The following is a 124,512-nucleotide window of genomic DNA, read 5'->3' as shown; positions in this document are numbered from 1 at the left end:
AAAATAATTAATTAAACCTGAATATACCGCTTACCTAGATACTACCATAAAGTTGAAGTGGAAACTGATTCCTTGCATTATTTTTATGATTAATTATGACATTATCTTGTCTTATTGTTGCTATTTGACATCTTGTCAAATAAGCATATTAAGACTGCAATTTTACATAATAATCTTAATGCTAGAATAACGTCAAAAATATTTTTTTAAAAGCATCCCATTCATTTTGGCTCTATATAAAATAATATCAGAACAAGATGAAAGAGAATAATTGCATAGAATTCAACATTAAGATGGCTTGAAATTATACTCTACATCAATAAAACATTCAATTTCATTATTTACGTTATTTGTTCATTGTCTCATAAACTGCCTACAATTATTTGAAAATCTTATTAATATATTTCCGTTAAGTTCTAAAAACGAACAGATATTTAGTACGGAATAGATAGTTTGCAAACTAAGTTAGCAAGCTCTATTAAATAAAGTAGTGCTTAATTATTTGGCAATTAAAATAGATTCAATATTCAGTATACACTGAAGTGCACAACGGAAATATCTTATTCTGAATTTAAAAAATCCTCAATGTGAAATGGATTGCTTATAAAAATTATTATTATTTGCTTGCTTTTTTGCTCTCTTTATAAACATGTTTGAAAAGAAAAAATATCTAAAATATTATCTACGAATTTAATAAAAGATATATACTTGTCAAATACTCTTAATTAATCAACTTCTCTGAGACTCTTGTTGATGTTATTTAAAAAGGATCCAAACAAAAAGTACCTACAAAAAGTTTAGTCCCGTGATTAGTTACTGTGATTTCAACATTTGAGCATACATCCAATTTCCAAAAAGTTATAAAAAAATCTGGAAATATATTTACAATTCCAATACATTCCTACCTCTTGTGACAATACCTTAAAACAGTGATATTGTCCCGAATTAATAGAGCATGTACAATTCAATTTCTGGTAGTACCTACTATATATGTATTATTAAACTAATTTTAAGATAACTCAAGTGCAAGAATCGATAAAGATCATCATAGTTTTATAACAGAACATTTTGTATACCGCGACTATAAAATAATAACGATTTTTTGAATAGGACTGAATATCATTTTACATTTTCTTGACATAATCATCAATATGCGTGATAATTCTATTTCCATTAGAATAATTCATTAAAACATTTCTCTCAAAAAATTTTTAGTTGAGCGCATCTCCATCTTAAAACAAATTGATAATCAATGATTATATATAATATATTATGCATGTATGGGATATGAGTTAATATAGTAATTAATTGGAGCACTCAAAATTATATAAAAAGCAATTTCTAAACTGCTTTCTGGTTTTTCTGGTTTAAAATAGGCTACTGGGGTAATGTGTTAAGTAAAATATTCTGCATTCTTCAATATAAATAAATATTACAATTTTTTAACGATCTCAACTAAAAAATAACACTATAAAGTACATAAGGCCCATAATTTATAAAATTAAACAAATAACCATATAACCAAATAACGTTCGTTATGGCATGACAAACAAGTTCAATTAAAGGTCATAAAAGAGCAAAAAAACGAGTATAGGTCAGGTTAAAATTGATGGCAACAGTGTCCCCATAAAATTTCGCGGTAGACACTTTACTTCCTGATGTATTAGTTAGCTTATCAGCGTGTCTCGTGACGATTTAAAATCGGTTAGTAATTCATTTATTTTCCACGGGATTCTTATTTTAATTTAATTGTGTTTTAATATTCTAATATGAAAACAACTGTAAATTGTCGGAGTATTTGATTTTTTATTTTGGAAAAGTAAATAGAATAAATATTCGGAAAATCGTAGTAATCCATCCGCGTACGTTTACGTGTAACTGTAATAAAAATAACATAAATATTGTAACTAGGTAAAACGGACATTTCATTTTGTTTGTGGTTTGGTTACAACCTCGGTTACAACTTTGTCAAACAGTTAATAGAAATTAAACTCTTTTGTTCATACATCGACAAAACGAATAGTCACAATGTTACAATTCAATAATCCTTAACTATTATTTTATTATTTCACACACATAAATTATCTCATACCTAAGTGCGTGAATACCTTGGTGAATACTGTATAAACAGTGTCGGACTGGCTATGTTAAGGGGACTTCGCGAAATTCCGTGTATATACAGAGTCTTTCAGTTCGGGTGAATCAAACTTTAACCGAACTCAATAAATAATTCAGAATTGCCTCATAAAGCAAGGGTCTAAGTTTCACCGTTTTTACTGTACAGTGCCGTATTGATCGGTTTTTAAAATTATATTATTTATTATATCTTTGGTATGCTTATAACAAAGTGGCCGATTTTCAACAAGTAGGAATCCAAAAATGAATCCCAAATGATTATTAGGTCATTGGCGTAGTCCAATTTTTTTTGGAAATTTTAGACTTTTGGTACAGATAGGGTTGCCAACCGTTTCGAATTTGGGTGATGTTCACCATTTAAGCTAATATTTCTTCAAATGCAGGACGCCAAATGTCCTTAATTTTACAGCTGTGTATATTTTTCTAAAATCTACAAATGCGTTTAACACAAAAAGTAAATAAATGCATAATCAAGAATTTCGCATCATAATATAATTATAACTAAAATCTTTTTGACTTCTCATATAGTTTATTATATCATGTGTATTTTAATGTTTATAAATCTTTCAAAAGTTTGTTAAAAATTTCTTTTTGTCTCACTGTCTTTTATCTATTGACGATTTTAATTCATATATGTGTAATAGTACTTTTATAATTACCTGACTTTATGAATGAAAATGTACTTACGTATGTGAATGGTCAATAACTTCTATTGTATTCTATGTTTTTAGGCGATCTCAACCCAAAGAACGTATATTTATTGTTTTATTTGTATGGTTCAAAATTTATTGCCTATTTGGCGGTAGCTTTAAAATATGTAGTAACAAAAAAATGTATTATTTTTGGATTCATGTTTATATATATATATTTATAGTTTTCATACGACAAATAAAAAATGTCCTGAATTTTTTGCCCTGGTCTGAAATTTTTAGTTGCTTTGTTCTGAAAATAAGAAAATAAAAGTTGGCAACCCATCGTGGTCGCGAGTTAGCAAGTTTGACCATTTCGACTATGTTTATAAATAGTAGATTTTCATATGAGAAAAAATTAAATTTTTATATAATTATGTACATATACCTTCATTATGGTCAGTTGCTGGAGCATTAATATATTTTTTAATTGTATCAGATATCCAGATTAGAAACAAGGAATGTAGGCAAAGAAGTTATTTTTAATCTGTCCTGTTTATTGTTATATCTTTAATAGAACATTAAATCCGAGTTCAAAGTAATAAAATGTAAACGTCTTTACATGTCGCTATAAACAGACAATATAATTGTTTTGAAACCTTTAAATAAAAATTAATTCTAAATGCACGTACCTATTCTATTCATATAAAAAAATATTACCTACTTAGATACAATTCTTCCTTCGTGTTACCCACACATTAATATTGTTTGATATTTCAATATATCTTGTAAAATACAGTGTCCCATACATAATTATATTTTATCAATAGACATTATATAAAAAATTGTTCCAGAATGCATCTCTTTTTGCTATTATTTCTACCAATAATTAGTACAAATTCTATGGAAAGTGCTCAATATCTGCAAAATGCTGTAAGAGACCTTAGGAAGTTAAATTACAGACAAACGTTAAGACGAGCAGACACAGCTATGGTATCTGCAGCTGCAACAGCAGTACCACAAGCAGATTTTACTGTACAACCACCAATAGTGGAGAGAAGAGTACAACATGGGGATGAGGTATAATAATATATGAAATTATAACATATTTTTTCTTGTGCAACATATATTTAGTTTTTGTGTTCATATTATGGTCTAGTAGTGTTAAACTATTTTCAAAGAAAATATATAACATCATTGTAGGTACCACCTGTTAGTCTAACGAAAGGAGAATTGACAGCTTTGTACGAAGCAGCAGTTGCTAAAGGCGAAACTTTAAAATTAGATACTGGAGATAACAGTTACATACATGCAGCTGTTCATGAATTAGATAGTTCAGAAAGTCACAAATCCTCAAGTTATCAATCTCCAGAAAATCATGAAGAACCTTCTGCTGATGACGATCCTGCAGGATATTACTATTATTATTACCCCATTAAGAGTTTTTTGGATGAAATGTCATCGCAACCAAGTAGTAGTGTAAGTATAAACTAATAAACTAAAAAGACATTCTTTATGCTTATTGTATATTGAATAAAAACGTTTATAATTTTGTATCAAAAGTGCATGTAAAAATATTGACACTGCAACATTTCAGTCGAATGAGTATGCATACAAACCTCACAAGCCTAAAGAACCCCCTACAACATATAGACCGCAATATCAGTATCATTCTCATCATCACCAGGTAAGTTTAAGTAGAAATACCTAATATGTAATGTCTTTTCTACCTAATAACATTTAAATACGTCTTCAGCATAATATAACCATTAACAAAGCAATGATGGAAGATAAGAAACCAAAAACTTTAGAGCCTCTGTTCATGGCAATATCCGGATTTATTGGTATGGCAGTTATGTTTGTATTATCTGTGCTTGTGCTTCCAAAATTTGGTATAAAACCCAAAACTAAGGTGTTTGGTAAGAAGAATGAGAAAATTGAGGATTTCGCTAGATTAGCCATAGATGCTATCGAAGGAGGCGATTGTGCGGAAAGATTTGCTTGTGAATTGAGTAAAACTGCTAGAGCTTTTCATTTACAAGACAATCGATTCGTCAAGTAAGTATAATGCTAGGAATTCACTGAATTGTGGCAAATCAATTTATACAGGATATTAAATATGTTTTTATACTTTTTTCAATAAGGCGCAATCTTGTAAACAGTTAGTTTGTGATGTAGACTATTAAAACAACCACACTAAATTTTAAAACCATGTAACGTCTTACATTAATTTGACAAACTACATTTTTATAACCTCAGAATAGAAATGGCGGGGAGTTACACTATTATGATGAAAATCGATTCTCACACTAATCAATAGAAAATTCAATAAAAATTGTTAAAAAATATGTTTTTTACTTACAATTTATTTTGGTTTTCAACAGTACGTAAAACTTAAGGGTAAAACCTACCCTTTCACTCCCAACAAACGCAAACTACCAAATCTGTTTCTCATTGGTTTAAAAAAGAAACTCATTGACAATAGTCAAGTCCTAAACTAATTGATTTTTTGTTTTTCAAATTTTCAAAAGGGATACTTGATACAAATATATACTATTTGATTATCACAAGTTAAAATTTAGTTATTATTACCAAATTTATTACATTTGATGAATACTTATTTGAGGCGATTTCCGTATCTTTCTATATTCTAGAAAATGTCGTTTCTGCTGTATGAAACTTTACAGGTTTTTTCATTCAACTTGCATAGTGGGTTGCAGCATAAAGCTAACAAACAATTGGATCATCCAGCTCTTTAGCACTGAAGATAAATTGTTTTATCTTCTGTGTCTTTAGGTAGGAGGACGTTGTGCCTAATTTCACAGTGTCCACAGGAACACTATTGAAACAATTACAATGATTGTTTTTAATAATAAATGCTGTTAAATTCAAACAAAATAAATTAAATTAAATATTTGCGAATTAAAAAATTGAGATGGCTATATGTCCACCTTAAGTTAGATTAGACTTTTCATTCCTCGTTTTTGGAAATTTGGAATTATTCCAGAGATTGTTGGCATTTTTATATATTTTTTATGGTTTTTATAATTGTATATTCATTTATAATTTTCGTAAATTTACAAGCAATAAATCAATAAAATCTTAGATGAACTATTTACTATTAAAGTTTTCAAAAAAATACAATTACAAATAGTTTTTCCAAATCCTTTTGTAATTACAGCTTTATCGAATTCATTCTGATCGCGAGTTTCATACGTGCAGAGGTAATTTGCTCACGTATTTAAATATATAGCCTTTAAATATGTAACTCACAGAAGTAATTTTTGTGCTGTGTACTCTCTTCTTGATCTGCATATCCCATGAATAAGATGAGTTTGGTCAAGCTGTATGGTCCTATAAAGTAGACCTTCATTAAAATATTATTTGATTTTGTATTAATTTATGAAAGTTTCCGAATATAGACGTGAATTTTGAAGAAAAATGGCACCGATAACAACTTTTCTGACCTAAAAGTACATTAAAAGATAATATATACCATTTCCACAAAAAGTTAGTAAAAAATAATAAAATCTAGTATTTAAAAAAACATTTTTTTTAATTATACCTACTTTATAGCTATCAGTTATATCTAAGTGTAAATCATATTTATATGATCTTGTATAGCATTTATCAGCATAAGAAACTTCAAATCATGGCTTTGTTTAAGTTAATCTAAACTATTTTATTTAAATATTAATTTGTTTTAGATTGCTCAAACGGATAGCTCCAGGTACATTTGGTAAACACATTGATAGAGTGGGGAAATACACGAACAAACAACTGAAATGTACTGCTATTCCATGTAAGAAAAAAAATAACATCGTTCAGAAGAAAAAGAATAATAATGCTCAGAATAAACATTAGTTGCCACCAAAGACATTTAGTTTTATTTATTTATTTATTTATTAAAATTGTAAATTATAAATATCAATAAATAAAGAATTATATATGCATAATCGTAATTTATTACATATAAAAAATGTTAGCATTATAAAATAAAGAAATAAAAATTTATATAATAATTAATATATTCAGCTGCAATCACTTGCATATACAGTCTTAATTTTGTATCCTAAATATAAACAGCAAATTATTTAAATTATATACACATATCTATAACATACAAATGACGTTCACGATCATAAAATAATAATTTTTTACACAGTACAATAAGCAAATTAAAGCACTACATCCTTAAGCATGTTAGACTTGAGTATTTTTCTAATATCTACCACATTTAACTTCACTATTTTTATTTAAAAAAATATTACAGTTAAAACTTTTACACAAATACTTCACTGAGCGACATAAAATTTTCGTTATAAACATGTATATAACACCTTTATTGATATGAAGTCAGAAAAATTTGCCAAATTTGTGATTCTACAATAGATAATAAAAAATGTAAAGTTAAATGAGACAGTTCTCTAATAAAATATATAAAACTTGATTACTGTTATATATAAATATAAATATAAAAAAGAGATTCAGTTATTTGTACCTGGAAAAAGTTCCTCAAAAATTATATTACAATATTGTGCAGATTCCAGTTTGCACATTATGACACTAACACCACGAGAAGTAGCACAAATACATTCTCCCTGATAAAACTGGCACAAATACTTCACAATCATTTAAAATGTGCATATATAATCGAAAATAAAAACTCAGTTTTTATTTAAGTTATGATTTGTTTTAAAACTATTTAAAACGAGTGTTAATTTATTCGCCATCAAAAAATTATTTATGTGGCAGCACAAATTTGAGCAAAGCATGAATTTTCTTAACCTACTCAAGAAAATAAGGTTTTCACTTGTGACAAAAACAAAACCTACACTCGAGTCCTTTGGCTTTAAAGAAAATATTTTGGTGTTCAACTAGAAAACAAAATATTTTCAACTAATTTACATCACCCTTAAGATATATATTACTTATATAAAAATACCTAAATATCAGTGAGACCAATCAATGGCTTTTTGGAATGAAATATAGAAGTTATATGGCACAAACTTTTAACATTCAAGTTTCACAAAGACCATGTAGTTCTGCATAATTTACAATAGCTCGATGAAGAAATTCATATTGAGCCTAAAAAATAAAAGTTTAAGCATTACAACACATTCTATAGAGAAAATCAAGTACAACTTGTATAATACTTGTTACAAGCAACTTAATAAAAGCATATTACGTAATTAATCACTAATACGACTGCGACATACAGGTATATAACCAGATCTCTGAAATTGGGTGGGACCAAGGTGTGGTCATGATTTTTACTACTTTATACCTAAGGCGGGCCTACCATAAGACAAATGGCACGGTCGCGCCAGGCGCCAAAGCGGTGGTAAAAATAAATTTTTTTGCAATATTTTGCAGATGCCAACGTCCGTAAACAGAAATTTACTTAAATTTTTTTCATATTGTTACACTATTCTTTTTGTCATTAAAATAACTAGCTTTATACATAAAAGTAAAGTGTGTAATAAATAAATGTGTACTTTAAGTTAAATGTTTTTCAATATCTACTTCTTTATTTGTTTGGTATCCGAATTCCAATTTTTTTTAATATTTGACCCCAAGGAAAAAAAATCGAGTAAGGGGGCGCCTAAATTGGATATCGCGCTACCACAAAATACACCGCGGGCCGGACTGTTTATACCACTTCTTCAAGCTACCTCCCAAAAAATAAATAAATAAATAATGAATAAAGATTTTTCACAATATACTGTTACTGATACCAATATTTTTAGGTGGGCCATGTTTCATGCAGTCTCACCCCTGGTTATATGCCTGGAGTTATAAATTTATAAAATAAAATACACTTACATATGAATTGATTAAAGATTGCCTCTGAGAGCGTAATTTACGAGTTACAGTGAAAATGTCTACTCGTTTTTCTGTTCTCAACTGCTGTACAAGAATACTAAGTCCAATAAACATGGAACTTCGGTCAGAGCCTAAATTACAATGGACAACCATGGAAGGCGAACATCCGTTTTTAATTAGTGCAGACTGTGAGTGATCAACAAGTTCTATTAATCCTCTAGTTACTTCGGGTACCTTTATAGAAAAATTTATAACATCAAATATAAATTATATTAAATCTTAATTATTAGATGAAAATATGTCTATTACCTCCCCATCAACCGTTGGCCAGCCGTGGTATTGCAAATGTGTCACACGTTGATCTTCGCCATCCCGACTTTTAATAAACATTTCACGTCTAGTATAATAAGGGCAACTTTCGGCCTGAATATACCTAACGTGGATATGATCATAGTTAAATTCATCTTCTGGCCAATATCTCGGGCATTTCCCTTCGCCTATTTCAGATAGCATAACAATAACACTAATTCCCTGCTCTGAAATCATTCTCCAAAAGTCGTTTACAGTGCACTCAACAGGATCTTGGGTAATGATGAATGATTCAGTATTATCGTAGCCTTCAATAAATGAAGCATTTATGTATGTGGAATGTTCTTTCCCCGATAACGGTGTTAATATAACTCTATTTCTATCATACGGAATGACACTGTCAGAACGATTCTTCTCCTTATTTTCTTCTCCACTTGCCACCGAGCAAGATTTTCTATCCTCAAATGCATTAATTATATTCTCAAACTCTTCTTCTAACTTACATTTGGTTTTGCCATTATCACACTGTCTTAATTTTTCTAGAGTACTTTTTAACTCATTAGAGTTTATTTCCGTATCGCCATATTGAGCAACTTCCATTAAAGCACGGTAAATAAATATATACTGTTTCTGAAAATGAAAACAAAAGATATAAAAATCTGTCTATTATAATACAAACATACCAACCAATGATTGCACTAGGAAATTTCTTTGATGCCGCAAATCACAAATTGTGTTAAATATAGACACCTGTCCTTCTTCCTTTAACTGCTGTAAGAGGCAATCTAAAGCAACCAATGTTCCAGTTCTGCCAACTCCTGCACTACAATGCACTAAAATGCTGCCCTTCTCTGCAGAGTAAGCCTCATTAACCCTTTTAATAAACTTAATAATGCCATTAGGATGTTCCGGTGCCATAAAATCTTTCCACACTAAGTAGTGGTACTGCGTAATATGTCTTTCTTCTGGTTCCTTACCAGCAGTATGTTTACAAATTTTCAGATCTCTAACAATGTAATCTGAATATCTCATTTCCTGAAGATGAGTAACTGTAATATCACCAAAACATTTATCTCCATCACTTTTATCAGGCCAATATTTAGCACATTTGGTTTTACTATATTCCTCAAGATTCGTTAACATTAATATCAGTTCTAAATGCTGTTCCCAAATCATCCTCCAAAACTCATTCACTGTAGTATCCATCGGTCCCTGAGCACAAATGAATTTCTTCCGTTCTTTATATCCCATTACAAAATTAGCATTTACGTAATCTGACCCAGCAATACTATCAACCTGAGACAATTTTACTCTTGTCTGATCATAGGCTTTAATATCGGGATATCTATTCTTGTAAACATTTTCTCTAGTATCAGAGGCTCGTGTTGTTCTATCTGAAAACCGATCTGGTAAAAGTTCAAATTCTTGTTGGAAACCATAATCTGAATCTCGATGATGTTCAATGTAGGCCGAAATTAGATCAGCTTTGCTAATCGGACTCATATCAGGAGGATTTAAAGACACAAGTCTCTGACGACCCCTTAAACTCCTAAAAAATATTACAGTTTAAATTGACTATTAAAAATATTACTACCTTATTTTCCACATTAAAAAAATGCATGTTTCAATTCAGATATAAACCCATCCCATACTTAAAAAAATTGTATCTGAAAATTTATACCAATAAACATTTTTTAATTTTTTTTATAACACATCTAAATCATGCAAAAAAAATTATAATGACTCAATACAATCATTCAGTTAAACTTCATAATACTAATCAAAATTATGTAAATGAAAAAGAAACGTGAATATGATATTAACCTCAAATACTTTCTTGAATACCAATACCCAAATATATATGCAGAACATATAAGAAGCATTTATAATTGAATAAGTAAAGAAAATGGACCTGATATCTTACAGATATATATCATTCATTAACAAAATTGTAACCCAGAGAGTAAAGAAATTATAAATACCGTAACGATGACCTGAACGTTATTTCCACAGCCTGAGCATGAGCCTGTTTGGTATAGCGGTGCAAAATACACAATGCTCCCAAAAGGACAAGAATTATTACCACCAGCCCACACAACACTTGTACAATTAAACTTAAAGCTCCAGCAGCCGGTGCAGCAATTACTTCAGGACCAGGATTCATCATGTCTAAGTAATTACTGTAGACTGTCAAAAAAACTGGTTTTGCTTCACCACGAACTAAAAATCATATGATGTGATGACATTTGTTATATTTCAAAAAATATTATCCTTCACACTACAAGTAATGTCACACTTACCAATAATTTCCACAAAACCAGTGTAGTTGCTGTTAATATCCAAATTTCCATCGTACGGTTGTAAAGGGTCAAGCATCTCATTTCTTCTAACTCTATTGGCTAAATTAGTAACATTTTTATTAACCTTTTCTTCTCTTGGTGTGTTATACGGTCTTAGTCCAATGCACTCATCACATTGCGTATTCGTAGAGTTAAAAACCTGTTCATCTCCCAAAAATACTTCTGGATGGAAAGTAGAACTAAAAAGTAAAGCACTAAAATAAAGCTATTTTTTTTATCATTATGGGACACCTACTTTTTTCTTTTAAGAGTAACAGAATGTTCTTTTAATACAAGTACTATACTATTAACACTTCTTATGATATTGTAATGATGACCATTTCAAATGTAAATGTTAATTTTACCTTGTAAACATTTCTGCTACATATGCTCCACCTCTAGGAGTTCGATGTGCCTCTTGATAAGACACTATAGTCAAATCTTCAGGTGTTGGTAAATCAGAGAGTTTTTGCTGGGATTCCATTCTTACAAGATAAATCCGGTAACAACAAATTGGCCCATTTCTTTCCGAAACTCTAGGCATAATCAATTTAAACATCCATTTACCCTGATCTTCCATCTTTTTCCAGTGAAATCGTGCCAATTTTTGTTTATCAGGAGTTGTTGGAGGCATAGTACAATTTAAAGTTACAGACTGTCCATTTTTTCTAAGACGGTTGACACACGATATCCTCACAGTGTAGTTTGTATTGGCAGATACATTATAAAATCGCGTACTTAGCGTAATTTCACTGGTACTGGTTACTTTTGGACCCCATGTAACATATTCCAAAAGGCCCTGTTCGTTAATAAATGAGGCAGTACCTTCTAAATTAACCTGAATATAAAAAAAATTATAGATATCACCATTGGTATTATTTTAAAAGAACACAAAAGATAAAAAGAATTTGCAAGAATTGTTTTAATACCTAAAGTCCCATGAATAGAAAACGATGTAAAAATAGATTTAAATATTGACGTTTATAATCTACCCTTACATTAATATTTAAACACTGTATATAAGCAACAAACCTGTCATAAACATTTTTGAACAAAATGTTAATTTTTCAATAATAAAGCAGTTACTGAATACTACAGTTAAGCGTAATTGCGTGAAAAAGTCCAAAACAAAATGTTATTTACATTAAAAGCCAATAATATTAAAATTGCACAACACAACTAGAACTTACGCAAATCAAGGCATTTAAATAACAATTTTGCCTGTCTGCTGGTTAAACTGTGTAAAATAAATGTTATTAATACAAAAATTTAGAACAAAAATTATTTATATTCAATATATTCTATAATTGATTTATACAAGCAGGTAAAAAAATAAAACTTGTTTTATAATTTTTTTTCCTTTAAATAGCCTAATGGTTTATTATTCTTTATCTGTCTGGTTTAAATTAAAATTAATTTGAATATAAAAATCATCTCATATGGTCAATATATAAAAGATAATCATACAGGGTGTCAGAAATTTATTAAAACAAACCATTTAATATATCATTATACGTCATATTTTGTAACACCCTGTACATATAGCTACATTAAATTTTAATACATACATTGTATGACACTATTGTACCATGTGGATGTGAAGGAGGCTGCCAAGACACATAAACAAAGTTCGTATGACTGATATTATCAAATCTACACTCCACAGAAGCATTTGAGGGTGGATCGGCTACTCCATCCATTGTAGTCCCATTTATTATTTTAGACCATGGCCCACATTCTCTACTGTAATCACTACATGCAGCCACTTGAATATAGTATGTTGTTGCAGGATTCAAATCAGAAAACATATACAAGTAGTCTTTATTTGCTGGTTGAATAGCCTCAAATTTTTGGGAGTTATTGTAAGCCCTTAAAATTAAGTTGTAATAATGGATGTGATCTTTAAATTTATCGGGTGGAGAAGTCCATTTGATATTTATCGAATTTGTTGTTGCCCCGGGAGCTGTTACTTCTGGTACAAAAATCGGTTCTTCATCTAACATTTTCACTAAGTTACTTGTAGCATGCTGACTGGGACCTTGTGAATTTTCAGCAATAATTCGAACTTTATAAGTGGTGCTATTTTTACCAGAAGCTAATGTGTTGTTCTTAACATTTAACACTAATGAACGACTGCTGCTGTTTATTTTGGCTTGATAATAAACCCAATCTTTCTCGTCACCTGATTTATATAGAATTATATACTTTATGTCATTTGGGCTATTTCCATCATTTACAGTCCAGTTCAGAAATATTTTATTTATTCCTATTGGCTTAACGACATCTAGTGCTATCTGAGGTTTATCAAGTACTAAAATTTCAGTAGACCCATTTGCTCTAGATATTGATGTGTTTACTATACAAGTATAAGTTCCATTATCTTTTTTAGTTACTTCTAGTTTCAAGCTTGTATTTTTGTGAGTAGGATTTATAGTATGTACCTCCCACCCTTCAAGGAGAGGTTCATTATCTTTAAGCCATTTTATATTCTCAATGGGATAACCTTTGACAACACAATATAGTTCCGCTTTCTCATGAATTTTCTTATATATTCGTGGAGATATTTGTACTATTTGAGCAGGTGAAGTAACATTTAGTAAAATTGAACGAACATCCAAATCGATATATGTTTCATTAGTTTTCATTAGAGCATGACATTTATAGTAACCAACTTGATCAAAATTTATATTCAATATATGTAAAATTGACACTTCTAATTTGTTTCCCGACTCTTTATTTATATTTTCACTGTCCATCTCCAGTTTAAAACTAAAACAAATATTAAATCATCTATGTTGCTCTATATTTTTAATCATCCTACATTTTAAACGAACACACTCAAGTGTTACTGAGACAAAGCCACTATAGAATTTCGTAATAGTTTTAATGGAATTAAAATATTTAGTTATGGACAAAGCTATTATAAAATATTAAGAGGGTTGCCAGCGCAAATCTCTATTTGTTTAAAATTGCTCAATGTTTGGGACTATTTGCAGGAATCGGTGGAATGTTTGAATAATTGTTTAGGATATTACAATCTAGGTTTACCTATAGCAATGGACTATTTTTACAAGTCAATTTTTTTATGAGGAACGATTATTATGTATTTCCTCTCTGGACAATAATCCGCGAAGACATTATACAGGGTGTTAATTAAGTATGTACAATAAATTCAACAGGCAATTATTTGAGTGATTTTAAGACAAAAAGTTCATATAAACATTGGTCCGCAGATGCCTCGTTTTCAAGATACAGGGTGTTAAAAGTTGTTATTTCGTAAATATTTTAAATATCCTGTACCCAATTTTGTTGTAATTTGGCAGTGTTACTTGTAGTATTAAGGGGCTAATTTTACCCTAATTTGATTAGATTTGTTAAGTCCAGTGGCGTCCCAATCAGTACCTTAACGAGTATTTTTGCCAAAAAAAAATTACGCCACTGACTTTTTCGTAATTTTTATATATATATTTTTTTTTGGATTAAGCAACTAAAAATACAACTTTTTTGTCTCTTGAATGTTTTTCGTATTTTGATTAATTTTTGGAGAAAAAAAAATAAAATCCACTTAATTGCATATCCTTAGACCACACAAGAAATATTATTAAAAATATTCGTTAAGGCATCGCTCGGAACATCACTGGACTTAACAAATATAATCAAGTTAGGGTTAAATTAGCCCTTTAACACTATAAGAAACACTGCCAAATTTCAACAAAATTGAGTAAATGGTGTTTAAGATGTAATGATGACAATTATTACGGCTATAGAGAACAGGGCAACAGAATTTTACTAGTAGCACTAAAATTACAATAACTAGGGGAAAATAATAGGTGAGAAAAGATTATTCTTTTGAATTATGTAATGGGATATAATTGTGACTAAAAAATGTATTGCCTTTTATCACTGACTATTATTGTACAATGAAAGTTAATGTGAACTGTATAAGCGATTTTGCTAAAACTGCTTAAGTATATGAATTTGATTTTAAAAATTTTAATCCAACCATACACCATTGTTATCAACTCATGATGTACTAACCTATGGATGTTATTATTACAGAAAACTTCTCATTTAAATAACCACTCTCTCTTTCCCCATTAATAAATAAAACAAAAAGGACAGTGGTATGAGATTTTAATTAGTTGAGTTAAATGGTTAGTTACTTTACAATTTAGTATTTCATAGTTGTCGACCAAATGATGACTTCACACAAAAATAAAACAATACAGGGCAAGTTTTTTGTCAGATTATTTTATTTTCTGTTAATATCTGAAAAGGAGGTAAACACCCCATTGTGGGATTATTTGAATGTTGCAGAATTTAAAGGAGTGGGAATAAAAGGACTTATGATTAAAACTGTTTCGATAATTCTGTTTTTCCAACTATAAACAATTTTAAATAATTTGTTACATGAAGTTATATTGACATAATAATATGCCTATTTGTTTTAATAAAGCACTCTGATTTTAAAAAGCAAGTAGTTAATATAAATATAACTGTTGCAATTTGAATTTGTTAATACATACTGTAATTATATTTTAAAGGTAATAATTTAATTAATATGGTGAATTAATATTTGTCACAAAATTCATGTTCAAATAAAAGTTCTTTTATACCCATACAAAATGACAAATAATTTGTTATTCTAATTTAAAAAATGATGCAAACATTTTAACCACATTTCATGATAGGTATATTAAATTCACTGAATTTGTAACAAAAGATAAACATAAAATGATAGATTAGGGAGCAAATATTTAAAATATAAAAACCATTAAATTCGGAAATATTAACACATAAATTTCAAGACCTACTTTGAATTCTCCTGTATAAGTACTTTTGCTTTATTAAGTACATATATTATTTGTTTTATTCATCTATAAGATACAATTAAAATATATTAAACCATAAAATAAAAAATATATATTGTGAAGATAGTTTAGGCTTTGCAAAATTGTTTATAAACTTTTGGCGGCCATGATACGGGTGGGGCGCCGGGCCGGGGACGAGCACAGACAGATAGAGAGAACGACTAGAGACGAGGTGGTGTTGAGATATCTAATTTTGGTCATTGTTTTTATTCTAAAATCTACTAGTTATATTTGTGAAAAACTGTGTTTTAACAATATCTTAAGACTACAATATTAAATTTATGTTAACATAAATAGTTTACGGTTCATTATTTTATGGGATTATATAGATAATATTACTCATATGCCCATTTCTGAAAACTTTGTATAAATAGTAGTTTTGACTACTGATTTAAATTGCACTGGTTTGTACAGGTAATTGCAAAACTGTGTAAAGGTAATATAATTGATAGCACTAATAAATACTGGTAGAAAAGTTTATGAATTAAAAACATGCTTAAATCTACTGTACTAGATAATAATTGCAATAACTTTCAAAAATTATTTATTTTATATTGTTTTATGTGCCGTAAACTCAGCTGTAAACATACCCTTTATGATCCGATATATTGTTTTCATTAAACGTCCACATCATTTTACTTAATGTCCATTTGGTTTTACAAATAATGGTAATATTTTCTCCTAATGGCAAATGATTTGGGTGCTCATGTTTAAGTACTTCGATGGTTATGTTGTCTTCCTCTAAAAATGGATTTATAAATTATAATTAGAACCTAACAAATCTACATGATACCCAAGATAAAAAACAAAACTAACTGCAATTACCTGTGGGGTTGCTCCTAACTATTTGATATGTCAAAAATAAATAAAAAAATACTATTACACAGGGATAATGGGCTTGGCATATCATGGCGCCTTAATTTTGGGCACTCTCTAAGCTTCACAATAAGACAATTTTACAAAACACTACAGTTTATGGCAAATAAATAATAAACAAATTCATTTCTTATGTACTATCATAAAAATCACAATACATATTTGCAAAACAAATCGCCGACTAGTTTACAGTGTTGTTCTACACAATATTTTTATTGTACCATTGATTTTATTAAACTACCAGATAGGTTAACTAATGTTGACATTTAACAACGTGTTTTTAGTTGGTAAAATGTACTAGAGATGGCATATAGCATATGAGTTAACTTTGACAGGGAAAATAAACAAGAGTCACTCGGAGACAGTATGCAGTCTTGTTTAAAATTATCCACCTATGGACGATTTTATGAAAAAAATAATCATGTTTCTACTACTAGAAAAAATATTTATATAAAATTGAATTTATTTTAATAAATACCGAATAGGGTCAGCCAAGCTGTTTTGCATATTATAATCTCTGATCTACATCAAACGGTGTCCGGTAAAATCTTCTTACTCGAATAACTTTGTACACATTAAGTGAACAAATTTGTATTAGCAAATCATAAGGCAGTTATTTTTACGTAGTGAACATTTTATTGAAGATTACTAAGGTTAACTCGAGCATATCAAGTGAACACAGTCCAGTAGAACAAACCTACTTGAGTCGAACGTCAAACGTCAAATCTTTAACTTCATGTCATGTCGTTTTTTAAAGGTTATTCATAATTCTAAACAAACTAACAAACGAAATGTTCTTTAAGAAAGGAAATTCATCATACAGAAAATAAAATATTGAGGTGTTTTTGGGAGAAGAAAATAATGCTTCCAGTACTGTAAATTTTATAATTCAAATGTTTTTTAAATGTATAATTTGCCAATAAATATCTTCAGAATGAAATATTACTTATGACAATAGTTTTAAGTAAAATTTTAAAATGGTTACGATACACTGGTCACTTCGAAGAATACCACAGTCCATATAGTAAGTATTTTGTATTACACAAAAATTATAAAGAAGTAAAACCTATTTTTTCAGTTACCTCATAAAATCTGTTCTTAAAAAATGTCGAATAACTTTTCGTTCTCTCACGTACCATCATTTTATGGATCAAAGTTATGCTGCAGATGTGTGTATGGAACCAATGTTTTGGTTTGTAGACAATTTTACATATGCAATCGGACCTGTGAGTAATTTTATTTTTTAAGTATTACCTTTGTACTGAAAGTTTGAATTGTTTGTAATATTTATTTATAACTTTTAAAGAGCCTTATGTTTTTTATTAAATTTAAGTAAAATCGAAAAGCAGATTCAGTATAACTGAACTGAAAAAATTATAAATATTAATATGTGTATTTATAGTAGAAATGCTAGAGAAATAAAAATAATAGAAAATAAAGAAGTATCTTTAAACATTTAAATGTTTTGCTTTTATGGTTTGTACAGTAAATTACATTTACATGTATATTTTTTTAACTCGACAATTAATTGTTGAATTATTTTTGTTTTATCTATTAACTGTTTTTGGTTATTGTTTATTTCAGTTATTTGTTATTGCTGTAGTTGCACTAACAGCATCTGTAGTACTAATTGCTTATTGGATTGGTCTACCTTATTGGTGGAATAAAAATTGTTATATATGTGTGGTTCTAGTCATAATCGGACATTGGTTGCTATTGAATATTTGCTTTCATTACTATATGGCTGTTGTCACTCCTCCTGGATTTCCTCCCCAGGTAATAATCTTGTGATATTTTTCTATACCAATGGAATAAATTAAACCAATGTTCATCAACTAACTAATTCATTGATTAAATCTTCCCTAAACTGACCTGTCAATATTTCAGGGTGAGTTAATAACAGAAGCAGTTAGTATATGCAAAAAATGTATTTCACCAAAACCACCCAGAACACATCATTGCTCTGTATGCAACCGTTGCATACTCAAAATGGATCATCACTGCCGTATCCTTATAAAATTTCCAAAGCCTTTAGAATTTCAGACAATTTCAGAAAAGTACTTATAATATATACTTAATCTAATTGATAAAATGTTTCGTATCAATTTTTTTTATCTATTTCTCTTAACACTTGTGTAGCTTGGTTAAACAATTGCGTAGGTTACAGAAATCATCGATATTTTTTTCTCTATATGGTCTATATGGTACTTGGAGTATTTTTTGTTATAATATGTGGTTTTGATATAGCATATACTGCTATAATGTTGGCTCCATCTGAACTAGATGAACCTGAGTTAGAAGGTCATTCTGTAAAGATAAATAAGACTGGCGCATTAATACCAGTAGTAAGTTACTGTTTATAAAGAAATATTGATGAATTAACAAGTCTTATTTTAGACAGATGTGCAATACTTAGATAGTTCGTTATTAGATGATGATCAGGGTTTTGAATATATAAGTCCATGGAGGCGGAGAGCTGTTGTATATATGACTCTTATCAATACTGGTAAGTTCAACAGGAAATGATTGATTTGTCATTATATTATTTTATTAAAAAAATTTTTAGGAGTTTTTGTAGCATTAGGCGTATTGTCTCTTTGGCATAGTCAGTTGATAGGAAAAGGAGAAACAAGCATCGAAGCTAACATAAATAAAGCAGAAACTTGTCGTTTAGCAGAAGTTGGTAGAGTATATATGAATCCATATAATTTTGGCACAAAAAAGAATTGGAGAATATTTTTAGGTTTAGTACAGGGAAGGTAAGAAGGGAGTATGAAGCGTTATGGTTTATTTTATTATTATATATTTTTAGAACATTTTTGAAAAATATACTTTTTCCTTCCGCTCACGAACCTATTGGTGATGGACTTACATGGCATACGATTCATGATGAAAATATTGATGAATGGCCATAATTTCTAGTCATTTTTTAACTTAAATTACTTAAGCTTGTAAGTGGTAAGGGAGATCTATATTTTTTTTATTTAATTTCTTACTTTGAGTGATGATAAAGTAACATACAATTTGGCTGAAAAATTTCTGGGCTGGTTGTCATATTGCTGGTTTAGGCTTCTTGATGTTTTGAGAGATGTATGGCTTGTAGTCATTGGCCTGTGTTGATCTCAATTGAGGTGAAGCGGTGGAGCTACCTGGAATTTAGAAACAGCTCATCTGCAAAATTCTAGGACCAAATTCAACACAGACCAATGACTACAAGCCATGGAAATTGCTCAGCCATTGACAATTGCCATAGAAGCCTGCAAACTAAGTTAACGTACAATTTACATTTAATTTATTAAAATAATTTTACTTTTTGTTATTGATTCTCTTATTTACATGTATGTATTAATTATTCAGAAGTTACACTGGCACAATATATTCTCAAAGATTGAACGAGATCATGAAGGTTACCTATCATTTCATAAACAAAAAAGTGCTATTGGCTGTTCACGTTTAACATCTACAACTATCTTATAAAAGTGCTCTTTTTTCACACCATCCAGTAAAGAAATAATACATTTCTTATTTTTTTATAAAGACTGAATATTAAAAACTATATGTTTTTGACATATCTCCCATATTAGTCGGTTGTTTTTCTGCATACCATTTTCCTACCTACTTCTTTTAAGCAATAACTGCAAAATTGATTGTATGTCTTTATCTTATAGCTATTAAATCATTCAAGTAGGTCTCCCTACTTCATTCCAAATGTTTGAATGATATTAATACACCAAAAAATTTATAAAAGGCTAATAAAATATTCAGGCAAACATTCTAAAGAGTTGTCGTTTACACTGTAAATGTCTTACGGATTTTCAGAATTTTTATATTGAATATACGAGTACTTTAAGTGTAACATTGTAAATCAGTAATACAAAAGGCATAATTATTATAAAAATATTGTGATTATGCATATATGATTATAAATTATTTCAGTATAAAATTTTTGTTTATAGTTTATTTTCTCATTCCGTAAAAATATCAATAATAATTTTTCACAATTTATATTAAGCTGTGAGAAATATGGAAATAAAGTATTGTCATAAGAAATTATGTTTTTATTTGTATTGCACAAGTTACTTATTAAAGAAGATGATTAAAAATGAAAATCACACCATAGGAAATATATAATCTATTTTTTAAAAGAATACAAAAGTTGGGTATAAAAATTAACAATCATTAAGTAATACTATATATCCCTCTACCATATAGTCTTCTCAATCCAATCGACATAACTTGAAACTTTGGTATATACAGCTGTTGTATTAACTTGCCCACAAGATTTTCCAAATGATGTAACTCCTATTACATAAAATTTACATTGATTGCCTGCTTTTGTGATCAGTAATGGGCCACCGGAGTCACCCTAGAAAAAGGAAAAACAATTATAATAAATCCATATAATTACATTCTTCTTGTAGCCTAACTGCATTATATTTCACTGTAATTTATATATTCAGTACCTGACAAGTATCTTTTCCCCCTCTTAGATCTCCAGCACACAGCATGTTAGACACGACACCTCTTGGTAAATCTTTGCTTTTATGATAAATCTTAGTACATTCACTGTTGTGATAAATATTAAGTGTCACTTTCATTAACCTGTCACTAATTTCTGCGGCAAAGTCTGTTTTACCCCATCCTGTGGCTACTCCTGAGGGTTGTTCAATAAATTTTTCGGTATATAAACATGCTGGTCGGATAAATTTTGTAAATTCAACAGTCTGCTTGGTTTTGATCAGGGCAAGGTCATGATATTTTAAAGGAAATCTATAACCTGGGTGAAGTATTATATTTTCAATATCATAGTCATGATGCTGAGATCCATCATGGCTTGTGGACAAGTCAAGGTCACCAAGACGAACTACAGTTGGCGCACCTCTACAAAATTATTGAAAGGCATATTTATTTGAATTTGAGTAAAACTTACAATATATTTTTTTATACTGACTCAAATGATTTTAAATTATGACTCTAAATTTTAATCGTAATTAGTATTAAATAAAACTTTAATCCTTACGCATCTCTAGTAGACGTACAATGGGCAGCGGTCAGAACAAATCTGTCACTTATGAGAGTACCTCCACATCTCCATTTTTGATCGTCAGTTTGAAAACCAATAGCGGCCTAAATTTTTCAAAAAGTAATTGTAATGAGTTTTGTTTAAATACAACAAAATTTGAACATGAAATTCTTACCATAAATGGAAATTCCGCAGCTGAGGCTGGTTCTCCACCAACAATTAGAGGAACACTATTATAATCACATTTTTCTATACTAAGGCTTATAGGTTCTATATGAGTAACCAAGGGAAGCGCTTGAACCACTTCACTAAAGAGTTTACCATATTCTTCACATTCTGCAATAAAATAATTTCAAAAATCATTCCGTAATCTGTTATTTTATTTTTTAATTTAAAATTAACCGAGATTTGAAGGTCTCTTAAAAATGAATGTTATAAGGCACATTATATACCCTGCTAATGTAAAATAATCATGTTCTCAATACATGTGTTCTGTAATATTTATACAGGGTGTTTGTAAATAAGTGCGAAATATTTTAGGGGGTGTTTGCGGAAGTTTTTTTGCGAAAAAAATTCATATAAACGTAGGTCGAAGTATGCTTCGTTTCCAAGATACAGAGTGTTTAAATTTTAATTTTTTATTTATTTTTATTCAGTGAGATAGATATTGACTCGAAATTTGAAAAACGCTTTGGAGGAATAAATGTGCATATTTTGGGGTGATCCGAATATTTCTACTTGCACCTTTAAATAAAAGATTAACAAAACCTACAATAAAATATGTTTTATTTTTTTCCTCAAAAACAGTGCATCCTACAAAAAAAATTGAAGAGAACAATGTCATTCAGAATTGATGGCGTATTTCTAAAAATTATATAAAAAAAAAGTCAGTGGCGTACCATTTTTTTTATTAAAAAAGGTTGTGGCATTCTCGCACGAACGCCACTGGTGTACCCTGTATACAAGGTGTCACATTTTTTTCTAGATTGTACCCAACATTTTTTCAACTAGAACGCCTTGTGTATTATTGCATTTCTTATTTCTCATTGAATTTAATGCATTACTTACTCAATGTGTTTCAAAATATGAAACAAATAGAAAAAGTAATTATGGGAGTTAATGGTTTTGAATCATGGATTTTTATTAATTTTTTTTTATTTTAAATTAAAAATTAATTAAAATTATTAAATTTTGAAAAAATGAATCAATTTTAGGGGTCATAAAAAGTGTTGGTTGGGTATATATTTTATAAATAGTAACATTTTTTAAGAAAATGGGTATAGTCTTTTAATTTCTCGCTGTTTTTTGTGTTTTGTTAAAAATGTCTGTGAAATACCTGTACCTAATTATTTATATTTTTTTTATATATACTTACTTTGTTCGCTTATTCTTAAATTATCATTTGACTCTTCGATATCCCCTGGAAATATAAGAGGGTCTGGGTCAGCCGTATTAAATCGATCAACTTCTGGTTCATAGTGAACAATATCTGGTTTATTGAAACGATTTGTTTCTTGATCAGTAAGGTGACCAACTGAAATAAAAATAGACTTAATCATAATGCACCAACTCTATTTTTTACATTTAGCCTTACTAGGACAACAAACTACTGGTACCACTCTGTGGTAATATTCACATATGGTTGGATCGATTCCTACTTTAGCTTCTTGTTCAACAATAGGACAAGATATCACACATTTACCAGCTTGTCCATTGTAGCGGACTTCACAACTGTCTCCAACTAGAAGAAATTTATGTTTATATAGATTAAAATAGTAGTAGATATGTCTTATTACATGGACCCTTTCCATTCATCATCCATAATAGATTCGAAAATTTTTCCAATTTATAAAATCAAAATTAAAATTTCTTAAAAAAAATGTGCTCCGCTCATTGGATAAGTACCTATTATATTTGTTTGTATGTGGTGTAATAATCTATAGCCTGAGGGTATCTTCTATGCTAAGTGTCTGACCTTTGTTTTTTAATCCGATTTTTCCGCTCGATGTACACATATAAAAACTCGCTTTTTAATTCCTCGAGCATTATTAGCGTTGACAAACAGGTATTTTGCATGATATCAACACATTAAAAATGTATATTAATAATGAAATTGTATATTATAATTATTTCAAGCAAAATCTCTCAAAATTCGCATATTCGTTTTACCTAAAGTTGAACATTCTTACTGTCTTGAATTTTAAAATCTTGGAATAAAACAAACGCTGAACTAGTATTATAATCATCAGGGCCCCAGGCCCCAAAATTAGATGCTAACAAATAAATGCAGCATCTCTTATCATCGTTCTAATAATTAATAATTCTTACCTACATTTTCTAAAAGGTCAAAACATCTATACCACAAAAACGCATAAAAATTAATACCTACATAATTTTGCATTTTGCTCAATTAATTAATAATAATTCAGAATTATTTATTTATAATTTCATTACAAAAATTAAAAAAAGGATTTTTTTTACAGTTACAGCAGCAATTACCCTGCTTTAGGTAAAGCCAGCCCTGCGACTAATAAATGCATATCCTGTAAAATATAAATACGTTTTAGAACAAACACTTATAAAGTACCTACTACATACATAATTTTTATTCAATTTGGCCTTTAAAAATGGAGATTAAAGCAAAGTAAAAAGAGACACTATAAAAATTAATTTCAAGGAATAAATGTTTACCGCAGATTTATGAATATTAATATAGATATTATTTTATATTCAACGAGTTAAATTGTGGCGTGTATAATTTGTATCTAAATAATCATATTTTAGCTATCTAAATTATTTTTAAAAATCGTGTTTATTTACCTATAGTAAATAAAGGATTAGATTTAAGTCATATCATATATATTTTACATATTCCAAATTTATAGTTTATAGCATAACACAAATAGCATTTATAAATAAAGAAATTAAAGTATACTTACTATCTGCATATGAAATTGAGCACACTGTTAAAACCGCAAAAATATAAATTATTTGTTTTTTTATCATGGTGAACTGTCTTAACGCACAGACATCGTTTGATTTATTCACTACTTTACTGTATATCTTGAAACAAGAACTAATAACCAATATCAGTGGGTTTACCAAGTTCTTGGCGTCACTTTAACTTGTTTTTAAGCACTTATATTTTAGTGGAACTATTAACAAGGCAACGTATCAATCCTTGGAGCAGAATAACTTATTTTCATGATTGTCACCTATTGAAGTATATAGTTAGTTTCGAACTAACAAAACAATCGGTATTTAATTGCTATTTCCATTCCACTTCTGCACGAAGCTGGTTTACCGTGATGATGCGAGATTCTCATAAATTATACATTTGTTTTGATGATTTTGTAAATACAGGGTGTCCCTAAATACCTATACAATTTTATTAATCCTGACGTTGCTATTGTTTTGATTTACGTAATTATTAGTGTAATTGGAATTCAAAAATATTTCGGACAACAATTATAATAAATAAACGTGAAACGAAAACATTTTTAATTAATGATATAGGTATTTTGTAGGTTATATATCTCATCCAAATAAGAAAAAATTAGTCGCAATTACATTTTTATAACTCAAATTCAGATTTGGAAAATATTTTTCGTATATTCACAGACAATTTCAATAAAAAAAATGAGATTCCGCTATTATCTATTCAGTTACGTTTAATTACGAGGTAATTCCCAAATCCAACTCTTTGATTATTTCTGGTAATTCTTAGAAACAATTTATTATTGTGGAAATTTGAAATATATAGTAATTATGAAGGAATTAATATAATCAACTTTCTTGATCTCCAATCCAGAGACATTTTCTAATAATTTTACTAATACATTATAATGATTATATTCTTGTGCATTTCAGACTAACAAAGTTAACATATGTGTCATTTTATTAAATAAATAACATTTAGCACTTAAAGAAAACAAAAACTGTTTCACCCATTGTTTTATTGTCCGTGTTCACGCAAGCAAAAAACCTGTCACACTATTTCACATCCGCGATTTTTCTTATTAATTACCCGGTAGACAAAACAAAATTCGTAAATGTCGTAAATATTTAGAAGGTATATTATCTCTTAATGGCATAAAATATAAAAATGAGAATTTCTGCTTTCGGGAATTACAATTGCTGTAAAATACCTTTTCCATGTTTTGATTTGGAGAAACGTCGACATATATAGGTACATGGACCTTGCCCACTCTGTCTAATAGTTTATTGTAATTGTTTATCAACGTATAAACGTATTAATTTTATCAGAAAAACAAAAAGGTTTTCTAAAAAAATTCCAAGTCGAAAGAAAACATTAAATAACCTACTTTAGAGTTAATAAAATAAGTAGATTTTAAAAGAAATAAATCAATAAAGTGAAATTTGTCAGTAAGGGAACTTCCTTGGTTGATTATAAGACTACAGTTTAGTATTCTGATTATGACAATTACAAGTTCATTTTTACAAATATGTGCAATGTATACATTTTATTTTCATTAAAAAAGCTTATTATTGATCCAATATTGTTAACTTATCCGTAATTAATTTTTTAAATTCCTTAACAATAATTGTGCTTACAAAGTTAATATACTAAATAAATAGATATTTTCTTGGAGTTGGGATAGGAGCAATAAAACATCAATGGTAATGTCATTAATCAATACATTTATTTTTATTGTGACTGTATGTGATCTTTATAATGTTTTTATTTTAAATAAAATAGAATATGACAGTACAAATAGTACTTATATAAGTAGTTATATACATCAAAATGTAAATATGTGCTTAGAGAACAGTGAAGTGCACAATTTTTACACTATATGTGAACAATTTACTAACGAGATCATTGACTATAAAATGCTAAATCTTGTAACAAATACAACACCATGTTGAAGGCATTTAAAGTTTCAAATACTTCCTTGTCACTAAATTCAACATTAACCCAATACATTTCCAGAGCAATTTATCCTAAAAATTTAATTATGTAATATTGGAATTATGTTGAGCTACAAATTCTGCTGATTGTTGCATATAGTTACGATCTCAATACCTTAAATTTTTCAAAAACACAAATTCAGCAATGGTAATGAAATAATTTTTGATTTTGCTTTTAATTCATATTTGTTGTAGCTTTGTTTGGCTATATATGTTTTATCTCACTGTAAATATTGCTGAATTTGGTCCATTTTTAGGCATTTTATTCTATAAGTTAATTAAGAACCAGAGGTTCTACTATATATGCCTTTTATACCACTATTTAGGACAATGCTACACAACTGTTTTATATCAGGCCAAAAACAAAGTATTTACCTTAATAACAGAAAGTGGAGTAAATGAATTTCAAACCAATAAATAATAAATACATCGCCAGTTGGACAGCATTGAATAATAATATTCTATTAAATATTTTCATGTGTTAAGGCTGGGATGTACAAAAATGTACAACTTAGTAAATAACCTCTATGTGTATTTTTTTACACATCTGAAATATTGTAATTAATGTTTCGCTGAAGAGTACTGGGTTAAAACAGATTATGTTAATACTTCCTTATACAATCAAAGATCTGTACATACTAGAAAAAATTCATCTGTCATAAATGGAATCTAACTCAAAATACTAGGGAATGGGATAAAACGTTCTGTATCACTAAATCTCAATGTCTTTGCTTCTGTTGGTTTTTGATTGAAGTATGACACAATATTCATTATTAAATTAATCGTTGCTAAAAAACCCATAAGTTCTAATGTACTTAAAAAAAATTAATAGTTATTTGTAAGAATACAAACATTTTGCAAACCATATTAAATTTAATGTAATTACTTATTAAAAAAAAAAACAAAATAAAAAAATAGTGTATTTATTTTAGAAAATAATAGAATATATGAGCTGAGGCCATAAAAGTCTAATGGGAATTGAGAATAGACATATTTTTTTAAGGTATTATTATTATTACACTTACATTTAGTGTTCTTTTTCCAAATTGAAAAGCACTTGCTACAGTATTGCTACTGCTGACAATGACAAACAAGCAGATGATTGAAATTGTACATATCTTTGATTTAGTGGAAAGATCGACGTTATTAAGTAGATTTTTTTTTAAATATATATAACTTAAATTTGACTCATAATGGCAAATAATGTATTATTGAAGATAAATTTCTTATTCAGATAAAGTATAATATACATCTTAAACCTACATGGAAATAATTAGCTTTATTAATGTAATTATCATGGACAACTAAATGTAGAACAGTCAATAGCATTATAACGAGAGATGTTGAAAGCTTCGTTTTTAACAGTAAACTGTATGGCTTACATAATTAAGAAAGATTAAAATCAATCCACAAAAATATAACTGAATATTTTAGATCTGTTTAAACGATAACTCTTATGTCATATACTTATTATTTAAGTAAAATTGTATGCTTGTAATAAAATTGTTTATAGAGAAAATTAATCAAAATGAATTGTTTCCGTAAGCCATCATTCTTCTATCAGAACCAAATTCGCCTAATTATGAAAAAGTAGAATTAAAATTTCAAAAGTATTGCACCAATTTAGGCTATAAAATAGAATTTGGTCACTTTTAGAAAAAAAATTTCATCCCACAAAACAGGTTGACTGTGTTATGAATAAAATTATTTCATCCAGGATTTGAGTCGAATAAGCACCAAATTAAAGTATATAATGTATTAATAAGTAACCTAGGGCTTGCCCTTTGCAAAGTCTATAAAATAAAAAGCACCCATATGAATATTTACATAACAAATTTTTGGGTCTATCAACATATCCAACATTTATTATTTAATATTTCGTTTACTTGGCAATAACATACATTAAAATAAAACAAGAGAGTAATAAAATCTCGAATAAATTATTAAACAACAATAAAACTTATTTAAAACCTCGAAAGACCACCTTGGGGCCACATATGTGATTGTACTCGTCTTTTTGCCTCCTAAACTGCTTACCTATTTCTTTTTATTGACATGTGATCTGTATAAAAATATGGAAATTATAAATATACACCCAAATTTAGAATTTTTCCAGTATAACATCAATTTACAAGTCAGTTATAAAAATACCAAATATACAACCATTTATAAAATCGTCAAAACGAATACATCCAATATTTTATACAGATTTTCACTGTCCAACCCTACGTAATATCTACACTTAATAGAAAGACAATATTCACCAAAATACAATCACTTTGATAATATTACTGAAAAAAAAGTTGCGTTACATACATAACATAATTCTGTTTGTTAATTGTATAAATCGGCTTTATAAAATTTATTAAACAAAACACCTTTGTTCAAAAGTTTTATGAGTTTTTACAAGTAAAATTGAATTCATTCTTGGCATAAAAAAATGAAGATGAATAATTTTCTTGACCTGTAATATTGTTAAAACCATTTATTATAAGTTGTTAAAGCTTTGTTATATAAAAGAGAAAACTTACCTTTTACATTTTTAAATTCAATATTTTATAAAGAAAAAATTATTTAAAGAAAATCATGAATTTGAATAGTAACTCGTACCAGCGAATATTTAAATCTATTCTAAAATTATCCACAAAAAAAAAATTGTAAAATGGTAAATATTGGTTCTTCGTAGTAAATAATGTAATACAGTCATGCCAGACTGAGCTTATTATGATAATTGCACTACTCAACGATTTACCTATAACGAATTGAATACATATGTCTACGTACCGACTGGTGTGTATACGATAACTACACCACACTTTGTGTTATAGTGATAAATAAATTCATATAAACCCTACGTTATGATCTAACTGCTGTTCTCAGTCAACAATTTGACAATAACATACGAGAAGGAAGACAAAACACTATTGCACATTTCTAGCTAACTATTTGAGGAGACCTTGACAGGCTCAGCAGGTGTCAAGGGACTATTCGTACTAGATGGAGTAAGGGAATTTTGTGCCATCATCTTTTGACGCACTTCGCGGATTTTTAATTGTAAACTCGCTTTGGTGGGGAAAATGTCAGAGTGTTGGGCCTGGAACGTTGACGTGGCTTGGGCTGACGGGAATAGTGATTGTTCTTGGAACAGTTGTATGACTAATTGACGGCGTTGCTCCAGGATCCTTCTATGACCTTTCTCAGCATCTCTGGAAGTACCTGGAGTCCTAGGGGTTCTCGGAGACGTGCCCTCTTCGATTTCATTTAGTTCCGCTGTAAGATAATGTAATATTACAATTATTTAGTGTAATCCTTCTAGGATTATAGAATATTACCTCTAACACTGTCTATACTGAAGTCAGGGCCAAAGAACTGATTGCCGATAACAATAGGCTTAGCAGATGAAGCTGATTTGGGCACGCTTTGTGGAGTTTCAGCTTCCGACTCTTCATCTACTGAAGTACGGTGTGATGCAGTAAGAGGAGGACGCTTTTTGTTGTAATTAAAGAGGCCAGGGCTGGGAACCGAAATTGCACTTGGAGATTGTCCCTCTTCGGGTTTGAATTGTGGCAGTGAAGAGAATTTCTTCTCGAAATTCACCTGCTCCAGTACCCTGAATTCAAATATGAACAAAATAAAAATATTTGTTATGATTTTAAATTCTTTTCATTTACCGGTCCATCCCATCCTCAATGGTTCTCTTAAAAAAACTCTTTTTAGTCAATGGAGAAATTAGTGAATCATTTGGATTATCATCAGGAAGCGTAGTAGGTGTTGGAAGGGGTGAATTTTCTTGGTTTCCTTGAGGATTATTAGACCCAAAAACAGCTAAAAATAAGAACTTGACTAAGGTTCCACATGTATGAAAAAATCTTACCCATAGACTGTCTTCTCTGAAGAGGTGCCTTTCCTAGTTGCGCGGGAGTTGGTGCCAATTTAAATTCATGATTTTGTTGCTCTGTTTGTGACTCGATATGGCTTGAAGAAGGAGGCAACATATCAGTTCCAATAGGTGACTTTATTTCTTTTTCACTTTTCACATCTTTCATTTCCGAGTACAACGAGATCCCTAAAAAAAAACAGCTGTACAAAGAAGAATCAATATATCAGTATTTACCTGAATTTGTGTAGCTTTTAGAAGTAGTGACGACCGTATTTTGTTGGGGCTGATACTCTGCCTGAGAAGACAATATCTTACTCTGTGCTTGGGTGACTATGACCGACTGTGTATGATTTTGTTTGGGTAATAAATGGAGGTTTTGTAAAGACATGCTTCTGCCATTATTGTCTGATACAGGTATATTGAAAGAAGGCTGCATATATAGACATTGCACTGGTAGTTCAGAAGCTGTGGATGCAACAACAACAAAAGGTTGTGAATGTTCTGTATCATTAGACAAACATATAGTTGATTGTCCACCAATAAGAACGGTTAGTGGTGGTGACTGATAGTTTTGACTGATGCCTTCATTCATTTGAATAACATTCGGTTTAATCTGTGGCTTTAGAATAGCTAATGTAGGGTTAGTTTTCGTGGCGATAGTGCTTGTTTGTATGGTAGAAGAATTGACCCACTGAGAAACATCATTTGTTTTATTTATTATTGAAGTACTTGACCAGTTATCGTGGTTATCATTAATTTCATTCTTAACAACTTTTGGCGAAGCAGGCATCGTCTTGAACGCACCTCCTGTAGGCTGAAAACCTGTTATTCCTGACGGATTCACTGGAGAATAATGAAAGCTTAACGTACTCGATGTAGCTACTGGGCTATATTTTGGAGTCTCTGTTGATGGTAGCCTTGCTTTTATTGGTTTCGGTCTACAAGTCACTTCCACACAACTGTTTGTAGTCACAGGGCTGAACCGTTGGTGCTGGAATACTCGATTTTCTATCGAAGAATCTAGATCACTTTGTGACTCTGAATCAGAGTCTGTAACTTTTTCTTTGCACTTAAGATCTATTTCTGTGCCTGGATCTTCACATATAACCATTTGATCATCATCAGAGACATCACCTGTCACATCCTGTTCTTGTACAATTTGTCGAGGAGGTTCTGAAGTGTGAGGAGGTGAGTTTATTCTAGGACTTGCTGGTAGTTCGTTTGTCTCACCACTATCACTTGTTGAACTAAGCTTGCTGCGTCCTGAACCTGTTGATGACTTCCTTCTATCCTTATTGCACCTAAATAATTCATATATTTGCTAACATTACTAAAACATATTCAAAACGTACCATTTCCACTCTGGATGTGCCTTAAAATGTGCTTCTTTTACCTCAGATGCAAGTTCGTGATACTTTTTCTTCTCAGCAGCACCTAAAGCATACCACCATTCACCTAAAATCTTGGACACTGTCCTATTATCTTGATTTGGATGACGCTGATGCACTAAAGTACGGTGCCTCTTTGAAAAAATCATAAATGCATTCATCGGTCGCCTTATACGTTCTTTATTCTGTAAAATTCATATCATGAGAAATGAATACGATAAAAGTTTCATAATTTACCTTATTAGATTCCTTATTATTGCTTTGTAGGGAACTCAATGACTGGCTCCTGCGTTTGCTATTGCTATTGCTATCTAAATTAAGATCACTTGTTTCTGTCTCAAAAACATCGTCATCCTCCTCTGTTGGTACAGACATAGTTTCACCATCAACTTCCTCATCCTGAAGATCAACAGATGCACCACCCACTGTACCGACTGGTGGTGCGGACAACGGTGGAGATAGCTGGGAACGTGGCGGAGAATTTGGCCCCGAACTTGCAGTCAAAAGAGGCACAATCGAATGCCATGGAATGACAAAAGCGGACTGAGTTGACGTGGGGTTAGTTTGCACTTTTAGTTGTGAAATTAATTGTCTGCTTTGATTGTGGTTTGACTGAGATGATGCGATTTGTGGAACTACCGATACTCTGTGGTGTGATTGAAGTTGAATGGGATTGTGCTGAATTATCGGTTCATTATTGTGAGTTGACACATTTGGTGAGACTGCAAGAATATATATTAATTCATTCATTTCATTACTCTTTGATTACCTTCAAATTTTATTTAAAGATAAAAACAAAATAGAGGTTATTTAATAGTCAAATATTCATGGAATATAAATTTTAAGATTTGAATTTGAAATTTTGTATAAATTAACGACTTATACTACCTTGTTCAGATTTTACTATTACTGGTGGTGGGTTCTGTGACAAACTGGCAACTGGAACAATTCTCTTAACAACAGATTGTGAAGCAGCAGGCAATACCGGTACCAACTGGGTAGGATTAACTATGACGGGTAATCCAGTACTAATAGAATTTGACTGAATGTATCCTGGACCCGTGGAATGTGAATTACTTAAACCATTTATATTGTTAATGCTATTATTTGGCGTAACACGAATGGTTTGAGTCGTATGCAAATGATCGCTCTGTATAACCTAAAAATTGAGAGAATCATGTAAATGGTAATTGTAAGCGAGTTCCAAAACTACAAAGTAGAGAAACTAGAACATTAAAAATATTTGATGCTTAAGAATTAATTTTTGTTTGTGAAGCGAATTGTTTACTTAACGTTTGCTTTTCTTTCTGTTATTCCAATGACATACCTGTCTTTGAAAAGATTTTGGTTCCTTCTGATCATTTTCTACTTCATTTTTTACAATCATAACATTTTTCTCATGCGTTGGGGGTACAACACAATAAAGGGTTCCTAAAATGATTTAACATTTGAAAAATAATTGTATCCAATAAAGTCACCGTTATTTACACGTACCTTGTGACAAGGAACTGTTCTCCGGCTCTAGTGTTTGGCTGGATGGACTTGTTAAAGCGTGTTGTAAAATAACGCTTTGCTGTTCAGGGGTATTAGGGGCCCATTGCCTAGGGTTAGGAGAAACTCTTATTACGCTTGTTACACCTTGAACTGGACGTGCTTCTGGTCTGTAATGTGTAATAGTTATCATACTATAATACCACATTCTTAGTTTTCATTCTGTTTAACGAATGTGCATCTTTTTTTAAAAGTATTGAAACAACTACTATTAGTTTCATGTTAGAGTACCACAAAGTTAAGAGTGAAAATAAAAGTAACTATAAAATTATTAATTAACCTGAAGGAAACGTTTTTAATGCACTGAAAAATTTTTGTAGATGTAGACGTTTATCCAAAATTATTAAAACAAGTAAATCTTAAATAATTTAATTCTTACCTTATAACTTGTTGATGATAAGGAGGATTATATCCAGGAGGAACAGGTGAATTTCTTTTTTGCATACCATGGGAATGACTGCTAGGAATGGGCATGAAAACGTTTTGTCTTGGACCTACTGTAATCGGAGACTGCATCGCATGGGGAGAAGAACCTTGACCATTTGGAGAAAAAGCAGGAGTAGCTGATCGTGAACTGCCTAACGACACTAAAATCAAATAATCGGATGTTTTCATAAAGACAAAATTTTTATTATATTTATCAGGCTATAATTTGACTTATAAAGTTTTAATTTTTTGATAATTTCTTATAAACTTGAATAAAATATAAAAGACAGTTATACCTACCTAACATATTAGCAGCATCAGTTTCTTCTTGATCAAATCTCCCTGCAATCCTCCTGTCACTGCAGTTAGGAGAAGTCTCGGAATCCCTAGAAGTATCTTCCCCACCATCCCCTTTACTATTAGATCTAGGAAAATGTCCACTACGGAGACTATTACCTTTTAAACTGAGATGCCGTGAACAATATCCCCTACGTTGACTCTCCTTAGTACATCCATCTTTCGAGCAAAGTCTCCGCCACTGTTTCCCATTGAACTTTTTACGAATACCGTTAGGGTTTGAAACAACATCTCCCTTTTTATATTTGTGTGGAGTAGCCGCCTGGCTCCGAGGTGTTGCTGGTTGAGAACGAGGCGTAATACTGCTTGATGAACTACCCCTAGAGTGCATGCTGCTCCTCTTACTACTTCCAGATAATTTTGCATCTACTTCAGTCCCAAATGTTATATTATCTTGCCTTAATTCATCTTCACTCTCACAGAACTCATCATAGTGACGGCCGTTTGAAAGAGGTGTGCAAACCGAGACTGGAGTATGAAGTTGAGTTGGAGATGCCTGGTTGGCACGAAAATAATCCATAGTCGGTTGTATCACATTCTCGATAGCTGTATCAAGATTCTCAAGTTCATCCCACCAAGGAGGACGTAACAGTCTTAAGTCTGCTCGTTTCACTGTTACCTCCAAAGATTTTTCACCTATTACTGCAACGACAAACCGTATCGGTTGACCTTCTAGCCTACTACAAACTACACCTTCAACGAACATACTTTGGTTGTGACGTACACAAACCCTAGTTGCTAAAGTTATTTGGTTTATCGATGGACTTGCGTCTCCTATCACATTGTAACATTCATTATCAAACACATTTGTGTATGTTATCAATTTTTCTTCCTTTCCATCCAAAGCAACTGTAATCTAAAGGAGAAAATCCCTTTGATATGTAGTAAAAATATTTAATATTTCGAATATGTAATTTATAAAAAGTATCACTTTACAACTGTTTAACATAAGTTCATTGGGTATATTCCTGTAGTATAATTTCTTATTAAATTTTAAAGTTATCTTAAAACTATATCAATATACCTCATATTTTTAAGATTTTTAAAATTAAATAATTTCTAGCTATTTATAAATAAACTAAAGCAAATATTTGTTAAATAGACATCAGCTTTTTTACAAATTTATCATTTTTAGATCGAATTGTAACAAACATTTATTGCAAACGGTACGAACAAGACAGTAATCCTTTTCCGCTTTATACAGGGTGATTCACAACTTATCTAAAAAAATTTGGGAATAGATGCAGCATGAGAAATGGAGTCAATATCGTAAAAAAATTTTTTGTAAAATCCTTATAGTTTCCGAGAAAAAAATTATTGAAGTTATAGTACATTTAACCACTACATAGCTGGACAACTGTAGTGTCTAGCATCATTCGCAATACGCGTGGAGAGCCACGTGGCCTTAGCTACTCCGAATACTGAAATCCGTCATTGGGATAGTGTTTACCTGTTACCTGTGGTGTTTACAACAGTTTTTTAGTAGTTAGTGTCAAAAATGGATTGATTTGGAGTTGATGGATATCGTTTTAATTTATGGTGAAGCAAGACACCATTTGTGTTAGTTCGTAGAAAGTGAGTAAGACGGACCCAAATGTGTTTACACGTTAGTGGTTAAAATTTTGAACAATTGTTGTTGTAACATCGGGTATGTCAAATGATTTTATTATTTAAAAACACAAATTAATTTTATTAATTAATAAAGGCAAAAGCATTTGAATTTGCCGATATAAAATAGGTGCTATAAAATTCTATTTATTTCTTTCCTTGCGAAAGTTTTTGTCCGTTTTTATCACACCGCCATGTTTTTTTGCCATGTTTTACAGTGGACCAGTTTCCAGTGCCGTGCAGAAGTGTATTTTTAAATCATTTTCGAACTGCCCTTTTTTGATTTTTTCTTTACAAAATTGTATTTGTAAGGGTCCCCTGTACATCCAGAATATTTTGTTTGGATAAGTTCTGAATCACCCTGTATATAAAGGGTGCCCCATAATTATTACGATAAAATGATAGGCGTTGTAGAGGGCATGAAAATAAACAATTTTGCCTTATAAACCCCTGTCCGGAAATGTGCTGTTTGGCCGCTACAGCAAAAAAAAAAATATCAAAAAAATCCCAGTTTATTGAAACAGCTTAGAGTAATTGCTCAAAGTATCATCCACGTTGCTCAGTACACAGCTGGGCACGATTGTTCATTGATTGAACTCTGTGGAATATCCCTGGTGTCCTGAACCTGTGCAGACACGGCCATCACTATTCCCAGTAGCTCTTGTTGGTTAGGAACACGAATTTCATACACTAAAGCTTTTAGATGACTCCAGAGAAAATAATCCAATGGGGTCAAGTCGGGCGACCGCATGCACAGGGCCACTTGGGCCTATCCAACTCTTGGGAAAGATTTTGTCCAAATACTGCTATTTACGTTTCGCGCACCAGTCACTGCAACTGAATCGATATGGCAACTTTAAGCCGACAAACATGTAAACATGGCAAGCTAGTGAGTCAGGGGGCACCTCCACTGTAGCGGCGAAACCGCATATTTCCGGACATTCCGGGGTATATTAGGCAAAATTGCTTATTTTCATGCCCTCTACAACCCCTATCATTTTGTCGCAATAATTATGGGACATCATGTATATAATATTATGCAGAAACCGTTTATAGAAATTGAGGTTATGGCATACAAAATTTACTTTTTTTTAAGATAAGGTAATTTAGTGATTTTAATTTATTTTTTAACCAGTCCATGGCCATAACTAGAAAGGGTTTTACTGCATAGACGAATGAAATTTTTATTTTTTCAATTTAAAGAAATGTATATTTTATTTGGAGAAACGCTTAATAATAACAACAATCAATTATTATATATTTCTAGTAAGTATTAAGTTCTTAAACCAAGAGTCATTCTAACCTACCTATTAGCATAGTAAATACAAATAGTTATAACATATCATTAAGTTCTTGCAGCAAATATTTAAGTGATCTTAAAACTAAAATTTTTTAAATACGAACAACACCATGTTATTTATTACATCTTTGGTAACAATAACTTCTTATTTCATGCACAAAATGTTTATCAATTTTGTTTCACATATCAACCCAACTGAATGTTATGAAAGTAGATGCTATTCTCTAGCAACGATGTGTTACTAGATGTGAAGTTTGATGGTAATGAAAATAAATAGATTACAATTCTAGTATCGGCATTGGTAAGGTGATTATTCGGAGTATTACCAATAAATATATAAAAATGTGCACTTGCAATGTGGTAACAAAGAAGGATATGTACTCACGTTTGATCCACTGGCTTCCCGAATTACTCCAGGATAGTACCAGTCACCTTGCTTGGCTAGAACTCTATGGTCACACCATTCACTGAGATCGATTATATTTTGTTTACTATTAGTTTGTTTGAAAATTCCATCCTCTTGAGAAATAATGCGTTGAGAACAGGAATAATCAACAGCAGTGGCTTGGGGTGCTGACATTACACTCGTGCACTGAACCACAGACACTGGTATACAAACAGCTTGCAAATTATTTTCCTCTAGTTCAGAGGGATCAAATTTACGTTTTTTAGGTAACTTTCGTACTCCCATTTCCATGTTTAACAATGTTAGGGAAGGGTGAAATGTGGTTATTTTGTTGTTTTAGGAGTAAGTTCTAAACGGTTTCCTTGATGCATTGTTATGTTGGGTTTTTACTGACATTTTATTAGTATTTCTTAAACAACACATCTGTAAGGGTGCAGTACTTTATAGTATTGAATGTTCTGCATGTTTACCTACAATAGGAACCAAATTTAATTACAATTTTTACGAGAATACAACTTCCTACAGTTACATCAGTTTGCTAGGATGAGTAATAATAAATACTACTTTATGAATGGAATGTTATAGTAGATGATAGTAAATAAACATTTTCCTTGTCATATGGATGATGTTGTATAAACATGTTGTATTGTCAGTGTTATATGGTTCTAATATTGGTGTATATGGGTTAGAATATATATATATCTTATATTCGTATTACCTAACTTTTAATTCAATGGAACCACAACATTATTTTACGAACACCTACAAAACGCAACGAATACAGACATTATGTCCCTCTTCTCACTTCACCCCCCGAAGCTCTGTACATGCGTAGTAAGGTTGAAATACGGCGAAAAGCCTGACTCACAAGTTTATAATACGAAATAGGCGCATGTTGTGGTCCAAATTATCTTAAATCTCGATGTTCAGTTTCGGACTGGAGAGATGCAAAAATTGAAGAAAAGACAAAGCCTGTCTCTGTTCTTGAACAGTACAGAGAAAAAATTTAAATAACTCTATTCTACAATATCCTATGTCATATTCGATATGCCTAGTTTATTTTACACCTGTGTTCCTAAAGATATCCATTGTCTATTACACCTGTAGAATATATATAATTACAAGGTGGATAGTAACTAGCAGATATCTAGGTACCTGGAGACTTACCAGAGACGGACTGAACAAAAATCTGTGCCAATGTTTATTGATCATGAAGCAAACAATTTTTTTTTGTTTTTTACGAGGGTGAAAACTTCGGAAAATTATAAAATCAAAAAACGAATTTAAAATCACAATTTTTTGTAGATACTTACGTCTTAATTATAGAATAATTATTTCCTTGTAAAATAAATTGATTGTATTTATGAAACCAAATTACAACATTTTTCACTATCAATCGTATATTTATCAAATTTTGTTTACCTTCAATAACTGAGCATTGACCTTGTAAAATACACTCCTGTATGTAAAAATTTTTATTATTTTCTATATTTGTGTTTAATATTACACTTCCTAATTACAAATATATACATACCTATTAATAAATGCAAAAAAGTATTAACACTAACTTAATAATACTTAATAAATAATTACTTTCTTTGTTAATCTTTTACTTACAGCTCATACAGTATACGACCAGTAAAACACCTGCAGCTCTAAAGTTGTTGCCTATAGCTGAGTTTTAATATTATACATAGTAATGAATTAAATTTTTTAGTTAGTTATTTCAATCTATTTGCAACAAAATTAAAATATATCTATACACATATACCTATTCTACAAAATTATGTTTACATTAAATTTAATATAATGGGGTGCCATACGAGGCAGGTATGTATGTAACTGTCAACATCAACAAATTAAAAAAAAACTAGTAATTCACACCATTTCACCATTATAGTATCAAGGTTATTCAGCTTATTCTCAATATTTCGCCCTCTGACCAATACGAAGTTAGTTCCTGGTCTACAAACAGAGTATCCCAGAAATAAGTGTTATTTTAATCATGCACTTAACTCATTAAAAGTAGCTTTTCTTCAATTATTTTCGAAAACCTCTGTTTTTAAAATAATATAACTTTTTTAAACTTGAAATTTTTGTTATTCACTATTGTGACTTGTGAACGTTTAGTTGAGATAATAAAAAAATGAATAAATGGCGTAGTTACAAAAATGGTATATAACTGCTAGTAGGTATTTACTATTTAGGCTAGCAAAAAATTTGAAATCATTACATAGGAATCCCGTTAATTTAATGGATACAAAATACCAGATAAAAATGTGAGCATATGAAAAAAAAATTAATTAGAAAAAAGTTGTTGCTTTTAACAAATTAAATACGAGATTAAAATTTGACATTTATTTCTGGGACACCCTATGTATGTAATGAAAAATAGACCTAAAAAAAATAAAAACAACATTCCAACTCCAACACTCGAACACTCCCCATTTGCTGTTTTTTTTCTGTATTATTCCTAATTACTTTGCCATTGTCAAAAAGTTTAAAATCCAGTCAGATTATATTTTGTTCTCTTATTAGCAATTATTTATAAGAATTGCTAAGAACGTAATACAGGCAGTAGAGTCACCGCTGTAACATGCATCAGTTTACTGACAGATACTGATAGTATATAAACTATAAACAAGGATAATACGAATTTTATGGTGAGAAAATCTAAACAAACGGAAATAAATATTGAGTACCTATTTAAATAAGTGTTAACAAATACACGGCATAAAAAGATAGGGGCTTTCCTATTTAGAATATTTTATTGATCGTAACAAGTTTTGGACACTGTAGGTATTTAAATGTTTTTAGAGAACAGTGAAGTCTCTTCCTCTCTTCAGCCCTTTCTACCTTCTACATTCTACTTACATATCACCATTGTATAAGTAAATTTACTTATACAATGATATCACTGAACGTTACAAAATATTTACAAATTACGAATTTAACAGGTTCGGACTACGACTACATACCTCTTATAAAGGTAAAAATTTATAACAAGAATTTCGAATTATTGAATAAATATAAAATAATTTTTCCTAATAACAAAATGTTGCATCTATAAAAAATAAATAGAAATGCTTGATTGTTAACAAAACAGTACCACTTAATTGTATATTGTATATACCAGTAACACTTGTAAGTTAAAATTGAAATTAGAACATGCCAATAAGACAAAGATGAGCATATTACAGCATTTTAAGAAATCCAAAAAAAAATAAAAATAAAAAAAAAGTAGAACCAGAGTACCAATTAAAAAGCAACTATTGCAATAGCAAGCACGTTCAGTAATTTTAATTTTTGTAACATTGAAATATATTAAAAATAGGGGAAAATAAACAATTTCCGTTTCGTATAATCAAATCCTAAAGTGTACCAGATTTTATAAAGAGGAAATTAAAGAACTGTACTGAATCTAGTACGACTACTAGAAATCACTGAAATCAGTGAAATCACATCCTTGTCTCTGCCCGTCCCGTAGTAAAGATTCCAGAAATCCAGTCCTGCGTGGTCAACAGGGCTCGTGAGCAGATGAGGGAACAGATACATTCTGTAAAGTCTCTTCCGTTTCCGTTATCTGCCATCGCGACCCGGCGTCATCCGTCCGTCACATTTCGTTGAGCACGTCGTGTTTGTGTTGTTGGGGACTCGCTCATCCACCCGTTAGTAATAAATTATTTTTCAACAACACGAAGTGTTTCACGATGGATTAATCTGTTCTTTTTATCATACGGACAGATAGAAGAATCAGAGACCAACGTTGATAACCATGTATCTCAAACTAACGTTAACCATAAATTTTCTGATAGGGTTATCAATTACAGGTAAATATTGAACCACCTTATATCGACGAGTATTTTTATCACCTGTTGTTTGTTTACAGCGATTAAAGTTGACGCGCTTAAATGCTACGTATGCGGAGATGAGGAACCTGATTGTAAAGATTTTGAATTAACAAAAGACACTTATGCCAAAGAATGTTTACCTCCCAATGATCAAGGCTGCTTTAAAGAAACTAGAGGTATTTACATATATCTAAATATACTTGTTCAATATGTTCTAAATAATATATTTTTTTAGGAAACATAGTGATACGAAAATGTGCTAGTAGAAAAATTGACGATTGCCAGAAAGCAAACGGGGTGGAGTACTGCTACTGCTTCACAGATTTGTGTAATAGTAACATTAGGCTGATAGGTCCTACTGATGATGAGGATTTAATAGAAGGTAGTGGTATAACAACAATCTCGACTGGAACGGAGAATCCTTTAGTTTTAATTAAAGATAAGTCTAATGGTAGTAAAGCATCTCTATATGGTTCACTGGTTTTCATTCCTTTTGTTGCATTGTTTTATAACAAGTGATTGACTCCGAAGTATTAACAACAGTATTATTAATTTATTCCGCTTAAAAGACAAAACAATTATTACTATGTCATTTAAATTTTGATCATATGCTAACTTTTACAGCATTTACGAAAAAATTTTTACTACAATTATGATCATTTCTGTATAGTTTCACTATTATCCTTTAGATCCTTGGGTTGGTATGGCTGGTTTTTAGTGAATAGTGAATTATTAGTTTTGATATCTTGAATAACTTTTGGTTTTTGGTGTAGAGTTTATAAGTATATAATACAAAATAGTAGGTAATTATTTTATATATTTAATATTTAACTCTAATAATGATTTTCATTAAATATTACAATGAAATTTTTGCGGCTTGTGTAACATATTCCTTGAAAATTTAATATATTTTTTCCAGTTTTAAGTGACCAATATATTTTTTAACATTAGGTATTTTATTAATTAAAATACTTTTTAATAATTTTTGTAGAGGAATTATTATGGTTAGATATTCTGCTTAATTCATTTTTAGTGAAAGACAAAAATATTAGGCCTAAATTATGAAGATGTGTATTTGTTGTAAAACTTAGTTGATTAACCAGTTACCTTTTTTTTGTGGTAAATATTGTAAGATTTTACATAAATGCTATTATTTATTGTAGCGAATAAATAAGATATATTTAGTGAAACCATAATTTAATGTGATTTCAGATCTAAATAAAATGTGCCAAACCTATCAATGTCCTATTAAAGGAAATTATTTTTTAAGACTCATAACTCAAAAATATCAAATACTCTTAACATTTATAAAATCTTGCCATAGTATATTATTTTAAATAAAATTTGTATATATAAAATCAAGTACACAATGCATTAATTTTTTTAAGACATTATTAAGTATTTTTGTACTTGCAAATATGTAGATTATAACGTAACTGCACAAATTAGTGTATGATAATCCATATTTGTATTGTCTTTATTTTCACAAGACATCTTTTGAGATATGACTAGTTTGTCTAGTTATAGTGCTAGTTATTATCTCAAAATTGAAGGAATGATTTTTCAGGTGGTTGTTTTAGATATTTATACAGCAGTTATTTATATATTTATTTGGCTGTTAGATGTGCAATATGCAACTTATCAGTATTTGTTATGTAGCTATGACCTGTTATATTTTATAAAAATTTATATACCCATACACATATTTTTATAATTTGTTTTAGCTTCAATGCTTCCAAAGATTAGATATAAGTGAGTGTCAATTGAAATACCTGGTAGTTTTAGATATTCTAAATTATAAGGGATTTATCCCCTCTATAATATTTTTTATTCAACAAACTATGACTGATTTTTAAGTATCATGTATCCCTCAGTTGTTTTAAAAATTTTTTAATTATGTACAATATAAATTCATTTTTTAATTAAAAAAAATATAAATTTTTTATGTAATCTGTTGTAGCAGTGTTAAGGTTAATCGTAAATTAAATTAGTTATTATTTATGTAGAATAAACAACTGAATATTTGTATACGTTAATTTAAAATAACAGAGATATGTAAGCGGTAAACATCTCTAGTCTTAAAAATAAGTTTCTATTAATTTTTGTGTAGTTTGGAATACAAGGTTTTACTCAAATTTACAGTCTTGTATACTTATTTTATAGAATAAAGCAGTTTTAAATATATCTGAACATTATTTTGTGTTTTAAAAAATATTAGATTCCAGTAACAATTGAAAAAATACATGCCACTTTATGTACACATATGTACACATTGAAGTACAATTTCATACATTTGTTTAGCATCTATTCTAATATTTATAAACATGACATATGATATTTCCTGGAAACCAGTCTAATTGAGAATAATTGTCAGATAATGAGATTCGTATCTCGACGCAGTGAATGCGACGGCTAATAATAGTTCTAAATGCAAAGACTATACAAACAGGAGGCATATCTTGTTTCAAATTTAAAGGCGCGTATGTAAACATTGTAAACAGTTCTGAAACTGCTAGGGCGGTTTTATTTTCAAATTGCGAAAGTTCTGTTTTGGTTACATTTCATTTCATTATAGTACTTTACTTTTATATTGGCAACAGTGGCAGTTAAACATGAACGCCACCTGTTTTGACATTTGTAATCAATTTGTCAATAATTTGTTAGTGAAAGGTTTTGTAAATAATTTTGTAAAAAATGTCAACGAATGAGCAGAAAGCCCAACAGCTTATAGCTGAGGCAGAAAAGAAGGTTTCTTCGAGAGGATTTTTCGGATCTTTATTTGGGTAAATTTAAATATATATTTGTTTTTAATTATAACCCACCTACATTTCACGTTGCACTTAATCTGTTTTAATTATTTCATAGAGGTTCTAGTCGTATTGAAGATGCAGTGGAATGTTATCAAAGGGCAGCCAATCTATTTAAAATGGCTAAGAACTGGCCATCTGCAGGAAGTGCTTTCTGCGAAGCTGCAAATCTACATTTGAGGAGTGGAGCTAGGCATGATGCTGCTACAAATTATGTAGATGCAGCGAATTGTTACAAGAAATCTGATATTAATGGTAAGTTACATACTTAAACTGAGTCACTGAAGTTAATACTTAATCAATTTTATGGAAATCTTAATATTCAGTTTCGTATTTCAAGCATTAGAGTTAGAAGTATGATGTGTTTATTACATTTTTATAAGAAGTTCATTATGAAAGTAAATTAAATTAAAATCTGATAAAGTAAAAAATGGGTGAGTTGAATCATCTCTAAATACGCAAAAACATGCAAATTATATACTGAAAATGAGTAGTTCTAGAGATGCCCTAAATAATTAATCAAATGAATTTTTAAAATGTCTTCATTTTGTTGCTATTATATTTTGAATTAACTCAACATTATTGATTAAATAGTATCCAAAGTTTGCTAGTGTCTTAAACAAATGTAGTGATGTCTAACACAAAACATTGTTTTTTATTCCAGAAGCGGTAAATTGTTTACTAAAAGCCATAGAAATTTATACAGACATGGGTAGATTTACTATGGCTGCTAAGCACCATCAAACCATTGCTGAGATGTATGAAACGGATGCTGTTGATCTGGAACGAGCTGTTCAGCATTATGAACAGGCTGCCGATTACTTTCGTGGTGAAGAAAGCAATTCTTCTGCTAATAAATGTTTGTTAAAAGTTGCTCAATATGCAGCGCAGCTAGAGAATTACGACAAAGCAATACAAATATACCAAGAAGTGGCTTCCTCAGCTTTAGAAAGTTCACTGTTAAAATATAGCGCTAAGGAGTATTTATTTCGCGCCGCGCTGTGTCACTTATGCGTTGATGTTCTTAATGCACAACATGCCTTAGAGCGCTACATCCAAATGTATCCCGCTTTCCAAGATTCACGCGAGTATAAACTTGTTAAAACACTTATAGAACACATTGAAGAGCAGAATGTTGATGGATACACAGATGCTGTGAAAGATTACGATTCAATTTCTCGTTTAGATCAATGGTACACTACTATATTGTTACGTATTAAGAAACAACTTAACGAAAGCCCAGATCTGCGCTGAAAAATGTGTTCCATCTTATATCCGTTGTTTAAATTTGTTAATTGTTAATCTAAATGAACTTATAGTTTATTTATTTTCATTTTATCTATAGTTAATATTATGTTATTAATTAGTGTTTTTATTTGATCTATAGATAGCACAATTTTGTGTGGCGTAAAATTTCATACTGGATTTTCTAAATTTCAAACACGTTATTCATTGCAGTTAAAACATTATTTCTTTCAATTTTTGTGGATATTGGTTATATTTTATGATAGCACATTTAGTAAAAACTAAAACATTATATTATTTATTAAATTTAATATATTTTCTATTTCCTTATTTTCAAAATAAATTATTAGTTTATATTTAATATCACAGTACTCTTACAAAATATTTTAAACTTCATATTTTATGTAATGCTATAAAACTATTTTCCTTTTTATGAATTTAGAATTAGGGGAAATCAATATTATAATCGTGATATACATTTATTTGACTAGCGAAATGATAGTTGTCAAGATGCTCTTGATAATTTTTTTATTTGTTAATAAAGTCACATTTATATTACTAATACTATTTATATTTTATATTAATAAAAATATTTTTATTTATTAATTTTTCTATAAGTTGAAGATCTTCCTTAAATATAAAGTAAGAAGTGCTAGTTCTGATCTGATCAGACATTGGTCATTAAAACTAATGTATACAACCATTTATTTACACATTCTCTGTTAGTGCAATAATGGCTCTTAATGTATAATATCTGTTAAAATGTATATACATATTTGAATGAATAAATGGTAAAAACCACCACCTATAAATATTCATAGTATTTTTTAGCTTATTTTTAGCAAAAATTTTTATCTCTGCAGATAAATATAAATATTAATATACAGTAAAAAGTTTTCAGTTGATGGTGGTGGTTTTTTGTATTGTAAATCAATATCGAACTGTTAAATTGTGATTAGTGCACATTTATTTCTAATAAGTAATATATCATTTTTATATCAGTGTGATGTATAGGCACAAAATATTTGTAATTTTATGCCTCATTTTGACCACGCCACGAAGGATTTGTCCGTGAAGAAAGCTGCAAAATCATTTCGTATAGGATTCCTAAACAGCAATTTCTTTGGATTGTGTAACTTGGTCCCATTTTATTGAAAGTTATAATTAATATTCATATTTTTTAAAGGTTGGGCAGATGTAGGTGACACTGTAGAGTAAAATGTCTATGTTGGTGAATTTAATTTTGAGATTATATATAGTAAAGTAACATAATGATGAAGTATTGATATTTATTGTAGCAGAATGTCCTGTAGGGTGACAATTATATTGCTACTCGATCCAGATATATTTAGAAATAAATTATAATATTTTATATTCACTGGATACTGCCGCAGTACTATAAGTCCTTGTTGTGTTAATAGTAAATTAGTAATAAGTTAATAACTTAAATGTTGAAAGATCATTGACGCATAAATTATAATTTTATTTCATTGCTTATACTGAAAAATAATAATTTTAAAAGCAAATTTACTTTAACACAATTAGGAATAGTATGTATAGTATCATCTTTAATATTCCATCAGTCAACGATATACTCATTTCCATTGCTGTATATATTATAAGTGGCATGTAATAAATTACAATTTTGAATTTCATACGTTTTTTATTGATAGGTAAATAATAAATCGAGGTGTATTTCTTAAACAAATGTTACATTTAAAATTTGAAATTGTTCCTATAAAAATTTGAGTGTGTATACAACCCAGAATACAATAAAATATATATACAATTGCATATCTGTATTTAGAAAATACTAAAAATAAATATATTTTAGAAAATTTATAGAATATATAGATATACTAAGATAATTTGAAAACCAAGTGTTATAAACATATTTTAATTAAATATTTGTAAATATTACGCATGTATTTATTTTCGGTGCATGTGTAATGGCGCCAGTATTTAAGTTTTCTTCTGAGATATGCCAATACCGGAAATGCTGCCCATAACTGAATAATTAATATGTAAAATTATTAGGTTGAGGAAAATATTTAAAATGTAACGATAATTTGTAAGGATTCTAATATTCATAAGTTATTTATAATTCAAGGGACACAAAATTGACTTCACAATTGTTTACCAAAAGAGAAATCATTTAATTAAATATCTTTTAGTGTTCTTTCTAAAATTCACCAGATCCGTAATTTCTTTTATTGTAACCAGATACATATCACATGTAATTAACAACTTGTATGTGTGTAACGAAAAAGGCTCTTTGTAGCTCTTTGTAAATAAAAACAATTATATTATTTTTCAAATTATCTGTTTTCAAAATATCATTAATTTCATTATAGAAAATACATGATAATATGAGGAGCTGATTTTATTTACAAAATTGTAAACACGGTCCTGCGTTGTACATGGTTGCCAAAGAAGCACAAAATTCTTCGATTTTTATTCAATATGTTGTGAGACTGCAGTAAATAAACACACGCAGAAGACAAATCTATCAAAACAAAGTACCTAATACGTGGTAATAACATGGTGTTTAGGCAAGTTTATAATAGCAAATTTATGGTTTCATGACAACCCAAGGGACTTTGGAATCCAATATCCAACGTTGTTAAGTTGTCGATTCTCAGCGAGACAGTTGAATATCTGTGGGATCATTCGGCAGGCTGTGTGGCAGAAGTGGCAGACGGCAGAGTTACAGAACAGAATCGGTGGCAAAGTAGGCTGTATTATCATTATCGTCAGTGATAACTGATAAGTGATATAGAATTATTTTACAAGTTATATGGGCAAAACAAACGTTTTCCATCAGGTGAAGTCGAATAACGGTCAGAATTAATTAGTAATGTTTTTCCCTGTATCAGGTGTTTAACATAAGTGCATTATATATGTTACGAGGCACTGGGATAAAGAAAAAATAAAGAAAATGCCTTTATTTGGTAAAGAAAAGAAAACTAAAAAAGATGGAAAAGACATCGATAAACAGCCGTCTTTGGAAGACAAGTATTATCTAAAAGAATTGCTAGGAACGTAAGTCTTCCACTTTAATACTTTATCTGTTTACAAATAATATAACCTCTCTTTTTGTTATTTTTCTAGTGGTGCTTTTTCTGTGGTGCGATTAGCGGAAAGCAAGGAACGGTCAGGTATGATGTATGCTGTAAAAATTATTGATAAAAAAGCTTTAAAAGGAAAGGAAGACTCTTTGGAAAATGAAATTAAAGTTCTCCGAAGGTAAGTAGTGATTTTATTTGTACATGAATTCACAACAATCCTAGTTAAGCAGTAGGGTAGATATGTATAAGAGTACGCACTTAATGTATGAATGAACAAGTTCTTTAATTGTATGTTACGGTTTCTTACATTTTTGAATATTAAAACTAGATTTTCCAAAACAGTTTGTGATACTGATAGCATTGAAAGCACATAATCCAGTTTTCATTGTCATCCCCATATTTATAAAAACTATGTTGATAAAGTAGGTTCTTTCTTGTGACTATGTTATAATAAGTAGCGCAAATACAACTACTATTTAAATTGTATAATAGTGATCGCATATCAGTGTTTATTCTTTTACACACATCTACACTATAAATGTAATAATTTTAATTTTATATTTACAGATTCAGAGTTTTAAACTACTTATATGTCAATTAAATGATTTGCATTTTGTTATTTTTTAAGTTCATTGTGTTTCTTTATACAGTAATTGATTATAGTTAGAATTACATATATATTTTGCTAAATAAACCATTATGTTTTATAAGAAAGATAAAAATGTTGGAAGAAAAAATTAAATATTGTTTATACAAACTCTGTGATGACAGAGATTTATTTTTTACAATTAAAAATTTTGACCTGAAATCGCTCCATATAATTAGTAACTGGTTTTTTAATCTTATTAGTGAAATCACTGAAATCGTGTCATTTTACAGATGTATATGACAGTCGTGTAACCACACTCCTGAAAAAAGACGGGCACGAGAGGGGTGGGGGGGTCATAATTTTTGCAGGTGACCACTGCCTTATTTTACTTCGAGTTCTAAAAAATTGGTTTTCATAAAAAAACTTATTATTGAGTAAATTAAAACATTGAAAGTGTTATACATTTTTGAATTATATAAAATAAGGGTGATGCCGGACTTAAAAATAAATAATACTTAATACAAATTTTCAAAGAAAATATTACAAACCAGAAAAATCACCTTGTATATTATGTTCAAAATGTTTATTTTTAATGTCGATTCGACGTTAATTTGTATTTGAAACGGCACCATCTTTCACGTTAATTCGCTTGCGAAAAATAATTTATTTTTAGCTTTTAACTCCGTTATATAATGAACTACGAATTGTTTAAGAACATGCACTAACTTTAAATGTACTCCAAGCATGATATAACTTGAATCGATCTTGTAATCTAAGAAAATAGCAAAAAATAAGGAAGTGCACCGGAGAAAAGTCCTTGGCAGAATAACCGTTAGAACGAAAAATTGTATTCGGCGACATGACATTAAAAATAGTTGCTGGGAAACATGCTGTTCTAATGTGTTACGTCATAAAGAAGGCTACTAAAAAATATTAGTTTTAATAGAACAAATGTAAATGTATTTCATATGTATATATGTCCCATTGATAATGCCTTTCCACTATTTCGGTTTTACAATCATTAAAAGAGTTTTAGATTTTTTTATGCTGTAGAACATTTAATCGGCATCCAAAATAATGAAACCTTGAGTCTCCATTTTTTCCTATATATATTATAATCGGACTATATAAAATTCTGATATCTATAGTAGTTAGTTTAGCATAAGATTTAGGATTATAAATCAATTCAATTACGGAAAATCGTATAATCTTTATTGAATTATACATATAATCAATCATATTTAATCAACATTTCTGTTTGCATGACTGCTGCGTGAAACAAATATAATACGTATTTTTATATAGATCATATTCGGCGACGAGAATTTCTTTATGTTTCTTAATTGAAATTGTAGCAATAGACTGACATCAATTAACAGTCAATTTATTCACACTAAACATTACTTAAGAACTAAGTAAGAAATTGTATAGTATAATAAAATGAATCTAAATTCACTAGTATTATTGAGTAAATGGTTAATTATTATCATTAACATTTTTCTTGTTTCACTTTTTTTTTTCTTAATAGATCATAATAATAATTTATTTATTGACTAATTTTTCTCTCCAGAGGTGATACCTGTAGAGGGTGACCGAAAGCGAATAGGCGAATTTAGACGATTTAGATTACATTATCTTCGGTAAAATTCAAATTCCGTAAAAACTGACGTACCCTCAAAACATTGTTTTATCTCATTTTTATAAGTACTTCAATGATATCTGATGGGTTTTTGGGATAGCCGAAGTTGGCGTATTTTTTCCTAAAACATAGATGTCGTTAAGAATACTTGAAAACGCGATTTTTGTCACTTTTGTTGTTGATAGAGATTATGACTGCAAAAATAGGTACATTTGTCGCATGCCGCCAAAATGCATCGTTTCAGACAAAATTGGATTTCAATATTTCACTCCAGTAGTCAGCTACAGAGAGGCAAGTATTTGGAGATATTCTAATCTAGGCTGTGTTCAGTGAATGGTCGGACCGGCCAAAGTCGTTCAGCGGACAAATATTTAGTTGGTCAGCCAAATCAGCTGATTGGGAATATTGGTCAGGTTTTAATACAATTAATACAAGCTCGTTCAGCGAATTGTTTGACTAAAGAAGTTTGACCGAACTAGTCCGACCATTCGCTGAACACAGCCCTAATTAAACTTTACTTTCTTGCTGTACCTTTGTCAAACTTGTTTGAACTGTTTAGATCAACTTATCTTTATTCGAATTTATGTCAGTCAATTTTTTTGTTCTATTGAAAATATGTTACTGTATTAGTATACATATAATAAATAATACATGTATGTATGCTGTGTCACTAGTGCACGTGTACTTTAAATAGTTTGCTACATTCAAATAGCTAATGTCTCATCTGACATTTTAGTTAGGTGTAAAATGTATAAATTTAGCAAAGAATTAACTTATCGTTAGATTAGAATACCTCCAGCTTCCAACTATTCGGTTTTTCGGAACTAATAACTAACTGCTGTAGAAATTTGAAATCTATGTTTTGGCTAAAACGATGCATTTTACCCACGTACAAATATAGTTTCATAAAACAGGTTAAGGAAGCAAAAATTGTAGCAAGGAGACTTGATGTTATAATAATGATTCCCTTATTTATTATGGTTAAACATATTCAAATATCATGTTTTACTGTGAGAAGATATTTGTTCTCCCTCACATTTATTTATTTTCAAACGCGTGGGGATGGAATTCGAAAAAACCTTATAGAAGAATATTTTTAGCGAAATCTGTTTCTGAAATTCTGAATATTTAAAAAGTTTCATAGAAATTATAAACTGAACAATCCATACGGTCTTGGTAATTTTGCTCAGATAATATTAAACGTGAGCAGTTGCAAGCAAATGGTATCATCAGTTATCTCACATGCGTTGTCGACGTCTACTCGTCTACATTGCTCTTGCAAACAATAACATGGCCTATGTACACAACAGTTCCTCAGTCAAAGCCCTATGAAAGTCATTGGAACAATAACACGCCGAATGAGATACTTGGGGTACAAATTTTCAGCTTCAGTAGAATGAAATATACACATTGAATTAGCTGTTGCTCCGGGACATCTCCTTATGGGAGATTCAGAGCAATTTAATTAGAAAATTGTTTCTTTAGAACATAATTAGAAATTATCGCCACTGCACACAGGAGGACTTCTAAAAATATACTGAGTAAATATTTACTTTTGGAAAACCTCAAGTGGATTCCCTTTAAGATAACCTCCTGTATAAATGCGAATTTTGTTTCTCATTTCCTCTTTAATATTCAAGGGTACGAGACGTCCGGTAGAACTATTGTGTTAAATATATTTCGCTCTCATCACCAGAAAAATCTTTAAATAATTGCTGGGATAAATATATTAGAATAAGAATATTGTTAGTCAATGAATTTCAGTTAATTAACAACATGGCATTATCTCACTTGTGCCATTTAATTTGTTGTGAATGTTTATTTTTAGAATGTGTCATTGTACCAATTATTCCATTGACCCGACGAATAATTTTCATGTGTGCTAGCTATTAATATCAATATTTCACAGATATTGTAGATACTAGATATCATTTGCTCCTGGTAGATTTAATATTTAAAAGTGTGGGAGCGCAACTTTCCTGCAATTGTAGTGCGCTAAAAAATTCATTTATTTGGATGAGAATCGAAGTAAGACAGTACAATACAAATGTCGAAATCAATAGTCATATATAGTGTTGCAATCAATAAGTGCTTTCACTTATTGTCCGGTTATAAAGCTTTCCTGTTCTATACTTCATCCTGAAATTAATGAAATTCATTTTTATTTATATGAACTCAAAATTATCTTGATTTTCAGTGTTGTAATGTCAATGTTGTAATTCATAGGCTCATTTTTATCATTTTTGTTATGCATATTTTAGTATCTAAGAAGTAAATATAAATTGATATAAGTTTCATTGACCTAACATAAAATATTAAGTAGTTGCTTGAAAATGGAAGTAAAGATTTATAATATAAAAAAATATGTAGGTATATAAAAAAACGGTACTTCCTGTACAAAATCTGTCATGTAACTAACTGCCATATCCAATTTCATTTTATTTCTTTTAACAATATGTAAATATTTTGTTACATAGAAATGAAAAATATAAGTATATTAATGAAATACTTAAATCAATAAAAAATTGATAGATTAGAATAATGCGACATATTGATATCTACGAATATTTGTGGCGAATCATAAGAGACATTACAAGAACATTCTGATAAATAAATGTTGTGGTTGTCGTTATCCACAATTTGTAATCACGTAATAACTAATGCTATATGTATATGTATTGCTACGTCAACGTAATAATGAAGGCATGGCATAGTTGTCAAATCTCATCTTTCTTGGTACATGTACAATGACATGTTTTTTCATATAGAAATTCAATAGTGAATAAGCAAATACACCGTACAGCCACTATTCACTGAAATAAATAGCTTTATAGACTTATACTACACTTAAGCATAAGTGTGACTTTAAATTTAACAAGAAAATAAAACATAATGAAACAGAAAACATTCGGTCATTCTCGTTTCGCCGAATTAACCTTGACTGTTTATTTTATGCCCGTCTGCCACTCTGTTGATATATTACTAATATAAATAATATAAAGTCAACTTGCGTATTCCAGTTTTGTAGGCAATGATCAAGTACATGCGTTGCAAAACTATTGGTCGAAACGGATTGAACGGCAAAGTCACGTACTATTATTAAAAAAAAAACTGACTCCCACTTAAAGCAGACGGGGTATATACGGAATAACAATATTACGTTTGTTTTATTGAATAGAAAATCTCCAAGAAACCATTTGTAATTAATTGCAGTTTTTATATCGTAATATTTGATGAACATAAAAACATTGATTTACTATGGTTGAATATGCATTAATTACTGATACAAATTACCGGTATAATTAATTAATTATTGTCCGATGGGTCATATAAATATTTATAAATTTCAATAACATTTTAAATTCAAATAGATACGAAAGCAATGCTTGAAATATACCTAAATTCTCTAAACTCCGTTATTTATAGAGTAAAGAATTAATAATATATCTTATTTTTTGTTTGTGAATTAACGATCGCAAATATGGAATATGTTATTTTTACATTGTTATCCAAAACTACTATTAGTAGTTATTTGATGTTAATAGTAAGATTACTTATTAGTAAATTCGTTAACATTGGAATTCATATGTAAATTTCATTCATATGTATTGCAACCGCTGTTGTAAATAAATAACAGTAGAACTAAATGTTCAATCATCGACACTTCCAAATGAGCGTGACTATACTAATCTAGTCATACGTATCATATACTTTACTTTAATTGATTGTGAAGTCATTTTTTAAATGTTTGTTTCATGTACGTTGTGTATTGCTTTTAATTATGTGTCAGTTTCGAGAGTTAATGATGTCGACGTTTCCGTGTAAACAGTTTTATGCAAAATGATATTAAAAGAAGTTTTATAGAACGTATTTGTCCTCGATAGACATTAAAACTAATTCCTCAGGTTGAATGGATGTATAATTAATGATGCAGTTTTACTTATTTTAGCTGCAATTTTTAAACAAATCTTTGTTAAAAAAATTCAAACAAGTTTACTGTCATTAAATTTTTTTTTCCACGTTTGTCATTATCATAACTTTCTCAACCATATAAATAAATTCAAGACGATGTTACATAAAAAATTAATATCGAATTCTATTAGTCCCGTACTTTATTGGATTTATGTTTTACATTTATGGAGATAAGTGAATATTAATTTATATACATATTTCAGACTTACAGGGTACTAATTACCCAACTGTTAACTTTAAAGCAAATCACACTGGACTGGACACCCTTTATTTATCCTATTTTTTTTATTTCTTTACATTATTGAACATTGTGATTACATCTGTGTTAATTATTTCATTTAAGAGTTAACTTTTCTTAATTGCTGCAGATCTTAAAAAATATCTGCGTTGGAGTCGCGGATTAAAATAGGTAACAGATGGCTTGAGAAATTCCACGAAATTACTCATTGGAATCAATATAAAATAGGTCTATATTTAATTTGTATAACAAATTTAAACTCAAGTGAATTAATTGTGTTTAACAGCTTAGCATATTATGAAGTCATCTGTGTTTATTTTAGCAATCAGAGTTAATAAACACAACTCGCTTTTTACATCGTCGAATGTGTCCTATAATTTATAATATGAGAGAAAATTGCCGTGACTAATTTATATTTAATCTCAAATTTGGCGTGCTGTAATGCCTGACTGCGTTTCACTTATTGACATTTTTCCTGTTATTTTATTTATCATGTAATATACAGGCTGTCTTACGTGACGGCCCATTAAAATATTTCAGAGACTACTTCGATTTAAATTTTGAAAATTTAGGCCTTGGGGTTTTAGGGGATACTCTCTTTAAAATAATGCCATTGTTGTAGCACTTTCGGTTATACCGAAAGTGGCTGTCATCTTCGTTAGTTTAACGGAACACCCTGTAAATTAATTGCATTATCGACAAGATAAATTAAAAATAAGTAAAAAATGTTAAAGCTTCCTTGTACCTAAATCTAACCGTTTTCGTAATAATCGACATTTTATAAAAATTTTGACAGATGTAAGCGATTCGAAAATTCCTTATATCTTTCTTCGTTGTGGAAGGTTTCACTTGCTTTTCAGCACTCACAAAGAAAATAAGATGCACTACCTTCCACTATCAAAATCACCCGAAGAAAATTATACTAAGTATCCTATTTTTTACGTTACATTTTGAAAACTTAAAATCGACAAAACACCTTGTATTATTTTGCGCCATTTATAGAAAATAAAATTCTCTATTCACCGATATAGGGGTTACAGTTTCGATTTTCTCAAATATTTGCGGTTTTCTTATATTCCCAAGAATATTACGTTAAAAATACCATCAAATGTACTTTGAAAGGTAAATATTGGTATTGTCATTCAGTATTCGATTACGTATCAAATATTTGCTAGACAAGAAAAATGCAAAATAATTTTTACAATAAAGATATTTCGAATTTATTTTATATCCGCGAGTCTTTCACCATGAATCAGATATATTAGCCGAAGTAGTCTCTGAAATATTCTAATGGGCAGTCACCGTAAGACAACCTGTATATTTAATCGTCATTGATTAAGTGGATGCCAAATATGATGTAAAAGATCTAATTTTTTGGTTGTTATGGAAACCTTGTTTTTTTTATCATTTTACTTCTAAATTTCTCCCCCAACTTTTTGTCTGTGTGTGTCCACGATTCATTTGAAAAGAAGGCATATTTTTAACGTTCATGGCTTAATATTAATGCTAAGAATGTATACCCTTGAATAGTTAAATACATATTTAACTTTTGGTCATAAATTTAACAGCGAGCGTCATATTTCAACGAATTAACAAAGTGAAAACACTATACAAAATGTTATCAGTTGAAAACTATTAACATTTTGTTGTGTGCTATATTAAGACAGCTGGTTTTCATTAATATTAAAACAACAAACTTTAAATGAATTGGTTTTAATTTACCGGTTTAAATAACATATCTAGATAACGTGTCTTTTAAATTATGTAAAAAATGGGAAAAATCAATTTTTTATCCAATTATGTCAAAACAAAAAAAAAATCGTTAAGTTAACTCCCCTCGTTTATATTGTAATTAGATAAACAATTTTTTAAATTTAGGTTATTTTACAATTTTTTGCCATCAAATAGGTTTTTGGATGTAGATTAATAATTCTTTAGAAGATAATAATAGTGTTTATTAAACTATAAAATGAAAGAAATACCAAGTTTTAAATAACATATGTGTTTATAAAGACCGCAATAGACTTAATAATAATTGTTGTTTTTGAGCTGGGTCAATGTTATTCGTATGTGATTATTATTTATTTATAGTTTAATTATTATTTAGATAATAATTTTGTTATCTATATGTCTGATTATGTCTTTATAGTTACTAGTTAATTTGGTACAAATATGCAAATGCAAAATTTATAAAAAAAATGTGCTTATTGTGAATAAGGCCTAAATTTAATTCTTAAGTAATCGGAGAAATTTTACTAATATAAATTTTGTTTCAGGTTAAAACATCCAAATATTGTTCAACTTTTAGAAACGTTCGAAGACAAATCCAAAGTTTATCTTATTATGGAGTTGTAAGTATGATCGTAAATATTTATTCACTATCCCTAAACATATTTACAGGTATAACCTATTTCATATTTCATCTGTTTGCTTTATCCTAAGCAAATGTAAAGGGGAAAATTTTAACACTGGGGTATCCCGAACCTTCGAAAATATTAAGATCGTTTCAAAATTAAATTATAAGCCGGTATAATTGCTCGATTTTGATAATAACAGTTTTAACATAAATTTTATATTTGTTATAGTTTTATTTGTTACTAGCCGACTCAACTGATAATGAGTATTTTTAGTGAACATCCGTGTACTAAATTTTAAAAATATGTAATTTCAATTGGTTTGTTTAATTCAGGGTAACCGGTGGTGAATTGTTTGATAGAATTGTGGAAAAAGGATCTTACACGGAAAAAGACGCTGCCGATCTGATACGACAAGTTTTAGAAGCTGTAGACTATATGCATGAGCAAGGAGTTGTTCATCGAGACTTAAAAGTAAGTGTAAAATTAAACGCTTAAATAATTTTAAATTTATTGACAATGAATGATCAGTTCAAATTTTACAAATTACACTGTCTTTGTCTATGCTACATCTATCTCCTATAAATTTACAAGATGGACGTGTACATTGTCTAGATATCTACTCTATATGTTCAAGGGACGATGAGAAACGGGTATATTAACTATACAGGGTGTTTTATGAAGCCATAAAGTTTCATATTTTGGAATTGCAACCATTTATGATTTTTTCATTGTATCTTTTTATGGAGTTGAAAATTTGCAATTCAGTAAAAACTTGGCTTGCTTAGAAACTTTTCTATCTCTTGCAATTTCTCACTAAAGTGTAGTAGTATTTTTATAAATTTCTTTTTTTGTCTGTCAAATTGTCCCGCAAAACTCCGTAATTACACCAAATTTTCAAGTGGATCATATAAACCAATTGTTTAAGGTGTCCAAAGAGAACGAAATCGAGCGTGTTTAAGTCTGGGGACCGTGGAGGCCAAATAAAATAAAAACTGAAATTTAACCTACCCCCTAAAGGGTGTAAGTTACTCCGATAGCAGACGATTTTGGAAATACGTTTATAAGTACTCCCCCTTATTTTTTGGCAAGGAATTGCTCCTTAAAGTTTTTCGAGAAGTGGGAAGGGATCTTAACTCGGCAATAATTTTATTTTACAACCTTGATCTATAAATATCTTTGTATTTTAATATTATTAAGGGAGAATATATATTTTTGAAATAGAAATACTTTTCGTTAACTGTTGTGATGAATGGGGTTGAATAAATTTCTAATAATATGATGAGCTAGATCTCGACTATATCTTAGTCAATTAGGAATTGTCGACTTTTATTGTAGATGTTAATTTTATTAACTTCAAGTAAAACAGTACAAGGTGGTCTAAAACACGTTAATTTTAGGGCCATTATTCCCCTAAATTGTGCTGACGTGTATTGAGCACGTTGTTTTCTTTCGATTCTTCGTAAGATTAATTTGAAATTCTTTTACGTTGATAAGCGATTAAATGGAAAAACCGTTGCCTGGTTCATCTTCTACACATTCCGCACCACGCATATTTTAGACGCTGAGGCACGAGGAACTTTGCTAATTGAATTTATGTTAAATTTTACATGATGGTGTAAATGCAAGGTGTAATCGTTTTTGAAGTTCATCGCATTTGCTGTCCATGTCAGTTTTTCATTTCAAAGATATTGAAAATCAGAATGTTCGACAGTAACGGCACAGAAAGGAATGTGCTTTAATTCATTTCATTGATTGATTCAATATTCTGTAATATATGAGAGAGAACAATGCGGTTACATTTTTACAACTACTCCGTTTACTCCTTTTATATAGACTACTTAAAAATTGAAATTTTAAAAATACTGCAAATGTGCCGGCATTTGGTCAAATTAAAAAATATATTTTCAACTTTAATTTAATTGGTATTTAATTCTTAAACAAGTGAATAACCTTGCAGAGGTTTTTCGGAAAATCATAGCATTTCATTTAATTTTCAGTTGATGGTCAATAAGAAAAGTGCAATCCAAGGCTGTGTGTAAAGTTTAAAATGTCAAGTACCTTGTACAGGTAAAATAAAGAAGAGTGTACTAATGTATATATATTTGAGTTTTTAATATTTAACTTTGCTGCATGGTTTGTTTTATTTGTTGCACTAATTTATATTTGAAGATTGTTTACGGTTATTTTGAATCTGCGGATCGATATAACATGGCTTTATTCAATTTTTTTTCCTACGCGCAATTTTAATGTTTACTGTAAATTTATTAGGTATACGTTGAGGGAGGTAGTTGGTGGTATACCTTAATCTAAAGCTAACAGTTACCCTAAATTTATTAAAATAATTGCAACAAAATGTAAAACTTTCACTGTTTTTGAGATGCGAAATAAAATTACGATTGCAACGATATTGTCACACTTTTATGAAATGTCGTGTTCAACAGTCACGGGATTACATTCATTTTAATTCATTGTGTCGCAGATAATCAACTCTTTTGTTTTATGGACGCCGTACACATGTTAAAACGACATATCGGATCTGTACATTTTTTCCTAATTTAACATATCACTGGAATCTTAATGTTTTTCCTTATTCCGAATTCTATTAATATTAAATTGCCATTATAAACAAACGAGATAAAGTGTTCGAGATACAGGATCTTCAAAATTAAAAAAAATTATTGGTTTACTTTAAATACAAAAAACAGATGAGGCATGCCGTATTAAATAATGTTTTGTTTTATTCGTGAATTAACGTGATTACTTGAATTATTATTTCAAAAACTTAAGTAACACGTAGAAATAATTAATTTGTGTAAAGCCTTTAGTGTTCTAAAATAATAGTGAGTCCAATTTGGATTGTCGCGGAAGATAGAAAAGTGCAACCGAAAATTACTAAATTCAGCCCTGTATATAAAACACTGGTGGTATAGTTGCGGATAATTAAAATTTAAATGACATTCTGTGTACGCCACTGTATATTAAAAAGTTCCTTTAGTGCATACTATGAAGCTTTGTCACCACAGTAATAAGAATTTGGAGATAAAATATGGTTTCTGGAAAATCCAGTCACTGTATCCGCGTTGTCTCTTGGTGTGATAGTTTATAACTATTATGATAGACGAAAATTGTTTAAATCGAATATTTTTTCATTTTTATTTCACATCTAACAGTATTTTAGTGGCATATATGTTATAGGTTATAGTAGAAAACATACAAAGATACAAAATTCACGGTTTCACATCTCAATACGTTTAGATTTACGTACAAAGAACAGTTATTTAAATATATTCTTTGCGCCAACGCAATAAAATGTGATGTACATACATCATCGATGTTATGTTATGTTATAATAAGTGAGACACTTTAGATAAAATCTAAATTTATTATAACAAGACTTTTAAAAGAAAGCATTGAATTAAATTCCTATTATCTGTTAGATTTGCAGCTAACTGTTTATATGTGGAGTTTATATACATTTTATTTATTTGGGTTTTTTGTTACCTACGTAGAAGTGTTTTTTTTTTTTAGTTTCTTTCATGCCAATACCCCATTATCACGTTGAATTTACTTATAAAGGTATGCAAAACATACGATGATCGTTTGAGGTACAACAACGTTTTTATATCCCGGTCACATTATACCGTAAATTATATTATTTCTTTTATCTTGACGGGGAAGAGAGTATAATGTTCCCTGGATTGTTGATCCTTTATTAACAAAGTTAATAAGCTGTTACAGCATTACAAAGCAATAAAACGGTCCAAAATGCTCGAGGTGGTTTAATATAAGTAGCTTACTGTTGTTTTTTAACAGGTTGTTCTTTTTTGATGTTTTCAAGGCATGCTTTAACCAGAAGCTCTTTGTGTACAGTACACACGTATTTACACAAATATTTCAAAATAAAAAAATAAATAATTTTCAACGACCCCTTGTTTAATTGCAGTATTTGACCTTTACTGAAAAACACAATTAATATTAAACAGTTCAATGCACCTACATAAACTGATTGATATTAAGAGGTTAATTTTCCTTTTGTAGTATTTCGGAATCATTTAAAAAATAGATTTGAAATTTCCTAGAACTGTTTCTAGACAAGGACAAGATGATAGTTGATTTTAAGATAATATAAACTTTAAACTCCGTGACTAATTTCTGAAACAATTTTATTTATTTCAGTTTTTTCCTAACGACTTAAATAATATTTACTTAAATGTATGTATTTTCGCTAGTGAAATTAACCAAGGGTGAGTTTGTGAATTAGGCAGATAGGGTGATACTTTAATGCATACCTTGTTTACTTTTCTTGTATTGCATAAAAGTGTATATTTTTTAAATTTATTTTAAAAACTAGTTACACGGAATACAGTGCCTACTTAACAAATGAAGTGAATGTGTTCATTTCTTTTTTTATAAATATATTTAAATAATAAATCACTATTCACAATTAAGACAATATAGACGTAAAAAGATGTTACTATAAAGGGAACACGATTTTAGAGTGGAAAATATAAATGCATATAGACATCATTGTCGAACTATTAGACTAGGTACTTATTGTCTATGGTGATATTTTACTATTGGAATCGATATGACTATACTCCTCGGTCGAAATTATAGAGAGTGATTCAGACATAATATAAAAACACTATTACCATAATAATCGTATAAAATATAAAATGATTTTTATACGGTTTAATATTATTTATCTTTGTGCCGCTCGCTACGCACATCGATAGAATCTATAATCGTCTATAGACTGAGTTACACTGAACGTCGATCTATATTCTATCTCTGTCTTTTGCACTTGGTAGGGAATAGGGAAATGCTTTTTTAGTAGGTGTAAACGGACTCTATTTACCAGTCCTGAGAAACGTCATAGCATAAGCGTAGACGAGGGGTCTAATTCCATGGCTATAATAAATTTATAAATTAAAAAAACACAACTGGGACGTTTTAAAATGCTGTAATAATTAAAATGGATCAAAATACCGATTATAGCAAACCGTAGAAAATATTAGATGTTATGTTTTATTATCTTTTTTCAATATTTTCTATATCTTGTTGCCCTTTACGCAAACACGCCAATGGATTTTCGTTCCCAGCACGCTTCATCCCCCTTACTAGTCCAAAAGCTAGCGATGAATCACTCTCTATAATTTCGACCGCGGAGTTTTTATAAACCTATTATTTAGAATAAATACATGTAACATTATATTGTTCAGAGTGATTTACACTATAATTTCTGTCATTGTGTAAACTTATTTTATTGGTGTTTTTAAAGAATGTGCCATAATGGGGCTCAAGAATAATATAAAGCATCTTCTGATTCATCTAATTATTATCGCGATTTCCTAATATATAATTCTTTACGGCGTCAAATTAATTTTCATTAAAAAAAGTGATTCCCGTAAAGGTGAAGGGTCAAGGTTTCTTATTCGGAATTATTGAAATTGTATACAATTTGATTACCTGAGTTAACGTCATCAAAAATAGGAGAATATCAAGTTCATGGCATAATACAACTTTTCATAAAAAATATTCACGATTTAAATAAGATGACAATAATTAAGTTTAAATATAAAAGTGCGCTGTAGCGATAAATTGCCGGATACGGATTCTGTTGAGATTAGTGTTCGAGTAATGATTTTAAAACTGTAATCTTTAGAGATTAGCCGTTAATGACCTATAAAAGGATCAGGCTGTGAAATATATCAATTTCCAATAAAAATTTCAAGCAAAAGCTTTTAGGAAAGCTTTTGATAATTCATTTTCCATACATCTTTCCGTCAGAATTAAAGTAGTCTTTAAGTTTATTTGACATTTGATAATATGAAAATCGAATGTGCTCATATATAGAGTTCATGCAGAATAGTTTGAGTGTTTAATGTATCTCTACAACTTCCATTTCCTCATATACTATTACTTATATTTTCAAGAGACAGTTTCATATATCTATAAATGTCCCGAGGTGGATAAACTTGTTATTAAACGTTAAAAGAAGGCTTTAAATACTTAATTACCTTTCAATTATTTGTTTTTTTTTATTCTGTTTATTTAAAACAGAATGAAATTTTCAAGGTGAAAATTTACTTGTTTAAGAATTTTAATTTCAAAAGGGATATCAAATAAAGCAATCTTTCATGTAATAAAAATATACTTGGATGGTTTTTGCTTAACTGTTCAAAATCCCTTACATATTTACAATTATTTTATAAAACTATTAAAAATTTGGTAGGTACATAATTTTTTGCAAATTGTTCATTTTTAGCCTGAAAACTTACTTTATTATAGTCCAGATGAAGATAGTAAAATTATGATTAGTGATTTTGGTTTGTCGAAAATGGAAGACTCTGGAATAATGGCAACTGCATGTGGAACTCCAGGATATGTAGGTAAGCAATATGTCTAAAACACATTGAAGCTTAATAAGAAATCTCTCGGTGGGATATTTTTAATTTGGGTTTGTTTTTTTGTAATTGTAGAATATAATTAATTTAATTTGTCTTGTTTTAGCACCAGAAGTTCTTGCACAGAAACCTTATGGGAAAGCAGTAGATGTATGGAGCATAGGAGTTATATCGTACATTTTGCTTTGCGGTTATCCTCCTTTTTATGATGAAAATGATGCAAATTTATTTGCGCAAATTCTGAAAGGTATATTTTATTTTGTTCTATTCTGCAGTTTTTTTTTAGGAATATTTTACAGGTGAATTTGAATTTGATTCTCCATATTGGGACGAAATAAGTGACTCGGCAAAAGATTTTATAAGAAATTTGATGTGCGTCAATGTGGAAAAACGTTACACTTGTCGACAAGCTTTAGGACATCCATGGTATGAATTTTAATATTTTGTTTAAAGATGTTGGTGCATTTTTGTTTTCTTTTTTGTTTTTCAGGATATCGGGCAATGCGGCTAGTAATAAAAATATTCATGGAACTGTATCAGAACAGCTTAAGAAGAATTTTGCTAAATCACGTTGGAAGGTAAAAAAAAATCTGAAATAATTTATTTAATTGCTGACGTTTTTTAATTTTTAATATGTACATCTGTTTTAACATTTCAGCAAGCTTATCATGCTACAACTGTAATAAGGCAAATGCAACGAATGGCTTTGAGTAGTGGCAGTGGAGGTAAAAGTCCTACTCCACAGCGTAATATGTCGACCCAATCAAGTGGAGACCCTTGTGGAAGTCTGAATGGTGCCCAGGATAAGTAAGAGCAACAAAATATTGTTAATATATATGCATTTTTTGCTACGCATTTTTAATTAAAATTAAATTCATGTTCTTAAAACTAATAATGGGATGCAATTTTTATATTTACAGTCTAGACTTTATTTACACAAACAAGTGTCATTTGCATATATAAAGTAATTATAATTTTCAAAATACTGTATAACAGGATAGAATTTGAAATATAAATTTTACATACCGTTAGAAATAATATTGTTGCTTTGACAGTATGCAATTTAAGGGCATGACTTTAAAGCTGTGTCGGTCAAAAAGACCTAAGCTCACTTGAAAGAAGACTTCCAAACAAAATAATCATGTGATGTTCATTTCATGCAAAACGTACAGTATGTATAATAAAAACTGATATAGCAAGTGTAATACCATATCTGTTTTAAGTTACTTTACTTGATTAAAAAAACTTTTCACGGTTGATATTTTTAAATATTACTTTGTTAATTTGGAATTTGTTTGTTTGAAGAGCTCTCTTCTAGTTATTTTATTATATTTAATTTTAGGTTAAAACAAAGCACAAAATTTTAAATTTCTAACTGCTGTTCTAATAACATAAGATCTTCAATCACAAAGTGAATGTTAAGCGAATCTCAATACTAATGCTAATAGAAAGCTGAGAAATCTATAAAAGTATAATATCTAACGCTCTCTGACTCAGCTATGACATTTTTTTTTGTTAATGTTGATTGAAAGGAACTAGATTATATTTTATTTATCCATTATCTCTAAGCAATATTAAATGTTAAAATGTAGTAGTATTAACAAATACTAAGTGACACATCTATACATAATGCTTGCTTTTAAAAAATATAAGATATATTCCTGTAAAAATTTAGTTGGACCCTTGTATATCATGTTCAAAATTATCACAAAGGAAATTTTTCTATATGTAACTGCCCATCATAAATAACATGGTTCCAATACTCTAAGAACACGATTTAACACATTAACAGCCAGAGGTGCTTAGTAATGTATTGGTATAAAGTTGTAGTGAATTAAAGGTTATAAATGCTGCCTTGTCTTACAATACGTATTTATAAAAGTTTTACTTTTTCTTCACGTATTTTAATTTTTGGTATATTAATATATGGTTTATTTGCCAAATACATTTTTTTACAACTAGAAAATAATACAAGGGTTGTTAATGTGTTAAACAATATTTTATTTTATTACTGCAAGGAATTATTTAAGATATTTTTCCTGCTATTAACGGAGGAATGTTGCATAAAACTGAGAATATCCACATAGATTTCTTCAAACGTATTTTTCTGTGATACTATAGATCTGAAAAGAATATGATATTTTATGAATCTTTGTTTAATGCAATCATTTGAATCATGCTTTTAATATGTCTTTGAAAGTGGTAGGTAACTGGAAATTTTTTAAATGATCTTTGTAAATACTCATCAGTTTTTAGAAAATTTTAAAAAATACTGCTGCCTTTTTAAAATATTTGTAAATATTCATATGTATATTTTGGGGAGCTATTAAAAGTGTGGTTTGTTCAACTTGTTCCTAAAAGCATATGTGGGAATTCTTAGAAAGCTTATGTTATTTAACCAAGTATTCTTTGAGATTATTAAAATAGTAGGGCCTATCGTTGATTAAGCCTAAAAATGGCAATTTTTGAGCTAATATCCGTCCTTGTGGAATAAGTTTTACTGAATGATTTTTTAGTGAGATTTGGCCTTATAGAAATTGAACATGATATATATAGATAGGTGGTTATTTCCAAACTCACACAATGTGATATATAACATAATTCATATCTATTTTTTATTTATAACCTTGCTTGTAAAAATCTGTTCAGTGTATTTTAAGGAAATTGTTGTTTTTGCACTGCATATGTATGCCTGTGTAGCATTAATATATTAATTTAAATGTTTGAAATGGCATTAAGCAACAGTAATGACTTATTTGTTGACTTGAAGTAAACTTATAAGATTTCTGTTAGCCTACTTTAACAAGCAAGCTACTTAGGCAGGTGTAAGCACATCCTACGTAATTTTTTTCTTGAATAATAAATACTGTGATTTTAACAGTAAGACATTATTTTATATTGTAAACTGCTTTACTACCTACTTAATTTTATATGCTTACAGAATCTAATATTGATCTGAAAATTTATTATAGAGCACTTTAATTTTCCTTAAGAATCTCGTATCTTATTTTTAGTCATAACTTTTTTTATCAAGATAAGAATGGCAATGGTATTTCAGTAATTTTGATTTTTCCACAAATTTCAGTTACCTACATATGAACCATTCAAATTTAAATGTATTGATTAAATAATTGATTTTGTTTTTATACATCAAAGAAATAAATATGTAAATAAATAAACGGGAACTAAATTCCAATTCTTAACATTTGGTCCATCAATTAAAAATGAAATGGAGTGAATATAACAAACAGCAATAATATATGTTGAACAAATTTTGTTTTGATGACATCAATCATGAAAAAAACTTTATTTTTCTGTAAACTGAAATCTTAATAAATTTAATTGCACTTAAAAAGTGTATTTATCACAGAAATTTTAAAGTAATGATACCTATATAATTAACATATATTTAATGTCATACATGACCATACTTTTGATTTTCACAAACTTTTTAACCCTTCAGTCATTAACAACTATTATATTATAATTTCTACATATATATTTTTAAATAAACATATAATAAAGAGTGCAACTTTCTATATATTTTTTAATCATGAATATTCATCATTCATTTTCAATTATTGGATATTTTGTTGGGCATTAAGCTTCGTTAAAAATGTACAGGGTCTTCACGCAAAAATTGCCTCTGCCTCTCTTTTTCTCCGTTATTTTTAGAGATTCAAATAAAGTTAGTTGTAGATATTTTAAAAATTTTTTAATTTAATGCAATTTTCGAGTGACCACCCTGTACAATTTTGGCATTTTTTTGTTAATCATGGATTAAAACAAAATGTAACTGATTTTGAAACTGAAGGGGCCGAAAATTATTGCATTTTAAACATTCCAACAGCTTAGTTTTATGTTTTAATAGCACATTTATTTTATAATAAACTGTAAGTATATAAAAAAACTATACATCGATTTACAAGTTATGATTTAAAGAGAAGTTTTATTAGAAATTATCTTTCCACAATATTTGTAACTATATTTTAAATAAATGTATATATAGCTAATTTAAGCAAATTGTGTAAGATCACTGGAAAAAAGCAGTGTAGTTTTTTTCAATACATAGTTTTTTGTAATTTTGTAATTGGTTTAAATAAATTTAGACATCTTCATTACTACTTAGCAAAGCTTATTTTTGTAGAAGTAAGATGTTTGTGTTAATGTGCATTGTTCAAAAATTTAAAATTTTAATTATTGTTAATAGTTTTATTTGTTCATCGTAATATATTTTGTAATATTTTATTGTTAAATACATGATGGGTTTAAACATAAAATATTGGGTTTTATTTAATTTTCAGAAACTAAACGGGGTTTAAGACTTTTGTGGTTCTCTTTCTAGGAAAAATAACTTCAAAAACATAACATCAATGTATAAAGAGTATATTTAAAGAAAATATTGACAAAAAAGATTATATATACATTTCTAATTAAGGAGTTATATAAATTATAAATATGTGTAATATGTAGTTATAAAAGGTTACAAAATGCTGAAGACTTCATTATATATTAACTAGCTTGTATAAAAACTCTAATACATTAATCAACATAAATAAGAAATATATCTAATTTTGACTTCCAAATTAATTGATTAATCCAACATCTCGGGAATAAAACTTTTAACATTGTCGTACATGTTCTGGCGCATGATAATGTTGCTGTGGATTCAATGATGGATGAATCGGAGGTGGAAAACATCTCACATGTTCAACAGACAACTCGTCATTTTCTCCTGATTTAAGAAACTTATTTAGAATAGCAAAAATTTGTGAATTCAATACCTGGAAACGCCTTATGCGATCTACCATTCTTTTCAAATTCTAAAAAATAAGGAAAACATTTTTAATAAAAAAAATTATATAATATATATTGATATTCAGAATTATTAGTAAGTGGCATAAATAAACTTACAATTCTTTTCACAACATCGTCTTTCATATCTACTCGCTGCACCCTTAAGATATGATAGCAGAAGTCAAGAGCCTCAAAACGTCTTTGTTGGCCCAGCAAAACTATCATCGTACATCCAGCCCAATGGAGCCCTTCACCAAACATTTCCCTTGAAATAAAAATGATAATGATGATAGTGAACAGTTTCTTAGTACAGTTTTAACTTACTCTACTGTATACTCATTTTCGCTGACAGGAATGCAATAAACAAATTGTAAAGCTGACCACAATCGATGAAACTCGGTGCATTCATCAACATTCATAACTCCATTAGTAGGCGGTGGTCCAACCCAAACAGGGTCATCCAAAAAGCTTCTTAGCCTGTTTAAGACTACTTCAAATATAGATAGTCCACAACATAACCTTTCTCTAGTCAAGAGGTCCCCTTCACGCGATATCATGGCTTGTTTAGCAGTTCCCAGTTTTTCGATGTTAGGAACTATTTGTAAAGCTTGATATTTGGCTTCTAGTCTTTTCTGCTTATTCTCCAATTTTTCACCCTCTGAAAAATTTGACTTACGAATTTTAAAACACAAAGAAAATTAAATTACCTTTGCAGTATGGCCTCGGAAGAATATTTTGAAATGGTGCTGCTTGTAAAAGGTCACAAACCTCTTCCTGGGAGAGGGCTTGCTCCATAAGCAAGCAAAATAAAATAATATTTCCAAACTCCCTGAAGTTGTGGAACAACTCTGTACGAGCGTCGGGATATTGTACAATGTCATTGAGTTGTGCATGGTAGTATCCCAAAACACCAGGAGACCCATAGTCGTATCTTGGCAATTTACATATTTTTGGCATGGCCTCCATTAGAGTTTTTGTAAATTGCAATAAACTTCCCTGAATCAAACTTTTGACAATTTTTAATAACTCCTCCATAACTACAGCGATCCCCTGATAACCCAGTAACTTGCACATGGTATGAAAATGTTGAGGGCCAACAAAGCCTGTGGGATGTTTAAGCAAAATTTAAAACTACATAGTGATATTAAAATGAAGATATAAACATTTTCTTTTTACCTTACCTGAATATTGTCCATATTGTGTTGTGTAAGCTAAATTTAATTGCTTTGTACCCCATAAATAATGGTGCGACATTTGCGGGGGCCGATCTCTAGAAACAGCTGCACTAAAGGCTATTCCCCTATATTTTGTAAACCTACAAACAATTACAGGTTAACATACTGAAGAAACTATCCCAGTTAACATTTCATACCGATTTGTGGCTGCATTGTAAACGTAATTAGGTAAGAAGTCATAATTCAGCTCCCAGAAAACATGTAAAGTGATTCTTCCATATGGAGCAAGAACATTATGATTTGCTTCCCTAAACATGGAGTCAAAATCATCCAAAGCAAGCCATTTACTTAGTAATTTATGACAAAGACGATTTACCTAAAAACAGTTTTTTATATACACATATCTGTGAAGAATTTGTATTTTTACTTGTAACAATCCATCTAATTCAACAACACCAGTGATATCACCAGCTTCGAACTTGCTTATCGCTAAATCTAATGACTTTTGCATATCAGCATTAATTCTTTGGGTTATAAGCTTATTTAGATCAATTGATCTTCCTAATAATTGCACATGCCTCTGTTTTAGCAAAGTTTCATAACGGTTTGCTCTAGGGTATGGTAATAAGTAAGCACCAATAGCTGAGCACTCGACACGGAAACGTTTGTCCAGAAATATACTAAAAGGGTAATTGAATATATTAAATTTTTTACCATGACAAGACCACCACAGAAAATTTCTTATAAGAGTATTACCTTGCCGCTAACTGTTTGTAATAAGCAAATATTTGTTCACTAAGTTTATAAACAAACTGATCAAAACAGAGATTGACCTCAGCTTCCACCTCATCATAGAGAAATTGCTTTCTAAAAATTGTCAGTGCATATAATGCACTATCATTGTATAAATCCAGTGGATACAAAACATACCTAGAACAAATAATATATATTAAATAACAAATGTTTTAAAACTTAATTTACTTACTCCATCATAGACGGTTCTTTGGTTTTTAAAATATGATCTGTTAGAATCCAGGGCATTGACATGTCGATAGGAAATTGTATGCGTTTTTCCATTGTTATTAGATCATTGCATTCTTCATTGTGATTGTGGCGTACTGTGCATTTCTAAAATATTTGACAAAACTATTATTAATAATTTAAAATAAGCAAGATATTTACGTTTATCCGTCGACCCATCGTCATTTCAAGATAAAACTCTCTGTACCATAGTTGAGACAAATCGCAACATTTTTGAAGGAACTCTAAAATATGTGAATTATAATGCAATATTATTTATTTACTAAGCAAACATACCACTGAAACTTAATAGATAATTCCAATAAAATGATGTTTTGTGGAACTGATCGATTTGCATTAAATATTGACCATCGATGTCTTTACGTAAAGTTCTTTTACCTCCAGATTTATCAGCTATTAAAGACTCTAGCATAGTTCGAACCATATATAACTGTGTAGATGAAGGACCTAATAACACATAAATCTTTTGTCTGGAATATATAATTAAAAATCTTAACTTACCAACATTGCGTCTTGGAACTTTTATGACAAATCCAGTATCGGGGTCTTTTTTACCCTTCAGAACAGGATCTTGATCAGGTTGAAACTGTCGAGGCCAGTCAGCACATGTTTCCCTCACGGACATAATAATACTGAAAAAGAAATCAACCTGTAATATGTTTTTTTTTTTCGGAAAAATAAAGTACCTGCGAATAAGGTCTTTTTTATTTTTTATTGCTTTTCGAAGAGGTTCTCGTAAAATAACTTGTACAAATTCTTGTAACTCTGCATATATATTCCGTCTTATTGCATCTGTGAAAACAGTTTCCATTCTTGCCATTAAAACCTGCAAGCCTTTTATCATTGCTATTACTTCTATTAAAGCAAATTTCTCTTCGTCACTGTAGTTGTAACGTGTAGCCTAAAAAAAAATATGTGAAAATGAAAATTATTGCAAGAATTAAATTACCATACCCTTTCATATTCTTCAGCCTCTTTAGGACATTCTTTATTCTGATGGTGATCGGTTGGGTGCAGTAATTTCCATGAATACAATTCAGTCACCACACTTGTCCATTCCGAAAGTAACTGTAAACCTCTTAATGCTAATTCAGCAGTTTCTTTGTTTTCTGTATCGCTACCACATTCTTTATAGGTGGTAGTGACTTCGTTACTGTATCGAGACAATTCACTAATATATTTCACGTGATCTTCTCGAATTTGAGGTAAGTGAACCATTAAATCAGCTTGAGGTGAAGGAGTGTTACTGCTAGATAAAGGCCATTTGTTTGCGTCAAAATGTTTGCTTCGTTTTATATAGTTAAAAGGTGCTATCTGCATATCGCCGAATAGGGGAACTACTTCCAAATTCTAAAATAAATTTATACATAGAATAATATTACAATGTCTATTAATAGAGTTACTTTGAAGATCCTATCAATTTTATCCAACCTGAGCTTCTTTTTAGTGTCCAATTTATTAATATTACATAGTTCACTATCCATTAAAAATAACCCAAAACCCATCACCTTGACCAGCATATGTTTCTCACTAGGAGTCAGGTACATTTTTGTTTCAAACATGTGAACACATATATTAACTACATCGGCTAAAAGTTCTTCATAGCCTGTAATTTTTTCTAAATTCTCTTTTACGGTGTCCCTAATTTTATTTTGTGTTGCCAAGAACATGGATAGATTTTGCGATTCTTGCAAAGTTTGTGAATCTGACATCACTTTCAAAAATTGGGCAGCTCTGGAAGGTAAATTTAAAAAATATTTACACAGCATTCGACATTTATAATTTACCTGCGGTAAGTTGAATAATCATTTTTGACGCTGGACTTCATATTCTTTAATTCATCTAGCACTGCAAACATGTTGATAAATTTTCCTAATGTCAACAGATATGCCTCAGAAACGAAATCCTTTCTTTTCTCAGTATGACATAATCTCTTGACTTCTTGTGAGAATCTTTCAATTGCCTTTCTCTAAAAATACTTTGACTGTTGTGAAGTCCTAAACTAAATATTTTTATACTTACTTGGAAATACATAAAATTGAGTAACTTATTAACTTCAGGAGCCAAAACTTCTACAGTTTTTTCATAGATTTCCACTCTATTAGGTTGTTCGTTTGATTTTGGTTGTGGAATAGCTCTAGAACAGCATCTCCAAGTATAAAGCATTACAGCATGTTCCTGTCCTTCATCCAATAACTCGTTCTAAAAGAAAAAATATGTTAGACTTCTGTTAACGATTTACACTATTTTGTTTACCAAACTGGCATGAACAGTTGCTTCTTCAATGTACTTTGCAATCCCAGTGACAAAACCATTGCGGTCTTCAAAATTTGTATCAAAATTTGCTTGGTAAACAACAGAACATGGTTGTGCCTCTATACAAGGTTGCTCATCTGGTAGAGGCAATTCATCCAACACTTCGACGTTAGATAATGCATCGTTTAAAGATACTCTATCGTTTCCAGACATCTTCTGTTTTGGTAAATAATTAACCAAAGCAAAACAATTTAAAGGTCTACAAATTTTAAATAATCAACTATTTCTCAATATTTTGTGAATACTTACATTTTGAAGTCATTATTTGAATATTTTAAGGCTCAATAAGTTAACCGTGTTAACACCACCAATAAATAATTGTCAAATTATAATATTTAAAACAGGAAAGGTGCGGTACAACCCTAATCATCAAGTAAACACATCAAAGTAGCGAAAGGGAAGGGGAAGGTATAATGACAGTTAAATGTCAAGATTGTACCAACACTAGAAAATGAAATTTTAAAAATATGGCATACGTGGCCATAGACGACGACTCGGAAATGTCTAGGAAAGTCAATAATGCTAATATTCTTTACATATTTAATTTGGATGTTGATTATCACGCGGTTAAAATGGATTCATTAGCCTGGATCAACATCCAATTATTGTTCAGTTAAAGCGACTTAACTTTCCGTCAAGATTAAAACGGATTGGGATTGGATGTTGATGGTCACGTGGTTACAACAGATCCGTGACGCAATTATGTGCATGTGGATCCAGGGCAGAGCCAGGCAACCAGGCATACAGGTTTATGTATAGTTTTTAGTTTTATACAATGTCAATGTGCATACATAACATGTGGAATGTCAATAATGTCATAGAAAACTTATATTATATATTTTCTGTGGTGGAATGTGAATTTTGGTTAACAAATAATTCTTTTAATTGATTACATTGTTTTTACGGGAAATTTATTAAAATATGTTTCTTAAACAATGTTGATTTTACAATAGAGGTGTTCTGAAAACCACATAAAATGTATAGTGTTGTAACTCGGGCTGATTCTAAATAATTACCCTGGAATAGGGCACTTCTAACAGTTCTAACATGGTTCTAACTGATTCGGTTGGCTTCCGGATTGTGTCTTTACTAAAACTTACTGAAATAACGGAAGAAGGAAGGTGTGAAATTTCATTCTCTAAAGGAACAGAAAGCTGAAGCAATCAGCAAAACATCAGAACATTACATTGAAATACAAAAGCCATAGGAGGCGATATAAACATGCAGTTAGATGATGTGAAAACCACAAATCCTAATAAAAATTAAAGACAAGTATCAGTACACAGGTGGGTACCAATATAAATATTATTTGATTAATTATCAAACTTCAACTATCTTATTATAGGACAATTAGGTGGTTAAGAAGATCAAAATGCTGATACTCAAAATATTTTCCCAATTCTCCAGGGAACATTGCTTGAAAACTTGAGAATTATAATATAAGTGCAAACAACAAACAACCATGTAAAGAGAAATAAGAATGGATACGCTATTGGAGGGTTGAGGTATTATATTTTAGCACATTAAATTATATTTATTTCTACTTACTAATTTATATCTATTGTAGAAGTACGACCATGTGGGAAACCACATTGTATATTTAGTACTAAAAGAATGTCATGATTCGTAAAGGTCTGTTTACATAAAAAGCAAATTTATAGTCTAACATCAAAATATAAACCAGTCTAATTAAAGAAAAAAGAATGAAACTTTTAATTTATTTATATTTCCATAGGTTGCTAACCCCGTTTAAGAGGAACGGAAATGATATTAATTTTATAATGGGCAATAAATATTTTTTCTTGAAATTTTATACAAATTACATTTACAGAGTACAGAACGTAACTCAGATCATATGTGTTTTAATAGACTCTTTTTAGCTCCATATTTAAAAAAAAAAACAAATTAGATCGATCCATAAATAGATTTTTTTACAATTTGAAATCGATTAAACTGTATACTGGGTGTTAATAAAGCAAGTCGACAAACTTTAAGGGGTGATTTTTTAGTGATATTCAACTAAATATGGGTTCACAAATTTGATAGTTTTTGAGATAGTTTGTTGAAATTTTAAAAAATGGTAAGTATATCTAATTAAAATCCACTAAATTTGGTTATAAATATGTGTGCTAGTAGGGGAAATAGTGGGAGTCACTTTCACTAAAAGCCCCAGAAATTCGACTCTTCTTTTAACTCCTTATGATGTTTCCAAGAAAATAGATATCTTTCATTTTATTCAAAAAAAGCGAATGCTTTTAGATTTATTCATTTTCCTAACATTTATTAATGCAACCAAGCTCGGTTTAGTGAAGTATTATATCGAAAGATTGCCTATTTCATTCGTAAAATGTGATCTTGCTATTACTAATGTAATAAAAAAAAGTTAGTGGTAAAAAACTTGGTTCAGATAAAAAAGTCAATAATCTGTAATCATTGGATATACAGGTTTTAGGTTTTACCAGATGACAAATATAATATCTAATTAAACAGTATTCTATATTACCATTTTATAAAAAAAAAACAGTTTATTCTATATATTAAATAAATTAATTCAAAGTGCTTAACTTAAAATATTTCTGCAGTGTCTGAAACATGTGTATTTATTAAAATATTTTATATTTCAGATAACTATTATATTACCATCTGTTAATCCTTGGAATTTTGCTAACCATCCACGTCCTCCGTTGTGTACTGATGATCCGTATACAATCTCAATCTTAGAATTAGATCGTAAGATAGCTGGTCGATCCTGAAATCATTTAATATATCAAGTATTACATGAAAAACTGCCGGTGTATCTAACATACATCTTTACAGAATTTATGGCTTGTTGTTCCATCAGATGAAAACGTATTTACAGTGACATAATTTTGTTCACAGCTTCCCTGAAGTTCAAAACCTGGAAAATAATTTTATAAGGTAAGCCTTTCAAGCTGTCGGTGTAACATGTAGTTTCTATAAATTAAGTAGCATAAGTATTACTAAATTTCAACTTTATTATCATAAAAATTGTGTGTACTGTGGGGCTATTCAGTTAACAAATTTTGATGTACGTTTTTGGTTATCTCTATTTTTTTATTTCTTGCATTTTAATTAAGCAGTCATTTAGTTTATAATATATATAATACTCTTCATTTGCCTGTGCTAACAGAAATTTATAAAAATATCCACTTACTGGTAAACTTCAGAACTGCATTCAAACCAACTGGTACTCTGAGTGTCCATGTACAAACTGTACTATTCCTGAATTCATTTGGATATAGGGGGCTTGACACCCATCCTCCATAATTATATAATTCTCCCCCACATCCCCTACCCGCATCTGTTGATGTATACCCTACGTCATACGAAAGCATATAGGGAGAAACGTCTTCATTAAAGATGTGAACATATAATTTATTTGTGTAAGAAAATACAGGATCTGGAATTCTGACACCACAGGATCGCATCAATGTTGTTCCATTAGGTCCATTATCTCTCACCTGAAATTTGTATTTGGCTGGTATTCTACATTCTGTTTCGTTAATTAATTATAAAGTTGAATGAATTTAATTTAATAAAGTACCTGAAATCGTTATTATTATTAGCTATTACCTCAAAAGCTGCCTTTTTGCAGTTGAAGCTGTGAGATATCACCATCTTTTGAAAATATAGCGAAATGGTACGATTTTCCGGTACTGTAATTGTAATAAAACATTCTGATTTGTCATTAGAACTAAAAATACGTCCTTGCAAACTTGTATAATTCCTGTTACAACCTAAAAAATAAAGTATGAAAGAAAACAGACATATAACATATATCAAAAATTTACCAGCTGTTCTGTACTCTATCTTAAAACCTTTGCTTGTTTTTGATGTTATGAGACTTCTAAATGTTATAGTGAGAGACCTTCCTATTGAATAGTAATCAAATGGAGATTCTTCAGCACCGCAAAATGTATGTTTTCCTTGTACATTATTGTAAGTCTACGAAAAAATTTGAACTTAACAAATGTTTTAAATGAGTTAATAGTATCGGACAGAAATATAATTAGGGCAGTCATTACATATCTAAAACTAATTATTACTTTCAAGTAGTTATATTTTTACTGCTTTTTTTTAATTTAATTCCTAAATGTACTGTATATGTAAATGTATCATTTACATGAGAATATTTACTGAGAAGTTAGTATATGTAGTAAATTGTCATATATTATTGTTGATAACTACCAGGAAAATAGTTCTTCTGGGTGAATTGTATACTGCTTGAGGTCCAAATCCTTCAGTTATTATCTGTCTGTTAGGATCCTCCGATATCTCCAGTCTGTCATCATCACATCTGTTATCAGTTATAAAATAATCACCGCTGCCAGTCAAATTGAAATCACTAAAGTGTAACTCTATTTTGTCTAGTGCGTTCTGAACAGATATAAGCCAGGTGCATTTAGTACCAGAAGGGTAATTATTTGGATAATAGGGAGAGGACAAAGTTTTTATTTCCTTAGTTGCGTTTAATATTGAAGGACCACATTTTGCTAAAAACAAAATTAACTTAAAAATGTTCTCATTTTAAAGTGAACTATTTTTCATATTAATCAATTTCATTTATTTATTATTTATGTTACTGTACTTTACTCACATATTACAGGTGTTAAAGTTGCTTTGAATGCATTGTTTTGACGACCAGCAAGTACAAATCGTATGTACCCATAGTTCGAAGATGTGCTGAATTTCCTGTATTCCACGTTTTGATTTAAATGACTGCACAATTTTTCTATTAATTCTGATAAAGGACCTCCACCATCACGTACCTACAATGAAAATTTAGCAAAACAAATGTAGTTTTATTTATTGTTTGTTTACCTCGATGTACGAACAGGTACAAAAAACTGGGAAGGTTACATTACTGTTACATGCACTTGGTATGTTAAGTTCCGTAAATTGAATTTTTATTTGGTAGTCTCTAGGTGCTATAATTATCCATCTACAATCCAAATTTTCCAAATCAGGTGCCTGTATGTACTTGGTATCAGTAAGGTTTATAGTTCCTCCACACCCTTCAGCAGATCCTAAAATACAAAACAACCTTTTTTCGTTGATATTTCAAATGGACTAGAATTACATATTTACGAACCATGAGAAAAGTAGACTTCTGCTTTAAATCCTCCATAACGGAAAGGGCTTGACATCAATTTTACTAACATTTTTCCAGAATCAGCATGTATTAATTGTTCACTGTCACTTATATTTCCACATAATGATGCTAATCTATTTGGTCGTTGATCATTTAAACCATTGTATATTTCTAAGCCTTGACCTAAACATATTGATGGCAATGCTAAATATAACACCCTGTAAATAATTAATGATTATTCGTATTTGTTTTATTCAGTTTTGAATTAACTAACCTTAAAATAGCAACTTGTTTAGGTGGTGCAGTAATTTTCCAGATACATTTAATTCTGGGATGGTAGTATCGAAAACTGCTTCTTCCATAATCAATTGAAGGGGCTTCGATAACTGTTGTTTCATTAATGTCTCCCCCACAGCCTAAAAATGAAATGATTCTGTTGAAGTTGCATCTATGATTTTGCAGACAATATTATTTACTTTCGTCGCTGTATGTGAATTTGAACCCTTTTCGGTTAACCCATTTATCCGTTTTGAATGTAATTATGACATTTTCTCTCACCCTCAAAGGTGGCGGTTTTGCTGTACCACAATAAGTTGCTATTAATGCTGCATATGTTGAATAGTATTTTCCTGAAATTGTTACGTTGTCGTATATACAACTCGTTGCACCTGGAAATGAATTAGTTATTAGTTGCGTCATAAAAAAATTATTGTGATATTACCATTCTCTAACTCAAAATCGTCAAAAACAATATCAAGTACTTCTGCCTTTGTAGTAATGTTGTACACACAGTTTAAGTTTGAAGTATAGATTAATGGATACCCTGGGCTCACTATGGATCGTGGTGTTTTTGTTGCTTCGAATGTACCTCCACAAAACCATTCCCACCTTGCCTAAAAACACATGTAATACTTTGATGATTATAAATAATACTTCAAAGGTCGGCTTGTAATTTAATTATTCAGGGAATTACAGATATTTCAAACTGAATGTTGAACTGACCTTAAATCCACTTGCAGTTGTTTTCTCGTTACTTCTAAACAATATTTTTAATTTTTCTCCTGTAGATTTTATATCAGTAGGAATGTTCCGACCGCATCTTTTGGCAATTGATATCCATTTTTCATCTCGCCAGTCCCATACCTAAAAAAATATAGATTATTCAATGTTTATTTTGCAGTTAAAATTCACGATTTCTGATTTGTAATATCTTGTTTAATTTTACCTCTAAATAATCATTTGCACAATTGTCGCTGTCTTCAATTTGAAATCTGCCAATAAATTGTAATCCAATGGAATACCCAGGATTAGCCCTAATTTCCCATAAACATTCTGCATTATTCGGATAATCTTTGCCGTAATTTGGTGTTTGAATAAATCTGTTTCTATCGTGATAAATTCCACCACATCCTGAAAAAAAGAAAAAAATAATAATTTTCTTCAATACAAATGTGTCAGTTTCATATTTATGTAATCAAATTTATAAGGTACTTTTGTATAAAAAATAAACCTTCAGATTTAGCCTCATATTTCAGTTTGAATCCTATGCCTGAAGAATCTGCTTCATATTTGTATTCCATCCACAAGCTGTTACTCTGAGAAATTATAACATTTGGTTTATCAGTTTTACAGTATTTTCCAATCATTGGGTGTGAAGGACCCTCTCCATTGTACACTGTAATGAAGTTTTTGTCACAATCATTCCCCAAAGACATATTAAGCATAGTCAGGCTTATAGTCTGGTCATTATAAACTTTAATCAACCAAGCACATTCTAGTGACTTGGACGATTTACTTGGGTAGTTTGGACTGGATAAAAATCCTTGCTGTTCCTCTATTATTCCACCACAATCATATGTGTTATAGTCCACTGTGAAATTCATTTGACTTTTTGCAATAGCCTTAAACAAAGAGAATTTAGAGAAAGTAACAAAAAATTACTTTAATGATCCTTACAGTTACTTTTGTTACTGGAAACGGTGATCGAACTATGAAGTCTTTGACGGTAGGTTTACAGAGGCTGGCTAAAATATGTCTTTCATCTTGGTTCATCACTGTGATAGACCATGGTGAATATGTACAATTAAAATTCAAAAGCCTTCTGGTTGAATTGACAATCAAATTTATTTTTAAAGACAATGTTTTGTTAATGAAGTCGTTGATTTTGTGTGTCCAGTGGCACCAATATGAACTATTTCTGATGGCTGGTTGTGTCAGAACACCTGAGTCACTGTTGAAGTCGCTAGAACAAACTGCAAACATTGCCAAATAAAACACGACAGTAAATGAAGATGTTTTTAATTTGTACTTACTGGTTGGTTTATTTGCAGAAAATGTTGCTTTGAAACCACGATGTAGTGAAGGGCGGTCGGACCAAAATATTATCATCATCTTATTTGAACTTGTTTCGAAAGTTTTCTTGGATGCGCCAGGTCTGAGATAAGCTAAAGGAATTTTAAAAGGAATCGATCCATCAAGTACTGCTACTGACTGGTCATACAAAATTGTTTCATCCAAATCAAAATCGACAAAATCAACTGTAATACGACGACCTTCTGGTACTTCGATGGTCCACTGACAGTATCTGTTTAAGTGGTTCATTACAGGGTAGCCTGGCGATGTTATCGTACCAGATTCTGCCTTCATAACACCACCACATTCTGAAAATTAAAAGAAAAATGTATTTTGGAATTTATTTTTGTCATTTCCTAGGTCAAATATTATGTTATCATATTCTAACATCTAAAAATTCTGCCATCAGTATACACTTATATATAAGTACATGTTAATTTTATTACCTCTCTCTATTTTATTTTGTGTTTACATATTTATTTTATTATCAAGCAAGTGCAATGTTTTATGTATTTTCATTTTTATATTTTAATTTAAATGTTGAACATAAAGAATTTGAATTACCGGATTGACTAGCGTTAAATCTCAATTGAAATTTGTCTTTATTTGTCCCTATGTAGTTGATTATTGCTTCATTGCTTGACGTAAGGAGTAGTTGAGGTACAGTTGTTCCAGTATATTCACCAAGTTTTGTAACTAAAATTGTAACTTTATTATAAAATTCTTATGAAATGTTTATTATCTGACATTGAAAATGCACCATCTAAGAATATTTACAAAATATTTATTATAATGTTTTTATAGGAACTTTTAGAACTAAAAAATCTGTATCTTAGTAGCTGCATTTTCTGTGAGAAAGTATAGTACCATTATTAAATAAACTATTTTTTTCAAAAATAGTGATTTTGTTTTTATTTGGAAATGCAAATGTCCCATGCATCTTGAGTTCCACAAATTGTATATTCAAATAATGATCTGTAGGCCCAGAAATATGCCAAGTGCAGTTTCTCTTTTCCTCTCCGTGTTGTTGAGACGGATTCCTAATTTCACCTTCCAAACCTCGAAGTGTACCCCCACAATATGCTAATGATATTTTAGCTTTAAAACCATTTCGAGGATCTTCAGTATTTGTAAAGAATTTCACAAACATCATGTTGCCAGTTGAAAATTGTGTATGGGGAACTTCCTTACAATACCTTCCTATGAGCGGTGAGAGTTCGGTACCTCCATCCCTCACTTCGACGTACTCGACTTCACATCTGAAAAAAAATATTTTTTATATACTGTCTAAATTGTCTAGGGTAGACAGTCAGAAAGAAAAGAATCTTTATATAAATTTTTTTCCAAAAATAAATAAGGGATTTGTATTTTTCATTTGAAAAGGGGTGGTAGATGTCATATTTTTCGAAAAATGTATAATACAACCACCCTACTTATTTTACTACCATTAATAAAATATCGTAAATAATTGGAAACAATGATACAAGTGCCTTGTATTAAAATATGATTTTTCTTACTGTGCTCGATTAGTCAAATCAAATCGATCCTCAAAATCTATCCTAAGTGATTTATCCGGAGGTGCTCGTACCATCCAGGAACATTCAGTATGAGGAAGTGGAATATTTGGAAAATTTGGTGAATTTATTTCGGTGGAGTTATCTAGAGAAGACAACAATATTTCACCTCCACACGTCATAGATATTTCCTGATATTTTAATTTGAAGCCCTAAAATTTATAAGAGATATAAATAATGTCATTAATTGAAGTATTGAGAATTAGACGTAAATAGTTTACAAGAAACAACCTTGATTTTTAGAGAACCGTAATATTTTATATACAAGTAGTTTCCAGTAGTATTCAGAGGTTCTGGAATGTCTGTGCCACAATATTTTCCATTTCCTAATATAGAGGAATCTTGATACTTTCCATTTCTTAACTGAAAAAATAATAAGCGTTTGTTGAAAGTGAAACTAACTTTTACAAATAAATTACCATTATGTAATTGTCACAGCCTTTTGTAGGATCATGTGCAATGTTCATTTCTTCAAAAGTGACTTTAATAGTTTTCCCAGAACGGACAGTTACATTCCATTCACACTGAAATTTATCGAAACCAAATTAAATTCAAACAGCATTAGCATTAAATAAAAAAAACTTACACCAGATCTAGATATTGCAGTTCTATTAAAATATATAAAACCAGTAGGTCCAGTCATAGATCCTCCACAAACTAAAGAAAAAGTAAGAAACAGTTATTATTTCTAAACTAAGTAGAATATAATATTTACTTTGTTCTACATTAAGTTTAAAACCAGTTCCATTGAGATATCTATTTGTGACAAACTGAACTTTGAGCAAATTAGTAAATTGGTAGTTTTTTTGTTGTTCTTCTGTATTACAAATTTTTTTAACTAGTTCCCAGTCATTATCTTTGGAACGCTTCTGATATAAACTAACATAATCATCATTGCAAAAATACACCCTTCCGTAGAAATTCTTAAGGTTCATATCTATGATATACACCATCAAATGATTCATTGAAATTGTTGAAAATATCCATTCGCAGTTTAGATTATTTTTGTAGCCATTAGGATAACCAGGTGATGTAAGATCATAACTTCCAACTGTATTAATATCTATTACTTCCGATGATCCACAATCTTTATTTGTAGTGCCTGTGCAGAAATTAAAAAAGATATTAACACAATATGTATTAACACGTCATGTAAATGTACTGATATAGATTAGTATTTCTAACTTGTTTCTGTCATTAACAGGCATAACAATTTTCTAAAACCTTTTGAAATGTAAAACGAAATAACCTGAAGATATATTTGTTCGTTCATTGCTTATTTCAAGCCATTCTACCAGAAATTTAGACCCCATTCGAACATAACTGTACTCCATAGTGATGTACAATATATTTGTGCTTGACTTTATGGGATCTGGAAGTTCTATACCGCAAATGGACTTCAGTTCTGGTGCAGTTTCGTCAACACCATCATAAACCTACAAAAAAAAGCTTAATGGCTTCAAAAACAACTCTTGTGTTCATACCATAAAATTTGCAGAAAAGCATTCATCACTATAAGATTCCACATAAAAATCTTTAAAGCTAAGCAAAATACGTTTTCTGGGTGCAACTGTTATTTTCCAGGCGAATGTCCCATAATCATAGTAGCTTTGTGGATACATTGGCGAAGCTATAGTACCACGAGGTCCGCTGAGCTCATTGTAGTCATCTGGTGTAAATTAAATGTAAACATAAGAACAAATTATTTTCTTCAAAAAAAAAAAATACTTAGTTTATATTCTCCATAGAACCCTTTAGCCAAGACGATGGCACCACTGTCTAATTTGCTGCTTTTGTACAGCAACCATAATGTTCCTACATGAGTAATATTCAGTGGTTTATTCTTTCCACAATAAATACCAAGCAGGGCCCCGGATACATTATTTGACCTGATTTCTAGGAAATCCGTGTTGCATTTTTCTGACTCCAGAATGTCGAATTCAGTGAATGTTAACATGATGTTGTTACCTACAAAAAATATAATTAAGTATTTCTAAAGTGAATTGTGTGATTTAAAAAACAAAATAGTGAGTCATGCATACAAAGATACAAGTACTTACCAGGAGCTACATTTATTATCCATTCACATTCCATATCAGACGGATATTTATTGGGATATCCAGGAGTGGCAAAGAATCCTTCAGCCGCATTAAATTCCCCTCCGCAATCTAAAATCAAATATCAAAGTAAAAAGAAAAAATTTGGAAAGAATTTTGTGGAATGTTGAGGAAGAAGATTACTGAATTATCTGAAAACAGTTTTGCAATACTTACGAGAGTCGAAAACAGAATAGGTAGCAAAGAAGTCCATGGACTGTTGTAATTCTATAGTAATAGCTGACCCATCACTAACTAGGGGTGGAGGTACTTTCTTACCGCAATAACTTTTAAGAAGAGGAGATTCTGTTGTTTCCCCTCCGTATATTTTAACGGGATTCTCTCCATTGCAATCATACATGTGCATTTGCATTTTGGTTATTATTAAGGTTATACGACGTGCTGCAAAAGGCAATTATATTCATATTCTGTGGAGTAAATAATAAAACATTCTACAGAAACCAAGTAAGAAAACGAACGATGTACATTTATTGTAAACTTACAGGGATCTGATGATACAATAGTCCATAAACAATAAGATTGCACAGATAATTCATCGTGAGTTACTTGGATGTTGCCACTTCCTTGAGTAGTTAACCTCGACCCGCAATTCTAGATAAGCAAAACTCAGAAATAACACGTATTTATTCAATAAATGAATATGAAAATATCTTTTTACCTTCTTGTATTTGGCTAGAAATCCTTTTGTTGTGTAATGTAACGTAGATGTCCTAAATTCTATGTACATCTCATTGAAAGTGGATTTAATAGTGTCATTTGGTGCGAAACTACAAACTTTCTTTAAAACCGGGTAAGCCTCAGTTGGACCATCGTACACCTAAAAAAAGTTTTGATTGATACTTGTTAAATTGTAAGAGATTTTTATACTTTTATATAGTTTTTGTCACAGTTTGTTGGCAAGTCAGCGTCTTCAAAGGATAATTCAATTGTATGATTTTCATCAATTTCGATAAGCCAAAAGCAAGTATCATTTTTGTCAAAGTTGTTGGGATAATTTGGAGAAAATATAGCTCCCTCCGGTGCAGTAAATCTTCCTCCACATTCTAAAAAAATGTATATGTTTTAATAACTTTTCCCCAAATATGTATCTGCATTTACTTGTAGGAACCGATGAATAATTTGCCATGAACCCTTTTCCTTCGTAGCTGTAGTCAGAGTGGAACTCTATAAACATTTGATTTCCTGTACTGGATATGACTATAGGCTTTTTTTGATAACAAAACTTTGTAATTACATTAGAAGATGTATTTGGTCCGTTATAAATCTGAAAGGGACGTACTGTATTAATTTTTGGAGAAAAATCCAGTGCTTCCTTAAAGTTTACCTTAATCCAGTCATATTCACATGAATCCTTTTCAATATCTACATCCCTGAACTCTATTTGGATACTATATCCAAAATCTATTTCAATATGCCATTCACATTTAGTTGATGGGGAATATGGTTTGGGATAGTTAGGAGTTTGGATAGTACCAGAATTGCTAGTTAAATATCCACCACAACCTATGTACATATATATATACACATACATTTATATATTTAGTTTATTCATTAAACTTACCAAACAGTTGCCATTCTAATCTAAATCCTGATCCTGTTACCCATTTATCACTAACAAAGTGAATTTGAGCATGATCGGAATTTAAAGTGATTTGTCCTGGATTGTCAGTTCCGCAGTACTTGCCTTGTCTAATATAATCAGGTTCTTCATCATAATCTTCTTTTACTTCCAAGTATTTTATCTAGAAATGTGAAATTTTAACTTTCACTTTTTTTTACCTTCACTTTCACTTTTTTATTTACCTCCAGGTAATCCGAAATGCATGTTTTGTTGAGTGTATAAGAAGTCTCTAACTCAAAGTGAGAAAATGTTATATTTATTTTATTTCTGTCGGAAACGACAATGTCCCACCAACAATTGAGATCTTGAGCATACTCGTTGGGAAAGTTTGGACTTTCTATTACTCCTCTAAATCCACTAAGAGTGTTGTTGCAGACTGAAATAAAGTCGGTCAACTGGGATTTTAAATTTTCTCCTATTTGATATACTTACTTGTCGAGTAGTGTAACTGGAACCCTCGACCTTGAAAAGCAACATCGGCCCTGAATTTAACAAGCATTTGGTGATTAGTGGACACTATTGGTTTATCTTCTTTATAACAGAATTTTCCTAAAGATTTGGAGTTTATAGTCAGACCGTCAAACAACTAAAAAAAAAGCAAATAAAAATTTTTTGGAACACTATTCTTGTTTGCCATTTACTTGGACATAATCTGGAACATAGTCTAGATTACACTGAACATTCTGTTCTAAATCCATATCAGAAAATATAACTTGAATTCGAGATCCAGCCCCTACTATTATTGTCCAAGTACAATCTGTATTTCTGCTGTATGGTTCTGGATAGTTTGGTGATATAATAGAACCAGTAGGTGAAGTCAGGTGACCTCCACAACCTAAAATTACTTTTTTAGTATACATATGTTTCAAAAATACTTTCTACCTGTTGCCGTAGAGGACCAGATGATCTTGAAACCACGTCCTCCTCTGTTTGGATCCGAAGTAAAATGTAGGTATAGCTTGTTGGTATGGGATGGTATTTGTTTAGGAATTTTGGTGCCACAGTACTTGCCCAATAGTGGTGAATTCGATGTTCCTCCATTTCTGCAGCACATATTTGCTGATTAGCCCAGTAAAAGAAATTTGTAATACATGTAAATCAAAAGGTAATTCGTTCCAGATTGAAACTTGGTTTAATCGGTAGTTTAGGCAAAAAGAAATAATATTTCCCTAAAAGTATCGGTTTAAAACAACAAGATCATTGTTTAAACAATGATTGTAATGTAAAAAATGGAGTTTTTTTAGCTGTATTAAAAAGCGCTCTCCAACAGGAGTTTTTGCTTTTGTTTATACTTATTTTCTGCAGTAAAAGTTTTTGGATGTAATATGCATAATAGTATTATTTTTTAACACTCACTCGTTTAGAGATGATTTATACTCTTTTCTTCTATTTATAGCAAATTCCAATTTCGCTGGTTTTTTGCAATTATTTAAACAAATTGTTAATGGATTTTAATTTAGCAGGTCTCAAACGAAGCGTTTTTTGAAAACCTATAAGTATAAACAAAAGCAAAAACTCCTGTTGGAGAGCGCTTTTTAATACAGCTAAAAAACTCAATTTTTGGTAATTTTTACATTATAATCATTGTTTAAATAATGATCTTGCTGTTTTAAACCGATACTTTTTAGGAAGTATTATTTCTTTTTGCCTAAACTAACGATTAAACCAAGTTTCAATCTGAAACCAATTTTTTTACAAATTTTTTTTCATTTACTGGGCTAGATGGTTTAATTTAGAAAATTATAGGCTTACCTTATTTCTAACCAATCATATCTGCAACTAATATAATATTCTAAGTCGAAATCGGTTACATTTAGTAGAATTTGTTGTCCAGAAGGTACGGTAATTGTCCATTTGCAGTCTTTACTGGCGGGATATTCATCTGGATAGTTTGGAGTTTTAATGACACCAGCAGATGTGTAGTAATTCCCCCCACAAACTAAAAGAAATTAAATCTAGAACCTAAATGAAACCCAATGTGTTAGACTCACTATTAGAATCAGACATAAATGTGTATGTAGCCAAGAAACCATCCATATGAATAGTGACATCAGTGACAAAAACTATTGTCATGATATTACCAGAGCTCATTAAAATAGGCGGTAGATTGGACCCACAATATTTGCCTATTAGTCCTCCCATTCCTAACTCTGTGTTATTGTCGAAGATTTGAACATTGTCATAAGAACATTCGTAGCTTTGTTCTAAGCTGAAAGTTATCCATGTTAGTTGAATCACAGACTTTGGGGGAGCAATGATCACCCAAGTGCATTTTAATGAGGGTGGGTAGTACCCTTCAGGTCGTACTGGAGAGGCGATGTTGCCTAATTTATTTCTTAATATTCCCCCGCATCCTAAAAAAATATGGGACATTTTTTAGTCGTTTAAATTTACTACTTCATGAAAAAAAATTACCTAAATTTGTAGATGTGTAGGTTGCCTCAAAAGATACTAAAAAATTATATCTTTGGAAATATCGAATCCATAAATGATTACTTGTAGAAGTAATAGTGATTGTCTGTGATGCACAGAATTTTTTTATTAGTGCTGCATCTTCATTGTCACCATCTCGTATCTAACAAAAATTGATGAATGACTAGGATTTGAATTCTTTAGTTAAGCAATGAAAATTTACAAATAAAACTGACTTATTTATAAATTGAATGTTTCTGGTTTCTGATGTTTATTTCTCTGTTACTGAATTTAAAAATATTAAAATGTTATATGTACTTACTTCAATATAATTGTTGCAATATACTGTACTGTAAGGTCGGTTTCTCAAAAATACTTTTATTGATAGTTCGATGATATATCCCAGTGGCTGCTCTATCTGATAAATACAGTCAATTTTGGACATTGATCGCAGAGGGGATTCAAATGAACCGGTAGTGTTGAAAAATTTCATACCACAGACTAAAACAAAAAACAATATTAATATTAATTTTGGTAAATTTAAATAAAGAATATTATACATCATTGCTTACTTTTTTCATATTTTATTTTCCATTTACTGGTATCTCTGGAAATTGAAGAGATGATGGTTATTTGAGCATTAGAAACGTAAGAAGCTGGCAAAATATTGCCACAGTACCGTCCTATCAACGGCGAATCTGTGTTTGGACCTTCTCGAATCTAAATAATTTATCAAGTACAGTAGGTTATTGATATAAATTGCACGATTAACTTTTTACCTCAATATATTCATCGGTACAACTAGAAGTTTGGTGAAGATCTAAATTTAAAAATGTGATTTTTGTTCTTGTCTTGTATGCTTGCTGAATTTTGTATTCACATATGTTATGTGTTGAACTGTCTGGTTTTGCAGAATTTATAGTACCCTCTGCTGCCGTGTAAATGCCTCCACAACCCGGTGTTCCTGAAACCATTTTTGCAATATTAAAGTTTTATTTGGATTCTGTGAATGTTATTCTAATAGAGGCAGATCGAGAAATTGTATTCATTTACTTTATCAACTTTGAAATTTACATACCTTCTACAACAGAGTACGTCATCTGGAAACCGGGATGAGAGCTGTCTTTACCCGAATGAAAATGCACCTCTACACCATCACTTACTGAGTAAAATGGAATTGGATTCGAACTGTTACAAAATTTAGCAAAAGCTCCGCCATTCCTTATATTGAATAAATTATTAAACTAGAAAAATAACAATCGTAATATTGAATATTAATGCAATTTTTTACTTACTTCTATGAAATCGTGGTCACAGTCTGCATTGTTGCCAATATCTAATGAAAAAAAATGAAATTGTAATCTTTTACCAAAAGGCACTATAATCCTCCAGTAACAATCCCTATAAAAAAAATTAAATTTTATAGCAAGTTGTGCTTATTTTGAGTTTAAAAGCATTTACCGGTTTGGTGGATAATTTGCAGGAGAACCAGGAGATTCAATTGTTCCATGAGAGGTTGCATTAACTGTTTCTCCACAAACTGGAAATTATACATAGTAATTATCACATAAATGTCTTCATTATTGAACAGTTATTATATTATGTTAAATCTAATAATATTACCTGGATCTGTAGCATTCCACACAAGTTTAAACCCAGTCTTGGCATTTCCTGCATTAGATCTGAACCAGAAGTAAATGATGTTATGTGTCGTTAAAATTTTACCGCCTAGTGGCAGATTAGTTCCGCAAAATCTTCCCAAAGGATGTGATGCTGAAGTTGGGCCATCATGTATCTAAGACAAAGGATATGTGAGCGTAATGAAATAATTTGTCAGTAATTCCCGTCATAAGATTGAAGCTATTTATATAGAGCTGTAAATAAATTAATACCTGGAGCCAGTCAGATCGACAACCTGTAGACTCTTCGATGTCAAATTTACTAAACGTTATATTGAGAATTTTAGTAGAATTTGTTTCTATGGTCCAAGAACAACTTAAACGATGACCATATGTTTCATAATCACCAGAAGGATAACTTAATATACCAGATGTTCCATATAATTTTCCACCGCAGCCTAAAAGAGTATGTTATGAAAAATATATATTTACAATTTTCATGAGCAATTAGAATTATTAATAAAGCTCTTTATTACTGTACTGTATATAATTTTAAATTATGTGTATACCTGGAGCTTCTGTTTCACACAGTGTTCCCCTGAATCCACTTTTACAGATACACTGAAAAGTTATCCCCATTACATTCCGGCAAGTACCCCCATTTAGGCAAGGGTTTGTAGTGCACGGATCTTTCTTTATCATATTACAGTTGCGGCCTGTAAAGTTTCTTCTGCAGGTGCAAATATATTCTCCTGTAACGTTATTCACAGAACAGTCACCATTCACGCAGGGGTTTGAGGCACAAGGGTTGAATGGACTTGAAGAAAGCATGCAACCAGTTGGTCCTATTCCATTGCCAACATATCCGGTTGGACAGATACATTCCACATATGTTGAACTAATTCCTGAAAATTATTCATGTTTACTACAGTTGGCAATAACATGGATTTTTTGTAGCAAAAGTTTTGAAAAATAATTTATTGCTAAAGCAAACCTAAAGAAAGCCAAAATATTAAAATCAGTATTGACGATTTATCTTATAGATTTTATTTTGCAGGGCATTGAAAATAGAATGTACTATACTTACTAGAGTTGTCTCTGCATTGAGCCAAATGATGACATCCACCATTATTAACATTGCATAAGCCTCTAAATGTGCAAGAAATTCCATCGCCTTCATAACCTGGTGGGCAATTACTGCACATTCTAGATCCCTATAAAATAAGTTTTAAACAGAAGAGAAAACACCTCATTAATATAGATATTTTATAAATAAAATTATATTAATGCTTTGTAATAAAGTACTATTACTACCTGTGTATTTATACAAGTAACCATGGGGTTAATGCTACAACCTCCATTATTTGTTTCACACTCGTTTATATCAGAACAATAGTAACCATTACCGGTGTATCCTATAATTCTGGTTTTAAAAAATATGTACTATGCAAGAATATACATTTTACCTATAGGACAACCACCGCAGTAGAAAGACCCAGGCACATTTATACATGGAACTTTTGGATTTGTTGAGCAGGATGGATGATTTAAATTACATTCATTTACGTCTACAAGACATGCTTGATTTGTTCCATCTGTTGTCCAGCCCTAAAAAGTAATTTTTTTGTGTTAAATTGCCACATGGAAATTGAATAAGTGTGATACAGAGTAATGCAGTTCCAGGTCTTACCTGATCACAAATACATTTGTACCCTAGCTGATTGTTTTGTTGGACGCAAGTACCATGGCCGCATAATTCTTGACCCCCTGTACTGCAATCGGCCTTTCTCCTGGTACAGTGTATTCCAACATAGCCCGGCTGACATAAACACCTGAAGAATATAAATTCCGATCAAGGTGTCTGTGTAGGGGTATTCCACGCCAAATCGACCACCTTTAACCTCGACTCCTTTTGATTTGGCTGAAACTTTTTTATTGTTTTCTACCCCATTGAAAACCTCTCTGAGAATTTTTTGAATTTTTTTCACACAACTGAAAAAAAGATGAATTTTTGAAAAAAATAGTTTTTTTTCAAAATTTGTTTTTAAATGTACTTTTTGAAAAAAAATAGATCAAAATTATTTGGACCTATCTTCAGTTTTTTTTCAATTTTCGAAAAAAACGAAAATCTCGGATTACCATTTTTGAATTTTTTTTATTTTTTCTTATAAAAAACTGACATTTTTTATAAATCCTCAAATTTTTTCAGTGGTTTTTTCGTTTTTTATTTTTTTTTTCAAATTTAGCTTATTTCACATCACGCCATTTTGAAAATTTTTGAAAATGTGTATAAATACCTAAAATTGAAAAAATTTATTCTAGGCAGCGATCGATGACAATTTCAAAGTCAAAAGAGGATGCATGGTTTCAAAATTATTTATTTGAGTTCAAATACGTTGCGTCTTTTTTTAAAGCCCACTGTTCGTCCAAAAATGGCCCAAATAACAACTTTATTTTCATTTTCTTTGTTTTTGGATGTAGTTTTCAAAAAAAATAAAAAAAAATTATTCAAACCGATCTATTTTCTTAACTTTTTCAAAAAAAATCAAAATTTTTTTCACGTTTAGGTACCACTCAATTATTTCTTTCATATATTTTTTTTTTCAATTTTGGTTCTATATACATTTTCAAAAATTTTCAAAATGTGAAAAACAATTTGAAAAAAATTTTTTTTCAGTCAATAAAAAAAAGTAGAAAACGAAAAAACGCCACTGAAAAAATTTTAGGATTTATAAAAAATGTGTTTTTTATAAGAAAAAAACCAAAATTTTTCAAAAATGGTAATCATCGAGAAATGTTCGTTTCTTTTCAAATATTAAAAAAAAACAGTGAAGATGGGTCCAGATAATTTTGATCTATTTTTTTTCAAAAAGTACATTTAAATACAAAAATTAAAAAAAAAACGTCCCGATAACTCAATTTTTGAAAAGATAGATATTTAAAAAAAAAGCTATTTTTTTTTCAAAAATTCATTTTTTTGGAATTGGGTGAAAAAAATTTGAAAAAATTCTCAGAGGTTTTCAATGGGGTAGAAAACAATAAAAAAGTTTCAGTCAAATCGAAAGAGGTCAGGGTTAAAAGTGGTCGATTTGGCGTGGAATGCCCCGTATACAGTATGAGTATTATTTTTAAACTTCAGTAATACGGTATGTGTCCATAAAAATATAAAAATGGTACATTTCTTACTCGTAAGTTCCAGGTTTATTAATACAGGTCGCTCCATTTTGACAACCCAAATCCGTCCCTACAAACCTAGCACATTCATTTACATCTTCTAAACAATCTATGCCCTGTAAATGCACAAAATGTTTGGTTTCCATTTTGAGATAGTTCTTAAAATGTTTACCTGCCACCCATCAGGGCAATGACAAATGTAATTCTTGTACATGTCTTGACATATTCCCCCATTTTTGCAGGGGTTGCCAATACAGTCATCTTGAAGCAGTGCAGCTTCGAGATCGCTAACTCTTTTCATTAACATACTGAATGATCTTCTCAATCTTCTAATTGGAAAAGTGCTCGAAACAGAACTATTGTCCCCCCGAATTGGTATATCAGTTATCCGCAGTTCAAGAGAATCTATTCTGTCTACATATGATGTAAAGGTTTTCTGGTAGTTTTCAACAAGTTTTGTAGCATTGTGAGCCTAATAAATGAAACGGAAATTTTTTTGAGAAAATTGGGGAATTATTGGGAAAAATTTTAAGAGTTGAAGATGATTTATTTTTAAATATTTGAGATCAATATGGGATAGGATATATTTCTTTCAGTTTAATTTTAAGTTTACCGTAAAGAACGCTGCTATTCAGTATACTCACCGAGGAATATTTTCTATTTGGATTACCTACTCACCCTATTGAGTGTTGTAACTAAGTCAATGTTATTTATAGATACTCCTGCTGAAGAGCTGGTACTGAATGTAATGTTTTTGTCATACGCCGCGATAAACATTAGGTGTCCATTTTGTACTAATAAACTAGGGCTGGAAGAAAAATGTATCTCAGAATAATTTAATTGGAATAGAAAGTTTAACGAAGCCTAAAATATCGCATGAATATGAATCTCAAATTTTTTTGTAATTCCCAAGTCTCATTGCTGATTGTTGGTTTCATGCAACTGAAGTCAATCAAATTTTACTATTATTATTATTAAATAATAGAATAAATTTTAAAGTGGAAAATTAATTTAAGTAATAAAATTCTCTAAACTTGACAAAATAATAATCATGTAATAAAATATATTGTTTAAGAGTATCTATAACATTTTATAACAGAGTAGGAAATATGGAAATTGTGTGTACTTACATTTCGTTGTATAATTTTTTGGAATTAGATTCACAAAGTAAAAAAATATATATGAGTAAAATTAATATATTCATATTTAATTAATATGCATTGTCTTACGAATATAACAAGGCAAATGGTGTTCAAATATTTTATTAGAACTTATATAAAATTATATTAAAAAGGGGCGGTATAGTATCCAATTACCTTAGAGGGTGGAGGAGTTAGCTATCAGTATACAATACAGATGAGTAATTTTTGTTTTTCTTACATTTTAAAAAGAGGATAAATAATTTTTATGAAAAATAATTTCATTTTTTAAATGTGTATTACAGAAATTTGTTTCAAAGGTACTTAAAAATATAGTGAATCAAGTAATTAAAGAAGTAAATCTAAATAAAATGCTTTTACATTTGTGTATATACTTTATTTAAAACTAAAGAGATCTATTTAAAATTGTACAGTCACAAATCCAAAACAAAACTTTTGAACAATGCTTACATAAAACTACAAATAATACTGATTAGCACTACATAAATCTTCAATCACAGTTCTGTTAACTATGTACAAAAAACATGAAAAGGGAAATTTTTCATTTCATCTGCTTAGATTAATGTGTTAGTGTGAAGGTGTACAGCAGTTATTTAGAGATTTATATTTGTACTACTAATTTAGACAGCACCAGATGCTGTGTACAATTTTTTACAGATCGTGATTTAAAAATAAATTTAGAATGTTAGATAAATAAATAAGGTGTTAATGTGAAAATTAGTGTTTTAATAAAACTATATTAAGAGGTTAGAGGCTTAAAATAAATAAACACTGAATTATCAGTAATATTAACAGTAAATTTGTCATTTTGTTAAAAAAATATATTTTTTTCAACTTTGAGTTCATACATATAACAAATATTTGAGTTTAAAATCTCTCATGTTCAATTCGTGTGTAATATGTTCGCGAAAACATTACGAGAAATAATTTAGATATTTTGTAAAACTAGTAAAAATGTTGGTTAGCTTTATCAGAAAGCTATTTGTCATTAGGATAAAGACGATAATTTAACATAAAATACATGTTCTTAAAATTGTAAAAACGGTATTATACTACAATTTACAAATTTTAAAATCTGTACATTTGTACGATGACCAGTTATTTATTATGGCATGTGATAAAGATAAGAAATTTGTGTACTACAAGAATGATTCCTTATCAAAGAATCAATACAAGAATTTTAAGGATTTAAAACTATTTTTTGAACATTTAGACAAAATAAAAACTATCTTGTTACTAATCTCACTAATGTAGGACTAGTTACCAACAATAAATAAAAATATACTTCTACTACAAAAATTAAGTATCAACGTTGACACATTTATGGTGTTAGTGTTAGAGGAAATACTTGTGTGATCTCACCGATGCCTTTTGCTGCACCTTCTCTAAACAGTAGTCTTTGACCAACAGTTACATACTCTGGATGTAATTTGAATTTAAATAGTACTGAGTCTTGTTCATTTGTATGTATACATTTTGATGAACAAATACCTATAACGACAGCTGTTTGACGAATATTACCGATGTGAACTGTAGTTTGGAATCCTGGATATATAGCTGTAGCATGGAACAGCACCGACACACTTGCTTGGAAAAACAGACAGCCCTTCGCATTTTCTTCATGACTAAGGAGCACCATACCGTTTCTGAGACCCGGGACATATGTGTCCAAACAGACTGCGGCACTTTGACCTGCACGAACCATTCGACAAGGGACTCGATTGCGATGGATGGATTTAACTATTACATTCTGGAAAGAACCATTTTTCATTGGTCCAATTTGCATCTTACTTCCTTCGGTTATAACTCCTTTTGTCAATAAGCCTCCAAGAATTTGACCCAAATCGCCTGCCTTGAAATTCTCGTCTATATGAAATTCTGGAGATTCCTAAAAAAAAAGATAAAATTCCAACCATCTCTATGCAAATTAATATAATCCAACAATTAATCTGTTACCTGCTCCAATCTTTCCTTTTCCTTTGAGCTTATGCCAGGCGGCAGGACGTGTAAAAACCTTAACAGTAGGTCCAAGCCTTCACCGCTAACACTGGACACGCAAAATATCGGAACAACATTTTCAGTAAGTTGATTTGCTCCAGCCGTTATAACATCATCCAGATTTCTAATTACCAACGGTACCCTCCTGCTTCCCACTTGTTTTAAGAAAGATTCCAGACTTTGCAAAGTACTTGTTGGTTGTACTAAATCAATTTTTGTGATGACGATAAAGAAGGGGACGTTAAGTGCTACTGCTATGGCAAGATGTTCGTGTGCCATACCAACTGCCCCTGCTGTACTTGAAATCTAGAATTGCAATAATATAGGTGTATGTAAACAATAAGTACTGTATTTCTTACCACTAACATGGCATGGTGCGGGGAGTAACCAGAAAGACCTTGAATCGTGGTCCTTATATATTTTTTGTGCCCCGCAAGATCCAAGAAAGTTACCAGTTTTGTCGATGTATCACAAATTTCCTCTGCCGTAATAAGTTCGCTGTAGCTATAGTTGATTGGCTGACCCTAAAAATTGCATTTTAATTTCACCAATTATCAGTTGAAAGTATCTCATACCTAACAAGATTTATATATAGTAATTATTATTTAAAAATGAAAGTACCTGTGAATTAAATCCAAGGATTTCATGAGAAATAGAAGACGTCCGACCACTTTGAATTTCATGTAGATGTCTGAACATATTTAACCTTGCACGACCCCTACCATTATCCAAACTGCCTTGTGTTAATACTCCAAGCAATGTTGACTTGCCAGCATCAGCATTACCTAAAACGGCTACCCTAATTTCAATATTATTCTGATCATCGGGAACTTTTCGTACAAGGACTTCAGCGATACTGCGTCCGTTTTCAAGTATTCTTTCCCTTAGAATAGTTGTGGTTGCGCCTAGTTTATTTGCCATTTGTTGAAGAGTGTGTAAGCTGGCTGTCATATCTCGTTTCGATAGTCCAGCTAAGATACCACTATCTTCCACGCCAATTTCATATATTGCCTCGCCATTGCCTTCTCGAAGTCGCCACTTTAACTGAAAATATAGAAAATATGAAAATAGTAGCAAAAATATTATTCTACTTAATTAAACAAAAGCTGACGTCAGATGGACAGAATGGAATGAGTTTCGATTTTACTTTTGGAATATTTTATTAGATTGATCCGTCAGAGAAACCACAAAAGTACTTCAGTGTACAACCTGAGTAATTGATGTGTAATACTTTAGTAATGTTTGGGTATTGAAAAAATTATTTACGTCACATGTACATGTGACATGAGTGCATGCGTCATGTTACCTCTTCCTCAGTCTCCCTTTTATTTGAGCAATTAATTATGAAAGTGAGCATTTTAGTATACAACATTTGATTTTAAAGTAAATTATTCATGACGAAAATATTCACGAGTACTTCTATAATCTTAGATAAAATTTTCATCTACCTACATACTTTTACATTATTAAAAAAAAATTAATTATAAACACTTATTAGATCTAAATGAAATCAAAATATTTAAAAAATTTAGTTCCTTTGTTAATTTACATGATTTTCTCATTATTATTAATGTATAGCAAAATCCATATAAAGTGATGCAATGCGCGCAATAATTATGTTACTTTATTATTATTACACCATTTCTAAATATCGATAAATTTACGTTGGGAATCCCCTACTGCATTTTATATAGATTATACTGCACACAAAGAAAATTTAAAAAACTGCTTAATACAGTGCATTATTTTTCTACTGAAATTGTTTATTCACCTGTGTTACCAAATGTTCGAATCGTTGTTTTGTTGGATTTACAATTTTCAATTTATACTCGACATTTCCAAGTTGAGGTTCTGGCGGTAGAGAATTTTGATTATTCATGTTATCAATAGCAAATTCTTCATTGCTGCAATCATTGCAGCTGCTTGGATCAAAAAGGCTGAAGAATGAGTCCATTGTAAATCGTTTTTTCTGAAAAAAAATTCTATACGTTAAAATAAGTGCAATTGTTATAAATGTAAGTTACATCATAATACTATTAAATGTAAACATATTGCACTATATTATGAAACTAAGTGAAAGTGATTTAACAACTCTTTTAATCAGATACATAGTTTCATTTAAAGAAATGCAAAATTGAGAAGTCATATACCACATTAAATTAAAATTGAACATATAAATAAAACGAATAAAATCCAAAATAGTAAACTATTTTATTTATATTTACTATTTTTGTTTACATAAAGAACTCTTACCTCTGTTTATAAATTACTGGCCAATGAACTTAAATAAACTTGCAAATGTGCATTTTTGAGATATTATATAAACATACTTTTCTTCACCAGACTTCCCTAGATCTAAAAAAGTACAATCATATTTGATACCACTTCAGAAAATGCCACAATCCCTTATTCCATATTTATAAATACTTCAACCACAGATTATTTTCAACCAACTTACCAAACCAACCATAGAAAATTTAACTAAGAAGCCAAACTACTTTCATGATACGAGCGTTCGTTCGGAAACGTCAAACTGTTGACGGTTGACACATGCGTTCCAAATATCTGTCCGTTTACAATTTAAAAAATAACTTGTGACTTTTATTAATATTTGAAATAACTCCAATTTTGATGTTAGGATATCGTATCGCATTTATTGTCATGTAGCACTGCCAGATTATGCTAATAACACTTATAATGATTTATTTATTCTAATATTTTATAGTTGGTATTGGTAATTGGTATATCTATATATTTATGGTATATATGTTCTGTGGTATTCTAGATCTTTAGTTCATAATTTTCTAACAAATATCGAATTTTGGAAAAAACTATTGTGAATATATGAACTCGTAGCTGAATATCTAATTTTTAAAATGCATACAGACTTATCACCTCATTTACATAGCGCAAAATGTAACGAGTTGATTCGATTGTACCAACAATGCCAGAAGGAGGTAGGTAAATTCGAAGTTTAATTTACATTTAGTGTAAAAAAGATCTTGTAGCATTCATTTGCGCGATTTTTTGGAATATGTAACTCCGAGGATCACCAAATGACAAAATGTTTAAAAGAAGAAAGGCTACTTCGAAGGCAGAAAAACTATGAGAAATCATTAGAAACCAAGGCAAAACTTAGACAACTGTATAAAGAAGAAAGAGAAAGGAAGAAAGCTGAATCAAATAGTAATTAATTTATGTATAATTAGGTACATTGAAATTACTGTATATAAAATAAAGTTTCGTGAAACAACTGATTGAAAATGAATTCTAACTGGTGACCTTTTCTAAGAGAAAGTTAGATATTTATTTAAAAACTGGTTCCAGTTTCATGACATTCAAAAGTACTAGGATTAACTAATCTGCCTCTGTGATGAGTATATCGTATGTCGGCATCAGCTGACCTTCACAATATACAAAAATCACAAACGCTTATAGTGAACGTCCAAGGTTATATTTTACTTTTCACTTACAATTACAAACATGTATCATTGTACTTTTAAAATTTTATTACTTCAGTATATGACATTTAGTTAAACATATAAATTTTAATTAATACTAACACAAAGACTGCTTTACGATATGCGAGGTTTTTGTATAATTTCCAATTTTCTTCCATGAAAGTTTAAATTATATCAAATTACAGAGAAAACACAACTACTTGAATAAAAGTTGTATATTCCAAAAGAATGAAAATCGCAGTATACAAAAACTCGCTACTGATATTTCATTATATACTTCCCCGTTTTAGACAAATAAGTTATCATTAACTTAACAAATTTTAAATTTATAATGATGAAAATAAGACTTTACATAAAGTAAACAAATGATAGTATATTAATGTTTTAAAATATTATCTAAAACAGGAATATTTGTATATATTTTTCTCTATTTTAACAACTGGAATGAAAATATAATTGTGATTATTTTACATTTAGATAATGAAATGATGTTTTACGTTTCATGAGACCTTTTATAATTAAAATCGTCAAGAAAGAAACCATACTGTAACAAGAAGTGACTAAAAATTCGTAAAGTGCTTGTACTGTAACATTCAACACTATCACAGTTGAAATTAAAATCGATGCCAATAACCTTTTTTAAATTTGGTGTTTATTTAAACTAGTCACTAAAGTTAATACATTATGGTTTTATAATAAACAATGAGCCAATTAACTCAATAGTATACAAAAAAAAATTATGAGTGAATATAAATTTACAAAATGAATAATATATGTGTAAACCCTACAAGACATTATAGTTTATAAATAGGTATTGTTTTTAAATTATTTTGTAAAAGCAGCAAAAACAGCCCATAAAACATCAGATGTATTTGGTTTATTGGCTTCTTCCTCAAAATTTAAATCGAGAAGTTTTCTTACTCGTTTTGTAGCAAGTTCATAATCATCATCATTCAGTGGTGCAAAAGCATTCTCTAGGACATCACTTGCATGTGCCAGAAATATTAGGGCTAACATTCGTTTATCCATTTGTTGTGGGTTATTTACCCATTTAGCAAGTACAGCATCTTGAATTTTCTTTATTAAACGACTTTTAGTCACATTATCTGTTAAAGGATGTGTAGTCATATCAAAAAATAAAAAATTCTGTTTCTCTGTTGTTAAAACACCCTTTTCAACCAAGTTTTTCGCCAACCTTTCTCGGACATTCTTCAACTGATATCTTAGTTTTAGAGGATTCCACGTCTCACCACTTAAATATTCTATCCAGCTTTGCACAGTTTCAGGCGGATCAGTTTCTTTAAGGTGTTTTAGAGCTTCATCTAAGAGAACATCTCCTATGGGTGTATCATTTTTGACAATTAATTTTCTTGCTAAGAGACTTCTCCTTCTCATACCGACTCTTTCCAATTCTACTCGACCCCGTAATCCCAATTCTATCAGAATGCATCCTCGAAGTCCGCTGGAAATGCAGTCATTCCAAAATGATGTGTACCCTTCTTTATCTTTGAGACCTAGTAGTAATACTTCTTCCATTAATGTCAATCTCGTTTCTTTAGAATCTCCATCGTCAACGTCCTCATCACGATTTGATTTTTTCTCGTTATTCTGTTCTTCCTTATTTAGACCCTCACTGTTTTCCCTAGTTACATTTCTTCTTTTAACAAATCCCTCACTACGATTCATTTTCAGAGAACATATCTAAATATTCTAAATGTTGACGTTTACTTTTTGCAGGATGTACTATGGGAAATGGAACCGAACTGTCAAATGATTTAAGCAATTTTACACGTATACCGTTAGGGGGCCAAGAACAAACCCATTAATTTTTTCATGACGTCATGTCATATTTCTACATTGTTTTTAAATATAATATACCTTATTTTTATAATGGGATATTATAAATTTTTCATTTTATTAATTTAATATATGTTTATTAATAGTAACCTATAATTAATAATTAACATTTAGTAACCATTTGTTACGATATGCAACCAAATATACAAGATTAGCGTAATATTAAGCGTATAACCATAACATGTATACATAAACTGTGCAAAATGTGTATATTTAAGCACCCAGTGGCGGAGACATGAAAATTGATATCTGTAATATTAAAATTTAAATTCAAACATTTTTAGACGATCTCCTAGTTTGATAATCTTGCATTTTTTGCATTTGGAATTTGCAAAATTATTTTCGCCGATCAATATATTTTCAGATATGAATGTTTATAAATAGCATGCAATATTTTAGAAGTAATAAGTAGTAGGTATATGAATATATCAAAATTAAATTTTATTTTTTATATTTCGAAAATACGATTTGGATAAAATAAACACACTATAATTATGAATGGTACCTTATATAAATAATATGTTAAAAACACAAATGAAAATATATATTTATTTTATTGAATAACTTAACCTAATTATGTCTTCTTATAATGTTATTCATAAATTATTTAATAAAATGAAAAACAGGGAAAACAACGAAAATAAAAACTAAGTTACATAACTACGATGTATCAATTATCTGTACATTCAGTATACACGTAACAACAACAAACACTGTAAATTTAGTAAGGAATTGTACATCTGGTTTGAAAAATATATATAATAACGCACTCTCTTTGATTGTATCGATACTTGTTTGAACACTCCGTTTGCAAGAATTCTTTAAATGCTATCAACACACATGGCAGGATACTATGCAAGCATGGCTGATTAATGTCTGTAACGTGCACTTAACAACATCAGTCCAGGTAAGGATGATAGCGACAGCACTGATTACATGAATGATTTAAATGATGTCGCGATGCTATAGCGCTATGAGCGCTTATAGAAAGTCTGTTACTGAGGAGCTTTATCTCAAAAATTTTGAACTGATCGAGATCTGGGTATAAGGCAATATAACTATACTTAAATTGAATTAGATTAGATTAGATTAGATTAGATTAGATTAGATTAGATCTGGTTCAATTTTCTGAGATAAATCCGTCGATATTTCTCTTGCAGGGTGTACCCTGCGACTTTAGGGTTAATACTTGGTCCTTTTTTTTTTACTGGCTCAACTGCCAGGTGCAGCTGTTGATTGGCTCTGTGCCTCAGCCAGTGCATTTTCCACCAATTTCTTGTGTGTCCCAACCAATTCAGGTAGGTCATATGCAATCGCAATATCCAGCCTATTGATGGGACATCCTCTGAAGTACGTGCAAGTTGCAGAGAGTTGCTGGAAGTCATACAGAGGATTCAGTTTGAAGAAGTCTTTGTAGACATCAGGATCCGGCAGATCATAACGTGAAATATTCGTTAATGTCGAAAGACCCTCATAAATGTGATAGTCTTGAGGATGCTCAATAATCTCATTCGCTACTTGTTTCTTGTTTCCGAATACAGATTTGTGATTGTAGTAAGTAGTGAGGTAACAATCTACCATCTTGGCGTGGTTTCGTACACGCACCTAGAAAAAATATAATTTCATCTTATTCCTAAATGTAGCCAGTCTCACTTACCGCAAATCTTCGTGCACTTGCGATTTTATTTTCGATGCGTTTATCAATAGCACCTCTCAAATCTCTCAGAAAAGCTCTTTCTTGGGCCTGTAGGAGTCTAACAGGAGCCCATGGTTCGTATGGTCTGGACCATAATGATGTCGTATACATTACAGGAGGTTGTGGGGATGACATTAGTGGTGATATGTTCCAAATCAAAGCTCCTTGAACTCTCATTAATTCCTCAGGTTTCACTTGGTCAGCTTTATTTAGAATTATGCGAGTCTGTAATGAACATAAAGTTATGTTGTAAATTTATAAGCCCCATTATAGAACATACTCATAAATATAATTATTTTATTTTATTATAGCTTTTTGACATTTACGATCACAAATAAATCAAATAATTGCGTTAAATATATGTCTCGTAAAAAATAAAATTCGTGTCTATAAAGAAAACCGAAATTTTTAATATAAAATAAACGTTATTGAATAAATAAATAAAACCTGCTTACTTGATGTTCTCTTCCTTTTAGTTGATCAAGAATAGCCTCGGTTTCTGGACCGACGTCAAGCTTCGATGGATCATAAACCAAAAATATAATGTCCGCTCTGTCAATGAACCATTGGCAAGCATCATTGAATGGGAATACTCTTGACACCTGCTTGCGCACTTCAAGAATGCCAGGGATTTCAACAACGTTCACCTATAAACAATGTTTATTTTACAACCAGTGACTATTTTGTTTACCACCCACCTTTTCTAAAAGTTTATTGGGAAGTTTCACTCCTCTGAGACGTTCCTCCAGGCCTTGTCCAAATTTTTGTAAACCTGAGAAAGTGAAATCAGCTGCTAATTCTGTACCATCTACTACCTCAGGTTCTTCTCCATACATCATGATATTGAAGTAAGCAGGTGACGGTTCTGCTCCTACAAATACGTGCACATAAGTCTTTTTTTCATATTAAGTTAATAACTTACCAGTTTTTAATGATGTTTCGTTGTATTCATTATTCAATAAATAATTGATTATAGATGATTTCCCTCCACTCCATGGGCCCATAAAGAGGATTAAAGGTTTAGAAAAAATTTCTGCGTCACCAAAATGTCTGTTGCTAAGATCTCTGTACTTGTATAATACTTCTAAAGGTTTAATTGCATTTTCATAAAGCTTCTTTAATTCCTTTAGAGTTATTTCAGATACTCTGTTTATAATGCTTTCTATTTCCGACGACTCTTCGTCTAATTTAAGTAATTTTTCTACTTGATCTCTTGGCCTTAATTCTGTGGGAATATCAATGTCCAAACTTAGTTCTTCTTCTGGTACCGATTCAGATTCCTCTCCACTTTTCTCATCGTCATCGTTTTCACCGCTCTTCTCCTCGTTGGTATTATCGTCTATATCATCTTCATTAGTGTCGTCTTCTTTGGTGTCATCTTCTTTAGTATCGTCTTCTTTGGTGTCGTCTTCTTTGGTGTTGTCTTCTGTGGTGTCGTCTTCTTTAGTATTGTCTTCTTTAGAATCATCTTCTTTAGTGTCACCTTCTTTGGAATCATCATTTGTATCGTCTTCTTTAGTGTCATGTTTAGAATCCTCTGTGGATTCAGCGTCTTTTTCTTTGCTGTCGTTGTCGTCATCTAAAATAAATATTTGCTTTATAATTTATCCGAATGTTTTAACTTATGTGTTTAATACCTTCCTGACTTTTAGCTTCACCACCTCCATTTTCAACACTTTTGTCGTTTTCTGCAGATTCAGTAGCTTCGTTACTAGGTTCATCCTGATCATCTTTACTTTCTCCTTGTTCATCTTCTTTACTATCGCTATCTGTTGCTTGCGTTGTTTCTACAGAGTCATCATCAGCTTGGTTGTCATCATCCTCTTTGGTATCGGCCTCATTTTCTTTACTTTCACTTTCTTCTTTGCTACCATCAACGCCTTCTTGATCTGCTACTTGTTCTTCTTGACTTTCAGCTTCAACGTGATCTTCTTTGCTTTCCCCTTGATCATCATCCTGTGTTTGATCTTCTTTACTTTCTTCTTTGCTTTCCACATTATCATCACTAACATTTTCTTGTTTACTGTCGGCCTCGACACCTTGCGCTTCTACACTTTCCGTTGCATTTTCGTCTTCTTGGGAGTCTTCATCTTCTGTAGATTCTTTGTTTGGTTCATCGTCTGCTGCTTCTTCACTATTTGTGTCGTCTCCGTCAGGTGGTTGGTCTGCTTGTTCCTCACTAGCATCTCCACCCTAAAATAAAGCTAAATTGCTCAGTACTTTGAGTATAAATATATAAACTGATGAAAACCTCTAAAGTATAAAAATTTTAAGTATTATTTATTTATTTCTGTACCTGATCCTCAGAGCTTTTCGTTTCATCTGCTGCTTCTTCGCTCTCTTGTGCGTTCTAAAACAAAAACTTGATTTCAAAAAACAATAGCAATAATACAAAACTAGGTTACTTCTTGTTCGGAAACTATTTCGGCATTTTCCTTTCCATCTTCGTTAGTGTCGTTATCATCATCTTCGCCTTCTTGGCGATCGGCGTCGTCGCTTATCTCTACAGTTGGGAGATCTTCTTTACTATCGCCTGTTTCTGAAGACCCCGTGTCAGCAGGTTCGCCAGTCTCCAACTCTTTAAGAGCTTTTTCGATATATGGCCTACATTCGGATTCGGATGGACCTTCTAACTCGGCCTCACCTTGCACACCTTCAAAAAATATTTGATTATAGCAGCAGAATACTGCCCGTTTTTAATAGTTTAACTGACGAATTAATAAAAGTAACGTAATATTTTTTAAGTATTTAGATAGTTCCGCCGACAAAATGGCCGAATAAAATAGTAATATTTGAACAACCGTTTACTGTTAAAATATCAAGTAATTTCTGAATATCTCTGAAGGAATGAAAAGGTTTTTCTATTAATTTTTATAAAGTTCGAATTGTATGCGTGGATTTATAAAAATATATATTTGTTGATCAAGTAAACTTGTAGCTAAAAATACTAGTAGTTTTACAGTCCTAGTTTAATATGATTATTCTTTTTCACGAATATAAAACACGATATAGTTTTCAATATAACTGTATTCGAAATGTAATGTTTATAAAATATAAAATTTGGCTCTACCGCAAACTTCTGTTGTTTCAAAATGTTTTTATTTATCTCGCAAAAGATGGACGTTGATATCTAGCATGAAAATATAAAGCATCAATTTAATGATGCAATCGCGTTTGGCGTTTATAAATTGCTTTTATTTACCAAATCGATAAAATAGTGGTTGCTAATTTAAGATGCGGCGTGCATAATAGTTTTTAAATAACCGAGTAGTCGATTTAATTTTTCGACGACGTAAACTCGCTTGTATGGTACCGTGTAAATCTGCGTCAGGATCGAAAACCATATCCACCCACTTTTCGAATTCCTGTAAAACAAGTCAATATAAGCTTTCTCGTGTTTCATCAACTTTATTTTTTCAAGATACGAAAACGTTGATACATCGAGAAGAATGGTTTGTTTGAAATTAATAAATTTTTCAAAAATAACACGATGAGACGTCTGTTCATTGTTATTCAAAATGTTACGGTTTAGGTTCAAGGTTCGTGTTGTAAATCATTATTTCATTCAAAATGTATAAACGCAGTAATTTTGAGATGCTGTGAATATTGTTAGTTTTAGCTTCATAATTAAATGGATGTAGGTAATGCATTAAGGTAATTAATATTTGAACATACGGCTGGTTTTTCGAGTGTTCAACGTGAAGAGACAATATTCCACATTTTCTTTAAAAATGTAGTGTATATTGTTAGATGGTACTGTTTGGGTGTTACGTTAAAGGGATATAAAATATGATCATGGGTAGGTACCTTAGATATTCAATGACTTTAAATAATATCATTATTTTGGCATGCTTCCAAAAGAACAGCTGTAGATTTTATATTTTATAATGGAATGATATATTACAAATAGTGTGTGTGTAGATCTATAATTGGACTATACTCGTTTTCTAAAATATTACCTGGATATATCTGACTGCTCGTTACTAACGTTTGATAGATTGATGTTAGATTTAATGGCACTGAAAATTCTATTTTGATATATTAATTTTTGTTACAAAAAGATTAATATTTCTATGTGGTCGAAAGTAAAGAACCTTGGTGAAAATATAAATAGGAACGTTGGCCACTTTTTCGTATTTTTATTGGTACATTTTCTGAATTGCTTTTTTATTTTTCAATTACGTAAGCACTTCGTAATTATAAAATCTACAGTATATGCCGTTCTGCCATATTCAAACATAGTAATATGTTATTCATGTTGAAAATCGTTTTGTTTTTATTTGAATCTTGTCATAGCCCGTGCATGGTTTGCTTCCAAAACACAATTTCAAGAGAAATTTTGGCTTAATATACTACCTTACTTGACATTCAGTGCCAGGGTCAGGTTTTGGAAAGTTATCAAATAATTAGTATTTGAGGAAACTGTTAGAATAGTGTGCGTATATGACGGTTTGAAAAAAAGCAACTGGAGGAAATTGGATGCCAACTACGTGACTTCTAAGAAGGTATCTGATGATAACTGTTTTTGGGTGAATTTTATTTAAAGCTACCAAAATTAGTTTGTTATGTTGTTCTGGTCTTTGTCAGTCGATTAGAATGTGAGGTGCAAGGGCAACCTAAGAGTTTGAATTTGTTTTTAAACGGACACACAGCGTTCTAAATCGGTAACAGTCTAAAGTATCCTCCGTTGGCGAAATGCCTATAAGTTATAATGCAGTGCACATAGTAGATACTGCTACTTTTAGATTGTGGAGATTGAAAATTTTAATTTTAATTGAGTGTAATTGAGTTATAGCATAGCAAGAGGGATTCATGGGAGGGGGTTAATATTCTGTTCAATTCTTAATTGGTTTTAAAGAAGTGGGAAAATTTTGTTTTTATAAAAAATAATATGGCGTAAATGCAGTTTGCGAATATTTAAAAAAATTAAAAACGAACATGACTTTATGGTTATTTTTAGAGTAAGTTTATTTGTGGTAAATTTTTATTATTAGAAACTTGCTTCATCCAAAAATAACATATCATATTATACATCACGAAAATCATGGCTGCCGAACAATTATATAATTCCGATATAACACACCACTTGCAAGAACTTTTAGCACCCTTTAGTAACCCTCATGGGTCTGTACATAACCTGAGGCCCACGCACAGATACCAGGGGTGGTTTTTCGGGATTTCCCCTGAAGCACTTCGGTCGAGATAATTTCAAAACGTACCCTGCAAGGTAGTGGCGAGAAGAGACAATCCAAGAAGCAGCAACAGCCCAGAGGACTTACGACAGACCTCCATGGCTTCTCTCACTACACCGGTCACATAAAAGTCCCGCACTGAGCGGCCAGGTTACATTGGAGCTCGGCATATCACCGCGGTGTTAAACCAGCGGCGCCGGTGTCAGCAAGCCAAAAATATTTCGCTGGATTCAGTCGATTAGGATCAATCTTTTCCATATTTATCTTGAAAAAAAAACGAACGAAAATGATGGGACCTAAACGATCTTTGAACAGCATTTGATAAAAAAAATATATTAAAAAACATTTCTCAAAATGTATTAACATATTATAGCTAACTGATATTTTATATATATTTTTTAAACTTGTATAAGCAGATGATTCCAACATATTTACCATAACATCCAATCTCGCAAATATTCTGTTTAGTTTTCGTATTACTTAGTCCTAATGCTCGTGGCGTTTTTACATGAAATAATGGAAATGTAGTGCAGATTTGTATAAAAAATATTTTTGCAGATAGTTCAATTAAAAGTAATTATGTATTAATATTTAAAACTGTTTCTTAAAATTTTGTTGATTATTTTAAGAAACTTCGTACGCCACTGTTTTGAGATATCTCAAAACGACGCTTGGCGACGTTCGCCGAATTGAGAACGTTCTCCAAATGACTAAAGTTAAAATATGTAAGAGGTCTCTTTCACTACAACATTTTTCATTGCAATGTTCAGTACCTCATCTTAAATGATTCCAAATGCGTCAGAAAACACACATATGTGCTCTCTTGTACACATATCCACTTCAACGAGAAATGTATTAATATTGTTAATCAATTTTGATTCAGTTTAATTCATTTTAATACATCATTGCTAACTCTACTAGTTACGCGACATTACTATACCTACACTATAGATTACAACCATTTATGTTCTTATGAACTGGAAATTAAGTCGTGGTACTACTCCTATCCTCATTCAGATTCTATTTCTGATAAACCACTAGGTATTTTTACTGATTCTATATATTGGCTCTACTATTCTTGGATGCATATTTATAGAGCGTATTTCATAAAATATAGTATGCAGTAAGATTGAATTATTTGGATTAAACGTTTTTGGTTCATTTCACGAGTTCTGAAAAAATTTTCATTAAAGAATTAAAATACAGCCAAATTGTGTATTGTGTGTTTGCTGGTTATTTTTAGTGCATACTTTTAACATTGTGGCGAGTCTATGACGCACTTATGGCATCAGATTTATAATCTTAATGGTGTCAGTGGGAGAAATTTGACTCACTAAAGTAGGCACACTTCATCACCTACTATAGAGGATGGCCAAATACTAATACAGCCAGTTGGCCATTCAAATTTTCTACAGTGTAACACATGGTACACTGTATTTTCATTCAAGAAACTACAAGACTTGTTTATTTTAGTGATTTCAGTCTTTTTGAATAATGAATCTCATCTCATAAACGAAATTTAACAGTCGTACTTTTTGGAATCCACAATTGTTTGAAGCTTTGATGAGTGTACAAATGCAACCATGAAGCGCAAGTCAGATTTAAATTCTTTACGCAAAAGGGCTTCTGATGGTTATTTTTTAAAATAAAATTGAAATATGTTTATCAATAGTTTTAATAAAGAAATACAAAAAAAAATTTCTTACTCATGTACTGAACATAATTATTTTCAAGCAAATACCTATATCTAAAAATGACTAGGAGAATGTCTCTTCTCTTGGTATTTTTTTCATTTCAGGTTAAAATAAATCTTATTGGTATATTTTTTATTGATAAGTATGCTTGACTAAAATATAATAATTCAACAAATACTTTATAGCACAACCAAAGTAAATTACTTTTAAATACTAAAAATTAATTTGTTATTTAAATTTAAAATTAAATAAAGCACAGCACAAATATAATGTAATTAAAATAATGGAAATATGTCTTGTAAAAGCTGCCACACTCCTAGCTCTATTATTACCTACTTTATTTTTAATTACGATTTGAACACATTAAAAAATTGTCTGGAAATATTTTCACCGATTCTTTTTTAAAACCCGTGCAGGTACAAATTATTTGTTAGCAGTTTTTAAACATCCCGTATCTCATTACCAAATAGCTGCTATTATATTAAGTTTTTCTTGGAATTAGGTTACTAATATTTACAGATGAAAATAAGTCAAAATTTATATTATTCTCAAGCATGTCGTAAGCTATCCACCTATCTTCATCAGCATGTTTCTCATTGTGGGTAAACCAAATTCCAATAGCGCATCTCGAACCTTTTTTCACTGCTTTTACCCCATGTAAATTTTCGCTTCCTGACGAGAATGCCACAGTTCTGCCACATTTTGGTTTAATAACACTCTAAAACCACGCAAAATAATTAATAATACAAAAGGATTAAAAAATTGAACCGATTTCTACACCAAACAAAATGTAATGTACGTACCTGAAGTTGAGCGCCTTTTTGATCAGATGAAAATATAAATTCTCCCCCTTCAAATTCGCTGTTAAGGTACAAAATGGCACTGTAGTCTCGCCAAGTATAAGCTGGTGGTATTTTTTCACATTTTCCATCTTTCAAAAGATTGCAGTTGTCAGCGTGAATCTCGTGGCTGAAGTCCGTTCGGTTTGTAGGAGAATCTAAAACGAAAAAATATTGTTATTTAGTTTATTATTTCCGTGCATTGAGTTTTACCTGGAAATGCAGATCTGCAAACAATCTGAGTATAAGAAAAATATAACTTTTCCTTTAATTTGAAATAATCCGTAACCATTTTTTTTACGTCCTCTGTTAGTCTCAGGTACAAATCGAGGTGGTCCGATTTAAGGAGTCGAAAGTATACGAGGAATAGAACTCTGGTTAAAGTTATTCCTTCAAATTTCTCCATGACGGTGTGTGGTGATTTTTGACCGTCATATCCATCTCCAGGTTTTGCGAACATTTTCGCTAAGCGTATCAAAAATCTGCACTCTTTTTCGGTTGCTAAACCATCAGAGACAAATCTTTTTTGTCCGCGAAGCTGTTTTTCGGTCATTGTTACCCGAAAGTTTGGTTTAAAAACCTGTAGAATATAAAAACCGTGAGAATGAATCATTTTTGTACAAACATGTTGAATGTAGACAATTGTGTACGCATCTTTAATCCAATTGATTTTTAAAATAAAGCTGAGGCTACTAATTCAGATTAAATATAAACCTATAAAACCTATAAATTCACCACTTGAATTTTACAATAAGTTATATTTTCAGCAATTTCGATTTATATACATTATACAGGTCTATTATATACATTTAATTGAATTGTCAAACACAATACTCATGATTGGAAGCGATAAAGGCTAAGCACGCTAATAAACACCCCCACCATAAGATCCTATAAACCTTTAACTTATATGATAGGTAGGTCAAGTATAAAACAACATATTTTCTGGATGATTTTCAACATTCAGTAAATTTAAAACACATAATATTTTATCATTTATTCATAGTATCTAGTTACATTAAATTTATAAAAAAAACGTAAAAATAAAAGCCCGAACACAACGTGGTTATTATTTTTGAATAGGAACAATACAAACTTTTATTTATATGTACAGCGAAAAGTCCCAAAAAGCGCGAGCATTTTGAAGATCAGGCAGTGCTGTCAGTTTCTATTGCAGAAGACTGGCCCTGTAAGTCAAAGTTTCTTGTTAATTAATAAAACAACCACATGCCACCACATTTAGTTAAAAAAATAATTGCAGATACACAACAATTTGAAATGTAACACTCAAAATCTAGGCATGCAATAGTGTGATAATGTTGATACATGCAAAGCGAGTTCTTATTTTCAAGCGATTTTTATTGATATACAGGGTGTCCCACAAGTAAGCAGCTGAAAGTTATCATACATATATGTCTATAGAAAAGGCAATTAGGACACCCTGTATAACAAAACCATCACCAGGAATGTATAATATTGTAAAATCGAAGTAATTATTTAAATTGAATTATTTAGAAAGAATAGTTTGAAAATAACACAGCCAATGAAATATTACAGAAGAATTTATGAGAACTGTCCCCCAATCATCCCAAATTATGTTAAATGAAGATATTTGGAAGCAGTTGCAAGTCTTCCGCGGCGTTTTTTTTATCGGAATGTACAAATGATAGTAACAGAAAATTACGCAAGAAATTTTGTTGACAATGATAACGTCTAAATATAAATAATAATTTTGCTGTAAAAGATTATTTAATTACTACTGCATTTGATTTAATTTTATGTTATAATTTTATTAGTTAAAATAGCTAAAACAATGTCGAAGATTAAGATCTAGTACGGCAATGCATCGAACAGATTTTCAATATTAAAGGAAGTGTGAATTAGTGAAAGAAGTATCAAATTACGTCTTGATTCTTATAAATACCTAGAAAAATGCATGTAAAATACCTCGTGCGACTCGGCCATCTTGTTCTTGAACTCACTATTTATGAATTTCAAAATTCTGGTTTCGTATATTTGCCTTTGCATATAACGAATAGCTTCCTAAAATGAAATAGTGTAAGTTTCTAGTGACGCACATGTACACGGTGTCCTAACGAAAAGAGCGGTTTTGGAAAATCAAGAAAACTATCGATTTTTAAAAAAAAAAATCTACAAATATTAATTTTAACCGTTATTTTCTTTGGGACACCCTATATATTGTATATTTTGAAAAACACACCTCCCTCGGTTGGAAAAAATGATCTTGCACTTTTGGCAATCCAGAGTAAAACTTCATGTTGCTTAACATAGTCTCATCATCAGGAAAAAAGAGTAGATAACTAGCCACAGCTGCACAAGCTTTTCTCAAATTTCCCACTGCAAAAGGTAACAATATAAAATGAAATATACTACATACAAATACATGTTTGCAAGTCTTTTTAAACACCTACTTTTAAAATATGCATATTGAAGGTAGTGATAGTGGCTAGGCAGTAAATCATCATGCTGTTCCCCATTCAGAGATCCAAGACGTGTTTTACATTTTTGCTTACATTTCAAACAATAAGCGAAATGATCTAGAATAATGTAAGTAAAGTATAAATACTTAAATTGTAATTTATTGTAAAAGTACTCACTAGATATTGAGGGTATGAAGTCTGGGTACCACCCTTGGTCAAAAGGCCCTTCACACTGTGCCCTGCACTCTTCTTCTGCTTGCAGATACGCTCCTAAACTTTCTTCCATATTGTCTTCTACAGATTTCCAATCCTTTCTTTGATAAGCGTCATTTCCATGCACGTATAAATATACATAAGTCTAAACAAAATGAAAAATAGAATTTAACATGTCGCAAAGAAACGATCTAATAAAACCCAGTTTTTTCTACTTTGTACGGAACGGATATTCACATTACACTATTATCATTCTAGCAGTAAGCTTCCTTTTACGCTGCTAGTGTGTAATGCAATAATATTTCCTGTTGAAAATGTGTTTATTATTAACTTACTTCGGCCTCAAAATTCTCAATTTCCTTCATATTTACTTCTTCCATAGAGTAATAATGTTTCAGATTACTCTGCATCATTTTATCCTCAGGATGTGACACCAAGTATGTAAACGCTGACGACGCTGCCTTCATTGGATTATCAGTCTGTAAAAGTATTATATAAAATTAAAAAATGCTACACATTTTTATCGTACAATTATTTTTGTGGTTAATGTTAAATTCAATGAATATACTTTGGATGAGTAAAACGTGTGGTCAATGACCTAAACTGTTTTTGTTTGTTTTAATATTTAAATAGGTGGTAAAATACTGATAATTTTGTACTGGAATAGCGAAAAATTTGTTTCAAGCCTCAGCGCAGGATCGTTAACATGTTAAGTGTAGTTTTGTTAACATTAAATTTTGTAATAGTGTGAAAATAGCACGCAAAACTTGTAGAAATTTTCGTTACTACTTATTTTTAGTTAAATCTGGAATAGATCATTAAATTAAATTTAGAAATAAATGGATTTTATGTGTATGCCACCTTAAAGAAGGTTTTCAATTTTCATGTTCACAGTATATATTATCGTTCCCCCCCGTTCCAATTGTGTACTGCAAATTTGCAAATTACAATTACAGAACGCCAAATAGGTTTGTCTGCCGAATAATATTTTTCTGTTTTATTTTATTATTAACGTTTTCCGAAAAATCTGAAATTGAACTGAAATCTTTGGACATAAAATTTTAATAACCATAATGTCTTTTTATGCGATTCATAAAATTGTACGTATGTTCATTCACTACTATAGTATAAGCAAATGTTTTAGTTCAAGACCACAGTTATTTTCATTTACTCATAACGTACGAAAAGTATGGTTACAAGTTACAAGGTTAGAAATACTAAACAAAGTAATGATTTTTTTAATGCTAAGCTTTCTAATTGTATTATACAATATAATCGCTATTTTTCTTAATAATTGTATATTTCCGCAATATGAATTAACAATTTCTAGTGGTATGTAGTATGTAGTATCAAACATAATAAAAAGTCATAAAATTTTATAGCTTTTAAGTATAGGCGTGACTGGCTTTGCGAATTATAATATCTTTTAAGAATATTGGATATAGACGTCAACAAGTACATTTGCTAGAAAATTGCTTGCATCCAAAATAGATGTGACCTAATTGATGTATCAGACCAATTATTTCCGGGTAAATGTACCCACTATGGTGATAATAAATAATTTGTGAAAACGGCCTCACGTTTATCTAGCCGATGCTATGTGAACACGTTATAGTTGTATCAAAAGTTTCACTAACAGAATGTACGGTAGGTAATTTTATTACCAGCACTGTATATTAATTGAAAATTAGTCGAAAATTGATACGTAAAAAGACAGCAAAATTCACTGCGAGAATAGTTTTAAATCCTTAGAAATTATAATTTTCAGTTTGATATGAAACAAAATTTTCAGTAAAAATTTGTTATTTATTTGAGATTTATTAAAAATGCTCTAGATTTGTGAAGTTGTTTTAATGACAAAAATGTTTAATTAAATTTAAATGTGCTCAACTCGGACCTTAATAAAGACGTGTTTTGCATCTGTCAAACATAGTGTCCTATTTAATGTCGGGCAATATAAACGATTTTTTTTCAAGGCGTTAAATATGACCCACACTGTATAGTAAGAATACAACAAATGCATATATGAAATGTCTATTTAACATACATTTTTGTGGGTAGATAGCCAAGGTAAATCGATCCCACTCGTTAAATTGAGTGTTGGAAGGGTATTTTTATTTCATAAACGGTTTTATTTACGTCCATACTTCTTTGTTTACATAAGAACATCGTCCCACATGGAAAAAGATACCTACTCAGGAAGAAACTTTATTACGACAGTACGGAAATAAATATAAAAAGGAAAGTTGTATTTTCGAAAGATAACTAAAAATGAATTACATTGTCAGATGCAGATGACTAAAAAGATATGACATGGCATGAATAAAATATCCCATTCCACTGACGCGTATATTATTAATAACTACCGAATTTAATATGTACCTCGAATGGGCATGTAAACTCCATTAAATTATAAATAGAGACCTAGATTCAGCATCTGCAAAAATATGTAATATACTGGCTAAATTCTAAATCTAAAGAGATAAATAATCTATTCGCCCTAATTTCGTTAAAGTTAGTAGCGGAAAAATATTAATTTAAAATGTGAATTGTGTAGTTATAATAATAAATTATCTGTGTGCAGTTGTAATAAAATAATAAGAAATACAATTTAACTAGAACGCTCAATTGAAATTTGTTTGCATGATCCGTTCTCATTAAATTTAGTCTGAAATAACGAAAAAATATAATTTTTCCATGTTTTCCAGAAAGTCAGAGCTTCCAGATCAATTTTCAAGCCCGGTAAATTCCACTGTTTCGAAAAACTGACAAATTAACAAATTAAAAATTTATACAGACGGGTTTTGTAGAAATTTTGATAATACATATAGGATGTCCCAGAAAGAAGTGTCGAAATTATAACCACACATTTAACTAGTCAAAAGCAATAGGTTTTGTTTACTGATTTTTTTTTTCGAAAATTTTTAGGTAATCTAATCTGGTAATATAACTTTAGTGCATAGACAGCTCGTGAGCGTTATTTTAATGGGTACAAAGTACCGGACAAAAATGTGAGTTTTTCAAATATATATATATATATATTGGTCAGAAGTTGTTGCTTTTAATGAGTTAAATATATAGTTAAATTTAAAGAATATTTCTTAAAAAAAAAATGCTTATCGAAACTGGGAGATTATATTGCAATTCTGACAGACTGCGATGACTTAATCAGAAGAAGCTCTCTACCACATCCTTTTTATTTTTATATATTACTGAGTGTCTATATTTTCGTGGAGCACCATAATTAGAAATTAGTTTTAAAATTGGCTATACTGTTATTGTACAAATAAAATTTTATTTAAAATGACTAAATAAGCAATACCTCGTACTACTTGATGTTACTGATTCATAGATATTCGTTCGAGCATTCGTTGTTCAGTGTTCGGCGAATACCGTATACATATTATGTGGTGCTGAATGTTTATCTTCAAAATTTTCGAGATATCATATAAATACTTATGGGTATAGATTTTTTCAATGACAATATTAAAGCTGTGGAACAATACTTAAAAAGAATAATTATAATGTTACCTTAAAGTAGCAGATGTGTAGGTATTCATAAGGTTTCTGCTCTTCAAACAACTTCTCTGTTTCTGGATTAACGTTGAAGTTTCCAAAAAGCTCAGGGTTGTCTTTTTTACACTGCATGATGCACAGGGTCTGCTTCACTGCCCTTTCGTAAAATAAAAGGTTTTCGATGTCAACGGGATATAGTGGTTCGGATAATTCGGCGTCATATTTACACTTTAATCTGCAGTTTTGTAATTTCTTCTTGTATGATCGGTACTTATGAAGCGCTTTTTCAAAATTGTCTACACACTCTACAAATCTATTTTCTAAGTACGCTTCGACGCCTTCTTCATATAGACGGACGCAAGATTCGGTATCATTAAACGATTCCGAATGGACGTGTGTTAATAAAACAAATGAAGTTGTGACGAAAACATAGTAGAGAGACGGTGTCACGAACATGGCTTGCTAGAATACACTGCCAGACGGAGCATCTGGTATAAGTGTGTTGTATGATCGAGGTTGGCTGTTGACTAATCGCATTAACATTGGTCCAGCCAGCTTCTGCTCCCAATATTTAATCGGCCCTCGCCGTCGTTAAGTGTGTCTAAAATGACTGCTTCCTAAATAATTAATTTTACCCGTTTTAAGATAGAGCATGTAACATTATCTGAAAAAGTACGAGTTTTACGCTTTACATTTTTTATAGAAATTGCAGTGTGTTTAGAAAATATATAGAATATTACTAATTTAAGAAGTATCCCAAATTGGTTTCATATAACTATATATTTTTTTAATTTGAAGCTTTTGAAAATTCAAAATCGGAAATATTTGTTTCCCATCCATGGGCGTCCGCAGAAAATTTGCCAGATGGGTAACGGTAGGAATACAGATCAACAAAGTATAAAAAATTATAAAATATTCTAATTTTATGGCAACAATTAGCAAAAGAAAGCTTCCTGATTTTGTGTATTTGGTAAACTCCACTCCTCCCATGAATTCATATGAAATAAATTCAACCAAAGATACAAAAATGTAAATATTTTCACATAATGCAGTTGGGTGTTGTCTCCATGGGCGTAGGTAGGATTTTCGCTTGGGGTGGACCTTGAGGGGTCAGCTGGTCAGCTGGCTAGTCCGACTACAGAAGATATGATTGAATAGTTTTTTTCTGCCCTACTCCCCCAAGCTACGCGCCTGGTTGCCTCTGTAGTTCATGTTTCTGTTTTTTTAATATTAAATTTTCTACTCTCCTACTTTCAGCAGGTTAAGCGCAAGTCAAATCGTTTTTTTTTATCTCGCTTTGATAACTCTTTCATTTACCTACAAATTAGGTATATAAAAATATATGCAATCCAACAGAAGCTGGTAGATTTAATTAAATCCCCAGTTTCATATTCTGATAAAAATATTTACATTATTTGCTAGTAATAAAAGTTATCTAATTATCTTTGATGTAACCAGACCCAAATTATGAAAATTATTTATTACAGTCTGTTGTTAAGGTGTGTGTAGGTAGGTGATTTTTCATGTGTTTTACAAAATTACTGTTTTAATTATTTTTTTTAATTATTATTTTCTGCAGAACAGAATCAGTTTTTAACATACTGAATTAAAATCAAAATTTTTTGTTACCTATACTTTTATGTTATAAATGGTTTATAGCTTTATAAAAAATTAAATATTAAGGCCCCATATAATGATATAGGATAGAATGAGTTTGTCAAGAAATACCTTTTCTACCTTGACAGTCTGGTTTGGGTTTTATACCCAGAAATTCAGACAAGAGAAACATATGGTATATTGTTGGTTGTAGGTACATTACTAGGATATTGAACAAACCTACATACAAATCATACGATCAAAGTCTATAACGGTATAGCGCATATTTATTATCTATCACCGTGACTATCCGCAATTACACTATAATACCTATTTATTGAAAGAATTATTTGTCTCTTTTGTGCCTATAATCAAGCGAAATAGAAAAAAACAAATAGAACGTAATCTACAAGACAAAGGAATACGTTTAAAGTGATCCGATCCGAACTTATTGTTTTTTACGTCAAACTTCTGTGTTCTGTGTTGTTGAAGAGAAAGTGACGTGCAATTTGTAGTTGTAAAGAGGTTATAATTAAAAAATATTTTTTTTAATTGTCTCTAATTATATTAATAAAAATATGTTGAATAGAAGCGATTCAAGCACAAATATATTTATTACAAATAATTTTTTTTAAGATCTATTAGAGTTTTTATTTTAATGTCCAAAATTTTAAAACAATTGTATAGCAAATACATTTATTTTTTAGTTATTCGGTAAATCATGAGTGATCCACCAACAAACACTGAATTTCCTGTCTGGAGTTTATTGCCAAAAAAAGAAACTGGTGTCGTTTCTTTTTTATCAAAGTATCCTGCGTATGATGGAAGGGGTACAGTTATAGCTATATTAGATTCTGGAATCGACCCAGGGGCACCTGGATTAAAGGTAATCCGTTGTTTATGATCACAGTTTTTTTTTAACTGAATTAAATCACTTTTAGACCACTTCCGATGGAAAAGTTAAAGTTATCGAACGTTTTGACTGCAGTGGTTGTGGAGATGTTGATACGAGCACAGTTATTACTCCTAAGGATGAGATTATCACTACCTTAACAGGAAAGAAATTAAAGGTAAGAGAATAAATTAAAAAAATTGTTTTAATGTATAGGTTTTTGTTTCAGATTCCTTCTTCGTGGAAAAACCCCGAAGGCACATTTAGACTAGGTGTTAAACATGCATTTGACCTTTACCCCGATAGATTAAAGGATCGTATGAAATCTGAGTACAAAAAAAAATATTGGGATGAAGGTCACAGGAAAAATGTTAGCAGTGTTAGCCGAGAACTTGCTGATTTTGATGCGAAACATAATAGTAATTGTTTTATACATATTTTCTTAATAAATATATTTTTGATGTTGTCAAGAAAGTTAATATAAAATGTAATTTTCTATATGTCATACGAATATAGTCAATTTGGGCGTTCATTAACTAACGTAATTTGTAGGTACTAATTTAAATGATGTCGATAAGTTAGAAAAAGAAAATTTGGATGCAAAATTAGACATTTTAAATAATCTGGAAAAGAAATTTACTGATGTAGGGCCAGTATATGATTGTATTTTATTCCACGATGGAGATAAATGGGTTTGCTGTGTAGACACTACTAATGACAATGATTTAACAAAGTGTCCTCTTTTGGGTGAATATAGTATAACACATGATTATGCTCCCCTGACACCACAAGACAAATTAAATTTCAGCATAAACGTTCACAACAACGGCAACGTTCTGGAATTAGTTGCGGTCTGCTGTAAGTTGCTGGTTTTAAATAGTACATGAAAAATATATTACGTCTCTTTTTAGCAAGCCATGGGACACATGTTGCTTCCATAGCTGCAGGATATTTTCCAGATTCTCCACAGGAAAATGGAGTTGCACCTGGTGCTCAAATCGTTTCTTTAACTATAGGTGATGGAAGATTAGGGTCAATGGAAACAGGAACAGCACTTATAAGAGCAATGATAAAGATAATAGAATTGAAGAAGACAATGAACGTGCACGTCATAAATATGAGTTATGGTGAACATGCTCATTGGGTGGATGCTGGGTAAATCGATTTAAAAAAAATAATAATAATTTGTTACCTGTGTTTTATGTCTTTAGACGTGTCGGTGATTTAGCCAATGAAATTGTTAACAAATATGGAGTGATATGGGTGTGTTCGGCAGGTAACAATGGACCAGCTTTAGGTACTATTAGTACACCGTCAGATATAAACAACGAACCACTTATTAGTGTTGGCGCTTATGTTTCACCAGAAATGATGGTGGCTGAGTATGCAATGCGACAGAAGTTACCAGGTACAATTTCATTATCATAATGGATAGACAATTTTTTTTTTTTTTTATTCAAAAATAAGGCTTCAACATATTAAACTTAATCCAGTATAAGTAAATAAATAAAAATAATAGGTACAACATTTTCTTTCAATTTTAGGAGCTCCTTATACTTGGTCATCTAGGGGTCCAACGATAGACGGAGGCATAGGTGTCCATATATGCGCCCCAGGTGGCGCGATAACGTCTGTTCCGAACTTTACGCTTCGTTACTCTCAGTTAATGAACGGTACATCCATGGCATCACCTCATGCTGCTGGTGTCGTTTGCGTTCTCTTATCAGGACTGCTTCAACAAAACTTACCATATTCACCATATATTGTTCGAAGGGCTTTAGAAAATACTGCCCATTTCATACAGGGTGTTGAAATACCTGCCCAAGGTAGTGGTTTAATCCAAGTGGAGAAAGCATTTGATTATCTGCTTAATTATAGCGAAATACAAGAGAGAGACGTTCGATTTCAAATACAATGCGGATCTGCAAATTCGAAAGGAATTTACTTGCGTTCTAAATTGAATACAAATTTACACACATTTAAAGTTTCCGTCGAACCTCACTTCTTAGATTCGGACAATGTTGATGCAGAGAGAAAAATTAAATTTAACATGAAATTAGTTTTGACTTGCAATGCAGATTATGTGAATTATCCTAGTCATTTAGATTTATCCAACGTTTCAAGAATGTTTGCTATAAAAATTGATACATCGTATCTAAGTGAAGGACTGCACAGTACGTTTATTAACGCTTATGATGTCAGTTGTGTCGAGAAAGGGCCAGTTTTTAAAGTTCCGATTACAGTTATACAACCCAAAGAAGTAATGGAAGTTAAATATCAAATAAGTTATGGTAAAATTAATTTTAAGCCAAACACCATTAGGAGACATTACTATGTTGTGCCTAACATGGCTACTTGGGCCGTTTTAAAGTTAGCTTCAGACGAAGATAGTGGTAGATTTGTTGTACATACACTTCAAGCAATACCTCGCCAACACTGTAAAGCACTAGAAACAAACAAGACGGTAGCTGTTACTTCTAAATCTGACTCGTTCCTCTGTTTTCCGGTTAAGGGAGATTTGGTCTTAGAAGTAGTTATAGCTAAATATTGGGCCAATCTCGGTGAAGCAAATGTGGACTACTCCATATCCTTCCATGGAGTGAAACCCAACCAACCTGCTTTAACAATGCATGCTGCTGAAGGTATACATACAGTTGAAGTTAAGACGCTGCAAGGAGAAGAAATAGCTCCCTCCATTAATTTGAAGAATTCCGTCCAAATATTAAAGTAAGTAGAAAAATCTTTTTACTATATTCTTCGGTTAATACGTATAATTTCAAAATTGCATAGTATATTTTAACGATTTTTAAACATAAAAAATAAATGATAATTTTCAAATATAAATATTGTTTTCTAAATAATTCTTTGAAACAAAAATTTATTTTTAGGCCCTTGGAAGGGAAAATAGCTCCATTATCATCGAGAGATATAATTCCTCCTTGTAGACAGATTTACAAGTTAGTTCTAGTTTACAATTTCACTTTATCAAAGCAATGCGAAGTTTCACCAAATTTAGCTCTTTTAAGTGATATGCTCTACGAGTCTGAATACGAGTCTCAGTTCTGGCAGCTCTATGATTCTAATAAGCAACTTATGGGATGTGGAGATGCTTATCCATCGAAAGTAAGTCTGTTGTGGAGGAGGCGATATATTAGTATTTAAATAATTTTGTGTTTAACATACTTTCTTCTAGTATTCTGTGAAACTTGAAAAAGGGGATTATACTATTCGGTTGCAAGTAAGACACGACAAGAAAGATTATTTAGAGAAAATAAATGAAGCACCAATGTTATTGTATCAAAAACTGGCAAATAATATACCTATGGATGTGTACCTGAGCTACTCCCAAGCATTAGTTGGGGGTAAAAAGGCTGGAATTACTCATAATTCCAATCCTTATGTTGTTATTCCTTTGTATATAGCACCTTTGTCATCAGACAAGTAAGTCCAATACCTTGGTTTTAGTCTTGTGTTGGTTGAACTTTCTTTTAGATTTCCAGTTAAATCTAATAATCCTGCACACTATTTGACCGGTACAGTCACTTATGCTAAGGATGATCTTGGAAAAAAAGCTGATACATATCAAATTAAGTATTTTCTCACGGATATAAATGTGAAAAAATCTCCTCAGAATAATGGTAATAACAATTCCGAGAAAACTAAGCAAGATGAGTACAATGAGGCAGTGAGAGATGTGAAGACACAGTGGCTTCCAAAATTAGGTATGTACTTTCATAAAATTTTCTAATATTTTATCACTTAAGCAGTAAATGTTTTAAAGCACCTTCCTGTTAAAGTTGATATTAAATGCATGAATATATTTTTTTTATTTTTAGATAGTGCTACAGCTGAAACTTTATATGAAGAACTAATAAAAGAGTACCCAGATCATCTGCTTGTTCATTCAGCTTACTTGCAGGTCCTGGATCCGCTAGACAAACGGGTACTACCCACTTTTAAGAAGCAAACATGTTCAGCAGATGATCTCAATAAAGTAATTTCCATTTGCAATAAAGTGACTGAGAGTCTAAGCGAGGAATCAATTTTAGCTTTTATTGCAACCAAGACTGATTTACGTCCTGATGCGGCTAAAATAAAAAGGTAAGGTTAGGTCACAAAACACGAGAGCTGTTTCAATTTGCCTTATTTTATTTTAGTGCAATGGAGCAGCAAAAGAATATCTACCTAGAATGTCTTTCGAGGAAAGGTATTGCCCTGTGCCGCCTTTCTGGGTTGGAGGCAAATAAGTTGGATGAGATTTCTAATGTATGGAAATCTTTAGTGAAATTTATAGATCCAAGTGATGCAAAAGTAAGTTAACAAAATTTGTGCTTTGACACTTTGTAAAAATGATGGTAGTTTTAATTCATATTAAGACTAATATGGAAACAAAAAACTTTAATTTGTCCATTTCAGGTATTTACTACCCATGTTTTGTATTTTACAATTTGGCACTCATTTGTAAATAAACAGTATGGTAGATTAATGAAGTTCATTTTAAAAATGCAAGAGGATAAACCTAGTGAGGAGATAGAAAAGCGCATTATTGAGTATTGTGAGAAGCTCAACTGGGAACACATTGCTCAACATTTGCAGAGAAGTCTACCGTCGAAGTT

General features: G+C 30.5%; 16 protein-coding genes and 1 long non-coding RNA gene across 22 annotated transcripts in view; 8 read left to right on the top strand and 9 right to left on the bottom strand.

The window, feature by feature from the left end:
• Window positions 1-3,620: 3,620 nt before the first annotated feature.
• LOC108916860 lies at window positions 3,621-6,629 on the top strand. The gene is made up of 5 exons (XM_018723173.2): window positions 3,621-3,845; window positions 3,969-4,244; window positions 4,363-4,452; window positions 4,522-4,823; window positions 6,473-6,629. The coding sequence occupies exons 1-5, from the start codon at window positions 3,621-3,623 to the stop codon at window positions 6,627-6,629; spliced, it is 1,050 nt and encodes a 349-aa protein (XP_018578689.2).
• Window positions 6,630-6,753: 124 nt separating this feature from the next.
• Window positions 6,754-17,197, bottom strand: LOC108916982 (tyrosine-protein phosphatase 69D). Its single transcript, XM_018723371.1, has 10 exons — window positions 16,936-17,197; window positions 16,701-16,851; window positions 12,808-14,008; window positions 11,605-12,077; window positions 11,201-11,439; window positions 10,883-11,120; window positions 9,588-10,449; window positions 8,901-9,530; window positions 8,592-8,825; window positions 6,754-7,853 (listed from the first exon to the last, which is right to left on the bottom strand). Exons 1-10 carry the CDS (start codon window positions 17,018-17,020, stop codon window positions 7,785-7,787), a joined length of 4,182 nt encoding a protein of 1,393 aa, XP_018578887.1. The 5' UTR covers window positions 17,021-17,197; the 3' UTR covers window positions 6,754-7,784.
• Window positions 17,198-17,737: 540 nt separating this feature from the next.
• LOC108916956 (palmitoyltransferase ZDHHC16) lies at window positions 17,738-21,003 on the top strand. Of its 2 annotated transcripts, none has more exons than XM_018723326.2 (8): window positions 17,738-18,010; window positions 18,065-18,212; window positions 18,571-18,762; window positions 18,874-18,991; window positions 19,126-19,331; window positions 19,384-19,492; window positions 19,553-19,745; window positions 19,799-21,003. In XM_018723326.2, exons 1-8 carry the CDS (start codon window positions 17,964-17,966, stop codon window positions 19,899-19,901), a joined length of 1,116 nt encoding a protein of 371 aa, XP_018578842.1. In that variant the 5' UTR covers window positions 17,738-17,963; the 3' UTR covers window positions 19,902-21,003. The 2 variants fall into 2 exon arrangements, with proteins under 2 accessions (XP_018578842.1, XP_018578843.1); XM_018723327.2 differs by having other exon boundaries at window positions 18,680-18,762; window positions 19,799-21,001.
• Window positions 21,004-21,102: 99 nt separating this feature from the next.
• On the bottom strand, window positions 21,103-25,507 carry LOC108916955 (serine protease snake-like). The gene is made up of 7 exons (XM_018723325.1): window positions 24,949-25,507; window positions 23,604-23,750; window positions 23,385-23,543; window positions 22,185-22,345; window positions 22,007-22,113; window positions 21,450-21,867; window positions 21,103-21,352 (listed from the first exon to the last, which is right to left on the bottom strand). The coding sequence occupies exons 1-7, from the start codon at window positions 25,013-25,015 to the stop codon at window positions 21,188-21,190; spliced, it is 1,224 nt and encodes a 407-aa protein (XP_018578841.1). The 5' UTR covers window positions 25,016-25,507; the 3' UTR covers window positions 21,103-21,187.
• Window positions 25,508-28,832: 3,325 nt separating this feature from the next.
• On the bottom strand, window positions 28,833-38,657 carry LOC108916960 (putative transcription factor capicua). 3 transcript variants are annotated; one of them, XM_018723331.1, is made up of 15 exons: window positions 38,576-38,657; window positions 37,837-38,327; window positions 34,487-35,399; window positions 34,140-34,347; window positions 33,704-33,870; window positions 33,537-33,640; window positions 33,098-33,368; window positions 32,447-32,931; window positions 32,174-32,394; window positions 32,052-32,122; window positions 31,056-31,994; window positions 30,816-31,007; window positions 30,613-30,766; window positions 30,274-30,551; window positions 28,833-30,211 (listed from the first exon to the last, which is right to left on the bottom strand). In XM_018723331.1, exons 2-15 carry the CDS (start codon window positions 38,146-38,148, stop codon window positions 29,880-29,882), a joined length of 4,647 nt encoding a protein of 1,548 aa, XP_018578847.1. In that variant the 5' UTR covers window positions 38,149-38,327; window positions 38,576-38,657; the 3' UTR covers window positions 28,833-29,879. The 3 variants fall into 3 exon arrangements, with proteins under 3 accessions (XP_018578847.1, XP_018578848.1, XP_018578846.1); XM_018723332.1 differs by having other exon boundaries at window positions 31,056-32,122; window positions 34,487-34,582; window positions 34,643-35,399; XM_018723330.1 differs by having other exon boundaries at window positions 31,056-32,122.
• A 2,251-nt stretch (window positions 38,658-40,908) lies between these two features.
• On the top strand, window positions 40,909-43,036 carry LOC108916494. The gene is made up of 3 exons (XM_018722766.1): window positions 40,909-41,687; window positions 41,747-41,884; window positions 41,944-43,036. Exons 1-3 carry the CDS (start codon window positions 41,633-41,635, stop codon window positions 42,225-42,227), a joined length of 477 nt encoding a protein of 158 aa, XP_018578282.1. The 5' UTR covers window positions 40,909-41,632; the 3' UTR covers window positions 42,228-43,036.
• A 1,197-nt stretch (window positions 43,037-44,233) lies between these two features.
• On the top strand, window positions 44,234-46,040 carry LOC108916586 (alpha-soluble NSF attachment protein). Its single transcript, XM_018722883.2, has 3 exons — window positions 44,234-44,491; window positions 44,574-44,770; window positions 45,180-46,040. The coding sequence occupies exons 1-3, from the start codon at window positions 44,403-44,405 to the stop codon at window positions 45,767-45,769; spliced, it is 876 nt and encodes a 291-aa protein (XP_018578399.1). The 5' UTR covers window positions 44,234-44,402; the 3' UTR covers window positions 45,770-46,040.
• A 2,198-nt stretch (window positions 46,041-48,238) lies between these two features.
• LOC108916967 (calcium/calmodulin-dependent protein kinase type 1) lies at window positions 48,239-68,286 on the top strand. 2 transcript variants are annotated; one of them, XM_018723342.1, is made up of 10 exons: window positions 48,239-48,584; window positions 48,637-48,802; window positions 48,872-49,006; window positions 57,543-57,617; window positions 57,956-58,094; window positions 63,892-64,015; window positions 64,137-64,277; window positions 64,330-64,456; window positions 64,521-64,608; window positions 64,689-64,841. In XM_018723342.1, exons 2-10 carry the CDS (start codon window positions 48,699-48,701, stop codon window positions 64,839-64,841), a joined length of 1,086 nt encoding a protein of 361 aa, XP_018578858.1. In that variant the 5' UTR covers window positions 48,239-48,584; window positions 48,637-48,698. The 2 variants fall into 2 exon arrangements, with proteins under 2 accessions (XP_018578858.1, XP_018578859.1); XM_018723343.1 differs by lacking the exon at window positions 48,239-48,584 and having other exon boundaries at window positions 48,699-48,802; window positions 64,689-68,286.
• Window positions 68,287-68,428: 142 nt separating this feature from the next.
• LOC108916981 (cytoplasmic FMR1-interacting protein) lies at window positions 68,429-73,732 on the bottom strand. The gene is made up of 19 exons (XM_018723370.1): window positions 73,609-73,732; window positions 73,300-73,558; window positions 73,066-73,245; window positions 72,831-73,012; window positions 72,447-72,777; window positions 71,998-72,393; window positions 71,730-71,944; window positions 71,545-71,675; window positions 71,320-71,490; window positions 71,185-71,267; window positions 70,988-71,130; window positions 70,759-70,932; window positions 70,430-70,682; window positions 70,200-70,378; window positions 70,009-70,142; window positions 69,535-69,930; window positions 69,152-69,485; window positions 68,945-69,092; window positions 68,429-68,853 (listed from the first exon to the last, which is right to left on the bottom strand). Exons 2-19 carry the CDS (start codon window positions 73,510-73,512, stop codon window positions 68,653-68,655), a joined length of 3,864 nt encoding a protein of 1,287 aa, XP_018578886.1. The 5' UTR covers window positions 73,513-73,558; window positions 73,609-73,732; the 3' UTR covers window positions 68,429-68,652.
• A 441-nt stretch (window positions 73,733-74,173) lies between these two features.
• On the top strand, window positions 74,174-76,073 carry LOC108916933. Its single transcript, XR_002762936.1, has 3 exons — window positions 74,174-74,645; window positions 74,705-74,864; window positions 75,984-76,073. It is a non-coding gene; the product is annotated as an uncharacterized LOC108916933 (long non-coding RNA).
• On the bottom strand, window positions 75,839-94,573 carry LOC108916139 (cubilin-like). Its single transcript, XM_018722345.1, has 60 exons — window positions 94,472-94,573; window positions 94,020-94,149; window positions 93,514-93,813; window positions 93,354-93,457; window positions 91,858-91,999; window positions 91,634-91,775; window positions 91,482-91,582; window positions 91,255-91,381; window positions 90,737-91,072; window positions 90,441-90,625; window positions 90,172-90,343; window positions 90,010-90,088; window positions 89,844-89,949; window positions 89,627-89,792; window positions 89,328-89,512; window positions 89,121-89,268; window positions 88,871-89,049; window positions 88,552-88,711; window positions 88,128-88,490; window positions 87,889-88,075; window positions 87,019-87,179; window positions 86,778-86,971; window positions 86,569-86,722; window positions 86,319-86,512; window positions 86,077-86,257; window positions 85,840-86,018; window positions 85,614-85,779; window positions 85,383-85,558; window positions 85,174-85,332; window positions 84,998-85,106; window positions 84,672-84,896; window positions 84,459-84,566; window positions 84,127-84,366; window positions 83,883-84,067; window positions 83,648-83,834; window positions 83,114-83,500; window positions 82,985-83,055; window positions 82,818-82,922; window positions 82,630-82,761; window positions 82,342-82,550; window positions 81,692-82,083; window positions 81,389-81,520; window positions 80,785-81,132; window positions 80,429-80,724; window positions 79,983-80,373; window positions 79,698-79,882; window positions 79,475-79,615; window positions 79,194-79,365; window positions 78,949-79,140; window positions 78,747-78,888; window positions 78,473-78,690; window positions 78,202-78,407; window positions 77,978-78,149; window positions 77,569-77,873; window positions 77,172-77,325; window positions 76,954-77,117; window positions 76,535-76,841; window positions 76,167-76,258; window positions 76,000-76,108; window positions 75,839-75,944 (listed from the first exon to the last, which is right to left on the bottom strand). The coding sequence occupies exons 1-60, from the start codon at window positions 94,543-94,545 to the stop codon at window positions 75,925-75,927; spliced, it is 11,046 nt and encodes a 3,681-aa protein (XP_018577861.1). The 5' UTR covers window positions 94,546-94,573; the 3' UTR covers window positions 75,839-75,924.
• Window positions 94,574-94,860: 287 nt separating this feature from the next.
• LOC108917010 (GTP-binding protein 2) lies at window positions 94,861-99,007 on the bottom strand. Its single transcript, XM_018723422.1, has 7 exons — window positions 98,958-99,007; window positions 98,753-98,854; window positions 98,271-98,468; window positions 97,121-97,543; window positions 96,859-97,023; window positions 96,458-96,805; window positions 94,861-96,389 (listed from the first exon to the last, which is right to left on the bottom strand). Exons 3-7 carry the CDS (start codon window positions 98,451-98,453, stop codon window positions 95,823-95,825), a joined length of 1,686 nt encoding a protein of 561 aa, XP_018578938.1. The 5' UTR covers window positions 98,454-98,468; window positions 98,753-98,854; window positions 98,958-99,007; the 3' UTR covers window positions 94,861-95,822.
• A 247-nt stretch (window positions 99,008-99,254) lies between these two features.
• On the top strand, window positions 99,255-99,753 carry LOC108916771 (COX assembly mitochondrial protein 2 homolog). Its single transcript, XM_018723072.1, has 2 exons — window positions 99,255-99,456; window positions 99,508-99,753. The coding sequence occupies exons 1-2, from the start codon at window positions 99,376-99,378 to the stop codon at window positions 99,691-99,693; spliced, it is 267 nt and encodes an 88-aa protein (XP_018578588.1). The 5' UTR covers window positions 99,255-99,375; the 3' UTR covers window positions 99,694-99,753.
• A 234-nt stretch (window positions 99,754-99,987) lies between these two features.
• LOC108916271 (Golgi phosphoprotein 3 homolog sauron) lies at window positions 99,988-101,734 on the bottom strand. Its single transcript, XM_018722484.1, has one exon. It carries the CDS (start codon window positions 101,644-101,646, stop codon window positions 100,786-100,788), a length of 861 nt encoding a protein of 286 aa, XP_018578000.1. The 5' UTR covers window positions 101,647-101,734; the 3' UTR covers window positions 99,988-100,785.
• Window positions 101,735-102,352: 618 nt separating this feature from the next.
• On the bottom strand, window positions 102,353-108,867 carry LOC108917005 (sarcalumenin). Of its 2 annotated transcripts, none has more exons than XM_018723412.1 (9): window positions 108,733-108,867; window positions 105,919-106,166; window positions 105,810-105,863; window positions 105,151-105,706; window positions 104,436-105,092; window positions 104,212-104,384; window positions 103,969-104,160; window positions 103,475-103,738; window positions 102,353-103,422 (listed from the first exon to the last, which is right to left on the bottom strand). In XM_018723412.1, exons 1-9 carry the CDS (start codon window positions 108,803-108,805, stop codon window positions 103,030-103,032), a joined length of 2,610 nt encoding a protein of 869 aa, XP_018578928.1. In that variant the 5' UTR covers window positions 108,806-108,867; the 3' UTR covers window positions 102,353-103,029. The 2 variants fall into 2 exon arrangements, with proteins under 2 accessions (XP_018578928.1, XP_018578929.1); XM_018723413.1 differs by having other exon boundaries at window positions 104,212-104,378.
• Window positions 108,868-110,640: 1,773 nt separating this feature from the next.
• LOC108916913 (prolyl 3-hydroxylase 1) lies at window positions 110,641-117,936 on the bottom strand. The gene is made up of 9 exons (XM_018723237.1): window positions 117,424-117,936; window positions 114,228-114,371; window positions 113,857-114,037; window positions 113,671-113,796; window positions 113,460-113,596; window positions 113,186-113,281; window positions 111,452-111,818; window positions 111,203-111,396; window positions 110,641-111,117 (listed from the first exon to the last, which is right to left on the bottom strand). Exons 1-9 carry the CDS (start codon window positions 117,862-117,864, stop codon window positions 110,881-110,883), a joined length of 1,923 nt encoding a protein of 640 aa, XP_018578753.1. The 5' UTR covers window positions 117,865-117,936; the 3' UTR covers window positions 110,641-110,880.
• Window positions 117,937-119,314: 1,378 nt separating this feature from the next.
• Window positions 119,315-124,512, top strand: part of LOC108916911 (tripeptidyl-peptidase 2) — a 5,462-nt gene continuing 264 nt past the window's right edge. The window contains exons 1-14 of the mRNA XM_018723235.2: window positions 119,315-119,529; window positions 119,712-119,890; window positions 119,946-120,074; window positions 120,126-120,315; window positions 120,449-120,754; window positions 120,808-121,051; window positions 121,108-121,304; window positions 121,441-122,623; window positions 122,785-123,019; window positions 123,090-123,337; window positions 123,389-123,618; window positions 123,733-123,997; window positions 124,054-124,207; window positions 124,313-124,512. The exon at window positions 124,313-124,512 is cut by the window's right edge and continues 264 nt beyond it. Of these exons, the coding sequence (XP_018578751.1) occupies window positions 119,726-119,890; window positions 119,946-120,074; window positions 120,126-120,315; window positions 120,449-120,754; window positions 120,808-121,051; window positions 121,108-121,304; window positions 121,441-122,623; window positions 122,785-123,019; window positions 123,090-123,337; window positions 123,389-123,618; window positions 123,733-123,997; window positions 124,054-124,207; window positions 124,313-124,512 (3,746 nt within the window). The 5' untranslated portion in view covers window positions 119,315-119,529; window positions 119,712-119,725. The remainder of the gene's footprint in view (window positions 119,530-119,711; window positions 119,891-119,945; window positions 120,075-120,125; window positions 120,316-120,448; window positions 120,755-120,807; window positions 121,052-121,107; window positions 121,305-121,440; window positions 122,624-122,784; window positions 123,020-123,089; window positions 123,338-123,388; window positions 123,619-123,732; window positions 123,998-124,053; window positions 124,208-124,312) is intronic.

Source organism: Anoplophora glabripennis, unplaced genomic scaffold (assembly GCF_000390285.2).
Source record: "Anoplophora glabripennis isolate ALB-LARVAE unplaced genomic scaffold, Agla_2.0 scaffold2, whole genome shotgun sequence".
NCBI classification, from domain to species: Eukaryota; Metazoa; Arthropoda; class Insecta; order Coleoptera; family Cerambycidae; genus Anoplophora; species Anoplophora glabripennis.
This window is presented reverse-complemented; position numbering and strand designations above follow the sequence as displayed.

Bases quoted from the DNA above. Each gene is read 5' to 3' on its own strand.
- LOC108916955 (XM_018723325.1), bottom strand. From the start codon at position 25,015: ATGATAAAAAAACAAATAATTTATATTTTTGCGGTTTTAACAGTGTGC. The intron at 22,114-22,184 runs GTAAGAATTTCA...TGAAAAATTTAG, and splicing joins CTGCGGAATTTCCATTTATG to GCCGCTATTGGTTTTCAAAC. The intron at 21,868-22,006 runs GTAAGGATTAAA...ATAATTTTGTAG, and splicing joins TGTACGTCTACTAGAGATGC to AGGTGCGCCAACTGTAGTTC.
- LOC108916494 (XM_018722766.1), top strand. From the start codon at position 41,633: ATGTATCTCAAACTAACGTTAACCATAAATTTTCTGATAGGGTTATCA. The intron at 41,688-41,746 runs GTAAATATTGAA...GTTTGTTTACAG, and splicing joins GATAGGGTTATCAATTACAG to CGATTAAAGTTGACGCGCTT. The intron at 41,885-41,943 runs GTATTTACATAT...ATATTTTTTTAG, and splicing joins CTGCTTTAAAGAAACTAGAG to GAAACATAGTGATACGAAAA.
- LOC108916913 (XM_018723237.1), bottom strand. From the start codon at position 117,864: ATGTTCGTGACACCGTCTCTCTACTATGTTTTCGTCACAACTTCATTT. The intron at 114,038-114,227 runs GTAAGTTAATAA...CATTTTGTTTAG, and splicing joins TTGAGAATTTTGAGGCCGAA to ACTTATGTATATTTATACGT. The intron at 113,282-113,459 runs GTGTGTTTTTCA...ATTTCATTTTAG, and splicing joins ATTTTTTCCAACCGAGGGAG to GAAGCTATTCGTTATATGCA.
- LOC108916956 (XM_018723326.2), top strand. From the start codon at position 17,964: ATGGTTACGATACACTGGTCACTTCGAAGAATACCACAGTCCATATA. The intron at 18,763-18,873 runs GTAATAATCTTG...TCAATATTTCAG, and splicing joins CTCCTGGATTTCCTCCCCAG to GGTGAGTTAATAACAGAAGC. The intron at 19,332-19,383 runs GTAAGTTACTGT...GTCTTATTTTAG, and splicing joins CTGGCGCATTAATACCAGTA to ACAGATGTGCAATACTTAGA.
- LOC108916271 (XM_018722484.1), bottom strand. From the start codon at position 101,646: ATGAATCGTAGTGAGGGATTTGTTAAAAGAAGAAATGTAACTAGGGAA.
- LOC108917010 (XM_018723422.1), bottom strand. From the start codon at position 98,453: ATGGACTCATTCTTCAGCCTTTTTGATCCAAGCAGCTGCAATGATTGC. The intron at 97,544-98,270 runs GTGAATAAACAA...CTATATTTTCAG, and splicing joins TCGAACATTTGGTAACACAG to TTAAAGTGGCGACTTCGAGA. The intron at 97,024-97,120 runs GTACTTTCATTT...TGCAATTTTTAG, and splicing joins TCCTTGGATTTAATTCACAG to GGTCAGCCAATCAACTATAG.
- LOC108916981 (XM_018723370.1), bottom strand. From the start codon at position 73,512: ATGTCTGGAAACGATAGAGTATCTTTAAACGATGCATTATCTAACGTC. The intron at 73,013-73,065 runs GTAAGTATAAAA...AAGTATTTTTAG, and splicing joins TCAATTTTATGTATTTCCAA to AGAAAGGCAATTGAAAGATT. The intron at 72,394-72,446 runs GTAACTCTATTA...AATTTATTTTAG, and splicing joins AAATTGATAGGATCTTCAAA to AATTTGGAAGTAGTTCCCCT.
- LOC108916967 (XM_018723343.1), top strand. From the start codon at position 48,699: ATGCCTTTATTTGGTAAAGAAAAGAAAACTAAAAAAGATGGAAAAGAC. The intron at 58,095-63,891 runs GTAAGTGTAAAA...GTTCATTTTTAG, and splicing joins TTGTTCATCGAGACTTAAAA to CCTGAAAACTTACTTTATTA. The intron at 64,457-64,520 runs GTATGAATTTTA...TTTGTTTTTCAG, and splicing joins CAAGCTTTAGGACATCCATG to GATATCGGGCAATGCGGCTA.
- LOC108916860 (XM_018723173.2), top strand. From the start codon at position 3,621: ATGCATCTCTTTTTGCTATTATTTCTACCAATAATTAGTACAAATTCT. The intron at 4,245-4,362 runs GTAAGTATAAAC...GCAACATTTCAG, and splicing joins CATCGCAACCAAGTAGTAGT to TCGAATGAGTATGCATACAA. The intron at 4,453-4,521 runs GTAAGTTTAAGT...ATACGTCTTCAG, and splicing joins ATCATTCTCATCATCACCAG to CATAATATAACCATTAACAA.
- LOC108916982 (XM_018723371.1), bottom strand. From the start codon at position 17,020: ATGATATGCCAAGCCCATTATCCCTGTGTAATAGTATTTTTTTATTTA. The intron at 16,852-16,935 runs GTAATTGCAGTT...ATCCATTTTTAG, and splicing joins AGTTAGGAGCAACCCCACAG to AGGAAGACAACATAACCATC. The intron at 12,078-12,807 runs GTATGTATTAAA...TTTTATATTCAG, and splicing joins GTACAATAGTGTCATACAAT to GTTAATTTAGAAGGTACTGC.
- LOC108916139 (XM_018722345.1), bottom strand. From the start codon at position 94,545: ATGAATATATTAATTTTACTCATATATATTTTTTTACTTTGTGAATCT. The intron at 94,150-94,471 runs GTAAGTACACAC...TTTTTCTTCCAG, and splicing joins AAAAAATTATACAACGAAAT to CCCTAGTTTATTAGTACAAA. The intron at 85,559-85,613 runs GTAAATGCAGAT...ACATTTTTTTAG, and splicing joins TTATTCATCGGTTCCTACAA to AATGTGGAGGAAGATTTACT.
- LOC108916960 (XM_018723330.1), bottom strand. From the start codon at position 38,148: ATGGAAATGGGAGTACGAAAGTTACCTAAAAAACGTAAATTTGATCCC. The intron at 32,123-32,173 runs GTACGTTTTGAA...TGAATTATTTAG, and splicing joins GCACATCCAGAGTGGAAATG to GTGCAATAAGGATAGAAGGA. The intron at 30,212-30,273 runs GTAATATTCTAT...ATTATCTTACAG, and splicing joins CAGTATAGACAGTGTTAGAG to CGGAACTAAATGAAATCGAA.
- LOC108916771 (XM_018723072.1), top strand. From the start codon at position 99,376: ATGCATACAGACTTATCACCTCATTTACATAGCGCAAAATGTAACGAG. The intron at 99,457-99,507 runs GTAGGTAAATTC...AAGATCTTGTAG, and splicing joins ACCAACAATGCCAGAAGGAG to CATTCATTTGCGCGATTTTT.
- LOC108916586 (XM_018722883.2), top strand. From the start codon at position 44,403: ATGTCAACGAATGAGCAGAAAGCCCAACAGCTTATAGCTGAGGCAGAA. The intron at 44,492-44,573 runs GTAAATTTAAAT...ATTATTTCATAG, and splicing joins TTTTTCGGATCTTTATTTGG to AGGTTCTAGTCGTATTGAAG. The intron at 44,771-45,179 runs GTAAGTTACATA...TTTTTATTCCAG, and splicing joins CAAGAAATCTGATATTAATG to AAGCGGTAAATTGTTTACTA.
- LOC108917005 (XM_018723412.1), bottom strand. From the start codon at position 108,805: ATGGAGGTCTGTCGTAAGTCCTCTGGGCTGTTGCTGCTTCTTGGATTG. The intron at 104,161-104,211 runs GTGGGTGGTAAA...CATTGTTTATAG, and splicing joins CCAATAAACTTTTAGAAAAG to GTGAACGTTGTTGAAATCCC. The intron at 103,423-103,474 runs GTAAGTGAGACT...TATTTTTTCTAG, and splicing joins CAAGTGCACGAAGATTTGCG to GTGCGTGTACGAAACCACGC.